This window comes from Rattus norvegicus, chromosome 7 (assembly GCF_036323735.1).
Source record: "Rattus norvegicus strain BN/NHsdMcwi chromosome 7, GRCr8, whole genome shotgun sequence".
NCBI classification, from domain to species: domain Eukaryota; kingdom Metazoa; phylum Chordata; class Mammalia; order Rodentia; family Muridae; genus Rattus; species Rattus norvegicus.
In genome coordinates this window covers 126,400,441-126,516,221 of record NC_086025.1, presented here as the reverse complement: position 1 = coordinate 126,516,221, position 115,781 = coordinate 126,400,441, and the positions used below count along the sequence as shown (strand labels likewise).

General features: G+C 43.5%; 2 protein-coding genes and 1 long non-coding RNA gene across 31 annotated transcripts; 2 read left to right on the top strand and 1 right to left on the bottom strand.

The window, feature by feature from the left end:
• Window positions 1-6,791: 6,791 nt before the first annotated feature.
• Pphln1 (periphilin 1) lies at window positions 6,792-98,180 on the bottom strand. 23 transcript variants are annotated; one of them, XM_017595022.2, is made up of 11 exons: window positions 98,072-98,180; window positions 97,060-97,326; window positions 88,953-89,044; window positions 80,956-81,159; window positions 76,239-76,300; window positions 56,637-56,848; window positions 43,632-43,688; window positions 40,571-40,650; window positions 36,081-36,200; window positions 32,779-32,919; window positions 6,792-9,625 (listed from the first exon to the last, which is right to left on the bottom strand). In XM_017595022.2, exons 2-11 carry the CDS (start codon window positions 97,127-97,129, stop codon window positions 9,431-9,433), a joined length of 1,233 nt encoding a protein of 410 aa, XP_017450511.1. In that variant the 5' UTR covers window positions 97,130-97,326; window positions 98,072-98,180; the 3' UTR covers window positions 6,792-9,430. The 23 variants fall into 23 exon arrangements, 22 of the variants coding, with proteins under 22 accessions (XP_017450511.1, XP_063120130.1, XP_006242298.1 ...); XM_063264060.1 differs by having other exon boundaries at window positions 97,060-97,544; window positions 98,072-98,155; XM_006242236.5 differs by lacking the exon at window positions 97,060-97,326 and having other exon boundaries at window positions 98,072-98,171.
• LOC108351532 (uncharacterized) lies at window positions 62,511-89,256 on the top strand. Of its 7 annotated transcripts, XR_005487333.2 has the most exons (5): window positions 65,585-65,724; window positions 66,202-66,294; window positions 85,539-85,631; window positions 87,761-87,939; window positions 88,610-89,256. It is a non-coding gene; the product is annotated as an uncharacterized LOC108351532 (long non-coding RNA). The 7 variants fall into 7 exon arrangements; XR_010053513.1 differs by lacking the exon at window positions 65,585-65,724 and adding exons at window positions 62,511-63,077; window positions 64,900-65,012 and having other exon boundaries at window positions 85,539-89,256; XR_005487335.2 differs by lacking the exon at window positions 87,761-87,939.
• Window positions 98,181-98,209: 29 nt separating the features above from the next.
• Zcrb1 (zinc finger CCHC-type and RNA binding motif containing 1) lies at window positions 98,210-111,547 on the top strand. Its single transcript, NM_001034940.1, has 8 exons — window positions 98,210-98,346; window positions 99,292-99,377; window positions 101,350-101,378; window positions 104,579-104,690; window positions 104,981-105,088; window positions 108,824-108,936; window positions 109,024-109,099; window positions 110,897-111,547. The coding sequence occupies exons 2-8, from the start codon at window positions 99,294-99,296 to the stop codon at window positions 111,026-111,028; spliced, it is 654 nt and encodes a 217-aa protein (NP_001030112.1). The 5' UTR covers window positions 98,210-98,346; window positions 99,292-99,293; the 3' UTR covers window positions 111,029-111,547.
• Window positions 111,548-115,781: the final 4,234 nt, after the last annotated feature.

Genomic DNA, 115,781 nt, shown 5'->3' with positions numbered 1-115,781 from the left:
CTAAGTACTGAGACCCCACTTGAACTTGTGCAGACCCCCGTGCACGCTGCCAGAGTTCCTATATGCGTCAGTCCTGCATGTTTGGAAGGGACTGTGTCCCTGGTGCTATCCATCTTCCTGGCTTTTACAGTCTGTCACTTCTTCCGCAGAGCTCACTAAGCCCTAAGTGGCCCTGAGTGGCATGAAGACATCCTGTATAGGACTCTCGGCTCTAGAACCTCTCACTCTCTGTGCGTTGTTCAGGATCTCTGTGTTGTTTCCCCTCCTGCAAGAGGAAGCTTCTCTGATATGGACGGGAAGGTGCTGATCTAAGGGTACAGCAGAATATTGTCAGGAGCCATTGTGGTTTCTTTAGCAGAAGAGGAAGCAGTGTTTGGTTTTCCCTGAGGCACAGAGCACTGTCAGGTATGGGTTCCATTTCATGGGGCAGGCGTTGAATCTAACCAGAGTGGTTGGTTGGTTCCACCTCTGCGGCCTATACACCGGCTTAGCGCGCAGACAGGCAGGTCAACAGTTTAGCTCACAGGGTCTGCAGCTGGGTCGTGACTGCCTTTCTCTTCTGGTAGAGCGCAGAATACCATCCAGCATCACGAACACTAAGCAATAGGGATGAAGGCTCTAGTTAGGCACCAGCTCGACCTCTCCGAGTTCTATGGGATACGTAAGCTCTGCCTTCAGGAATAGGGTCTTAGCACAGACTGTGGACAGCAACCAATACACTGAGGGATAACCCTAGGTGTAATCATTCTTGGCACTGGTGGCAAAAGATGTTTAGTTGGGGTACTGTCTCCCCACTATTCTTAGGTTTCTTTCACACACACACACACACACACACACACACACATATATATATATATATATATATATATACACATATATGTGTGTGTATATATGTACATATATATACCCTAGGAAGCTTCTACAGTAATAGGCCCTTAGTGTTGGCTGTCCCTCCTATATTCCTCCCCATCTCCCTGTTTAATCCTCCTACTCTCATCTTAATCCTGTCCCCCCAAAGCTATTACTCTATTTCTTTCTTTTTTTCTTTTTCTTCTTTTTAAAAAAGATTTATTTTATGTATATGAGTACACTGTAGCTGTCTTCAGACACACCAGAAGAGGGCATCAGATCCCATAACAGATGGTTATGAGCCACCATGTGGTTGCTGGGAATTGAACTCAGGACCTTGGGAAGAGCAGTCAGTGCTCTTAACCACTGAGCCATCTCTCCAGCCCCTATTTCTCCTTTCTTGGGATAGCCTTCCTTGCCCCTAGTTCCTTACTCTACACTCGATTATCTGTAGTTATATAAACTGTGACATGTCTACCAAAGGCTTAAAAGCTAATATCCATATATGAAAAAATACATACAATATTTATCTTTTGGTGGTACACCAGGCTTTTTTTTTCCTAGCTCCATTCATTTACTTGAGAATTTTATGATTTTCTTAATGGCTGAATAATATTCCACTGTGAAAATATATCAACAATTCTCTATTCATTCATCCAGTGGTGACATCGAGGCTGTTTCCAATCCCTGTCTATTGTGAGTAAACCAGCAATGACCATGGTTAAGTATCACTGTGGTAGGACGCAGCGTTCTTTGGGTATACGCATTCTGAGGTGTATCTTTTCTTCCCTTCCCGAGGAACCACCACACTGATTTTCAGTGTCTGCATAAGTTTGCAGTCCCTCCCTCATGCAGTGATGAGCGTTTACCCTTCCCCATGTCCTCACCAGCATCAATCACCATTGTTTTACCTTGGCCCCCTGACTGCTGTGAGCTGAAATCTGTCACCATGAGTTGTAGCTCCCTGACAACTAAGGAGGTGGCACTTTCCTTTGAGGATTTCCCAGCCATTGGTTGTTTCATCTGAGAACTCCGTTTGGATTGGTGCTTCATTTTTAAATTGGGTCGTTTGTTTTCTTGGTGTCCAGCATTTTTTGAGTTCTTTGCATGTTGGAGATGTTGGCCCTCCATCCGAGGTGTAACTGGTAAATATCTTTTCCCGTTCTGAAGCCTGGCACTTTGGCTGAATGACAGTGCCCTTTGCTATATAAAAGCTTTTCGGTTTCACAAGCAATTTATTGATAAGAGACTTCTCTTACGAGTCACTATGCATTCAGGGTGGTGGTGTTCTATGACGAACTTTAGAATGAACGTGAAACTTCTAGAATCATTTAACCCCCAATAACATACACGATATCTTTATCAAGATGAATATAGTTAGTTCCCTTAGTGCTAGACATCCTAGTAGTCCTACCTAACGAAATGAGGGGACCGTTGGAAGACAGTACACTCAGCACAAGCTGACCTCACAGAATGAGGCACAGCATGGCAGACTCCAGCAATCAGGAGATCTGGTTTGGGAAACCGGCTTTGCACTTTTCCTGTAAGAATACCAGACCTTCTCAGAGGCTTCCCAGCAGCTTCAGCATTCTGGGGAGAGGAGTCCCTCATTCAACATTCGGCTTTGCCTTGCAGATTTCTCAATTACCAACAGATCGGTCTGTCAGGACCAGTGGTCTTTTCTGAAGTAGCTGCAAAGAGGGAGTCACATGAATGAACATGACACAAGTACAGAGACAGAGATACACCAAAATCAGGTTTTTTGTTTCAAATGGCCTTACAATGTTACAATGTATTACATTGTTACAATGCAATGTAACAATACATATGTGTGCATATATACTACATTACACTTAAGTTGCATGTTAGCTACATGTAACCAAAGCTCCTGTGCTCAGGGTGCCAGGTTTGAGCCAGTTGTGAATGACAACCAACTCTTTCTATTCCTTCTAACGATTCTGATCACAGACTGAATGACTGGGTTAAAGTCCTGATCCTGACAGGCGCTAGCCATAGCAACTTTGGCTAAGTTGTGACTTCTCTTGTCACTGACAACAAAAATGAGAGTGAATTCCTCACTGGGCCAGGGTCTCACCCTCAGCACTGCAGGGAACAAGCAAGTCCATTGGCAAAGGATTACCTGAGAATAGGGGTTCACATGGAGAGAAACCACGTGGTCACCGAACCTGGATTACACACCGAAGTAGAGATGAGCTGCTCCTTAGAGTTTAACAAATATTGAACATAATAAACCTGAATGCATTCGAAGCTTTATTCAATAAGGTATGGTATAGTTTATTCTACACGAGTAGTGGAAAGGCCTTTTTTTTTTTCTAATTAATGGAGAGAAAACCCTTTAAAGCCTTAGACAATTGTAATAACAACCTGGAGTTAGAACACGACCTTGTGGGTCAGATCTCAGAAGACAACATGCTGGGCTGCTGAGACAGTGTACACTAGGCTGCCCCATCTGTCACCGTGATGTCCATCATTGCCACATGCAGCTGGATGCACACTGATAATCTCAGGGCACTGGTGAAGCCTTTTATACCTTCAGATCCTTCCCCTTAACCCAAGGTCAGTGAGGACACTGGCAATGTAGGACAGGTGACACATTTACCCTAACCTCACCCCGCAGCACAACACAGGGACCGAGGTTCCTATCAGTGGCTATGCAGACACAGGAAGGCTGCGCTCTGCTTGAGAATGGATTCAAAGGCAGAGACTCTCACACTGCCCTCCCAACCAGGCCACAGCAGCACCTCCTTGGAGATTCCACAGCAAAGAACTTAGTTCATAAGCTTAACCATGAGCATGGGGCAATGACAGCAGAGTTACTCAGTACCCGCTCAGCCTTGGAAAGGTGAGAGAGTATACGCTGGCAACTTGTTCTGCGCCTACCCTGGAGCCGTTCTTTCTTGCTTACTGAATAGGATGGGGTGACATCAGCGCTCTCAAGAGCTGGCAGTAAGGGCACGGAACCCATGCATCTATCCTCTGTGGTCCAGCCTTGGGGTGGCAAACAGCATGTGGTCTGTGCTCTCAACAGCTCTGAGGACAACCGGATGAATGGCTGCCTGTGACACAGATCGCCACCAACCACGAATTCCCCAAAGGAACAGCCAAAGAACTGTCAGGGCCTACCTTGGAGGTCAGGAAACCCTGGAGAGAAACGGTATCAACCCTGGCAAAGTAGCACAGTTCTTCCCGTTCTTCCCTAAGGATATCTGGTGTCAGCTCTGTGGGGTGCAGGATCTGTGAATGGCTCGGGGCTAGGAAGCAGTTGGCAGCTAAGAGGAATCAATGAATTGACGGCAGTGCCATTATTCCCATAATGTCACATTCAATCGTCAAGCAACGAGCTGTATGCACCATTCTTCATATCCTATGCTAACAACCTACCCTGTCCTGCAGAAGTGAGGAGATGCACTTGTTCTTCAATCCACAGTCGTTGGAGGGCCGGAGAGGAGACTCCGTGGTTAAGGAAGAGTATTCAGTTCTCTAGCAGAAGGCTAGAGTTTGGATCCCAGAACCTGCAATGGTCAGGTTAGGAGGAATACATGCTACCCTAGCCTCAAGGGAACTGACACTTCTGGGACTCAGTGGAAAGGTGTGCGCATGCACACACATATACAATCTCTCTCTCTCTCTCTCTCTCTCTCTCTCTCTCTCTCTCTCTCTCTCTCTTCCACACACAGACACACACACACACACACACTTAAAAGAATAGTCTGTAGTTGGGACAGACTCCTGTAACAGAGGAAAGATTAAGAAGAAAACATAAGCAAGTGTATTAACATGCATAGTGCTTTGTTGAGGAAAAGAGCAAGGGAATGGGTATGGCTTGAGGAGTGTTTCAACAAAAAAAAAAAAAAAAAAAAAAAAAAGACACTGCAGAGTCAAGTTAAAAGTAAGCGATCGAAAACTTGAGAAGTGGAAAGTGTTGCGAACAACTTCAATGAAGACCCAAATCTGGAGCAAAGCTTACGTCTGGGGAGGTCACGGGCCCTGGTGGGAAGCTCGAGGTGCTGTTTTGCTGAATGGAAACGCTCAGTGGCGCCGTCTAAATAAGGGCCTGTACAGACTAGCACCAGTGCCAGATTTGATCAGTGCTGCTTTCTGCACGAGTCACCGGTAGCCGACGACACTCAACATCATGAGGTCATCCCACCCAAAGTTCACAGAGCATCACAGAACGGAGAACACAAGAACCTGAGAGCCAAAGGATCGGATTGCTGTGACCCTGTCCTCTAGGTATGCCAGGCCTCAAGCAGCTCTGAATACCCACCTAAGAGCAAGCACACCAGCGGTTAAGAGCACCGACTGCGCTTCCAGAGGTCCTGAGTTCAATTCCCAGCCACACAGTGGCTCACAACCATCTGTCATGGGATCTGATGCCCTCTTCTGATGTGTCTGAAGACAGTGACAGTGTATTCTCATACATAAATAAAATCTTAAGAGGGGCTCTCGAGATTAACAGGTAGTTTGATGGTTGCAGGGTTTTTGTTTGCCGGTATTGCCATTAGTAAGGTGTCTAAGATTGTGTATAGAAATTCTCACCTATGTTTGTTATTAAAAAAAAAAAAAAAAAAAAAGCTACCCGCCCCCTTAAAAAAAAAAAAACCAAACCCACAGGAAAGAACGAAACAACTTGAGAAGAGGATCAGGAGGACCACAGGCGGTAATGGGAGCTGTCTGAGATTCACCTATGTATGTATGAGGAACATATAAGGAGACGTACTCTGTATAATTAATACGAGCTAATTCCTGTGAAGGAGGACTGCTGGGGCAGACACCTCTGAGCTGACAAGCTTTGTAGATGATATCCGCCCAATTTTAGACAAGCAGAGTAGAAAAAGGGCGAGAAGGGTGGGTTTTCTTGCAGGACCTTTTCTGTTCTTGGTTGGGGGGCATCAAACACTTTATTTCAGAGGTTTGGGTTTCAATGTCCCCCATGACTAAGAGAATTCCTCCTTTCATCTCGTCCCTGCGCCTGTGCACACACAGGCTGAGCTCTGCACTCGTCTTCATCTTGAGTTCTTCGGTCTTGTCTGCTCACACTTTTCGTTGTACATAAAGTCACGATTATTCCCATCAATTTACTGGACTGAGAGGCACCTAGAAGTCTGTTAGAAAGGCACACTTCTGGATGTCTGTGAAGTTCTTTCTCAAACGGTGACATCAAGGGGGAAGACACTCCCTGAATGTGGTATCTAGAGGCTCGGGAGAACGAAGAGGCTCGAAGGTGTCCGATTCGCACTTGCTCCTTCCCTCCCTCTCTTCCAGTAACCCCTCTCCCCCTCTGGCCTCTGTGCTCTCGCCAGCTTCCATAGATCAAGCAACTCTGCTCTGCTACAAGTTCCCTACCATGAAGTCATACATTACCACAGATCTAGAAACAGTAGAGCCCAGTAACTAAGGGCACACATGCCTAAAATATATATATATATATATCCTGTCGCAGAAGTGAAAATGGCCTTTGGCCACAGGCATATAGTAACCTTTCACTATTGTCTTCCCGCCTACTGAACTCCAAATATCTCAGTCTGAATAAATCCTGGTTCTCCAAGACCCAGGGTTAAGTTTCATTTAAAGGTGAAGTTAGCTTTGGTCTGGCAAGCACGAATACTTATAGCATCCCACGCTGTGAAGCAGACTGGCACAGAGAGTGGGGTTACTGCTTGGCAGGAGTGACAGCTCAGGCAGGAGACTTTCAATCTTGCAGTTCAGCTCTATAATGACTTAGTGTCACTGTGCCAGGCACCGAGGACTGGTTTCTGTAACATCAAAACTCCAGGAATCATCCAAGTTAATGGCGCCTCAATTCTCCAACTTCTTCTAGTTGGCTGTTGAGAGGTGAACTGAATAGTGGAGCCATTATGCAGGCAAATGCTTACACTTTAGTCATAGGAGCCAGGAAAAAACGAGAGGAGACAAGTTCATTACTTAGTACTGGGCGCTTTATTTTGCATTTTACAGTGTCTGCTTCCCCCATATTGATCATCAAGGCCTTATGGTGAGACAATGAAAACATAACACACGAATTCAGTATACTGAAAAACAGTGGATAATTTACAAACACATCTCTTAGAATCAAAAACATTTATAAAATACATATTCTAGTACACATGAATTTTAGATGTTGAAGCATTTTTTAAAAAATGGTAAACAAAACATTTAACACTGACAAGCCTAGCAGAACATCGCTGACGGCAAGCTGGAAATAGCTTCAAATGCTGAATATGATTTGAGGGAAGGTCACTGGTTGGACCTTCATTTAAATAAATCTACTAGTAAGACTCTTTTTTAAATGGATTTCTACCAAGTGAACAATTTATTTGCCCTGGTAGCTTCTCAAATTTTATAGTTATGTTTGTTAACAACTTGATTTGAAGAGCTGAGAATTGGTGGAAGAAAAAAAAAAAAAAAAAAAGGAAAAATGACATGCGGTCTTGCTGAAGCGACCAGCATTGACCACACGTGCTTAGAAGAGGTGTGCATAGAATCGCAATGCCTGGAATAACTCCAGTGTTCTCACTTAAGGAACTTAAAATGTCATCAATTAGTTTTTAATTTTCAAAATGGCATAATAATATCTTTGCACTCCCATTGCAGGGCTCATTAAAATTACTCATACTGCCATTTCTAGTTTAAATATCATCTGTATGCGATTTAGGAGTATCTCTGCAGACAGGATCATAGAGGCCACGGAACGTAATGGCAAGCGTTGGGGTTCACACCTCTAACTCAGGAAAGCTGAGGCAGGAATCCCAAGAGTTAAAAAGGCCAAAGCGGAAAGTTTGAAGCCAGCCTAGAATACACAGTAAGACCCTGTCTCAAATTAAAGAGTGTAAAGGACAGAACTGAATGAAAATGAAATCAAACCAAACCAAAAGGATCCTAAGCATGGTGACACAGGGTTTAATGCCAGCTTGCAAGAGGTAGAGGTGGGAAGATTTCTGTGAGTTCAAGGCCTAGCCTGGTCTACAGAGATATTCAGGCTAGCTAGGGCTATACTGTATGGCCCTAACTTGAAAAAATAGTAGATAACAGGATCAGGCAGTGATTAAAACAGTGATTTTTAAGGTGCCTAATGTCATGAATTATGTATTTTGCCTCAATGAACTGCTGGAAGGGACCAGGAAGTGAGCGAGAGTCCTAATTGTCTCTTTACTTATTTACGGTGGCTGTGCTGGCCTCACTGTTTTCTGCTTCATTTTCCTGAGGTCACTTATGAAGGAAGAGACCCTCTAACCCTCCAGCACTGAGATCACGAGACTAACAGAGTAATCTGTAACTTAACCAAGCACAAGTGCCTTGTCAGGTCCCCTCTAAACCTACAGCACTGAGATCACGAGACTAACAGAGTAATCTGTAACTTAACCCAAGCACGAGTGCCTTGTCAGGTCCCCTTTTGATACAGTGTGGGCCTCAAACAAAACTTAAGTGCTCTGGATATTCTGACCTTTACTATAGCCATCAGAAGGGTTTCTGAGACATCCAAACTTCAATTTATCTCGTATCTCAGATGACCCCTCCTGTTAGTCTATAGAAAGAACAGTTAGGAGCCCCAAGAGCACTTTGTAGAAGAGATAAACTAAGTTCACTGACTTGAGTGAAAGATTTTGTTCTAAAATCTTACAACCTTACAGATTTTCAAGTGCTTTTTTCTATATTGAATAAGAAATATCAAAGCAAATATACAATAGCAAGGTTCTGACCCATTAAGATAGCATATTTTGACATCACCAACTCAAAATGCTAACAGTGCCACTATTATATGCAAACTGGAATGATCTTAACTACAAATTAAACAGCTGAGACTAAACGCTCACTATCAGACTGTTTGGATCCACCAGCCCAACAAGGACACAGACTTTTTTTTATTATTTATGAATGCCTAGGCCTTATAGCTTAGGCTTGTTCTCAACTAGTTCCTATAACTTAATTTATTTTGGTTCACGTTTGTCACGTGGTCTGTTATCTCTCATTCAGTCCCTGAAGCCAGACTTCCTTTGTGTCTGGGTGGTAAATTCCCTACACAAATTCTTCCCATAGTTCCTCTCTCTGCCCAGATGCCCTGCTTTCCTCTCCCGACCTACAGGCTTTATTAGACCAATCAGAAGGTGATGGAGGAGAATGTTTACAACTAAGAAGCTGCTGAGAAATTAGAGTGACAATACCGAAGTCCCAACAGTACTCAGCTCTCTGCACAGAAACCAACATACAAAGTCGGCCTTTACCCGGGACACAAGAGGATCATCCTGAAACATCATGGAAGACTGTGGAACACAAGTTGAACTCAGAAAGCTGCTCTCCAGAACTGCTTTTTTGAACATTAAAATAACTGAACATTATTTTGGAGGGAGGAAGTATTTGAAGATGGAGAAGAATATTCTACACATAGGGGAAATATTCTAATTAAGATACTTTAAAAGCTATTGTAGATGTTTATTTAATACTAGAAATGTGGTCAGCTAGCATAAAGTATTTCTCTTCATCACAAAATAGTAAGGATTTACACAATCCAAGGAGAAAAAAAAAATCTAAAAAAATTTTCTTGACCTGGGCACTACTTCTTCTAAAAAGGGTCTCCAAAATCTTGAGTAGAATTATCGTACTCGGTAATGAAATGCTTGAGTTCTTCAACACAGCGCTCACCTATTTCATGTAAGTTCTGCCTCAGTGCAAACTGGATAGACTTTTCTAACGAGGGATCTTTTTCAATCAGCATTTTCACCACCATCCCGAAAGTCTCACAGTCTTGTCGGTAAACCTAGAATGGTGAAACACATTTTGGTCAGATGAGTGAACTTACCTAACTAAACCCATGGCTGCTGAGCCAGCAGCACTCTGCTGCTGAAATCTATAAGGGAAGCACAGTACATGGCTGAGACTCCCCAGTAGCAGCACAGCCTCTGATGGAGTTGCCTCAGATAGCGGCTCACAACGGAGCGAGCACAGATGGACGGCCGCACCCATCACCGAGAGAAGAAGCAGGGTGGCCGTCTGCAGCAAGGCAGACCGCACACAGGCTTTACACTTGGGTCAGGTAAAGAAGGCAAGGACAAAGCGAGCAGAACAAATCCTCACTCGACTGATGAGAGAGGAAAGGCTGGTCAGGCGTGCTGGGCAGAAGGGCCTGAGATGAGGGCCAGTTTGCTCTACATGGCAAATCCAAATTCAGATCAGCCAGAACTACAACTACATAGTAAGGCCCCGTCTCCAACAAGGGGGCGGGGCAGGGGAGGAAAAAGTTCTGACTTCAGAGACTTTGGTTGGGATTCCAATGGTTTGTTCTACAGCAGAAAGCTGTGAGGACGCTCAGCATCTATGTGCGGGGACGCACTCTGCTTACAAACATTTAACCAAACAGGGTTAAGATCAAACCAAAAGATAATGCATATCCATGTGTATGGAAACACAATATACACATATTGTGCCACTTTTAATATGCATACTTAAGTCAAAATATGTAAACATTACCATTGGCGATTAAATAATTACCGCCCACAAAATGCATATTTCCTCTGCACTAAATGTGTGCGTCTGTACGCTGGCTGTGGATGGTCTGTACATATGGATGTGTATGTGTATGTGCACACGGAGTGGAGACGGATCTGCACACCGAGTTAGAACTGGTTCTCTCTTCTGCCTTACACAGGTTCACAGCTGAACTCAGGATGCCAGGCTGTGCAGTAAGCTTTGACTGCTATAAAACAGCTATCTAAGGACTCACGGAATCTAGGTCACTGAACTTTATTAAACTCATTATCACGATATTGAAACTAACTCACAAAGGGAGGTGTGGTAGTGGGGGTTCACAAACCTGATGCAGTAGAACCATGTCATCAGTTTTAGCCCAACTTGCGCTATAGAACAGGTTCAAGGCCAGCCTCAGACCCATAGCAGGAAGAAGGGAGAAGGGAGAAGGGAGCGAGGAAGGAAAAAAGATTTACCAGTTCCAAAGAGGTTTGAAAAAGTTTTACAAAATGACACGACACAAAGTAGAGCACATAGAACCCGTGTCTGGGGCGGTAGATAAGGGTTTCGCTGCCGAGCATGAGGGCCTGATTGGAGCTCACATGGGAGGCGAGAAGAGCTCCTTTGAATTCCACACAAGCACGTATGCATATATACATACACTGCACTCTCGGTAATGAAATGGCCTTGTTGGCTTAGCAATAACACACACACACACACACACACACACACACACACACACGCTTTTCTAATACGATAAAATCTGTTTGAAAACTATCAAGATCAACTCAACCATTTATTCCAGTTTATGCTGAAGCTTCTAGGATATGGATCTTGCACACCAAGCAGAAACAGTCCATTAGTCTCGTTCACTACAAGGAGTGTTGAGGCAACAGCCACATTACAACTGGTCTAACAGCACAAGCTCCCCAAGTCAGGCTAAGGGGAGAAGAGACTCGCCATGCTTGCTGGGTGGAGGTAAGGCCAGCAAACAAACCGTTCCATAATAACAGCACTCGAGGCTCACACCAACCACAGGCCTCAGAGGACGCCTTGGTGGGTGGCCTACATTTTACTGGTTTTAAAACAATATGCAACAGATGCACTGGATAGAGATAATGTTACACTGAACTAACCTGCAAAGTCTTTAATGCCAATCTACTTCTCCGTTAGCCAGGACCACAGGTCATAGTTGGGCTACACACCTGCATCTAGATAGCGTCCTGAAATTCTACTACTGAAACCACGGCTGTCACAGGTCATAAGCGTTCTGTGCTTGGTATAGATTTTTATTAAAAGTCTTTTTTCGGATTCTGGAGAGATGTCTCAGCAATTAAGAGCACTCACTGCTCTTCTGACGGCCCTGAGTTCAATTCCCAGGACCCGCATGGCAGCGCACTACTATCTGACGGCATCTTCGAGTACGTAGAAGTACATGCAAACAAAATATACATACATATAAAAGAAATTAATTTTAAAAATTACGTTTGTAAAATCTTTTTAAAGTTATTTACTGGAATACAAAAATGTTTGTAATTTCTTTTCTTTTTTTTTAAACAGAAGTAACCAAAACTATTGAAAGTAACTTTAAGTCTCTACTTGAGGGAATTAAAAAAAAAAAAAAAAGACTTTAATGCCCAGTTGGACATCAGATGGGAAATAGTTTTAGTTAAAGGAAGACCTCGCCCTGTAACATTTTATAAACACAACTTGAAACTGTCAGAGACCTATTTCCGAAATCTGTTCCACAGTACTCCAGTCCACGATGGGAAGGGTGTGGCTCTCCGTAGTGGAGCATGTTTGCTTATGGTCCCTAGTTGGAAATGCACCAACAGCCTGCAGATCTGATAGCCACAGGCCACACAGGGAGACTCTGCTGCTGCTGTTGTTGTGTTTGGACCTGATCAGAAGAGGAAGCAGTCAATGTCCTGGTGGAGTTCACGCACACTGCACAGACAGTTAAATTTGCCAGCAGAATGAAGACATCACCCAACCACCCAGAGATTTTACACAGGACTTCTAGGAATAAGAGTACATTAAAATAAACTAGACAAAATTTTAGTTACTAATTATACTTTTTTTAAAAGATTTATTCATTTATTATATATGAGTACACTGTAGCTATCTTCAGACACACCAGAAGAGGGCATCAGATCTCTTTACAGATGGTTGCGAGCCACCATGTAGTTGCTGGGAATTGAACTCAGGACCTCTGGAAGAGCAGCCAGTGCTCTTAACCACCTGAGCCATCTCTCCAGCCCCCACTAATTATACTTTTAGGCCAGATATAAAGGTTTTCAGTTGAATATGAAAGATACCTTGGCTAACTTGCTCTACCTGGAATGGCTTGATGGGCTGGACAGGGAGCTGAGCTGGGGGACTGCTTGCCAAGCATGCAAAATTGAAGGCAGTGTAGCAAGTAATTGAACAAAGTAGGATATGAAACTCTTCTAAATAGAACTTTTATTCTGTGTTCCTGGGGCAGGGGAAGCACAGAGTTCAGGTAAGATAAGCTGTGATTAGCACATGCATTCCGAGTGTGTGTGTGGGTGGGGGGTACCTCCACACTCTGCTGTTTGCGGCCTCATCACCTCATGTCATTTCCTTTAACAAACACAATTGCTTAAATTGCATTATGTCCTGTTTCACCTCATAACAGGTGAATGGAGATGATTCATATCTTCAGGGAAGGACCATTGATCTGTCAGAGATTAAGGGTTTTTTTTCTGTTTGCTTTCTTATAAATCTAAGGATTGAACCCAGGGTCTCACCTGTGTTAAATAAATATTCTACTTATCTAGCCTAGTATAGTTACAAATAAAACACAGGCCAAAGAAGTCAAGTGAAATTCTAAAACATTATGAATTAAATAAAAATAAAATGTCAAAATTTGCAACAGGCAACAAAAACTACATTTATAAACAAATGAAACAACTGAATATTATTAGAATATACAAAATTAGTAATTTATGACACTAGAGAAAAACAAATAAAATTCAAAGTAACTAGAAGAAAAAGTAAATGTTACAATAGGAAAAAAAAAAAAACACCTTAAAAACAGGAAATAGAGGGTAGTGGAGATGGCTCAGAAAACACGGCCTTGCTATGTAAGCGTGAAGTTTTGGATTCCAAAGAGCTGAGTGCACTCCCTAGCAGTAAGGATCCCTGAGGCTGACAGACCAGCCCAATCCTGACTCCAACACTTCAGCAGAGGCTGGGGAGATGGCACAGATAATAAGTGTTTACTACTCTTACTGACTAACACCCATGTTTCATCTAGGCCAGACAACCCACCCCAGCTGGTACTGAGCTTGCTGGTCTCTGTGCTCATGCGCACATATCCCACCACACATTACAAATAATACAAATATTTACCTATGAGATGGAGAGTGACTGAGGAAGACTCTGGCTTCCATATTTTATATACACACATAAATAAATAAGGAGAAGAATCAGTGGAATCAAACAGTCTGGGCTTCTAATGTTGAGACAGGGTCTCATTTTAGCACAGGCTAATCTCTGAGCTACTATGCAGTAGGGAATGACCTTGAAATGATCTTCCTGCCTCCAGCCCTGGAGTGCACAGGCATGTAATTAACTGTACATACCCCATGCCCTGTTTGTGTGGCACTGAGCGTGGAACCAAGGCTGTACGCATGCCAGGCAGGCGCTCTAACAAGGAGACTACGGCCCAAAGCCCGGCTCTCTGAAAAGACAGCAAGGCTGCTAACTCTATAAGCAAACTAACCAACGTAGGAACGGAGAGCAGACAGACATTACTTGACGTCAAGGATATTCACCAGCAAATAAAGGGATCACAAACTCTTTACCAATTAGAGGAAATGGGCCATTTCCCTGAAAGACATAAAGACATAATTTGCTAGAACTCCTAAAAAAGACAGTATCTGAACAAGCCTGTATCCACGTCATAACACTCAATCAGAGAGCAGACAGCACCCAGATATTCCACTTGAGGGGGACAGAGTGGAATCTCCACAGCCACCTCTTCTAGAAAACAGGAAGGAGTCCTCCCTAACTCACAAGACCTACTGTTTGAATGTACCAGCCGAGATGCAGACTCCGGAATTCAGTTAACAACGCAATCAACACTGGCTTGCAGTCACATCAACGCCAATACATGGAAAGAAGCAACCGCAGGGAGAAACGTCATTCTCAAAAGCTTCGGCAAATAAACTATTTCAAGATTAGATATGTTTTTCTTACTTTCTGTGTCTAGTTTACAGTACGCCAATCACTGACTCAGGGATTAAATGAGACAGTACAGAGAGCATTCACCAGAGACTCTCATAAAAGAATGCTCATCTGTATCAGAAATAGTGATGGCATGGAATGAGGAGACAGTGTTTCTGTTCTGGACTTGATGCTGCCGGTCCCCGGGAATCTCAGGAATCAGGAGATGAATGGTACTGCTGGGCTCACTTTTCTTTACTCAGTCTAGCATTAGGGTGAGCCTTTCACCTCAATAACCTAACGTAGGAATTCTGAACTCCTAGGAAAGTGAGAGACCTCTAGGCTTACACAGTGAGACCTTGTCCCAGAAACAACACAGGCCGACCACGGCAAGTAGGATAGCTGTGAGGAGTGAAGAGTCTAGTGAAGTCTCTCTAGGGATAGTCAGTACTGAGTCTGTCAGCCAGAGGCTGGGGTGAGCCAACCTGGAGTGAGTGAAGGAGGAGAGGAGTGGACGCCACAACCATCAGCAACAGTGAAACAAAGTAAAACAAAGTCAGTGAGTGTTGAACGAATAGCAAAAGCATACATTAGAAGAACTGGCAACATAAGGGCCAAACAGAAAAGTATACACATTAAGCTCCTAATTATTAGCTACGGTAGACACAATAAGGAAGGTAGTAGCAAGAAAAAATGACAGCACCAATGCTAGAGAGTTTGTGTACCAAGATTGTTAATTAAACGTCCTCTAAAAATTAAAGAAACAATCAAAGTTTACTGATTGAAGTCAGGAAATAAATGACAAAACATGAGAATGTTATTGGGGTGACAGTGGTTATAAAGCTATGCTACTCAGTATCGTGCAGAGACCACATACAGCTACACACGTATGCTGGTATTAATGAAGTAACACTGAAGCTAGCATTTGTCACATTTCAAATACGAGTGCCCACTACATCAGCCAGCACGTGTCGCATGCCTCCAGTCCTACAGGGATTTTAGGAGGAAAGGGCAAAAGCCAAGTAGAGAAGACAAATGTTGGGAATAAAAGGCCTGTTACTTTTGAAGGAGTGTTGCAAAATATACCAGTGCTTGGGAAGTGTGCTGCAAACTTTGGATTAAAACAGAAAAATGGGCCAGACATGGTGGCACACCCTTTAACTAGAGCACTCAGGAGGCAGACCCAGATGGATCTGAGTTTGAGGTCAGAGTGCTCTACAAAGTGAGGTTAATTAATTAATAAAAAAGAAAGAAAACATAAAAATGTATGTTAAGAAAGGAACTGCAACTGGGGCATGGACATTCCAAGTATCTAACATGTTGATGGTAAAAGCTGACGGCATGTGTGAAGACGCAGACAAGTTTAAACACCTCATGTGTGTGTACAGAGATGCAAACCACATGAAACCCTTGCAGTCCATGTTGCTTCTAGTACTGTACTAATAGAAAAAGACGTATTTTGGGCTGAAGAGATGGCTCAGTGTTAAGAGCACTGACTGCTCTTCCAGAGGTCCTGAGTTCAATTCCCAACAACCACATAGTGGCTCACAACCATCTGTAATGGGATCTGATGCCCTCTTCTGGTGTGTCTGAAACAGTGTACTCATATACATTTAATAAATACATCTTTAAAAAAATGTATTTTACCATTTCTGCCTCAAAGCTGCAGCCCCACTGCTTTTAATAAACAAACTCGTAAAAGGAAATCTAGAGACTGCTAAGAATGTATATATCAACTACTATCATCCAGTATGTATGTAAAATTATTATAATCACAAATTCTCATACATAGCCTACTGTTTATGCATGCACACTCAAAAGCTCTACAGGCTGGAGTGTAGCTGCTGCTGGACAAGCCTGTGCAAACCACCCTGGTGTCCGTGTCCAGCACCACACCGTAAGCAACAACAACAAAAACCCTAAATAATTCCAAAATGAGAGGTTCACCTGAGGTGTTGTCATAGTTTATATATAGAACACAGCCACAAACATTTAAGCCTCCACACTGGCATGTCTACTGACGTGTTCGGTGACGTGCACTGCGATGTGGAACTTACTGACTCACATGCAAACGAGGATGAACGACCTGGAGTCAGTGCCTCATCGGGGTCTGCACATCCACAGCCACGCACTCCATGTGCAAGCCTCCTTACTCCTTAAACAGTATTCTGCACTGAACTTTGGGTTTCAAGCAATCTAGCGATGTCATAACATGTACGGAATGTTACGGAGGCGGGAGGCAGGAAGGGGGCAGGGATCACGGTGGTAGCAGGCAGAGTTTAAACAAAAGCACGGACACAGCCAGAAGGCGGCACACTTAACAAGTACGGACTCTTAGGATCCTAAGTTTGGAAGTGACAGACTGGGATCAAAATGGATTTGAAACACATAGGAGAGGCAAAGTTTACATTAAAAACCCAAACAAAATAAAACAATGACAAACTAACTTCCAGCGACAGGGAGACAGCTCAGTTGGTAAAATGTCAGTTGAGCATACACAATGCCCTGGGTTTGAACCCTGCATGATATAAAATTGAGCATGACGATGAACACTTGTAATGAGTGAATTCTCCACTCCATTCTCCATGTCACCAGCAAGTGCTGGGATTACAGATGTGCAAAACCATGTGAGGCTTTTTATCTGGTCTGAGCTGCCTCTGGCTAAGGCTGGGGCAGCTCACTGCTGCGGAAGCCGGTGAGTCATCTCGCTGGCCCAAGTCCTTGCAGTCACAGTCAAGGACCCCAGGTAGAGGAAAGGAAACCAGGTATTACTTATATACCTATATTTGTGGAAATGAGAATTGCTGACTGTCACTCAGTAGTTCTGGTCGCAGCAGATTGAGGGCCGGTGACACCAGCACGGCTAGATGAAACTCCTCAGGCGTCTGCAGAGCCAATCCTCCTCACCACCTGCACTTTCCCTCCACAGTACATTCTACTGAATGGATATTTTTCAGAGTAGTTCACTTACTGGGGCAAACACTGCTCTTTTTTTGTTCAGCAAAATCACCAGGACTAAAATAATGAACAAATTTGGTGTAAGAAAAACAGGGAAAAATCAGAAATAAAACCTTTTGTTTGGACAAGTGTCACCAAATATTTGATTGGTTCAAATAAGGGTCAGAGGCCTCCCCCCCTTGCCATGGGAGGAAATAACAGCGGCCGGTCCTTTCCTCCCTGACTTCCTCCTGCTGCACTGCCGTGTGCTCGTGCAGAGAGGACAGACAGGGCTTTCCCAGAAACACAGCCTGGAAAACGCACTGCACCGCTCTCATCTCCAGACACATTTCCAGGATCACATGACAGTAAAACACCAGCTTTAAAATAATGTGACTCCACCATTAGGGGCTTTAGTGTATTCATACTGTGATACTTAAAGTCCAGAAATTAGTATTTATAGTCAGGATTTACCTCTCGAATAAACACCAATCATCTCTACCTTAACTGGAAAATTAGACTATTATTTTAAAGAGGAATATTTACATGTTTTCAGAGGTAGCAACCGCATTCACTGGTGAAGCCAGTTTCTGCTGTGCACCCTTAATGACTGCTGGCTCTGCGTCTGCAGTTAGATCTGGATAGGGCCTAAGCAACACAGCACTGTCCATTCAGAGTCCCCACCACCAACAATGGGTACAATGAGGAATGTTGTAAGAAAGCAAGAATAAAGAGGGTTAATATATCTTTGGTAAAAACCCAAAACAAAACAAAGCCAAGTGTGGAAACATTAGCATTCAGGGTTTTACCATGTGAAAGTCAAAAGAATCGCATGCTACCAAGACAAAGCAATAGTTAGAGCGAGATGTTTCTCGTTCTGCTTCTGTCTCCACTGTGCAGCGATGACAGAAAGGCTCTGGAATTCTCTCAGACACTGAGTTATCTCCAGTGACTTCAGCAGTTTTTATACCCAACAGCTAATGTGTCCCCTCGGTGTTCAGCATTCTACTCTCCCTACACAATGGCCATTTCAGCTTCAGAGACAAAGCAGGCCACGTTAAACTAGAGCAGCAAACACAACCGTAAGCCAGACTGTGGTGATAATGTACCAAGCTTCTGTTGCAAACAGCAGCAGCCATTCTGCTCATGCGCACAGCACACCGTCAGCAGGCCAAACGGGAACCATGTTAAACAGTCTGCTAGCCTTCGAATGATTTCCCACAGATAGAATTACAGATGAAGATTCAAACCCAAAACTTTGTTCATCAAGAACCAACTTTTAAGACCTTGGAAAATACAGCCTTCATATCTATGTGCATGCCACAGAGAGGAAAAAAAAATACAAGAACCGCCAGTGGTAAAATCAAGTATCATTTTCCTTGTATAATAAACAGAAAAAAAAAAAAAAAGGCCTGAGTACTCATATAGCTGTACTAAAGAACAAACATGTGACATAAATAGCTTCATCTTCAAAACTGAAGGAAAAAAGCCTCACCTTAAAACTCTCAAAGATATGGCTACTCTCTCTAAGAGGTAGCTCAGGGCACTGAGAGTTTTAGTGAACTGCAGTTGGATAACAGCAGAGCCATGACGAAGTCTATGGCCACAGAATCTCCAGATGGCGGTGCTGGGAGCTGCTTCCCTAACTGTTACTGTAAGGACTGCAGCAGTGCCTTAGCTCCTTGGACTTTCCCTAGAAGAACACCAGGGAATACCAGCTTTGCCCTGGTGTGAATTATGCTGTAGTGTGTACAGTTTTTCCACTCTCTTCCCACAGTGGTTTTCCCCGTGTTTTGCCACGATAGACTACAGTCTGAGGATGAAGACTGTCTGTGCTTTGGGCCGTATGAAAAGCACAGCACCGACCTGTCTGTCAGTGGCCACAAGGCATTGACTGAGAACTCATTCCTACAAGTAGAGACAGCGCCACCCTCAACTTATGAGAGTAAAAGGGAGCTGCAGCAACACCCAGACAGAAGAGATCCTATCCAAAAAGGCAGCCCAAGAACTCTACTTCTATCCTCACATGGGTTCTGGGGATTCAAAATCAATGCACAGAGGGAGAGACGGAATTGAGGAGTAGAAATGTCCAGAGCTCGCAATTCTATGATAAGTCTGGGGGGCGGGGGAGGTCAAAGAATCTACTATAGTTCCAGCCTACATCCTAGAACAGCACACCCCAACACTCCACATGGACAGACAGTAAAACCAAGCCCCACATATTAGGAGCGCTTTCCTTTGTATGAAAATCCTAAATTATGAAATGCTTTGGCTACTTCTTGCTTAAATCATTTAACGTGAAGGTGATGCGTTCTTCCCATTTCCTTTGAATGCATCTGATCAATATCTGGAGCTGAGTTACTACTCGGAAGTTTATTTTTATCACTTCCTTCCTCGCTTCTTTCATTTTAAACTATGCAACGTCTAGTAGTTCCAGAACCTGATAATAGAATTAAAGGTTAAAAAGAGTTTTAGTTCTCTTTTTTAATGCTAAGTTAGTGAGCATTTTTGGTTCCTTGGTACCATGCAGAATATTTTCCCTTGGTCAACCACCAAGGTTTGCAACTTGGTTAACTAAGCAGTTTGGTTTAGCCTGTCCACCCTTACTCACAGGATGCTATGCAATTACTCAATCCACTGTGAACTCCCTACTCTCCGGTCTTCTGTCAGCACACAGCACACTGAGCATTTTCTCAGCCCCCTCCACACCCAATTCAGGAACTCCAGCAGGCGATAGGAATCCCCTCTTTCCTATCTTGCTTCCCTCTGCTCTCAGCAAAATTGCTTCTTTCCCAACTTATCTTCCTTCCACCAAAAAACCTCTGACTTTTCAGAGTTAGCTCCTCTTACTTTAGTAATTACTCCGTTTATCTTCAGTTTCTCTCCTATGCTTACAACAAAAACAGCTTCACTCTCCCCAACACTGCCCCAGTCTAACCCAGGCTATTTACGGAAAAAGGAGCCAAATATTATCTCTGTAGCTAAACTAATCCGTCCAGTACAAACTGATCACAATATGGCCATGCTAAAAATTCAACCATGAGCTATTCTGTCCATCGTAGAATCGTTCAGAATCCAACCCCCAGCCCTCACGTGCTTATATAACCTCGGTGGGATATTTACTGACTGTCTTTAACAGTTTCAGTAAGTAGACTCTACACTAAGACTGCATCTTGCTCGTGATTTGCTATCTAACCCTTGTCAACTGTGGGCTCCATACTCACTTGACTAAGTCAGGGATGAAGCAGAATCCTCTTTCCTGCGGGTCCCTCATCACCGGTGAGAGGGAGCTGAGCAGACAGAGCCATTTTGGGCTCTAAGTAGTTCTGGTGGGAAGAGGTCATTTCCCCTGGAAAACCACATGAACGTGAATTTCTAAATATAAACTAAAAAGTCCAAATCTCAAGCCCTCGGGGAAATTTGTGAAATGAGTGAGGGGCACCAGAAAGGGCAGTGGAGTTAGAGCCCCGGGTCCTCAGACACCGTAGTCACTCTGTGTAAATTAAACACAGGCAAGCCCAAACATGAGGCTCTACTCTTACATAAAAGTGGTTGCTTAAAAGTGTTTTGCATACCATGTGTGTGTGTGTGTGTGTTTTAATGATTACAGGCTAAATGCACAGCCAAAAAGCAGTAAATAAAGTTAATCAATTGACTTTACTGAAACTGCATAAAGGGAATCTTGTTTCTTCACAGCATGCTTGGTTTTTATATTTTTACACAGAGTAAAAATGTTTATTGATTGAGCTTTATGATTTGTGCACCTAGTGACCATTTGCCAGTTAAACAGAGGTACGCATGCAGCCGGAGTGCTGCTGCCTCCGTTTACAGGGTAGACACTGTTCCTTTAGCTGCCAATGGCACTGAAGGAGCATCTGTGGGACCCTGCCCTCTGATGTGTCCAGATACGGATCTTTTGAAAAATCGACCATATGTAAGATAATTTATGCCTCCTACTTACACGAAAGCTAGTAAGTTATAAAATGTCCTACATGCTGGGCATGGTGGTCCACACCTTTAATCCCAATGCTCAGGAGACAGATAGGTGGGTCTCTATGAGTTCAAGGCTTGACAGGTTTGCATAGAGAGTTCCAGGACAGCCAAGGCACTAAAGAGGAAGTCTCTCTGAATAGCAAATGGGCTGGGACAATACTAAGGTAGGCACTTATTGTCTACCTTGGCCCTGAATTGATGTTCTTACCTCAGCTTCCCACGTGCTGTGATCAGGTGATTTCCAAAGCACAGCTTTGCTACTGCTTTATTAGCGGTTAGGAGTGGGGCATACTTGGGATCGAACTTAGGGCTGGGGCAGGCTGGGCAAACATTCTGACATTGAGAAATATACCCAGTTTTTCTCTTTAAAAATCTGAAATTGTAACTTGTCTTGGTTAGAACTAACTCTTGAAGACTGTCTTTGTCTGATTTACTGTTTAATCCATCCACTGAGAGTTTATCCCACTTTTGTTTAAATTACATTTTATTTAACTATAAATAAGACCTGGAGAGATGGACCCTATAAAAATGTGGTTTTCTTTTCTTTTACTGTTTTGTTTAATGTTTTCTTTCCTTACAAACAGTAACCAGTTCTCTTACCTCCCTGCCAGTCCGCCTCCCAGTCTCAAGGGCCAGCCCCTTCAAACACTCCTCCCAGCTCTCCCTCCCAATATTAGCAGCTCCACACTCTACCAACCGCTGTAGGCCATGTGCTTAGCTCTCCTGGCCCACCGTCTCCCCCTTTCACTGTTCCATCTCTCTTTTTGCACTAGCCGTCCTCTTTCCTTCAGCCCCACCCAGTCCTCCTCCATCCTGTACTGCCTTCTTGAACCCCACTCTTCTGCCACCCGAATCCTGCTCTTCCTCTCTCAGTCCCAGGTCCAGAAGGGAACATGCCGAAGGTCATAGGGTCAAGTTGTTGTCTTTAAGGGCCAGTTGACTAGGGATCCATTAAAAGACAAGGTACACAAGATAAATCACACTATAGGATCCAAGTTCAGTTCTGGACCAAAGACACATTAAAAAAAAAGAAAAAAGAAAGCCAAGAATAAGTTTATGGGGACTGTGTACAGGATGCATGAAATACTATTTTTAGCATTTTCCACCAGGGGCCCTGGAACCAAGTGTTCCTAGGATACCAAGGCATGGTTATAAAAACTTTCAAAGAAAGGTCAGAAACAATAAAACAGCGACACAGACAGACAGACAGACAGACAGACAGACAGACACACACAGACACACACACAGACACACACACAGACACACACACACACACACACACACACACACACACAGATAAAAAGACAAAGAAAGCCTGATAACATCATCAGCTCTGCCCTGCAAACAAACCTAATGTGGAATTTTACGTTAGTTTTAAATAGAAACACGACTTTTACTGCAATTTTACAAAGGTCTTCCATAAAATAGGAGCAGACTCTCAATAGTGATCGCAGAGAACACATGAAGAGAGTTTGCTATCTCCAAGCATGATGCCCAGGTATTAAACAAAAGCAAGAGAAAACAGCAGATATTCAGGATCACATCTTGAAGAATAAAAGACAGTACATGAAGGGCAAGACCATAGGGAGAGTTTAGGTTTAACAGGGAGAGTGGGGTATCTGGAGGAGGAGAGCATTTCTAATGCTGTATCTTATCCTTCTTAGAAGGGGGAACAAAACGCTCACTGGAGGAAATACAGACACAGTGAGTAAAGCAGAGACTGAAGGAAAGGCCACCCAGAGACTGCCCACCTGGGGATCCATGCCACATGCAGCCACCAAACCCAGTCACTACTGCTGATGCCAAGATGTGCTTGCTGACAGGAGCCTGATATGGATGTCTCCTGAGAGGCTCTGCCAGAATCTTACTGGTACAGATGAGGATGCTTGCAGCTAACCATTGGACTGCATGGGGACCCCAATGGAGGAGTTAGAAAAAGGACTGAAGGAGCTGAAGGGGTTTGCAATCCTATAGGAAGAACAATATCACTAACCAGATCCCCGAGCTCCCAGCGACTAAACCATCAACCAAAGAGACCACATGGAGCAACCCATAGCTATAGCTGTATATGTAGCAGACGACAGCATTGTCTGGCATCAATAAGAGGAAAAGCCCTTGGTCCTGTGAAGGCTCATTTCCTCAGTGTAGGGGAATGTGAGGGGGGTGAGGTAGGAGTGGGTGGGTGGGAGGGGAAGCATCCTCATAGAAGTAGAGGGAGAAGAATGGGAGAGGGGAGAACCAGGAAAGGGGATAACATTTGCAATGTAACTACATAAATAAACTATCCAATTAAAAAAAAAAAAAAAAAAAAACACCCGAGATAGCGAGAAAGCAAACATAAAAGATGAAAACAAGACCAGAGATACCCAGCATAAGCGAGGCATTCCACAGTAAATGCTTACATCTTGAAGAAATGTGGCTGAGAGGAGGGAAAGAGAGGAGAGAAAACAAGAAGGAAATAAATGAGCAAGCCAAGAATGGCGGAAGGTTAGGTCTACCTTGTTAGTCCTGCCCTACTTATGGGATACACAGCGAAGAGAGGGAGAAGACACAAGAAGCGGGGACTCCAGGCCCCGGCACAAAGGAGTACTATAAAATACTCGAGAATGATCCAAACGTAATCATTACCTCAAAGCTGCAAAGAAACAGGCAAGAATTACTTAACCTTTGCCTAAGTACCTGGGATTTCCAATACAGGGAGGGCCTTCAGACAGTTTGTCACAGAACCAGCCCTTAATTACATTTAACAAATGTACAAAGGGGTTCTGAGCCCAGAAAGCACTAAATGAAAGCCGTGTCACTAGGCTGCGCTTTATGAACATCCTTAATGCTTTACTTAGCGACAAATAAAACTACTGACTTAAACAGGAATGAATAGCAGGGACAGTAATTCACTTCAGAGAAAGTCTTCACAGAACATGAAATAGTGTCCGGAATGGCACTTGCTCTTACCTTACTGGAACATTTGTCTAAACAGCTCTGTCTGCACTCCCTGGGGGCAGCATCCCCAAGGATAAGGTCTAGAATGGACTCCTAATATTTTCTACCCTTTTACAGAATGGTTCTTATAAAATTTGTAATTTATACTGTTTATTATATTTTTACCCAAGTGTCATAAAGCTTATTAGAGATGTATGCCAGGTCTAAAATGACTGGTTTAAAAAAAGGTGGAGACTTCATTTTGCAATATGATAGGATATCTGATATTAGCAAGTTCTTTCTCTCCGGGCCATCAAACTCGCTATACAGTCAAGAATGACCCTGTATATGTCAGCCTCTGGCCTCCACCTCCTGAGTGCTAGGACTGCGTGTGCAGCACCACACCAAGGTCATGATTTGCTGGGGAAATCAAACCCACTGCCTCATGCACACCAACGTGGTTATAACCTCAGTACCACCCACTTCCATCAGGATGAAAACTTTCACCTAACACTGCAGCACGAAGGTCCCGTAGTGATGCCACATTGAACTAGTAAACCACATATTTCACAGACTTGAAAATTTGGCAAACTAAATGATTTTTAATTATTGTAGAAATGCAATTTGGTGCAGAGGCCAGTCTTGCAAGCTGTGTTTTACTAAATCCATATATACAAAGTCTGAAGAAGTGGCTGCTAATGGACTGTTACATACAATTGAGTAGACTTGATGTCTAGACAAGATAATACCCAGTAAGAGCTGCACTTTTAAGGATATTTGTAGCTTGTCTGATAACAAGGAAAAACAAAGAATGTTCCTATCATGTGAGGTGGGCTAACCGCTTCCCTCATATACGCACAACAATAGACAGAGCGTCCTCTATTTGAAAACCATTTCATGTTAAGCTCTCAAACTGAAAGCTGACTCTTCTGTGTCCACACTCTCTTTACCATTTGCAGGACGACTGTTCATCTGCCTAATCTTTATTTGCCCACTTTGTATTAGAAGGAGGAGGAGGAGCAGGAGCTGAGGAGAGTGCTGGGGAGCAGGCTGCTGACGGAGGCTGGGAGCAGGCTGTAAGGAGAGGGCAGTGGCAGCGATGACTGACCTCCTACTACAGAATGCAGGCACCACTCTAGCTCAGTAGGCACTAATGACTCCCCAGGCATAACCAGCGGCTACTAACAAGGTGGTTAAAAATTCAAAACACATAACATTCTATTATTAAATGTGAATGGCAGGGAAGGAACAGTGCAGAAGGGCAGACATACAGCTCAACAGCAGTGCACTTGCTCAGCCTCACAAAGTCCTGGATTCCATCTCTAGGAACTCAAGAAAGGCTAAGTTTAAAAAGTTACAAAAATAATTAAAATGTGCGATATAAAGGAAATATAGCATTGGAGCAAAGCGATATTCACCCAGGGGACAGGAGGCAGGGGACAAAATGACGTCTAAACTAACCCGAGGGCTCTTAGGTAGTTGGAACTCCTGGAGAGCAATGGACCTATGGTGAGACATGTGCCAGAGCTATAACTAACATGCCTGGCTTCAATAAGAACATGTTTAGCGGGGTTGGGGATTTAGCTTAGTGGTAGAGCGCTTGCCTAGCAAGCACAAGGCCCTGAGTTCGGTCTCCAGCACCCCCCCCCCAAAAAAAAAAAAAAAGAAAAAAAGAGAACATGTTTAGCACGTGTGTACTTGTATGTGTGCATAGGTACATAGACAGATAGGCATATATCATCTGAGTCTTGTCCACATTAGAAGAAAACCAGAATCTCCTATCAAATGCTATGGGGTCCACTCTGCTTTTTTTTTTTTTTCTGGTTCTTTTTTGTCGGAGCTGGGGACCGAACCCAGGGCCTTGTGCTTCCTAGGTAAGCGCTCTACCACTGAGCTAAATCCCCAGCCCCCACTCTGCTTTTTATATTCAAGAACATTTTCCTTAATTTCCTTAAGATGCCCCTACCCTCAAGACGGGCGGTGGTGGCATATGCCTTTAATCTCAGCATCCCAGAACTCAGGAGACAGGGACAGGGAGTCCTTTGAGGCCAGTCTGGTCTACAGAATAAGTTCCAGAACAGCCAGGGTTACACAGAGAAACTCAGAACAAAAGAAAAACAACCAACCAAAACAAAAAAGCCAAAAAGGCAAGAAATGTTGCCACCTCATCATATTCAACTAGGAATTATGAAACAAACGTACAGGAGTACAATTTTCAGTAGGAAAATGAAGTTTGATTAGGATGTATTATGACAGAGCCAGAGGTGTAGGAATGAATTCAGAGTAGCTTATTATTATAAAACAAAGAAAAGGAGTACACCCTACATACATGGATTTTAGGAATACCATGAACAATGCATTTAGGTCAGGCCGAGGATGTACCCATCATCCAAGCCATTGCTTAAGACAAAGAAAGACAGCAAGAATAAATAAAAAAGGTTATTCTTAGCCACATTCCTACAATGTGCTGATTTTGGTAATAATTATACTTCCTAACTTCAAAGATTCAAAATGATTACTACAAACAAGAAATTAAGCATTCTTTGCAAATTCATATACTGTAATTATTCTTTGTCCTCACTCCTGAGGTGTCTTAAAATATAACAAATTCAGAATCATGAAAGTGGGGATCTACTTACCAGGGACTCCGGTGAGTTCTCGGAATCTTTAACCCTTTCAGCTCTGCCCTGCGGGTGCTCTGGAGGCCCAGCAGGCAGCACTCCCAAGTGAGGAGTGTGCCCAGTGGTGAGGCAGCAGGGTTACTATGAAGGAAGCAACTGATTTCTGGTTGGATCTGAGCCCTGATCCACAGGAAGGAAGGGGTATCTGGTACTGTACACATGGTCAAAAGCCCATGGCTGGGGAAGTCAAAGACCCTGGAAGGGAAGGTGCCACTGTATTGTGCTTAAGTGGATAAGCTATGCTTGTTAACTGCCATCTAAATGGGTGTTTCTGGTCGCAGACGAGAGCTGCCATCAAGTTTGGTCGCAAAAGCTTCTCTCTGCTGCTAGTTGTGACTGCAGAGGTAAACACGGTCCAAGTGTTCAGGTAAGTGATGTCTCATGCTTGGCTCTAACATGACATCTATCATCACCGACTCCTAGGTTTGGGAAACGTTAAAGAAGAGAATGGGGCAGAGTGTTTTGAGATGACATTTTCTAGGAGATGGCCTTTGAACTCTTAGCAAGAGTGATCACAACCCCCATCTCCCACGCCCCCACCCCACACACAAAACTGGGCCCTCAATACCACACCCTGGAGGGAGGAGCTGCCGAGGTCTCACTATCCTCACAGAGTTACTGACAGTAGTTGCTACTGTAGGAAGGAGAGGCACTGTGATTGATGTAGCCTGCACTCCTAATAACACTCTATCCATGTTGCCGTAAGTAACCCTAATTAAACTCACTAACTCACAAACAGATGAGTCGTTGGTGCTTTATAACACATAATTCTAGGTGTATGACACTCGCGGTATTGAAGTCAATCCCTACGAGAGCTCATCCCAAATGCTTCCTTTCTTGTTAGGTGCAGGTGAGTGTTCACAGAGCAGAGTGTGTGTGGCAGTCTGGTGGCCCCACTGTCAGCCATCCCACAGCAGAACCAGTTGAAGGTCACAACCTTCAAAGAGCAAGTGTATGTCTGGTGGAGGGACACTCACTCACAAATGTGTTTCAGACGGGCAGTAGAATAACTGTCTAGCATAGTATGTCCTCCCTGAGGTGAATGACTAACTTCAGTGCTACTGGGTTAACCTGCGGTGGCTTGTTAGGAAATCACTTCTCATTTCTTACATTTTCACATTCATAGCACAAATGACTTCAAGTAGAATACACTCAAGTAACTTCCATTTTTTTTTTTTTTTTGGTTCTTCTTTTCCGGAGCTAGGGACCGAACCCAGGGCCTTGCGCTTCCTAGGTAAGCGCTCTACCACTGAGCTAAATCCCCAGCCCCAGTAACTTCCATTTTTATGCATCGTTTCTATATTCAATTTCAAAACTCCATATATTAGATTAAATATGGTATAACCTATTTAACATGGCTTCAAGTGAGCCAACCTGCTCTTGGAAATCACATTCAGAAATATAAGACTGACTCACAATTGAACGATGGAAGGTAAATAATTTTAGAGGGACTTAAACAGAACGAAGACACTAGTGAGAGTGGGGCCCTCAATTGGCCTTTCCACAATGGACCTGGCTATCCACTGGTTCAGTCCCTGTGCTGTACGCCATGAGGAAGCCTCAGCAGGCTGCCACTGCAGCAGGGTTCAAAAGTGAAGACATGTACAACAAGCACAACAGAACAGCAGCTGAGTCCCTGGGGTTAATAGACTGAGGCTCAGAGGCCTGTGGAGTCATAAGAAGCTTCCAAAGCCACCTCACTGAACAGCAGCTTCCTCAGGCCACAGCTGGAAAGACATGCAGGTTAAATGTTTGGTTTGTGGTTGATGTATTTGAACACTCAACACAAGTTTCTTGCTGCTAAGCATGTAAGATGTGCTTACGTAGAGTGGTGTCTTCAAGTCTACTGCTGTGCCAGAATCTTAGCACGGTCTGGAGAGTAAGAAGATCAGGTGCTAGGACACCGGCATGGCATTTCAGTCACGGAGAACCCCAAACCCAGGACCTAAGGACCCTCATAGAGTTCATTTCTTTATATCCCTGTATTCGGAATACATGCTTAACCATTGGTCACAGACTTTTTAAGCCAAATATTACAGTGATTATTGGATGCCTTTCTGTGTATTTTATTTGCTGCCAGTATAGGAAATTGCCATCTGATAATCAACACTGATCAAAGAATTCACATTCTAAGGTGCAACTTAACAGGGCTGGCCTGGAAAAGACAGGGAAGGAATTATACATTCTTAGGAAAACATTGCCTTGAACTTGTGCAGAGCATGTAAGAATGTCTATTATAGAAAATGTTCATTAAAAGGCAGGGATGTCTTCTTTCTTTACAGACCATTTGTCCATCCACCTATATTTTTACTTGTATGTATGTACACACATGCAGATGTATGATGTGCCATGTAGGGTCAGATACCTTGCTTTTCTCTTTTCATCATGGAGTCTCTGCCTTGGCTGCAAGTGCTTTTCTCACTGAGCCACCTTGCTGACCCTGGAGACACTTTCTTCTTGTGGCTAGTTCTGAATCATAAAAAGTCTGAAATTCTCTTAGCTTGCTTCTATATTTATCAAATTGTATATCATACCAACTCACTTTTTCATTAACATGTCTATATATTGAGGAACACTAACAGTTAAAGTAGAACGAAACACTACCCAGAATCACATCATGGCTTCTAAATGCCATATTTCTGTCTGTTGTTACCTTAAATGCAGAATATTTTTGTTATATTCAAAAGGTTTCTACCATTCTCTTATAAAAAATTAAAATTTGATTACTGTGCGCATGTGCATGGGATTATTTGGGCATACGTGTCTTACACCTGTGTGGAGGACAAGGTGCAGCTCTTTGGAGCTGGTTCTCTCTTTCACTTTTACATGGGTTCCAGAATGGAATTCAGGCTGTCAGGTGTGTATTACCTTACTCCACAGAGGAGCTAGCCCTCCCTTTTTCTTACGACAAGAACTGCGCACGACACGATACACACCGTGGCTTTGAAGATGAAGACCCTGAGGAAGGCTCTGCCCTCTTCCTAAGACTAGTTTTACAGCACTGAAAGCTAGGAAGCTCTAACGACGACTTCCGTGGAACAGCTTCTGTAACCTTACCACTGCCATCTCACCCTCATGCAGCTATACGAGCAACATATACCTAGTTACACTCTGTCTTTGAAGAAAGAAGAGGCTTTGTGAACGTAACATTGGATGGCAGGGCACCAAGAAGACAGAGGATCTGACATATAGATTATACCAAGCACCATTTTATCAAAGCATAACAGCCTTTGAGTCCGTCAAGGGATTGATGCCAACACTCAAATGAGTATGACCTTGAGGATTAGGTCTCTTTGGAATTAGTAAAATGTCAGGCGAAATCATAGAACTGGTGCTATAAGCTCAGAAGACAGGAAAGGCTATCACCTCAACCAAAAATTCTACATGAAAGATGATTCAATCTTGATTAAGGCTAATTAACAAAATTCTGTCCAGAGATGAAAAGGCAACAATACATCCAAAGAATATGTCCCCACACTGAGGCAATCCCACAACAGTCTACCCCATATCTCCACATTGAGGTCATGAATCCCACAACAGTCTACCTATGTGCCTGCCTCTAAACTCAAGAACTGCGGTAGTGTGCCATGAGATTTTCAAGTAGAATTTTATTTAAACTATAATATTGCCTCAGTTAAATGACTGTGAGTTTTAAAACCTAAGGGCAGCTGAAGAGATGGTTCAGCAGTTAAGAGCACTTGCTGCCATTCCAGAGGACCCAGGCTCAATTCCAGCACCCACATGGTGGCTCACAACAGTCTAGAATTCCAGTTCTGGGGATCTGACGTCCTCTTTTAGCCTCTGATGGCAGCAGGCATGCATATGGTATACAGACATGCATGAAGGCACACACTCATACACATAATTACTATTATTCATTTAAAAATTTAAACAATCCATTTACATGAAAAAGGATGTAAAGAGAAATTACCAAAACCTAATGTAGTTACTACCTTTATAGACCTTCATGACTTCCTGTCCATTGATATTTAATCCTTAAGTTGGAAAAACACTATTTTGAAAATTATTTGCTCTACTAAAAACATTTTTAGGCACAGATTAATTATCATGTGCTCGCTTCCTGAATTTGGGGGTTCTGGCCTCACTTGTAGCCCCTGTGTGAAAGCCGAGGCCTCTAACTGCAGAGCGGCCCGGGATCTATGTCGTGCTGCCATGCTTACACTTTCAAGGCGGCCTCATGATCTACTCCAGACTTAACAAATTATTTTCCTCCTGTCTCCGTTCCTCATAAACAGTTTGGACTGCAAGTACCTGTCACCTTGCTCAACTATTTTATCATTCTCTCCATAACCATTGTAATATCCTAGTAACACCAAAATGCACTAATTCCATTTTCTTTCTTTATCCCCTTACCCGCTCCTCCTTCCCCCTTAATTGCCCCTTCACCTTCTGACGGGCTCTGGCTGGCCTGGAGCTCACAGAGATCCTCCTGCCTCTGTGTGCTGCACCCCCATGGCAGACTCACTTCCTGAGGTCACTAGTCCTCCTGCAAGGCCCAACAGCTTTAGCAGGACCTATTACTCCATGAGCTTGAACAGCAGCTATGAACAGTCTGTCTGCTCCCACATGTGTAGGGGTCCACAGAGAACTAGAAAAATGGACCTCATGCTGAATAATTTTCATTGCACCATCAAGTTATGATAATTTTCTCACAAAGAAATCAACTATGAATAACAGTACAAAGAAACAGTGAAAATATTCATAAAGATATTTTGTGTTCAAAATGCTCAAGTATTTCAATTGAGTGTTTCTTCTAGTTAGTTATATTCTTAAGAGAACTTGTCTACAACTCGGGGGCTGGACGGGTGGTTTAGACTACTGGCTGCTCTTCCAGAGAACCCGATTTCAGTTCCCAGTACCCACATAGCAGCTTGTAATTGCAGCTCCAGTTCCCAGGGAACCACACCTTCTTCCACCCTCTGAGGGCAGCACGCACACATGTAGTGCACAGGCACTCATATACGAAGCATAAATCTTAAAGAGTACAGCAAGGGAAGCGAAGGGAAGAACGGCAACTCATGCGTCCACTCAAATAGCATCCTGAACAGCACTGTTAAGGGTGAACCTAAGCAGGGCAGGCAGGAACGTAAGACAACCTCAGTGTAAGTGACCCAGGAACCACTCACAGGTCACAGTTAGGGCCATGGCTCTCCACCATCCACTCAGCAGATACTCGCATGAGCCTGAGACACTGCTGTAGGTGGTAGAGATACAGCACTAAGCGGAACAAAGTCCTGCCCTTGTGAAGTCTCTATTACAGTAAAGAGAGACGAGAAGGCAAACACAGCAAGTGAATTTAAAGGAGAAAGAATATTGACATAGTGGCTTGAACCACCAACCCCACATTGGAGAAACTGACACAGCAGTGAGTTTGGAAATGGCTTCAGGTCCACATTAGCCAAGGCTACATCTAAGACCCCATCGGGAAACACAAAGGAACTACATGACCCGGAGATGGAGACTGGTGCACCGTAGGCCTTCCTGACGAGCTAGTGTAGACCACTTCATGGTTCTGAACGAAGTAGAACCCTGTCTCAGAAAGTAAGGGACCCATGGAACACCTGAGGTCCTTTGGCCTCTACACACATTCAGTGGAACTCTGGAGTTTCAAGTGGAAAAGACAAGCCATTATATCTACTCAGTGCAAACACTCGCATGTGTGAGTAACAGAAATCAGCAGCTGTGCCCATCGGAGGACACTCACCTGCTCGATCTCTTTGGTTTTTGATGCGATGGCTTTAGAGCGGCTGCTGAGCTGGCTGTCTTCATACATTTCTGTGCCGTCCGTTGTGTTTGACTCGGGTTCCTCTGTCTGGTCAATAAATAAGGGTGCCGCGGATCCCGCCTTGAAAACAGAGGAAGTCTACAGTTATTTTCTCGAAGGACAAGGACATAGAGCATTTAAGGTGGTGTATATAGTCACTCAGAAGACTATGTTAAAAGGAAGTGCTATTTAATCAACTTTAGGAAAAGGAAATGTAAACTATCCTGACACATACTGAGCTTCTGAGAAAGGCAGAGGACACGACTGCTACTTTGTTATCAGACAGGAACTCAGAGAATGACATAAAGAGCTGGTTCTATCAAAAAAAGTCATAGGTGCCAAATGCTTTGCCAGATTAAATAAAAGAAAAACCCAAATTAGTAAAATTAAAAATGAAAATGAAAGCATAACAGACACCTATGAAATTCAGAAAACCTAAAAATATTAGGTTTTAAAGCCCGATTACATTAGCTAGAGAGAAGGCTCAGCAGTTAAGAACACCAAGTACTCCTGAGGTTCAAGGTTAGTTCTGACCATCCACATGGCAGTGACTTCTGGGCCCAGGCACATACATTCAGACAAAAGTCAAACACATAAAATAACCAAATAATCACTTGAAAAGGATCCTGGGGCAGCAATCAAGCCCCCCAACCAATAGAGGCCCCCAACCAGATATACTCACCTCTAAATGCTATCAGAATGGCAATACTACTTAAATTATCCATGATTGGAAAAAAGGCTTCCAAACTTATAAAGCCAGTTACTAAATCCAGACACACACACACACACACACACACACACACACACACACACACACCACAGAAGGATCTCCCTGATGAGCACAGATGAAAAATTCTCAACTAAACTTGAGATTATTATCCAGAATACTATTCATCATGACCAAGCTGACTTTATTCAAGAGATGTGGGGATGGTTCAAATATGTATTATTAATAAACACTGTCCATCAAGTATACACAACAGAGCACATATATGACCATCTCCACAAATCCATTTTTTCTTGATAAAAGTCACAGGGCCTTTACAGAGGAACCATCTCTCATAACAGAAGAAAGAGAGCCCGTGTAAACAAACCTAGTCAGTCAGCATGGTGTTAAATGAGGAGACTCAAAGCTTTCCGTGAAGATCAGTAACAATGCCAGGGTGCTCGCCTACACCTAGTACTATCCCATGTAGAGCTTGAAATCTCAGCGAGGGCAGGAAGTCATGCAAAAGAAACCTGAAGACAATATAATTCTGTACATGAAACCCTAAGACTGTCCTAGGTTGCATTCTAATGCTGTGATAAACTCCATTACCATTTCTTTGTGGGGGAACAAAAAGGGTGTATTTAACTTAAACATCCTGCCCACAGTCCAGCACTGAAGGGATCCAAGGCAGAGAGTCAGGCAGAGCCATGGCGGAATGCTCCTCACTGGCTTGCTCAGTGTGCTTTCTCACACCCCAGGACCACCTGCTTTGGGGTTACAGTGCCACCCAGGAAGGAAGGCCCTCCCACATCAAATAATCAATAAGATGTCCTACAGGTCTCCTATGTCTCTGTGCCTGTTCATCTGTATGAGCACTATGACCATGAAATTCCAAGGAGGCCAGAGAAAGACATCAGCTGGAGTTATGGATAGTTGTGAGTGACCATGTGGGTGCTGAAAACCCAAACTAACAGGATATAAGAGTATCTGAAACCTTGAAACTGTCTAGACCATTGTTGCTAAACGTTCATAATTCTGTGACCCTTTAATACAGTTCCTCATGTTGTAGCGACCCCCAACCATAAAATTATTTCGTTGCTACTACATAACTGTAATTTCACTACTCTTATGAATCAGAACTGTTTCATAGCAATGAATTCTTTTTCTCAGTCCCAGGTCTCCTGGGCACAAGAGAACAATGAATGCACCATCCTATACTCAAAAGACATGAATTTGGGAACATAACGAATGTATCACAAGTAACAGGAGATTCTGTAAAAACAAAAAGACAGTAAAGAAAAAGAATGGGGCCGGCAAATGGATGGAGCAGGTGAAAGTGCTCGATCACTCCACAAGCCTGATGCTCGAGTCTGATCCTGGTGGAAGGAGAGTCTCACTGCAAAACTGTGTCCTCTGACCCCCACGTATGCTTAGCGGGGCACACACCTCCCTTCCCCCCCCCACCACCACACACGCACACAATTCTAAAGGAGAAAAACAAAGAAAAGGTAGATGGATTAGTGGGTTAAGGTATTTGTGTAAAGGTATTTGCAGCTCAAGTCTGGTGACCCGATTTCATTATTCTTAATTAGTAAAATAATGATCAACATTAAGCAAATGATCCAATATTTCATGTCTATGCTTCAAGTATTACTAAGTGCTAAGAACAACTTGATATACTTTATATATTTATTTAAGAATATTCAAAAATTCCTTTAATCATACCTGATATAACAAGAGAACTTTGACCTGTTTAAGAGACCATTACTATCCAAGTGGCAAACCAGTATTTCCCACATAAAACAACAGACAGGAGGGAGACAGCTCAGAGGTTCATACATAAGCCTGTCTGGGATGCCTTTATCATGCGTGAAGACATGGTTAGGACAGGACTGCTTGCTATTCACTTGAACAATCTCGCCTATCATAAAGCCTTCCATGCAGTTGGACATGTAATCGACAGGCCCTAGGCTCATCCCCAGAGTGCCAAAGAGGTGGGAGGAACAAAGCCAAAAAAAGTTTGTTTCGTTGTGGTTTTTTTGTTTTGTTTTGTTTTTTCCCCTTTGAAATGGGGTCTCTCTGTGCATCCTTGGCTGACCTAGAATTCACTCTGTAGACTTCAAACTCAGACATTTATCTGCCTTTAGTTCCCAAGTGCAGGAATTAAAGGTACATGCCACCACCACTAGGCAAGCAAAGCAAAATTAGAAAAAAAAAAAAAATCATTCATCAAAAGTACCCCAAGGTATCCTTTCCACACTCCTCCATTGTGTGGTAAATTCAATAATCCACAAAGATATTTCCCCAAGCACATGCTGGGGTACTTTCTGCTTTTTTATTTTAAAGATAGGAACCCATGCACACACACCAGGCTGTGCTCAAAGATGCTCTCGATGATGACCCTGACGCCCCTCTGTCTGTACCTCCTCAACTCTGGGATTACGGGTGTGTGGTAATAGGACTTCCACCCATCTAGTTTAAAAAACCAGACAAAACATTCAGGTGTGAAACATAAGGTGAAATTAAACCATACCTCAAACTCAGAAATTTCACCCAGGTTGTTTTCATCGGATCTCTCTAGTGTGTCGGCAGCCCACTTGCTCTCAGCCTCAGCGAGTTCCTTCTCAGTGAGCCTGCTGGGCTTGTCTAACGCCTAAGAGAAGTGGGAAGACATTGTTAGCATCTCACAGGGTTCTAACACCAGGACACACCAGGCACTGAGAGCAAACATAACCTTTTCACTCCTTCAGGAACAACCAACAGAGAGAGCGCCAGGCCCTTTAACTCATTTATATTCTTAGCACCAAGAAGGGTGAGCAGGGAGTACAGTGAAGCTCAGTGCAGCACAGCCACACAGGGAGACATTGTCTCAAAATAACAGTAACAACAACACAAACACAAAACCCAACCCAGAGTTCCTTTAGGAAACATGGGCTGCACACACATCACTCAGTTTCATTTACATAGAACATCCAGACCCCATCTAAAGGGCCAGTTTAAAAAACATGACAAATTTAAGATTTGTATTCAGGACAAATCCAACATTGCAACTATCTTTATTTTATTCAAATGGTTGACATTTATTTACTAAGGTAAGTCTTTTTTTTTTTTCTTTTTTCTTTTTTCTTTTTTTTCGGAGCTGTGGACCGAACCCAGGGCCTTAAGCGCTCTACCACTGAGCTGAATCCCCAACCCCGGTAAGTCTTATTTTTATTTTATTTTTTTTTAAAAGATTTATTTATTTATTTTATGCATATGAGTACACTGTAGCTGTCTTCAGATACACCAGAAGAGGGCATCAGATCTCATTACAGATGGCTGTGAGCCACAATGTGGTTGCTGGGATTTGAACTCAGGACCTCTGGAAGAGCAGTCAGCGCTCTTAACCACTGAGCCATCTCTCCAGCCCCAAAAGAGAGACCAGCACAGAGGAAAGAGGGCAGGTTTTGGTTTTTTTTGTTTTGTTTTTTTTTTGTTTTGTTTTTGGTTCTTTTTTTCGGAGCTGGGGACCGAACCCAGGGCCTTGCACTTGCTAGGCAAGCGCTCTACCACTGAGCTAAATCCCCAGCCCCAAGTCTTATTTTTAATCTGAGATTTTTATTGGCATGTATGTCTATGTTCCACATGTGAGCCTCTCCACCCCCACACCCCTCTTCACACACACAAACACAAAACCAGGCAGGAACAGCGTACTGAATCCCTGGAATTAGAATTACTGGGAGGACTATGAGCCACCACGTAGGTAGGAGGAGTCAAACCTGGGTCCTCTGGAAGAGCAACCAGTGCTCCTAACTGCTGAGCCATCTCTCTATTCCTAATTTAATGCATAAGAAAGGCCCAAATATGCTATCTTTATAATTTGTGATAAATTATATGAAGCATACTCCTTGCCCAAGAGGTTAAAGACTTGAGCTTCATAGTTTTGTGTAACTAACCATACTCTCTTTCTTTCTCTGTCAAACACAGTCCAGTCAGAGTGTGGCTTTGGAGGGACCGGCAAACTGCAGCCTGCAGTGTTGCTCAATCACTGCTTGGAGAGACTTCCTTTACAGAGCAGTTGTGAGAATGAAGATGAAGGAGTTAAAAACAATCTACAATGTCTGGCACTTTCTCCTTTCTGTATTCACTGACAAACTTTGTATACTGAGGCACTTTTGAAGAAGATGAGAGAGCTCGTGGAGGAAATGTAAAAGCATAGGGAAATATCTTTCTGGCCCACTCAATTCCAGTGAGGAAGGGAAGCAGCAGGGTTCAGATTGGAAATCCTTTCCTTAGGACAGGGAGGATCCACAAGCCGGGTGATCCCCTCAAAGAGCTGGCTGCTCCTTATGTTCACAGTGGACTGCTTGCTGGCTTCATCCTAATTTCTAGAGCAATGTTTACCAACCATGAGTCTTCACCCCTAACCCGATCCTGTCTCTTCTCTTAGTCCCTAGCCACAAATACCGCCTCCTCCAGTCGACAGCCTATGTTCAATCTTGATTTTCAGCTTTGAAGAAAATAGCATCACCTAAGAAATACGCCTCTGGTGGGTCTTCCTTCCAGGAAGGATTGACTGGGTTGGGGAAGGCTTTGCTCATGGGGCCTTCCAACAGGTAGCCAGACATGAAAAGGCATTTCTTGAACAGGTCCAAGGAAAAGGCAGTTCTATGACAGCCATCCTCCCAGGATATCTGAGCCCAGTTTCTCTGGTCTGCACCGAGCCCAATGTTGGGGATTGAGCAGCTCACAACCTTAGCCTGCGCCATGTGCTCCCACCCAGACTACCCAGAACTATCCTGAAAGCCAGCGGCCACGGCTCACTCACCCTCCCTCCCATGTGCACTGTACTGGTTCTACTCAGTACTCCCAAAAAGCCCCGCTTAACTAATGTATGGCCCCAGGGAAAACAACAGAAACAGACACCTTAGTAGCCCCGGGGCATTGCTTCAAAGGAAAGACTTCTACATACAAACCAAACAACACTGACAGAACCCTCACAGACAGGACCTGGGCTAGGCCTTATCACTTCACTTCACGTAAGAAAATGGCAGCAGAATGACGGTGACTTGTCTAAACCAAATACTGACAGAAGGGGCACACAAGGTTCAGACACGCCTGACTAAGCTCAGCAAAGTACAGGCTGATCATGGGTAATTAGCATGATCGTGTGTGTGTGTGTGTGTGTGTGTGTGTGTGTGTGTGTGTACATACGCACACGGGGGTGGGGCAGCATTGTGAAGTATTTTGTTCCAAATATACTTGACTATTTTGACTCAATTATTGAGAGAAACTGTAGGTTTCCGCGAGTCTAGGAATGGCACCAAAAAGCTGTCTGTCATTTTATAATAAGAGATTTCCATAAGCAAACTAAGAAAACGCAGTAAGAGGCCTTTTTTTCTAGGACATCGTGTCTGCCTAGGAAAGCTTATTATAGGACAAATGCTTGGTCTAGAGAGGCGGCCATCATGGTCTTCAGAGATCCCACTTAGGAAAACTGGTCTGTAGAATTTGGTTCCTAGGACCTACTTATGTTGTTGGCTCACAATCCAGGGTCTCCGAAGCTGATGATCTCTGCACTAGTACACACACACACACATATACATAATTTAAAAATAACAACTGTTTTTGAAAAAGCAAAAACAAAAGAAGACAGCCAACAGAGTTAGCACACTGCGAGCTACTTTATCAGTTGCGGGCCGATGCCTTGGGTATGTAATGCTGGATGTAATGGCTCCCTGCACATAGAACATGTTAGCTTTATCCTCCCTAGATCTCTACTGTCTGCTCATCCTCCTGTCTCAGCCTTCAGGTACTGGGACTAGAGGTATATAATATATAGGTATAAGGTACCTACACACCTCAGAAGTTTAAAATAGTATTAAAACAATGTATTAATAGAAATATAAAAAAAGTTTTAAAGAAAATAAAGGCATATTCAAAAAAACAACTAATTTTAAAGGGAGGTTTATGTTTTCAATGAGTTATAGAGAAACAAAGCTAATGACTGCTGAATTCTTATAAAAGGTAAGGCGAAATCTACCACAGTCCCTTTTCTATCTGCTCAGTCACTGGGTGTATGTACTTGAAAGGCTGTCACTCTGAAAAGATACTCTGAAAGCCATAGTGTGTTTGCAACAAGAAGCCCTTGGCCGAGAAGGTAATCTAACAGTTCAGGAAGCTGACGGAACATTAGCATGACCAGCCTGGGCTACTATTTAGTAAGTTCCAGTTTCAAAAGCACACATAAATACAGACTTTTCTAAGAGCTGGCTTTGTAGGGCTGGGGGTGTCCTCAGAGGTAAAAACATTTGTCAATATTGGCCAGGGCAAGGACCTCCCATCCACCCACCAGAAAACAATCTGACAGTCCAGAAGCCTGAGATTTCTGAGGGCCCCAGTGGTAAAACTTGTCACAGAAAGATCACCTTTTCCCCTCCAGATGAGAAACTGCTGCCCCCTGGAGACCAACATCAGATTGCCTGGTGATGACTACTTTTGCTAAAAAGTCAAAAACATTAAAAGAAAACAAAAAGTCTAAATGTTTTGAGCGAGACCCGGTGAGGGGCAGAGTAAGTAGGTAAAGAGCATAGGCTCCACCTTCCCAACACCTCAGGTTCTTAAGGGGACGCTAGCACTTTGAGGAAATTCCTCAGCGTGTGAGTCTTGACTTTCCTATAGAACTGAGATTTAAACCTACTTATAGAACTTTTTTGTGTTAGCAAAAGAGGAAGTGCTGACTATTAGAGTTGAGCAGTTTTAAATAAACTTCTGCCTGTAGTCTCAGCTCCAAACCCTATGAGCACACACTCCATAGAAATATCTATTCCCATTTGTTCTGGTGAAGGTGAGCAAAGGCTACACAGAAGACTTACAGGAGAAGATGAGTGAGATACATGGTCATTTGTTTTTCAAGTTGGGATAACTTAGAATGCAAGGTTTCCAAGGGTCCGTGTAGCATCACCGTGTCCACAGCAGCACACGAGGGCTGGCAGCTCCTTATCTTTACATGCCTTTCTACCTGACTTTTGGAAAATAACAAACCTTGGATGAAGAAACTGCTGACGAACTTGAGGGTGAAGTGTCTCTTGAAGTTTTCAAAGACTGGATGGATCTCTCTTTACCTATGTAACAATGCCAAGAAAGAATACAGGAAAAGAAACAAAGTAAGAGGGGGTTTTTACTTCACATGCTCCTAACTCTGTAGCTGAATTAACAGGGAAAGCTAGATATGTACTTGACTGAAATTCCTTACCATATTATTGTATTAACAGCGAAATCTACCTCTCTTGGTAACATCACAATACATTAATGCAGAATGAAATGACATCATAGACAATGTCAGCTGATGACCACAGAAATGCTGAGAAAGGCAGAGGACATTAGTGTGTCTCCTCAAATGTCCTTGACTCAGCTAAAACTCTCTCTGGAGAGGGGCTTCTAACAGCCTGTGCAGTATTAACACCTCTTCCCAAGGTCGGAAGACAGGAAGCCTCTACACCAGCGGCTGAAGCTGGGGACCATTCATTCTGTTCTTCCCCTCCGTCTTTGGCAGTGTGCAAGCCACGAGGTTTCCTGTTGCTGATAATCTTTAACATATCATAATATAAATACATGGGATGTTATTACAGTCAGTATGTAGATATCACAGGGCATTCAGTTAAGGGGCAGTTAAGACTGCTTTACACAGGAAATTTAGCAGATACTCCTAAAATATTCACACCATTTAAAGGAATTTAGAAATCCATTAATTCGGAACACTGATCCCGAGCCTGGAATGAATGATGTTAGCAAATGTTTTTGTTTATGAGGTAAAATCACCATCATGGAACCATTTTTAATAAGATCATAAGCCAGAAAATATATTAACAATATCAACACCAAAAACTTATTCTAGTTTTTAGTTAGCTAATTTAGTTAAGCTAATTTGTTTAACTTTCCGCTTACATTCACTCCTGTAATCTTAAATGCTGAGACCCGAGAAGACTATTGAGACAAAGTTGTTTTAAGAAGGCCACACAAATGCTGCTGAAGTCTGGAGAGGGGAAGAAAGCCAGGGAAGCAGGCAGGAGCGAAGGCAGACAGTTGACCGAGACGCCTGCAGGGCGCAGCAAAGCCAGCTTCAACTTCCCTGCTACAGCTAAGCAAGCTCCAGAGACCAGGGTGGTTTTGAAAACATCAGGTCTTCCCCAGGGCCTGAAGGCCACTCCACACAGCGGCTCCCAGCCGCAGGGCACTCCTGTTCTTCTGGGCCTGGCCCTGGGCAGTGTTGAAGATAACTCTGATTGTGTTCGCTTAGAGAGGAGCATTGAGTCCAAACAACCGCAGCCCAGAGTGACGAGTGTCTTCTGTGGGAATGCCCACCTCAGCCTCAGCCTCATCCGGCTTTACTAGTGCTGAGTCCGAGTGAGAAACCCTGCTCTAGTATTCTAGTTCTGAAGTTCCAACAGGTTCTGAATCTAGATTCTTGTGGTACCACAATCCTGGTACTATAAGTTTCAGACCAGTCACGGCTGAATAGTTAGACCTAAAAATAAATTACTAAAAACAACAAAAAAGACTGATACAACCATGACATCCTCCAATAGTCAAGAGTATAATTTAGTCATTCCTTACTGTATGCCCAACTCATGTGGCAAATTATATGCTACACTGTAAATTCCATCCTACTGCCAAAAATGCATCTCCAACCGCAGTTCTCACCCCTCTGGGGTCACAGATCAGATATTTACATTACAACTCATAACAGTAGCCAAATTACAGCCATGAAATTACAACAAACCAAGTTCATGGTTGGGGTAATGACGACATGAGGAAATGCATCAAAGGGTCAGCATTAGGAAGGTTGAGAACCCCGTCCTAGAGGAATGAGTACCTATGTTTTCAGTAGCTTTGGTCTACCTAGCTGTTAGACGCATCAGTCGGCATTGGAGGTTAGGTAGAAAACGAACATTTCCTACAGTAGGGTACAGGGTCTTCTCTACCCTATTCTGCTAATCAGCACAGACCGGGCTAAATAAAGGTATGATTATGTTAGGTAGCTGGTTGTATGAGCGGGCTTGAAGGCCAGTCATTGGGAAATGACCGCGCCCCCTAATATGGCACACTGTAAAAACTAAAACTGGAAAGCTCTGATTATGGGTCAAGGAATGGTTCCATACCTGGCCCTAGTGGTGATGGCATTCTGACTATCCAGAAGGCCTGAAAATTGCTGTGGCGCTTCAGGAGACACATGGTCTCGGTCCACTTCCTTAGGAGTAATACAAATGGCCTAGTCAGTCGTATGCAGGAAAACACCGTGCTGAGCACACTATCTGTCCTAGAGACGGTACGGATACCAGACAGGCCCTTCACAGTGTGGAAATGGCCACTGGCCGTCCTCACCCTGACAGTGTGCTCCTTACAGCTTTGTCACCAGCTCCACTGTCGTCTAATTAATATACACAGGCTATCTTCTGCATCTTCAAGGTCACAAGGATAAGGAACGGAGGGAAGCCCAGGGGAAATCATGGCGCCAGTTACATATTCAACATTAGCATAGCATGCATCAGCTAGAACACGGGGAAACAAACAAAAGCCAGCAGCACACACAGGCAGAGAAAGACGGCAACCACTGTCCATGTCAGACTCTGCCTTACAAACAGGACATCACTACTGTAGCTAGGCCAGGTCTGATCAAGAGTAGCCCAAGAACCGTTCCTAACTCAGACGCCTAATTGCTAAGAGAAGCAGACATCAACCAATCTCGGTGTGCAGAAGCAAAGGGTTGCTCAGGGCAACTCTCACACACTCATTTACACCTGTTACATAAATGAGTGGACAAGCAGAAAGCAAGAGACAAAGACACAGACAACAGCAAAAACTGCAGAGAGAGCAGAGTCTCTAGTCCCCAGTCAATGTCTCGTTCTGCAGGTTCTATCCACCGCTGACAGCCATTCCTGACCAGCAATGGCTGGCCCAGACAACCAACTACCTGGTGTATTGCTAGCCAACCTTGCTGACAGTGGACTTGAGAACAGTAAGATACTTTCCCCGTTTCATTAACTTCTCAAGTCAAACTCCCCACCCTTCAAAATCCCAGATGAGAACCTACTTCCAAACTCACCTCTTCCTCGAGTGGCTTCATTCTGCCGTTTGTAGGAAGCACCGACACGCGAGGATTCTAGGGAAAGGTGGCAGGGAGGGATTAACACCAGCAGCTCGGTGCCCGGGGAGCAAGGGAAGACCCCAGAAGTCTGAGCAAGCAGAAAAGGGGCTTCTGAGCACTTGCTGGTGATACTCAACCCCTCCTAGCCCGCTTCGAGCTGAGCTGCCTGAGCAGCCTTAACTGATGAGGAACCAAGGCAGAGCAGCAAAGAACCCAAAGTTCTGCAAACTGCACTGGCTGCTCAGAGACCTGACAGTTCCTAAACTGCACTGGGTCCTCAGAGACCAGACACCTGACAGTTCCTAAAACCATCTTTTTAACAAAGAAATGTATCTAGATTAATAAAGAGAACTTTGTATGAGCCCCTTAGTCTGCCTTAAAAGTGTCTAGAACTATTTTCTCACGAGAAAGAGACAGAAGACAGCCCAGCCAGACACTCACAAGCTGTCACATTTGGAGAGCTACTCAGAGCCTACCTGAGACTTCTCCATGTGTCCAACCATTCAAACACCCACAGCTTAACATCGCACCACCAGAATCCAGTAACCTGCATTCAAAAATTCTACAAATTTCAATTCTCAGGCTCATGATGTGATATTCCCACGTGTACAAACACAACTTATTGTGTGTCTTTTCCCCTGCTAACCCGTCTCCTGTCGATTTGTTTCACAATTATAAACTATGAGCAAATATAGAAAGAAAAGGTGAATTCCCCCATGGAGTTCAGCCAAGTGGAAAAAGGAGGGGAAGAGAAAGAGACCAGCGAAGGACAGCTTCAGAGGACACAGAGACAGCAAGTGGATAAGTACCAACATTTGTTCACCCAATAACCATAAGGCTCACATTTAAAGATGTGGTGCTGGGTCACATCAGGTGGTGGGGGAGGCAGTCATTCAGTTACTGGAAGCTAAGTCACCATTAGAAATATAACACAGTTAATAGAAAAGTTGTCTGACTTGTTCTTAACAGAATTACCAATACTCTAATAGTAATTACCAATACTCTAATAGTAAGATATCGAAAACTTACTGATTTTTCTCTACAAAGTCTCTCATAGATTCTGAGACAAAGTTATTGCTAACCATCATGGCTGAACCCTTTAATATGTTATATTTAGAATCTCAAAACATTTTGTTAGGTTCCTATAGGGACAAAAAGACCAAAAATAAAGCACCCAAAATAGAAGGCAGAATCCCTACCTCTCTAAATATCAGACCCTTGCTGCTTGGTGCCAGACCCATTAACTGCTATGAGATTTCCTAATAACGCCTGAGCTTCACCCAAATGACCCTTATCAAACCAGAAAGGTACTAGAGGCCCATCCATAATGACAACAGGATGCCACACTTGCCGACTTCTCTACCACGTAAGCCCTAGCTGTCCCCAAGGGCAGGACAGGGAGCTTTTCCTGACCACTACCAAGACCCTATCTAGGCATGGTTCTTCCTTAGTGCAGCACCTGTTAGCAGCTCTGGCCTGATAAAATGCCTGGACCCTTAACAGCTCAGCAAAATCCTTTGGTAGCCTAGCCAGGGAACACATCCCATGCGTCTCATGAGGTCTCTTGATTGGGTGTTGGTGGTGGCAGGAGGAAGTGGCCCTCGAGCAATTGAGTAACTCTAGCTGGTGCATCTCTCCAGTAAGAAGACCCCAAGGCCTCTGGACTGTACCTACCCACAATCCTTACTAAATTAGGGTGTAAATTAACAAGGTCCTTTCAGTCCCCATGGAAAGCCTTCTGTCAAGATTACAAATTCTGTCAAGATTACACTTTGAAGGCAGCAACAACAACACCAACACCAACAACACCACCAACAACGCAGGTCAACCTGGTAAGTCTCCAAGGTTAAGGAGCTCCCTTTTCCTTCTGGGACTTTCCTCACTCTCAGCATTTGGCAGAAGGGCAGGGACAGTGTGTCTAGGTTGAACCTACACATACGATGCTGATCCCCAGAGCCCCCTTTCTCCACTCGCTCTTCCTCCCAGCCCATCACTAGCTGTGCAGAGTAGGAGGGGTCAGAATGTACGATTGGCAGGTTCGTGCCTGCCAGCTTCTTCCTGGACAGACTTTGCAATTCAAGAAACTTATAGGTAATCATGTCTGTGCTCAGGATAATGAGCCTCTCCTTGCTCATAACAGTTTGTAAGAAATACAGATCATTTCAAAGTTGGCCTGACCAACATGGCTTCTCCTCCATAGGCTGAGAGACCATTTCCTCTCTGGGGGATGTCCAGGAGGAAGCACACCTTCGGGTTGAGACAGTATGGTATGATGAGGAAACCATGTTTATGCTAAATGGTTATCCTAAAATAAAGAGGATTATGAATAGATATTAGGGTTGGAAGAATGGCTCAGCAGTCAAAGGTACACAGGCTCCTCCAGAGGCCGAACTAGATTCCTAATGCCCACGTTACACAGCTCACGGTCATCTGACACAGCAGCTTTGGGGGATCCGATGACTTACATGAGCCTACACTCATGTGCTCACACTCATGGAAGTACAAAAATAGAGTGAATCAGTAAAAAAAAAAAATAGGTAAAAAGAAAAACCAGAAGGTTAATGAAGTCACAAGATGGAACTTAAGCCGCTGGGCTAAAACCCAGGATAAATGGAGCGCTCTTTGCTCTGTGAACACAGAAGCCCCACGGTCCTCTCTCACCGTGACACCTGACGTGACAGACTGGTCAAGCTAGTGAGCGAGGAGCTGATCTAACTGTGGTCCAAGGCGCCAGTGTCCATCATGCGCTGAGAGCAGAACTTGGCAGCAGTAACCACGTGGTACTGGGTTTGCAGACAGGAAAGATACAAGATACGAAGGAGACAGAGAATCTTGCACCTCACTTCAGAAAAATCACTGAAGTCAGAAAATGTGTGGCAGGACTGGATTCCTGGAGAGAGGCCCTGAAAGCTGTAAGGCGGAACCCTATGCTGAAGCGGGGACTCCAGGAAGTTGGAGATACCAAGACCACTGGGTGCCCACTGAGGAAAGCTGCAGACAGAGGAGACCCAGCCAAAGGAGAACGTGGGTGTGCTGGAGGCAGTGGAATTGGTGGAGTAGAGCTCTGTGAGCCCCTTGGGGCTGAGACGACTCCACCCCAAGCCCAGACACCAGACAAGGAGCTGCAGGTGGCCGGCTCTCACCCTTCAGTCTGATCACTCCCTGTTAGGACTGGATTTCCCCTTCTGCGGTGGGAAGGCTTGCTCTGTGCCACACTGTCTGTGGGATGTATGGAACTCGGCTTTGATAAGAGCTCACGTTACAGGGATTGCCTTGAGTCTCTGACGAGGCTAATCGCTATTGGCAACTTGACGGGATCTGCCATCACTTACTAGAGGAAACAGGGTGAACTGAAAGGGGGGACTCACCCACTGTGGACGGCACGTACCGTGTTCGGGTCCCTGACTGACTAAGAAGAGAAAGCAAACAGCACAGTCTTTCACTCTTCTTCGCTCCCTGACCGTAAATGTGATGTAAGTGGCTGCCTCGAGCTCTTGCCCTAACGAGATGGACTGCGCCCTGTGGTACTACGAGTCAAAAGAAATACTCTGTCATTCCTTTCCAACCCCCACAAAAAAGAGAAGAAAATTGAAGAGAGAGCAGATAAAGGCTGGGGAGATGGTCTGGGCTATAAAGTGACTGCCTTGCAGTTATGAGGCATACGCTTTGTGGGGCACAGAACCCACATTTGTAGGAGCCAGCCAGAGTGGTTCCGTGCTTATAACCCAATGATAGGAAGGCGAACACAAAGAAACTCACAGCCACCAGCTTCAGAGGGTTGATTTTTAAAATAAAGGACAGATAGTGCCCGAAGAACACACACCCCAACACGTATACACACAGTGATATGGGTTTAAAAATACTTGTTTAAAGAACAAAAATCTTGTATTTTGTCAAGCTAATTTGGAATTTCTATGGAGTTTATCAGACTTTTAGCTAATTAAAATTTAAGTCTCAAAAGCATCTCTATTTAAAACTATTTCTGTCATGTTTTAAGACATGCTTGAACTATCACCCATGCTTCAAATGATCACACGTGACAACTAAGGAGTTAGGAGAACAGCCAGTACTCTGCCCTTGTCCCCAGATCAGCCAGCTCTCAGGGGACCTCCACACAAATAATATGTCACAGGCCCTCTTACCCAGAACAGCAAAGAATCCCAGAGGTTGTGTATGTCTAACAAGTATATATTCTGCTGAGCGACTCAGTATGTCCACATAGCAAGGTTGTAATCCTTCTGGTAATGGGAAACTGAGGCAGCCAAGGGTATCTCCGAGGGAGTCTTAACAGATCCTAACAGAGACTCATTTGTGGTCACCCAACAGGAAGTTATAACCAAAAATAAAAACATTCAAAAATGGAATTCACCCCAGCTCCGAAAAAAAAAAAAAAAAGAACCAAAAATGGAATTCATCCTGACCTGGTTCAGCTGACAAGGGGATGCCCTCGACAGACAGTGGGTAACCAGCTTTAGATTATTTAAACCTGGGGGGCTGGAGAGATGGCTCAGCGGTTAAGAACACTGACTGCTCTTCCAGAGGTCCTGAGTTCAAATCCCAGCAACCACATGGTGGCTAACAACCATAGGATCTGATGCCCTCTTCTGGTGTGTCTGAAGACAGCTACAATGTATTCATATACATAAAATAAATAAATCTTTAATTAAAAAGAAACATTATATGTAGGTTAGAAAGTCTCAAACAATAAAATTATTTTAAAAAAAAAGATTATTTAAACCTTACTGGGTTCTAAAACTTATTACTCAGGAACGTTCTCCTGGACCTCACGTAGCAGAATCAGAAATATCAGAATTGCCCTTCAAGTCCCATAAATTTTACATTCTGCAGATCCTTAACCCTCCTGCTTGGAGGCGACTGACCTTACCTATAGGCCAGATGTGCAGATTTACAAGATTTACTCCCTGCTTTCCAAACCAGAGGCCACCTGGCTCACAGGTTAAAGTGCTTTCTGTGATAGACACAAACTTTCAGTTTGCAGTAATTCACATGCAGGCCATGTAATCTGGGCGCATTTGGGTTAATTCCACATGAGCAGCAAAGCTAAAGTAATTGCTGTACTAAAAAATCCTAAAAAGAATCTTTAAAAGGTATGAATAGTGACATCTTAATGATTTAGTCCAGTTCCTACCAGTTGGTTGGTAACTTCATCTCTCCCTTGCGATGAATCACTAGATTCCATTCCTTAAGCCACCAAGGTCTCCTCCTTCCCTGGATACTTTCTCCTCCTGAGGTTAATACATACTATCAAAGTGCAGAAGTCCAGCAACCAAAAGCCCCTTGGGACTACCCTAATTAACCTGTCCAATCAAGATTAAACACCTCATCCTAGCACGGCCACTCTTTTACCTTTGTAAACAAACATCATTTGCCTATGGGCCAAGTCTGTCTCCTCTCTAGCCAGGGTCAGTCCTTTGTCCCTCCAGGACAAATATCCCTTTCCCAGTTCCTAGTTCTCTATCTCCTGTCTCCTGCCCCTTTTTCCTCGAGACAAATCTCCTTTGTGCTGAGAATTTGATCTTGGTGTGCCCTGTGCCCATTCCAGTCCTTTTCACATCTGTTCAGACCTTGTGTTCGAATGTATCATGCTGGCAGTATGAAGTCACTTTCAATAGAAGTATTCACTCAACCAATATCAGAAAATACGACAAATGACTTTTTAAAAAATACAGGGTTATACCACTAATTCTGGCTGGTCTTGAACTCACAAAGATCTATAAGGTCTGCCTCCAGAGGGTTGGGATTAAAGGCATTTGCCACCATGGGTAGCTAAATCTAAATCAGAAATTTTAAATCTGAACAATTAATTTACTGGTACATGTATATTTGACAATTCTAAATTCAAATTTTGGAGACACCAATAACTGACATAGTTAATCACAATTCTCATCCATATTGCCTTAAATTCACTTAGATTATTAAAATCTAAGAAGAATAAAATCAATCTGAACTGTGGAATCTTTCCATAACAATAAGAATGCCACCGAGCACACATTCTTCACGCAGTTTTCAATAACCCTCTTACATTAAGACTAAGGTCTCAGGCTAGAGAGCTGGTTCCATGGTTGAGTACCGGCTGCTCACAACTATCTGTAACTCTAGTCCCAAAGTTGTCTTCAGGCCTGAGAGCACCACAGGCATGTGGTGTGTGGTGAATATACATACATGCAGGCAAAATGCCCACACACACAAAGAATAAACTCTGTCTCTTAAACCCAAGGGGCTCGCTCTCCCTCTGTTGATACATTTCACTGACTCATAAACAAGATCTTAGTCTTCTGATGTTTGATTTTATCTGTGTGTTCAGCTTGTACCACTGTGAGGAAAAATACCCAAGATAAACAAAATATAAGGAAGAAAGGCTTATTATTTTGGCTCAAAACTTTTGACTTCTCACTCTGCTTAACTGTGCCCAAGCTACGGCAATCTGTAGTCCTACGACAATCATGGCAGACACAGGAGACAGGAGAGGCCCCTTTTGTGCTCTCAGTCAAAGACTTCTTCCAAACAGGCCCACCACTGCCCAGCTTTAGGCTGAGGACTATGCCTTCTGCATGTGGTCTCTGGGTCTATTTTGGGTCTTAGTGCCTTGGTCTCTCTCTTCCTGGCCACATCTTTCTCTCTTCTTTGTTGGCTAACCTTTCCCAGGTCTTAGTCTCTGCTCTCCTTTTCTTCCTTGGCACCAACTGAAGCGGAACACGAACATCTTCAACCTGTCTCATCCACTCGGATACCAGCTTCTCGGCTGCACCAAATTCAGCTCAGTCAGGACACATTCTCTCCTTTACAACAGGTAAAAATACAAGCCCCAAACAATCCTGTTCTTTAATGAAACGTGTTTAAATCAGGGAAGGGAAATTCTGAAAGTAAAGGAAGGGTTGAAAGTTACATCATGTATTTATGACTAAGGAGTGGTAAGTGCGGCATGGAGACATATTCATAATCACTCACACTCAAGAGGCTGACGCATAAGCACTGTAAGTTCAAAGTCAGGTTAGGCTACAGTCCAGCCAGGTCTATACAGCACACTCATGCCTCAAGTTTCACAACACCCACAGACTAAGGCAGCTCACCTTCCTCAGAGGTTTCCCTCTGTAGTTGCTATTCATTAATACAGAAGCTCACACAGATGGCCAAAGTGCACAGAGTAAGACTGTTGAACGCTGACAAGTGCACCAGACCCCTTACTCCCGAGCCCAAGGCTCGCTGTGGAAATGAACAGAAAAACTGGTGAGAGCCAGAGGTTCTGGAAGATTGCTGTAACGCTGGTTTGCAGACATGACACGACCCTTACACACAAGAACTCAACAGTGCTGTGACTGCATGCACGAGACCACGCCAGCCAGAACCCCGCATGGATGGGGACAGTCTCACAAAGTCCTGTCCCTGACTAAGGTGCTATTGGCAGTTGGTGGCTACTGGGAAAGAAACAATCCATTTTCCTCAGGAATGTAGCCCCTGAGAGGTTACTCATAGTGCAGTGGCTGGCCATACACCCCTGTACATACTGGTAACAATCTGTGAACTCAGATTTAAAAAACAGGACCATGAAGTTGGAAGGAAGAAGGAGTAAGAAGGGAAGGATATAAGATAAAGGAAAAAGGTTGGTGTGGATTTATCAAAACACTGTATACACACATTCAATTTTCAGGGAGTAAATAAAACTTAAAAAAAAAAACAAAAACAAAAACACCTGTCACCAATAAATAGCACAAACGAAGAAAAAATGAATTTCGATTCTTCACTGATTTACAATCATTCAACATACAGATTCCAATGTCACAAGGATAAGAGTGGCCATATGCATCCAGGAGGAGTCTTTCTTCAAGTACTGATCTTTCCTAGGGCTGAGGCTTAGTTTTAACCATCTACTTCACAATGTACAAATCACCTGATAACAGGCAGTGTCAATCCTCTAGGTCAGGTATCTTGTCTTATCTGTGGGGCCAGCCATACCTAATTAGCTATGTTTATTGATGTGGAAAGATCGGATCACTAAGGTTTGTACAATTCCTAGGCAGGACTCTGCACTGTGCAAAAGTGGAGAAAGAGAACTGTGCATGAGGCTCACAGTTGATGGTCACCTCTTGATGTGGACATAGCCTGACTAGCCACTTCCAGTCCCTGGCACTTTGACTTCCCTGAGAGATGGATGAAACCTACAGCTGTGAGCTAAAATAAGCCCCTTTCTCCTAAGCTGCGTGTTAGAGTATTTTCACGTGGCACGCTACATGCAACACTGGACACTATCAGGAACAGTGACCCATGCTGATCATAACCAGCAGCCCAAACCATAAGGTACTGTTTCTAAGCTATGAAGAACGGTGGGTAAGGTATATTATTTAAATTCATTACCATCGGGGTTGGGGATTTGGCTTAGTGGTAGAGCGTTTGCCTAGCAACCACAAAGCCCTGGGTCCCAAGCTCCGGAAAAAAAAAAAAAAAAAAGAAAAAAAGAAAAAAGAAAAAAATTCATTACCATCTTAAAGACATATTCAACTTGTAACTGAAACTGGTGACATTGTAAGCCAACAAGCATTTCATTTGGATCCATATACTAGTTATAATGTTGGGCATTGAGGTGAAACAAAGTTAAAGGCATAGCTTAAATGCTTCCGAGAAGTAGTAAGTCCTGCAAGAGTCTGTCTTTGGTGAGTCCTGACAAGCAACAGTTAAGGACACAACTAATAACACTCCCAACAATGCTTTCTCCTCCAGACAGGACTTCCTGATAAAATATAGGATAAATGTAACTGTAACAACACTTAAGCTCACTTAAGAACAAAGGATACTGTGGAAAAGCAAACCAGAAAGCATCACTGTGGATGGTGAGGTTATGGGCTGTGCATGGCAGACTGAGTGCAGCACTTAACAAGCACAGACATGACGGATGCATTCTAATTCAAGAAACACACTCCAGACACAGATACTATACTGAGTTCCCCTCTACATTGAAGGTTTAAAATTAAAACACAAGCAAAGGGAACACGCAGATGACTAGGAACTTTGTGAAATAATTACAAGAATTTAATGAATGAGATAACCAGGCTCAGAAGGAGAAACACTGCACATTTCCTCCCATCTAGGAACTCTTGATGGCAGCGTATGAAGACAAAAGGGCTACTATTTGGGAACAAGAAGGGGGTCACGAGATGGAAGACAAAGTGGAAAGACGACAGTATGATCAAAGCATATTATATGAATAAATAAAAGTATTTTGTATAGTTAATATACACTGATTTTAAAAACATAAGGCCTTTTAAGAATGGGTGTGGAGGGGCTGGAGAGATGGCTCGGCGGTTAGGGGCAAGCACTGACTGCTCTTGGAGAGGTCCGGAGTTCAATGGGATCCAATGCCCTCTTCCGATGTGTCTGAATGTCTGCAGACAGCCACAGTGTACTCGTACATAAAATAAATAAATCTTAAAAAAAAAAAAAAAAAAAGAATGGGTGTGGAGACTGAGCTTGATGGTTCTGGTGTCAGTTTTAATGCTAAACAAATTATAAATGATTAAAGTATAAGAAAGTTAAAGTACCCTATGTTGTTAGCGTAAATATGGGCAACTAAAAGTATTACAACCAATGAGTGCACTCATAGCTGTCTTCAGGTCAGTCCTATGAAGGGTGGAGGACAAAGCTTCAAAAGTCAATATGAGGACTGGGCGTGGTGGTGCACACTGACAGTCCCACAACTCAGAAAGCACAGCAACGGGCTGAGAGTGCCCAGCCAGTTCAGCAAGTTTAAAGCCAACTTGGGCTACATGAGACCCTCCTAACGTAAACAAACAAAACAGGAGCAAAATTGTTCAGTGCTAATCCTGAGAGCCTGAGTTCAATTACACAGGGCTCACACTGATTTTCCCCAAATAGTACTCTGGCATCCATACCTACACGGTGACACAGTGACATCCACACACACAAAGGCAGATGAAAGACACACTAGCAGTAACCAAAGACCTGATGTCTTAGGAAAGATGGCTCTGGCGGTGAAATACTGACGTCATAAGCACAAGGACCTGAATATGATACCCAGCACCCAAGTGGAAAATCCAGGTGTGCGTGGGAGAGACGGCTCAATGAGTAAAGGCACAATCTACTTGATAAAGGAGTTGTCTGACCTCCGCGTGTATGCCAAGATATGTGTACGCCCCCACAGACAGAAAAGTGAAATAAATAGATGTACTCACACGGCTGAGAGAAAAGTCAGGCATGGTGATACATGCTTGCAGTCTTGGTGTTGAGGAGGCAGAGACAGGCAGAGCTCTAGCCCTGATGACTGCTCTACTCTTAATATGTTCCAGCTAAGACACCCCATCTTAAAGAAGGTGGACAGCATTCCTAAGATGATACCCAAGGAAGTCCTGTGGCTCCACACATATGTGCACAGACACACATATATACAAACATACATACATACCCACACACACTATACATAAGGGCTCGAAACTTAGCCTGGTAATGAAGCTAGTGTGTTCGAAGTTCTTGCTCCGTCCTTAGCTGGGGTTGAAGAATTAAAAGAGTAAGGGCATGAGGAATAATAAAATTGTTACCCTTACCTGATATTTATATATTTATAGAATATTGGAAATCCTATCTGGATTTCAATTAAGAGGACATTTTAACACATTGACCATGGGGTTAGTTCGAGCCCCTGATAATGGAGGGGCTCTCAGCACATGCTTTCGGACCAAAGCGAATTTGTCCCTTAGTGTCAAAATAATTACTTTTCTTTCTTTGTTGCTTATACGGGGCTTTTGCACTGGGTTTTGTTTGGTTGGTTTTTTTTTTTTTTTTAAACAAGCTGGTCGTATGAGTACACTGGAACAGGAAGGAATGTAAAAGCATGTACAGCCTTCCTTAAAGAGTCAAAGTAACTTCTGAGAGAGCCCTGAAGGACCATTTTGTTTACTGAAAAAGCTAATTCCATTTGAAAGAGCAAGCAAACAGGCATGAGGCTTTACAAATCCCTATGCTCTGCCTAGTTCATTTACCTCACGTGTTGTCCCCTTCCTTACAGTTCTAAGGCCCTGGGGACCCGGATCAACTCTGTACTGTGGCCCATTTTTCTGACCAAGGCTGGGACAGTATCCTGGAAATCCCGATCAAAGTGCAGTTCAGAAGAAAAACAATGCCCCAAAAAACTCTAAGCTCTAAACCAGCTCCAGCCTGTACTCCGAAGGCTGAGGCAGGAGTACTACCTGGGAGCTCAAAGCCTTCCTAAGATACACACAGCCTGGGGTAGTACCTAAATCCTGCCTCAAAACAGAAAAAGAAAATAATTCCTGTTTGAGAAGATGAACAGAAAGGAGGGCTCAGCACCCTGCTGCCTCCTTTGAGGACCTCACTAGGTCTTATCAAGTAAGAGCCTCCACTACTGTTTTATGTTCTCTAAGACTTCATTATCAGCTGTCAGATATTCTTTTTCATCAAACCGTTTTAAGACAATTACATTTAAACTACACACTTCTGCACAGGGTGGGGAGGTTGAAAGATGTGTGGCTTCTTTAATTTCTACTCACACTAGTTCTGAGTACAATTAGAGGTCTTCTGTCTTGAAAGCTTGGTTGGGCTGGGAGGTGAGTGCCTGAGTTGGGGGTCAGAGGAAAAAGACAAGGGAGTAAATGCACCCCGCAAGTCAATTACATGTCCATTGCTGTTCGTTTCAGCTCATCGAAAGACATGGGTCGTAGGGTTTCCACTGCTGTGCACAGACGCCATGAACAGGGCAACTCTTATAAGGACATTTAATTGGGGCTGGCTTCCGGGTTCTGAAGTTCAGCCCTGTCATCATGGCAGGAAGCATGGCAGAGTCCCGGCAGGCATGGACTCTGAATTCTACAAAAGCAAACAAGAGAAAACTGGCTCCCACATGGCTAGGAGGAGTGTCTCAAAGCCCACCTCCACAGTGGCTTTTCTCCCAACAAGGCCACACTCACTCCAACAAGTGCTACTCCCTGGGCCAATGATATTCAAAACATCACAACATAGAAAGAACACTCAGTGGTTAAAGCACTTGCTGCTCTTCTAGAGGACTCCAGTTCAATTCCCACCAACACTGAGTGGCTCACAGGCATTTATAACTAATTCTAAGGGATCCAGTGCCCCCTCTGGCTTTCTAGGGTACTGAGCAGTCACAGACAAACAAGTAGTATGTCTGGTACACAGACATAGGAACAGACAACAAACACATCCATACAACACATCCATACACACTGAATACATTAATGAAAAAAAGACCTTGTTCTTTGTGTATGTGTGTGTGCATATATGAACATAGACACAGATGTGTCTTGGCACACATGGAGATCAGAGGACAACCGTTAGTGGTGCCCTGACTTTCTGGCTTGTGTGAGACGCGTCTGTCTTAAAGCTCACCACTGCATACAATAGGCTTGCTGATCTACAGCTTCCCGTGTGTCTGGGACTGCAAGAGGTAGAGCCCTGTGTTTCTTTTCTACAGGTTCTAAGGATCAATTTGTGCACAAAGTGCTTTTACTCATGGAGCCTTCCTCTTAGCCCTTCAGTGCTATTCTTACTTCACACATCTGTATGCAAATAGATGTGCTCTGTAAAATTCTACTGCTTTGCAAGGAACACAGGACTTAAATAGATATTTGCTGAACACAAGAATACAACAACTATAAGAAGCTATGAGACCCTGAGTGGAAGGAGGACGTAAAAGCTGTTCACATAAAGTTCTTATTTGGACTGCTACACAGGACGGGGGAGACGGACTTGTAGACTTGATGGACTTGTCACGCAGACTCTAATTTCATGCAATGAATCGAGGACTGCTATGCACGTCGCTTACTGTACTATTCTGTCATGTTTCTGAGTATTTGAAATTGTGGAAGAAAAAATGCCCTGTCAGGCCCCTCCTCTGTGGAGATGCTGTAACAGTCTTAAAAACACTTCTGAGAGAGGAAACAAGAAAAGCAGACATACTTCTGTGCTGAGACTGATGGAAGGTGTGTGTCCTGCTTCGTTCTGGAGAATAGCTTCTACTGCTGACACTGGAGCCGGACCTGCTGTGTGGGGAGTCCTTCCGGCCTACAGGTGATTCTCTGAAGAACGGAGCGTCCCTTTTATGGGGAGAGCGGTCTCTTGAATAATGGGAAGAGTAGAAACTCTTTCTTCTAAAGCCATCTCTCATATCCCTTTGAAGGAAAAAGGAAAGTTGAGTTAGTTGTATTCTCTACCCAGAAATATACACGAATGGCAAGAGACCAGATTACCTGGCTACTGGAACACTTTCCTCACACCATGATTAGAACGCACCACTCTTCACAGCCTGGGGCACCACCAGGAGAGAAAGTACGGGGCCACTTTCTTCTAAACTGTGAAAAAGTCTCTTCTGCTCTCAGAAACACCCAGAATTGCAAAAATTTCCAAGAAAAACAGCTCATAGCAAGTTATTCTCGTCTAAATATGGAAGGGTATCCATCCCTCACCCAAAAGTTCAAGTCAGAAGCCTGGCCAATAGCGCAGTGCCCTGAGGTCTCCAAAGTCAGAAACCTGGCCAATAGCGCAATGCCCTGAGGTCTCCGCTCTGCACATGTAAGACTTCACACCTGAGATGTTCACACTGTAAAGTCTACGTGAATGCTCCAAAACATGATCTGAACACACCTTGCTTCAGGTGCCTCTGTAAACAGGCCCCACCTGTACACACTTTTAGGAAGTTAGGAGCTAATCAGCTTGATGTCATGGCCATCGGGGAGGCGGGCACTGAAGGAGAAGAGCCAAGGATACAATCCTTAAAATCCTGTAACACTACTCAGGGCGCCAGGGCGGAACTAAAGAAATCCATCTAACCAAATGTTGTTGATGCCAGACCTGTCTCTAGCCACTGCATCCTTCCTTTCTAGCCTGGTGCCTCAGTGCAAACAGTCATGGATCCCACTTTATAAATCACTGTGGGTTTTTGGTAAATTAAATTCCTTATGAGGCAGTATCAATTCAAAGTGGTACGTAAGCATGAAATAAATAAATCTTAAAAAGAATTTTAGTCAAGGCTGAGGAAACAGCCCAGCCCGTAGGATCACTTTGCATGCTTGACCCTGTATGTTTGACGCTAGCCCTGAAAAAGAGAAACATAAGAGGTAGGGAAGAAGAGAAAAAACACTTCATACAGGAGAAATATCCAAGTAAATCAAACTTACTAAATGAATTAGGGTATAAACCTCTATAATAGAAAAAGAAAAAATTTGAAGAAAATTAAAATGAACGTCTATAACGAGAAGGCTCAAAGAAGTTTTAATTAAGCATACTTTCCATATTAAGTTTAAGTTACCATTTTTTCTTTTCTGTCAGTTTTTTTTAAGATTTTTTATATTATGTATGCAGTGTTCTGCCTGCACGTATGCCTGCAGGCCAGAAGAGGGCAGCAGATCTCACTATAGATGGTCATGAGCCAACATGTGGTTGCTGAGAATTGAACTCAAATCCTTCGGAATAGCAGCCAGCGCTCTGAACCTGAGGCATCTCTCCAGCCCTCACCTGCTTACTTTGTTGTTATGGTTTCATGACAAGCTCTTACTCTTAGCCCAGGCTACAATGTATCTAAGTCTGGCCTCAGACTCATAGCAGATTTCAACCTCCCAAGAGCTCGCCTTACAAGTGTGTTATCACCCTATCAGTGAAGGCACTGAACCTTAATACTGACAAGTACTCAAGAAAAGGACATTGTTTTTATTTTTATCTATTTTTTATTCTTTCTTTTCCTTTTGCTAGAAACCACACCCAAAGCTTTTGCTGAAAATAATTTTAAATTATCAATCCACACTACACAAGGAGCGGGCTGTCTTAGTTCAGTTCGGCACTAGTCATTAAATCCCTGAAATGCACTCCCCAACAGATACAATAATGCTTCCCTAGGAAAAGGAAAAATCATCTAAAACTCATTTAGAGTAACTCATACACAGCAGCAATATGGACAGCATTCAAGAATCCTAATGTAATTAAGTTGGGTTCACTCCAATATCACTAAGTCGTCAGTGGCTATATACATCCTCAGTGGGTCTTAAGAACTGTATGACCGACTCAGTGGAGAAGCAAATGCCACAACAGGAGCTACGGGGTCTCTGCTAGCTCTGAACTCTGAACAGGAAGGAAACCAGACACTAAACCAACACACAGAACACACATGCAGTCGGGAAGAGCAGGAGGGACAAGAAAGGGGATTTCCATACTCCAGGAAATAAACAGTGGGAGCTCAGACGGAATGATGGCTGTGTGACTGTGCAAGCATGAAAGACGCAGGCTGCTGAGTCTCAGAACTCCAGCACGATGTATCAGTGAAGCGAGGAAAGCCACTCTGAGAAACAGGAAGGGTCCAGGCCTGTGTGGGGCATGCTGTGTGGGAAGTGCGCATGCACATTCCAGGAGGCAAGCAAAGGCAGCCATCTTAGGTTTAGAAGGGATTCTGGGCTCTGTCTTATGAATGGACAAAAGAGCAAGATCTAAGCCTGTGCATATGAGCACAAAGGATAAAGGCTCAGCAGACAGGGTTAGAAACTACCGTACGCTGCTAAAGAGAGAAAGCAGGCAGGAAAGTCAGCTCATTCCCAGGAGAACAAAGACTGTCCACTGAGACCACAGGAGCCTTACTGATTGCTGAGTGGAAAGGGAAGCAGCAGGACCAAAAGCAGAGCTAAAATTACCACCTACCTCTTCCTTTGAAACCACGAACCACTAAGCTAGTTTCCTAATCGCAACAGCAGAGGGCAGTCAAAGCACAGCTCAAAATGTGATGAGCTCTCAGTCACTTCTACCTGCCTCCCTGCCGCCTACCATCCTGGGCAAAGATTCAGAGGTCACAACAGTGCTAAAGCCAACACTCTGTCAGCTATGGGGTATGACTTCTTGATGGGTGCTGTGGCTCTAGGGAAGTTAGCTTTACTAAGGATCTGTGACAGGGGATTAGTAGCAAATGTCCAAGGGTAAAGGTTCTATAATTTAATATTGTTATTAAGTTATACGAATTAGTAAGGATTATTTTTTAGGTGGGGAGGGCCAGGGGCACGTATTGGGCTTCTATAGCATGACCACAGTCCATCACTGAGAGAAATCAGGGCAGGGACTCAAGACGAGGACTGAAGCAGACCATGAAGGTGCTGCTCACTGGCTTCATTCTCATGGCTTCTTGAGCCTCTTATGTTTTCACTTTTTCTTTTCATATTAAAAATAAATTATTTTCATGCAGTATATTCTGGTTATGGTTTGCCCTCCCCCAAATCCTCTCAGATCCTCCCCACTTTCCTGCCCAACCAAATCCGAACCCTGTCTGTCTCTCATTAGAATATAAACAAGCATCTAAAATAAAAAGAAAATAATCAAACCAGAATAGGACAAAACAGGAAAAAGAGCCACAGAGAAATCACAAGTCCGCAGCTGCTGAGACACACACATGCACACAGACAGCCCATAAAAACAAACCAGGAAACCATATAACCAAGAGATCTGTAAGATTTAAAAAGACTAGGAAAATAAAATGCCCAAAGCAACAGGAGTTCACTTTGTGTAGCCATTTCCTGCTCTGGGTGGGGCCTGCCCTTAAGTGTGGTTTGTTTCCCAGGGAAGACTCTTGGAGGAAACTGATGTTTCATTTCAAAGCAGTTGTTAACTGGGGTTAGGGCTGAGGACGCGGACCTACCTTCCTCTCAGCACTAGGACCCTATCTGGCTCAGACTTGTGTAGACCCTGTGCATGCTGCCACCGTCTGAGTCTGCATGTGCATCAGGCCTGCTGTATCTAGGAGGCCTGCCTTCCTTGGTGTCCTCCATCCCCATTGGCTCCTACCAACCTTCTGTATCTTCTTCCACATAGCTCCCTAAGACAGGAAGAAGGGATTTGATGGAGACATCCCACTTAGGACTGAGAGCTCCAGGATCTCGGTAGTAAGACTTTGTTTTAGCTTTTGGTTTTTAAGCTAATGTAGAACTTTGAGTTGGTAGAGCAAGCATGAAGTCCTGGCTTCAAACCAGAGCACCACATAAAGCCGAGCACGGCAGCACACGCATATAATGGCAGGGCTCTCAAGGGCTCTCAATGGCAGGAGGATCAGGATGGCAGACAGCTCATGAGTGAAGGCATCTGCCTATTTCACTTCAATCCCCAAGAACAGCATGGAGATTGGTCCTCTGGGGCTGGAGAGATGGCTTAGTGGTTAAGAGCACTGACTGTTCTTCTAGAGGTCCTGAGTTCAAATCCCAGCAACCACATGGTGGCTCATAACAATCTGTAATGGGATCCCATGCCCTCATCTGGTGTCTGAAGATAGCTACAGTGTACATATATAATAAATAAATCATTTTTTAAAAAATTGTCCTCTGACCACAACATGCACACCACACCAGGAGCATACCTATATTTATACACATACAAATATGAATAAAATTGTTTCCCCTTGAGACACAATTTCTCTGTGAAGTCCTGGTGGTCCCGAAACTCACTCCATAGACCAGGCTAGCCTCAAACTCAAGAAATTCACCTACCTCTGCATCCCAAGTCCTGGGCTTAGAGGCCTGCACCACAGCTACCGCCCAGCTGAATTAAAACTTTTTTTTTAAAGTTCAAAATCATCCTTACATACTTGGTGGGTTTGAGACCATCCTGATCATATACATATATGTGTGTACATATATGTATATCAACAATAATAAACCCAAACACTGATCTAGATGTTTTAGCACAACTGAGAGTTGGGTCAAGCCTGTGGTAGGAAGTGAGTCACATATGTAACAACCAAATCTAAATGAAGCTCCTCACCGTCACGTATAAATAAAAATATACAGACAACTGAATTAACTGTATCTATTTTTAACTTAATCCACTATGTGTGCCTTATCAACAAATAATCAAGACTTGAAAAATCCACTAAGGTGTTTTATACTGTGTTTTCATCTTAAATCTTTAAAAGCCAAGGTTATATTTTTTCAGTTATAAAATACTTACTTCTATATGAATAAGTCAAAGCTCAAGTGTTTTAATAACACCACCAGAGATTTGTATCCTGGAAGCCCAGATTCAGGTGCAAAGAAGTCGTGTCAGCTTTACAACACACAGACAGGGGTCAAAGGGGATTGTGTGGAAACATCAAAAGAGAAACTAAAACGCAAAGACAGAAAGAGACTTCGGAAAAGTTCCTACGAAATACCACAGATGCTGGAAGATATCTACGCTTAGGATCTAGATGTCATGTGACAAGCTAGGCCAGTTTACTGAAATACTGGGGAAAAAGAGATTATTAGAAATCAGACACCTGTTCTCAAAGTGTAAGGCTAATGTTTTCTGGTTGAGAGAGAAACTTGGCTGGAAGGACTAGAATTGATCCTGCTTTGATGGGGGTGCCTATTGGCTATGGAAGATAAGCAAAAAACCCATCTTACTGCAGAATGAGAACGGAAAATCCAACACACAGGAATCTGCCTGACAAGAAAGGGAGCAAACACTCAATGGGAGAAAAGGAAGTGAGGAGAATGAACAGAAGAGAAAGACCATGAGGGGAGGGAGAAGTAAGGAAAGGGGAACTCTGGACCTGGAACTTCAAACACAAAGTAGTAGGTAACCCCATCAGAGGGCCTTGTCCCAGCAAGTGACTACAGAGTGTGGAGAAGAGGCTTGAGGAAGAGCCTGCTGGAATGGACCCCAGACTCCTTTAAGTATCACCTGTGAGTGCCAACAGAAAAGCAAACCTCAGGTTATCCCTTCCCTAGCCACAGCAGAACCCCCAGGCATTCCAAGTCGGTGTTCTAAATTCTGAACTTCAATAATGTGTCCCTGAAAACTCGTCTGCTCACAAAACTTCTGTGAGAAGGACTGAAACAGAGGGCTTACTAGTGTGTAAGAGAATATATATGTATTACAATTGTCCACAAGCCAGAAATTCAAAGCTCAGGATAGCAACCTAACAATTCCCAAAGACTCTAGGGTCTGCCCATGCCCTGCTGGAGGAATAGCGGATGTGCAAATAAGAACCGTTAAGGGTTTTCGGAGATGGGGGTAGTCAGAACGAGCAGAAAAGAGTGAACTAGAAATTCTAATAACAAGGAAGAAGGGTCAGGCTTAGAAACATGTCAGAGGTGAGGGTGGAGTTCTATGTGGGCAAGTTCAAGGACAACAGTGGTTGGAGTAAACTGAAGACTAAGAACTATTTCCATGTCTCACACATCAAAGTTAGGAAGCATGTGAACTGAGAAAAAGTCCCTCCATGGAGTTACGAAGCAGGTGTGGAAAGTGAAAAAGAAAATGTAAGCACTCTGTTTTGGGTGTTGTGAATAGCAAGGGAGGCAGGGTAACCCAGCAGGCTGAGTGCAGTTCCCTGTCAGGAAGCTCACTGCCTGTAACTCCAGCTCCAGGAAGATCCAGAGCCTCTGGTCTCCACAGGTACCTGTATTCATGTGCATATACCCAATCACCACGAGCATAATTAAACTTTAAAAATAATGTTTTAAAGGTATTAAAAAGTACTATGTATTGGGGCTGGAGAGATGGCTCAACGGTTAGCAACACTGACTGTTCTTCCAGAGATTTTCAATTCCCAGCAACAACATTTGTAAAGTAATCAGATGCCCTCTTCTGGTGTGTCTAAAGACACCTACAATGTACTTATATGTATAAAATAAATAATTATTTTAAAAAAGATTTGAATTAATTAAAAGTACTAGGTATTGTGTGTAGGTAGGAACAGTGACGCTGGTGAGAGAGAGCCTGGGTCTCCTAGCAGTTCACTGCTACAGGGTTTAAGCAAGGCAATGAAAAGATTATTTAGTTTCCATCATGACTGACTACTCTGTGCAGACATCAGATGTTAGTGGGAGAACACTGAGGAGAGGGGCTCTGGGTTTACAGAAGTAAAGAGCATCAGATCCTCTCTCCCATATACCGCTAAGGAGCAGTATCAACCAGCAAAGGAAAGAGAAGGGGTCTAAGATCTGCTTAGCTTCCTAAGTACTCAACGACCTCTACAAAGTAACTAGCAAACAGTATACCTACGGGGCTAAAGGGCTTTGAAAACATAAATAAAGTGGATTTGCCTGCTCATGCTTATAACCCGTCCTAGCACTCAGGAGGCAGAAGCAGGTGGATCTCTGTGAACTTGAGGTCAGCCTGGTCTACATAGTTCCAGGAAAGCCAGGGCTACATAGTGAGATCCTGTCTCAAAACAAACATATGTACACACACACACACACACACACACACACACACACACACACACACACAAATAAAATATACAGAAAAATACATAATGTATAATATAGCCAACATGTTTATAGGTCTCAAGTCACACACCTTTTTGAATGAAGTGAGGCTTTTTACTAGGACAAAGCGTTGCTGGATTGAGAGGACGGCATCCAGCTGCATGAGAAATATTGAAGGTCCAAGGTAGGGAAGGCAGAGAGGACAACACAGGCTAGAGGATGAGGCATGGAAAGAGCTAGCAAGAACTCTCTCAACCCATGGACCTGACATGGCCTCCAGCACACCTACGGCACACAGATACACAATGAACTGGATGTTGCTTCAAAGGCTCATGGCCTCCTTTCACAGCACTGGGTGTTGAATTCAGGCCTTTGTCAAGCTAGGTAAGAGCTTAACCACTGAGCACATCAACACCCCTCAAGAGCTCACACTCCTCCCCAAATGACATAGTAACTGCAACTGTTCATGCAGTCAGATCAGAGGCCATGGCAGACGAGACCTTCCGGTCTGACACTTAAAAACCTACACAGCACAGCGTAGCACAGACGTCAGTTCTCTGTGGGTTTCAGGGATTGCAGAGAGATAATTAAGCTTGGTGGCAGATGTTTCTACATACTGAGTTGTTTCATTGGCCAAAACCCCATTTTTCTATATGCACTTAAGTTTATTAGCTAGGGAGAATTTTCAATGACATAGGGAAAAAGCTGTCGGGGAAGGAAAAGAGAGAGCAAATGCATCTTACGTACTCTTTCAGGACCTCCGTCCCCTCTCATTGAACAGTATACAAACACTCCACACTACATACTGGCTACTTTTCTAGTTCATGGCAACTTAAAAATGGAATTAAGGCTTCAAGAATGATTTTAGGAAAGCAGTTAGATAAACAGCTAGACAGTTGTTTAAGAATAAACGAACTGCAAATCTCAAATATCATTTGTTTCTAATGTGGGCAAAGTGGCCATGTGACTAAGTTTCCATCTGACCTATTATTTATTCTATGGTACAGGAGTGAGGGTGGAGAGTATCTGCTGCTCTTAAAAGACATTAAGAGTGCAGTGGCGAACAGTACTTTGGAGGCAGAGGAGGAAGGATCGCTGTTGAGCCAGCATGGTCTATGAAGTAAGTTCCAAAACAGCCAGAGCTACAGAGAATTGGGAGAGGGAGAGAGGGAGGGAGAGAGAGGGAGGGAGAGGGAGAGAGAGAGAGGGAGGGAGAAGGAGAGAGAGAGAGAGAGAGAGAGAGAGAGAGGCGCACAAAGACAGAGAGAGGCAGGCACAGAGACAGAGAGAGGGAGGGAAAATGGGAGGATGAGAGAGACAAAGATATGCCTAAACAACTAATAAAAATATCAAAATACTATCTAAAAAGCAGTCAGCTGACCCTCCCAAAATACTAACCAGCGTCTTGTCTTCATTTAGGAAAGGTTAGTGAAAAACAACAGAAAATGACTGAGACACAAAGGTCATTTGGACATATAAGACGTTAGGACAAATGTCCCAGAAAGGTTAAAGACCCACAGTGATCAAAGATGGAGGCCATGTGTTTTGATGTCATAAGCTGGGCATAGTGGAACACAATCCAGCATTCTGGAACAGAAGTGGAATTCTGTGCAAACCTGGGCTACAAAAAGAGGGTTGGAAGTAAGGAAGTAGGAATGAAGAGGTGAGGATAAAGGGAGAAATGAGGGAGGAGGAAAAGAAGAACACACACATTGGAGCAGCAGAACTCCGTCTCACATTCCACTAGAGCTGAACCAGTCTTGTGACTACACACCTACCTGCAGAGAAGGGCCAGGAAACATGGTCTATGTGCCTAAGAGGATGGAGAACAGGTGACTGATGGTTTGAAGGAGGATGACACCATAGGCTCATGTATTTGAAAGCTTGGCCCCTTGTTTTGGTGGCCTTGTTTAGAAGAACTGAGGGGGCGTGGCCTTGTTTAGAAGGACTGAGGGGGTGTGTCTTGTTTACAAGGACTGAGGGGGTGTGGCCTTGTTTAGAAGGACTGAGGGGGTGTGTCTTGTTTAGAAGGACTGAGGGGCGTGGCCTTGTTGGAGGAGGTGTGTCTTGTTTAGAAGGACTGAGGGGCGTGGCCTTGTTGGAGGAGGTGTGTCTTGTTTAGAAGGACTGAGGGGCGTGGCCTTGTTGGAGGAGGTGTGTCTTGTTTAGAAGGACTGAGGGGCGTGGCCTTGTTGGAGGAGGTGTGTCTTGTTTAGAAGGACTGAGGGGCGTGGCCTTGTTGGAGGAGGTGTCTGGGGCTGGTGAGGGAATCGCACAGCCCAGGCCCTCTGCTTCCATCTTCCATATAGGACGGGCTCGCAGCTGCGGCTCCAGTGTCCTGCCTGACAGTCTGCCTACTGCCATACTTCCCCGCTGAGGATCACGGAGAAACCCCTGAAATGGTAGGTGATGAACCTTAATGTTAGAGAACACAGCTACAGTGTACTCATATACATAAAGTAAATATCAGTTTAGGGAAACATGAAACAATTACTGCTGGGTGTCCTGTTATTTCCTCTGTAGTTTAGCAATCCATGCTCCTCAACCCAGTCTCACTTTTACCTTTCCGACCTAGACATTCTACAGACACTAACAACTAACTCCACCCTGGAGACTCTGAAACACCATCCGTCAGCCCAGGCTGTGAATTAATCCCACACATCTGTCTCGCCAGCAGAGCTAAGCTGCTGGATCCTAGAGGTCCCACACGCCTACAGGTTGGTCTAGCACAGTGCCTAGGCGGTCAATTCCCGGCAGCTCCCAATCCCTGTCAGCAGTGTCTCTGTCTTGGGAGCTCAAACTACCTCAGTAAGGGGTGCACACTTTAACCACCCCCCCCATCTAATCCAGCAAACACTTTGCTGTCCGAGGAGTCCTTCCCTTTCCTAGGGACAAGGAGAAAGAGCGGCTGGAAGGAATGAGCTGCCTCTGCCTTGGTCACTAGGTGTGTGCTCATTGCCCATCTCTCCCTTCTGCACTCCCGTCCAGCAGTGCTGCTCCTGGTTCTTTGCTGACCACACTGCATCAGTTACCCTTCCCTACATTGGCTCTTCAGCCTTTCCTTTCCCTCCAACCTATGCAATATGCGCAAGTCACTGACAACCTAGAGAAAAGGACACCCAAAGGTCTCTTCAGCCACGCTCTCTCCAGTTTACAATGTTTTCCAACTCCTCTTACTGTATTTTAAACAGGTTAGTCACCTATGATGAATCTACCTCCATCCTGTCACCTTCATGCAAACTCGAGTGCCCTGTACCCCGCACACACACTAATTCTCATTTGTAGTGGACATCAGGGATTCTTACCACTTCCAGGGTTCTGACTCTACTGAGGTTTATAATTAGTCTCAACTAAGATGAAAACAGACAAAAAAAAAAACAAAAAACAAAAAAAAACAAAAAACAAAAACAAAAACAACAAAAAACAACCCCACAAAACTGTTGTATTGTAGAAGATAAAGTTCAATGTACCAGTAAATATGAAATAGTGCACTATTAATACTTAATCACAGGATTCATATGGATACCGGAAAACCACTACATTCTTGCCAACCACCTTACACTTCCCTCATTTTACACACTGTAAAAATCCTTTAATCCTTTATTATGTTTATTATAAAACCACATAAATAAAGTACAGGAAGTGACTGTCAAAAATCAACCTTGTCTGAATTAGTAATACTTGGTAAAGCATAAAATGTTTTTTTTAATAAAAAGCCAAAATAAAACCCTAAAATATTCTGAAGTTCATTTAAAAGGTGTTTTAAACATAACTGTAAACACAGAAACCAAAGGAGCAGGTGATGGCACACCTGATATAAAATGAATGACCCATCTCCACGAAGGAAGGAGGGCAGCAGGGCAGGCAGGCAGAGTAAGCCTAAGAAAGCCCTTAAGATGGTCTGGCTCCATTCGTCGGACACTTCAGCTTTAGCTGCGCTCACTTGTCTTTTGCTACATGAGGAACACTGGCTACACGTTAGACGTGCCTGTACAAACGCCACACAAGAGAAAAGAGGGAAGCTCAGCAGTCAGTAATAGGTGGGCTTATAGCACAACATGAAAGCAAGGTGGTCCTGTGGAAGCCAGCAACGACAAACCACAAAAAGAAGGTTCTAGAAAGTAAGCTCTGCAGGGTCCAGATTAACTGCTGGAGGCTGTGAACAGGAAAAGCCGCTGCTGATGCTCATGCTAGGCCTGAGCTGGGGCTGGGCCCTCGTAAGCTCACAGCTGATACAACACTCCACAGATGCTGTAGAAGACAGAAACTTTCTGCATCAAACTCCAGGACTTTGGAGCAGTCACTAAGAGAAGGAGCAACCCCAGTTCCCACTGCTCTCCATTCTAAACGTACCACACGTACCTCAGGCCGGGCTAGAAGCCGGGGATGCTGAGAACGCAGAATCTAACACATTTAATCACAAGCCTAACCTATGAACGAGGAGAGAAATGAGTAACTGTAAAGACTACCTCAGAACTACCCAAATAAGATGTCTAAGAACAAAACACTCAAAGAGGACAGTCTCTTCTGACACCTCAAAGCCAGGGCCCTCACTGACAGACAAGAAATTATAGTGCCACAAATTTACTGTGCTCAGTGTAAGCATATACCATATAAAACAAATGGAGCTGTAAAGGAGCCCACACCTTGCTGTATATGCAGACCAGCATATGTCTAACCCTCAGAGCTCTGGAGGCTAGGAAGTCTGAGATCAAGGTACCAGAAGATCTCGTGTATAGCAAAGCCCTTCATCTTGGTTTGTAGTTGGTTGTTTCCTTGGTATGTTCTCATATGATGGAGAAGAGAGAAGTAAGTTCCACTGTTCTTCTTAATGTAGGTCCCAACCCCAATTACCAAGACTCTAACACCAAGCACAAAGCACCTACCTCCCAAAAGCGTGACCTACAGCGTCAGGTCAGGGCTACAGCTCCATCACGCAGGGCTGGGGTGGATGTACCTCAGCTGGTAAAGTGCTTGTCTAACATACACTATGCTGGATTCCATCTCTAGCACAGCACAAACTAGGTGCATAGCTGTACATCCTATAATCCCCGCGTTAGAGAAATACAGGCAGCAAAATAAATTAAAAATAAAGAAATAAATCAGAAACTGAAAGCCACCCTCCATTGTATAGCAAGCTGAAGATCATCCTGAATTACATGAGACCCTAACTCAAAAACAAAACAATACAAACAAACAAAAAATGAAATTAAAGTGACATAAACTCCAAAATATGAGTCTGAAGGAAGGAAAACCTGTCTGTAACACCTTCAGTAAGTCATTCAGGTAAGAAGAACTGATGTCATGAAGGTTATGGGAATGCGGGCTAGAGACTGGCAGCTGCGCAGACTCAGAGCAAAGCCATCAAAGGCCACTTACTGATTCTCAAGGGAAAATTAACCCATTACTACTGTCTGCAAATTTAGCTTCAACAAGTGACAAAGATCAATAAGACAATCAACATGTACAATCAAAATCACCTATGCATCTATGCAACGCAAAGAAAACATCACTTTAGGGACTGTCCCAGCAAAGTGTACCCAGATCAGGAACATGCCACACAACTCAAGGCTCAGGCTCAGTGGTAACATGTTTGCTTAGCAATTTAAAGCCCTGTACATCTTGCCAAAAATCAGGAGCCCTAAAGAAAGACTAAGTTGTTACAAAATAAAGAGGTAATTTGTAACCCACTCCAGTCTTTCTGTAGCACTGGGCATCAATGGAGACATTAATAAGACCTCCAGGTTATGGATACATGAGTCCTCTGAACTGTTCTAAGAACTTATCTTATAAGTTTAAAACATTGAAAGTTCTTTCAATTTCTTCCCACAATTCAAAGAATCACTGTGTATACTCTACTGGATGGGCAGAAACTTACAGCTGACGTGGCTTTCTTACATACTCAGAATACTACAATTACATATATCTAACCATACTTCTTGTTTGGTGTATAAAGCAGTCAACCTTGTTCTAAAGCAACTGCTACTCTCTACTGCTACGGCCTTTAATGTCACCTACCTGATACTGAGCACTGTCAACAGACAGCCAGATAGGTGACAGGAAGTCAAAGCTAGAGTTTCTGTGATTAAAACTTATAACACCCAGACCTCATGCTCAAGTAGTCTCTACTTCAACCTGCTTTCTTTTTCTGAACAAAAATACTTTGATATTTGTTAACTGTGCATAATTAATGCTAGCTCACCATGCATAATTTGTTTTCTATGTATTATGAAAATATAGAGCACATGAATGTGGCTCCTGCTTACTCTGAGAAGCTAAGAAGAATATCCGGCATAAAAGAAATATAATAAATGAATGAAGACAGACTCTCTAACATAAAAACAGAATTTATCTTGTTTGAATGCCCATGGAATAGTTAAGAAAACGTATTAAGGGGCTAGGGATTTAGCTCAGTGGTAGAGCGCTTGCCTAGGAAGCGCAAGGCCCTGGGTTCGATCCCCAGCTCCGAAAAAAAGAACCAAAAAAAAAAAAAAAAGAAAACGTATTAATGATGATTGACGATAAATGGATTTTAAAGTAGAATAGTATTAGAGCAGCAGTGCATGGTCAGAAAATAATCAGAATATACCAAGACGTCAGGACCAAATAAGAAGGCACCATGGTTAAACCGTTGCATAAAGGAAACTGCAAACATACTCACACTAAGGAAAGAGAAGAAAAAACAGGAAAATACCCTTTGGCTCTTGAAAAAAGGAGGCATTTTGCATATTGACAACTGTGAAATTTAAAAGACATGTTTCCCTTTAATTTAGAAATTCTTCATTTGATAATTTAGCAGGCAAACCACAGTAATGTTTCATAAAGATACTACAAGCTGGGATCTGCTGCAACTGCTTAGACACTGTGAAACTGGAGTCCAAATCATGTGGCACCGGAGGCACGCTGTGGACTATTATCTGAGCACTACCAAACAAACAAACAAAATCAATGAAACAAAAATCCTCAAGGGTCTTTCACAAACAATTATTTTTCACAAATTGGCACATGAATATACACCAAAACTTAAAATTCTAAGTATTAATGAATGGATAAAAGATACAGAATGCACATCATTATGTTAACGCGGCTATAGGGATTAGAAAATCGTATGTGATTTTTAAAATTAGCTTGTTTTTAAAAGTGCTTTTGGATTTTATGTGTATGAGTGTTTGTACCATGTATGTGCACTGTGTACCTGAAGCCACAGAAGCCAAGCTCCTGGAACTATGACTAAAGACAGTTCTGTTACCATGGTGACTAAGTTAACCAAGTCATAACTTCTGCAATGGCAGCATGTGCTCTGAACTGCTGAGACATTTCTGCAGGCCCCATTAGTTTATTCCTCTTTCAAAACAGGGTATCGGCTCGAAAGAGGATTCAGCGGTTAACTCTATGCTGAATTCTTCCAAAGAACCCAAGTTCAGTTCGAGCACCCATGTCAGGAGGCTCAAAAAAAGCAGTCTACAGCCTTCTGTAATCTGAATTGCAGGAGGATCCGATATCCTCTTCAAGGCCTCCATGAGCACTGCACACACATGAACAAATACTAACACACACACACACACACACACACACAATTAAAAATAAATCATTTTTAAAAAGATAAGGTGTAAGGCTGGAACAGCCTTGAATTCTCCATCCCTGTTAGTACCTCCTAAACCCTGGGATTACAAACTTAACTCAACTCATACCTGCTCTTATTTCATTATGTATGCATGTACGTGTGCACACAGACACACAGACACACACACTCTCTCTCTCTCTCTCTCTCTCTCTCTCTCTCTCACATGTACACACACACAAGGGTAGAAAGGACAGTAAAAATTAAAAGAGGAACTGTTAATAAAAATCAAGGCAAGGGCCTGCGTCTGCAGTTGGCTATCCGTTTATACAGTCACCGATGCTCAATGTCTACAACCCACCCGCCACCCAGTATTGTTTCTCTGGGGACAGAGTCTACTGTAGAGCTGAATGTTCTTACAGCTGTGCTGCCAAACTGTGAGGTTTAATCACCCACTGCAATGGAGCAGTTTTATAGCTGGTCCAGGGACAGTCAGTCATCTAGGTCTTGGTGATCACAGCACTAGTGTGAATTAGCTACTCTTTCAAGAAAAAGGAAGAGAACCTGTTTGTTTCCTCTTGCTAGGCAATGTCCTGGCTCTTGATAATGGGTTCCTTAGCCAAAGTGCAGCCAACTGTGTGCAGGAAGCTGTCACCTCTGCCTATCACCACACTCTGGGATTTGAAGTGGCTGACTGGCCCTCCCACACTGGACCCTCACTGACTGAGAACAGCAGCTGACTTGCTTGGATCGAATGGATTTTAGCATCTAATTCTGGCATCTACAGAACTGTGGCAGTTTAGTCCTTGCCACTGTGAAGGAAGGTCAAGTTAACTTCCGCTGTCTTCTTCTGCATCCCCACCACCTCCCTGGTGTTTCTCTATTGCCTCCCTCCACTCTGCTGCTGTCCCATCTTCTTTCCAGGACATACACTCCTTTGTCCATCCCATAGAATAACCAGCCCCTTCACCTATGGCCCCCGACCCCAGAACAGTTCTCTAAGACTGTGGCTCCTTCCCCTTACAGTTCATGAAGTCAGCTTTTCTTACTGTGAGAAATGCACAAGAGAAGGCGACTTAGAGGAGGCAACACTTACTCTGCCTCACAGTCTCAGGTATAAGCTGAGGACACACCTAGTGACTCACTTCATCCACAGAAGCCCCACTTTACAGTTTCTAGCATCAGCAACTAGGAACCATGTGTCCAACAAATTAAGCTGTGAGGGGCACTCCATAGCATCCTAGTACCCAAAATGCTCACATCCATCCCAGAATAACATTTATTCAATTCATTTCTTTTTTTTAAAGATTTATTCATTTATTATATATAAGTACACTGTAGCTGTCTTCAGACACACCAGGAGAGGGCATCGGATCTCTTTACAGATGGTTGTGAGCCACCATGTGGTTGCTGGGAATTGAACTCAGGACCTCTGGAAGGGCAGTCAGGGCTCTTAACCACTGAGCCATCTCTCCAGCCCTATTCAATTCATTTCTTATATTTTGTGTGTGTTTTGTTTGTTTTGGAGACAGGGTTTCACTATTTAGCCCTGGCTGGCCTAGAATTCAGTATGTAGATAAGGCTGGCCTCAAACTAAGACACTGGCCAGCCTCTACCTCCTGGATTGAAGGAATGAATCTACCACTACACATAGTTAGGACAGTTCTATCATTGTGCAAACGTCTAAGAGCAAAATCTCTTCTGAAACTCAAAGCAAACTCTGGGAGGACCTGTAAAATTCCAAAAACAAGTCATACACTTCCGGTATACAATATGCTATGTTACTTTTCCTTCCTTTTCCCAAAGAAGACAGTGATGACCAACGCAAACCAAAATAAAGGGTTTTCCTGAGAACTTGGGTTTCTTACAAGGCAGCTGTGGTACCCCAAAGCCCACTTTAGCAAGGGGACTGGAGATCCCTAAAAGACTCACCATCGGTTGGCCTGCCACTGTTCACTGTATATATTAAGGGGAACCTTGCCACCACCTGAGTTTCTTGGGCCTTGTATCAGTAGTTTTCTGAAGCTTATAAGCCTCCTTTCTCCCCAAGAAAGAAGTTTTAATTCAGAGGAAATAGCTAAGCACACAATGGTAGAGAGTAAAATACCCATACCAAAATGAAGAAACAGAATGAAGAGCAAAGAACTCAACCAAGGCGAGCCCTATTGTGTAGGTTGCCTATAGCTTTCCTTGAACAAACGCTCCACATCCCTAATATCTCCAAATTCCGTAGGTATCGACAGCAACTTGGGCTTCACTCAATAGCTTCACACATTACCCACTGGGGGCAGGTGCCAGCACTGTGACCTAGCCATACACTGCCTGACCTCCTAGTGTTTCCTCTGAAATCTCAGTGAAGTCTAAGACTTCCTGAAAGTCTTTACCTGTCTGAATAATTAATTACATGGATAATACCAAGGACAGCTTAACCAGAATCCACACCTTGCAGCAGCCTGAGCGCTGTGACAACTGAGCACAGGAAAATCCAAAACTGTGGATTAACACCCTTACTTGGGCACTAGTTATATAGCAAGAAGAAAACAGAATAAGAAAACGAGATGATTTCCAAGATGATCTAAGGCATTTTACTATTATCCAAGTATTTGTCTTTTTTTTTTTTTTAAGTGCTAAATACAGAACCAAGGGCCACTGGCATCGTCTAAGAAAGTGTTATACTTGAAGGGAAGGGCTCATTGGTTAACAGTGCCTGATGCTTCTTCAGAGGGCTGGGGTTCAGTTCCCAGAACTCACATGGCAGTCTGTAAGTCCAGTTGCAAGGGATCTGACTCCCTCTTCTGGCTTCTTTGGTATCAGGAACATACATACATACATACATACATACATACATACATACATACATACACATACACATACATACAAGGTTGCTGTTTGCCTATTATGTTTGTGTGTATGTATGTGATATGTGATGTGTGTATATATATGCAAAAACATTCATATAAATAATAGAACAAATCTTGAAGAAGAGGAGGAGAATAAGGACAGAAGGAAGCTGCATCCTCAGACCACAGCTTTTTTTCTTTCTCATAGCTCAGATCTCTTTGAACTCAACTTCTTCAATATGCATTTACTTGTTTTCTGGGCAAACTATAAACTTTTAAATGTCTCAGTGTACTTTTTTGTTAAAATTCTCACAGTAAACTTGGATATCAAGAGACCAGCAATAAGCACATCCCAATCCAAATACCAGGCTGCCTTCAACTCTCTTTCAGCACAGTTATTAGTCTAGTATGATTAAATTCAGCTGAGAGAGTCTCAGGTCATGCTCAAGATGAGACACAGGGTTTGCTACAAGGTAACAGGAATGATTCACCTCTATTGCAGTTTGAGAGTAGCCTCGACTCCATCTGGGTCTAACCATAGTCGTTCCTACACCCCTGGTAGGATGTTCGGCTTCTGAGCTCCTGCCAGAATGATTGTAAGCGCCACTTGCAGCACATGAAGCTGTTTCCGCAGCCTTTTATCGATCTTTCCAACAGAGACACTGCCTTGGGAAGCACGTGGCCAGAGCCACACCCCACCGTGTCCCACTTTCTGTGAGATTTCCAACACTGTAACAAACAGCTACAAAACAGCAAACTAAGGAACCACGATTTAGAGCAGCTTTCAGTCCATGGCTGGCCTGCTCTGTACTCTGCCCTGGAGCTTAGGTTTATATAAGGAGAAAGTGAAAACAGCAAGCATTAGTTAACATTGGTTAAATGGGATTAACAACCTTACTTGGACACTAGATACATAGGAAGAAAAACAGAATAAGAAAGTCTCATCTGAGACAACAGAGATAAAGCTTATGGACTGACGTCTGCTTCTGTAAACCTGCCTGCCCCTTCCCCCTTTTTCTGGAAACGAGCAGACAGCAAGTAGCTGACTTGACTACACCCCTGAAATGTTCACCTTCTATAAAACGTGCTTGGCTCTGGAAAAACACTCCTTTGGGGCAGAGATGAAAAGACCACCCAGGATGGTCTCATAACAACGTAAGCTGTGAAGTATTCTCATGGGGCTGGGCCTCTCTAACACTAGCTAGAGGCCACAGCTCCACAAGAATAAAAGGGCTTCCCTTTTTCTCAAGTGCTGAGAATTTCTTGTTGGCGAAGGGTGAGTAGCCTTAAGCAGGTGAGGTAAAACATCACAGCAATGGAGCATATGTGAAAGACTCACTTCTGGTAGCCAAGAAGACCAGGGACCCAATTTCTACACAATGTAGCACTGACAGCTGAGAGCCAAGCTGTCACCATGTAAGTCTACTGGGGACATTTCCCACAGGTCCCAGGAACCTACATGTGAAAGGAGATAACCAAACCCCAAAAGTTGTCCTTTGCCCTCCATCACAGCACATACACCTCACCACACATAAATACATACATACATACATACATACATACATACATACATACATACAGATATACACACACACAAATAAACAAAAATAATTGAAATATATAAATAAATAGATCACCAGAGAAAATGCCTTATAACAGAAGACACTTGGTAAGGCTGAGTATTTTCAAAGGCTACTTCTGGAGAAATAAAGTGTTTTACTTTCCAGTTAAGCAAAACTACATCTTGTAATTCAGACTTATTTTGAATATACCATCAATTATAAAATGTCAACATCAGTTACTAGCTACATCACAGTCAAAGAGGACATAATGCTTGCTGCTCTCAAATCCAAACCCTAATGAAGCCATTCAGCTATGCATTTGATGCTATATTTCCACAGCACAAATGAGTGGAGAATCAATGTACTTATTTTTATCTACTTACCTGTAGTCAGACTGCCGGCTTGTGGAATGATCATCTCTTGTCCATCTGTAGCCAAATTCATCCTGAAAAATAAAAAAACAATAATTTGGGTTTTCGTCAGCCTCTTTCTGAACACCCTCTGAGGTAAAATTACAATGAGAGTAAGATCACTTCTCTAGGGATGCCTGAGCTTCCAAAAAATTAGTACTAAAGATACAAGTCACCCATTTCAGCTACTAAGGTCGACTATGAGCCTGTGGTACCACTTACCTGTATGTTACAAACTTCATTATCCCCGCCAGGAGACTCACAAAGACTTAGTGCCACAGATACCTGAACAGACATGACAACAGATACCAGCCATCTGCAGACAAAGGCCCAGTCAAGTCAAGTGTACACTGACCCGCCTTTTCATTTTCCAAGCTCTCTCTCTCACCAATGTTCTTTTTTCCATCTTGCTTGTTTTCTTTCCTCATTTAGCTCTCAATAAAGGTGTAATTAGAAGCAATCTAGCAAGAACTTTCTCTGACAAACAATATTGTGACACATGATACAAACTTTAAATTAATCAGGTAAAGCCATTTTGTCCTCTAAGACTCCTACTCCTGCACAGGGGACTGAAGAGATGGCCCAGTGGTTAAGAACACTGACTGTTCTTCCTGAGGTCCTGAGTTCAAGTCCAGAACTCACATGGGGGCTCACAGCCATCTGTAATGAGATCCAAACATGTGTATGTGAAGATAAAGCACTGATATATAACGAAAAAGTAAATAAATATTAAGAAAAAACCCCACATGGAGCTGAAGAGATGGCTCAGTGCTACTCTTACAGAGAACCTATGTTTGATTCTCAGTACCCAGAGGTGATCCAGTGTCTTCTTTTGGCCTCTATGGGAACTGAACATCCACATGCAGGAAAAACACCTATATAATAAAAATATAGGCTTGGCAAGGAGGTACATGCTTTTATTCTCAGCACTCCAGAGGCAGATCTGTGAGCTCAAGACCAGCCTGGTCTACATAGCAAGTCCCGGCACCAGGACTATAGAGACTCTGTCTCAAGAAAACTAAAAGAAGTAAAAAATAAAGAACGCAACATGCAAACTACTTACAGTAAGAGACTAATATCGCTAAGATATTTTTTATTTTCCCAATGAACATTACAAACCCAACACTTTTCTAAATAAAATGTGTCCAGATTTTCATTATCAACTTTAAATATAATGAAGAGAAAATAAAAACTCCATAGCTGGGCTGGAGTGATGGCTCAGTGGTTAGAGCACTGACTGCTCTTCCAGAGGTCCTGAGTTCAATTCCCAGCAACCACATCATGGTGGCTCACAACCATCTGTAATGAGATCTGATGCCCTCTTCTGGTGTGTCTGAAGACAGCTGCAGTGTACTCACATAAATAAAATAAATATTAAAAAAAAAAAGAAAAAAACTCCATAGCTATAATAATAAAACACTGGATCCAGTAAGTACTTTCTATAAGTAAATTCAAGATAAAAATTAGTGTTCTAAAAGTTCTAAGGACTATAGGTGTGCCAGTTGTTTATGAAAAGAGAAAAAAATGTACCTCACATCTAAGAACAAACAAGTTTTTGTGTTAACATGGCTTTGTTTTGTGGTATTGAGGATCCAACTTAAGGCTTCCTGACACGCAGAGCAAGAACTCTGGCCGCTGAACTGAGCCAGTACAGACAATGTGGGAGAGAGAAAGAGCGCCTGTGCCACTGCTGAACCTTACTATAGACTTCCAGACAGCACTCACATTCACAAGACGGCAGACACCAGCCAGTGAAAACAAAACTCCTCAAATGGACACAAGGGTTCAAGAGGGCAAGAGATTCCACTTCAAACCAGATACACTCAAACTAATAGAAGAAAAAGTGGGGACCAGTCAATCACATGGGCACTGGGGAAATTTCCTGAACAAAACACCAGTGGCTTATGCTCTAAGATTAAGAATTGACAAATGGGACTTCATAAAACTGCAAAGCTTCTGTAAGGTAAAGGACACTGTCATTAGGACAAAAGAGCAACCAACAGACTGGGAAAAGATCTTTACCAATCCTACAACTGATAGAGGGTTAATATCCAAAATATACAAAGAACTCAAGAAGTTAGACTCCAGAGAGCCAAACAATCCTATTAAAAAATGGGGTACAGAGCTAAACAAAGAATTCTCAGCTGAGGAATTTGGATGGCTGAGAAACACCTAAAGACATGTTCAACATCCTTAATCATAAGGGAAATGCAAATCAAAACAACCCTGAGATTCCACCTCACACCAGTCAGAATGGCTAAGACAAAAAAACTCAGGCGACAGCAGATACTGTCAAGGATGTGGAGAAAGAGGAACACTCCTCCATTGTTGGTGGGATTGCAGACTGGTACAACCATTCTGGAAATCCATCTGGAGGTTCCTCAGAAAAGTGGACATTGCACTATCTGAAGATCCAGCTATACCTCTCCTGGGCATATACCCAAAAGATCCCCCAGCATATAACGAAGACACAAGCTCCACTATGTTCATAGCAGTCTTATTTATAATAGCCAGAAGCTGGAAAGAACCCAGATGCCCTTCAACAGAGGAATGGATACAGAAAATGTGGTACATCTACACAATGGAATATTACTCAGCTATCAAAAACAATGACTTCATGAAATTCATAGGAAAATGGATTGAACTAGAAAATATCATCCTGAGGTAACCCAATCACAGAAAAACACACATGGTATGCACTCACTGATAAGTGGATATTAGCCTAAAAGCTCGAATTACCCAAGATAACAATCCACAGACCACATGAAGCTCAAGAAGGATGATCAAAATGCAGATGCTTCACTCCTTCTTAAAGGGGGGATCAAAAATATTCATAGGAGGGGATATGGAGGCAAAGTCTGGAGCAGAGACTGAGGGAACAGCCATTCAGAGTCCGCCCCACATGTGCCATATATATATCTCCAAGACTAGGTAAGATGGATGAAGCTAAGTGCATGCTGACAGGAACCGGATATAGATCTCTCCTGAGAGACACAGCCAGAGCATGTCAAATACAGAGGCAAATGCTAGCAGCAAACCACTGAACTGAGAACGGGACCCCCGGTTGGAAGAGTTAGAGAAAAGATTGAAAGAACTGAAAGGGCTTGCAACCCAATAAGAACAACAATGCCAACCAACCAGAGCTCCCAGGGACAAAACCACTACACAAAGACTATAGATGGATTGACCCAGGGCTCCAACTGCATATGTAGCAGAGAAGAGCCTTGTTGGGCACCAATGGAAGGGGAAGCCCTTGGTCCTGCCAAGGCTGGACTTCCGCCCCCCCCAGGGTAGGGGAATGTCAGAGGTACGGGAAGGGGGGTTGGATTGGGAGGGGGAACACCCTTATAGAAGGGGAGGGGGATGGGAAGGGGACAGGAAACCAGGAAGGGGAATAACTTTTGAAATGTAAATTTAAAAATAGCCAATAAAAAAATTAAAAAACAATAAAGAGGACAAGAGGTGCCCATGCTGAGGCCCAACCCTTTCTCCCTGAGATGACCTGGAGGGTTTACTGGGAAATGCTTGCTTCCCAGCATCTAGACCCTCCCTAAAGGAACAGCACAGCACTATAGATAAGGAAGCTGTAGCACAGCAAACTTCAGTCACAGTCACTAGAGACCACTACCAGGGCTCATCACCGCCTGAGAACACTCAGCACTCACAGCTGTAAATGACCACGAGACCTGGAGGTCTGCACACAGCCCTGGAGTCACTTCCCTCCATCTCTTCAACTGCCACCATGAGGTCAACAGTACAGTGTTTATGCTACTAGTCACCGGGTCAAATAGTACAGGAGAGAAAAAACAAACAGTATAGAAGAATAATATTCTAATTTGCAAGCTAGGACATTAGCAATTGCTTCCAACATGTCAATAAAATTAATAAATTAAAAAAAATTTCAAATACCTTCTGGATTATCAAGGACACATTAAATATAAGCAGCTAACATTTTACTTTCGGAAACATGGCTTTACTACCCTCTAATCTTAAATAGTAAAAAAGCTCTTCAAAGCAAACAGATCTTAAGAATGCGAACAAAAAGTGAGACAGTCAACTTAAGCCCACTTTACCACAGTGGTTTTCATGTTAGAAATACAGCAATTATAAACACAAAGTGACAAGCAGTGACACCAGCTCATCACTGACCGTCAGGTGTGAGTCTGCACATCCCTGCAAGGCTGAGGCTGAGGTGAATGAAGCACAGGCTAGGTGTTCAGCTCAGTAGTGCTCACCTAGCACAAGGGAGGCCATGGCCTTGCTGTCCAGCACCACACAAAGCCAACCGCATTGGAAGTATTCATGTCACTCAAAACTATCAGGATCCAGCGTCACGAGATCTCTGACCTCTATCTAGTCCCCTCTGGAGCTACAGCTGGCAGCCAACAGCATCTAACAGAAGGGCAACCAAACTCTGAAAACCTAGCACTCTGGCACCCAGGAGGCTGAGACAGGAGGACAGCAAGCACCAGGCAGGTGGGACCTATCCAGTAAGACCCTAGTACAAACGGGGAGGGAGGGCTGCAACTAAAATCAGGCTAAGCAACACAACAGAACACAGGCATCAGGCTCCACTTCCACCTGGACACAGCACCATGATCCCACTTTCAAGGCCTGCACAGAAACTTCAGTCACACGGATTTTAAACTTGAAAGAAAGAACAATTAGTACACGGGGGAAATTTACATACTCCTCTGTGAGATGGGCCACTTCTTCGATCATGAGAAAAACTGCGGCCCTCGTTACATACTCGGCAATCAACATGAGTGTAATATCTATTGTAGCCTTCATCGGGTCTGGCTAGCAGAGGTGGTCTCTTGTCTAGGAGAGGTGGTCTCTTGTCTAGGAGAGGTGGTCTCTTTGGCACAACATTAACTACTCTATGGTAGCCATCCTAAAACAGACAAAAAGAAATATAGAAACATCACTAATTTCTCTATTTGGTTTTGGAAATGTTTCTTATAAGCACAGGAGTTCTTAACCATAATTCAATAGAGTAAATGTACGAATCAACAAAAACACACCAATAAAAACGTGACTATAACAATGTAACTAATAGTAACATCTTCATATAAATTAGTGGAAATAAAATATTTCAGTGAAAAAGCAGCCCCAAGCGTTCACAGTAACACATAACAATACAAGGTAACAGTCCTAAGAAGGGGGGTGGAGCACTTGCTGTTTTTTCAAAAGATCCAGGTTTGGTTCCCAGAACCCAGATGGTGGCTCACAACTGTCTGTAAAATCAGGTCCAGGGAATGTGACACCCTCTTCTGACCCCTATGGGTACTGTATATACATGGCGCATACACATGCAAGCAAAACACGTGTACACATAAAGCTAAGCTAAATCTAAATAATATACTGTAAGTAAAAGAGGTCATTTTACCCACTACTACTGCACACCCTAGGAAGGGTCCAGCAGCATTCATTGTTCTTAATGACAGTGGGTCAGCAGCACTCTGTTTGGTCTACATTGTCTGTTTTATTAGAGTAGACACAGAGCTTATGCCCACAAGCCTGCGAACAGGGATGAGCGGATTCTGAACTAGGAAGAGCAGAAGGAAACACTCTCCTTCCCAGAAGCTCCAGAGCATAAGTATCTTTAGCTCTTTACATTTAGACACAAAGTATAAAAGCTGATCTAAAATTAGAACTAGTTTCCAAAGTTATATATTCATGATGATTTGAAATATTTAGTAACTTGTTAGGGGTTGCAGAGATAGCCCAGGGGTAAAAGGCACTGACTGCTCTCCCAGGGTCTAGTCAATTTCAGCACATGGTAGCTCACAGCAGTCTAGAACCCTAGTCCAGGGAACTGAAGCTACTGTGGCTTCCTTGGGCAGGGCATACATACCTGCACAGACCTATTACATGTATACAGAATACGCATATGCATAAAAAAGATAAGATCTACAGGACATGCCATAATCTGGCCTAAGCTTTCCAAGGAAATCCACCGACAGATTTCTGTTTTATTGAGACATGTTCTCACTCTGCAGTCTATGGCCTCCACCAGTCTTGCTTTGTGAGGCAGAATTTCACACTATATCAAGAATGGCTTGGAACAAGGACAACTCCTGTCTTAGCCTCCTAAGTGCTGGAATTACACGTGGCTTAGCACGCGCACAGTAAAGAAGTCAATTTTAAAAATAAGCCATCTTAAGTTTCCATATTCCAATTTTTAAAACTCTACTATGAAACATATTTTTATCTTAGTAAAACCATCAACTAGATGGTTGAATAATTTGACACATAATTCTATATTATACTTTCCACCCAAATATTAAATCTCATAATTAACTGGATACAAATTAAATCATTTAAGGGCATTTATTTCAAAGTATTTCTTGAGATTAGGGTGACATACAGTTGTAGAGCAGGGATTAGCATTCATAAGGCCCTACATTAGGGCTGGAGAGATGGCTCAGAGGTTAAGAGCACTGACTGCTCTTCCAGAGGTCCTGAGTTCAATTCCCAGCAACCACATGGTGACTCACAACCACCTATAATCAGGTCTGGTGCCCTCTTCTGGCCTGTAGTTGCATACATGCAGGCAGAAAGCTGTATGATGTATACATAATAAATAAATAAATGTTTAAAAAAAAAAAAAAAAGGGCCCTACATTAATCCCCTAAAACAAAACCCACAAATTTCCTAATATATCATTAAACATATGTGAACTTATTTTAGCACAAAAACATAGTGTTTTTTATTTTTTCATTTTTTTAATGTATGGTATAAGTCCACATGCTTGCGATAATTCACATGTAGAGGCCAGAGGAAATTTCAAGAGTCAGTTCTCCAAATCCACCATGTGGTTCCTGGAGATGGATCTCAGGCAGTCAGGTTTGGTAGCAAGTACTTTTACCCACTGGGCTATTGTGCATCCTATATAAAACGTCTTATTTAAAATTAAAATGTTATATAAGGACCTTCCTTAAACATCTTTATGCTTTAGAGACATAAGAAATGTTTATATATGAAACATGAATAGTATATTTACTTCAAAATAGCCTTCAAAAGAGAGCCAGTGATCAAGAACACAGGCTGCTATTCTAAAGAGCCTGGGTCCAATTCCTAGCACCTACATAGCAATTCTCAACAGTCTATAATCAGCTCTGGCCCCAGGGGCTCCAACACCCTTCTGACCTTAAGCACCAGGCATGCACAGACATAAGTGCAGACAAAACACTGGTACACAATGTAAATAAAAGTTTTTAAATGAGATAGAACAACCTAGAAAAGTGGAAAATGAAGACTAGAACACAAGTAACCAAAAGTAGACAATTGCTGCTCTCTTGGCACATACTTTGTCACTTATCTTGCCTACTCTTAAATACTTTTTTTTTCTTTATAAAGAGCCAAACATAAGCCAAGCACAGTTAGACATTGCCTCCAATCCCATAATTTATAATACATATAAATTATAGCATATATAAAATATGTAAAATGCTATAATCTATGCTATAAATATATATTTACACTAATTGCTCACTCAGATACAGATGTCTAGGGGTCAACACAGTGGTTCAGAGGGACATCAAACAACAGATCAAAATATTTTAGGCTGACCCTACCCTCTAGATATATATCATTATAGAACTTGGCCAAAATATTACAGTATCTTTTCTGACAAGAGTCACAAAAAGATGTTAAGGCCTCAAAATCCTGTCAATTAAGAAATAAAATATGCAATGTGCGCCCTCCCATAGGACCCTTTGTGATACCTAGATTATCCCACCCATTCCCAGACTTCCAATGTCCTCCTCTAATATCTAGCCTAGTGAGCACCCTGACCTCTTCATCCACACTTCTTGTGTGATTAACCAGATTTAGCTAGGTCCTACAACATAGACTGGCCTTCCCCGCCTTCACTGCAGGGATGTGGAGGCCAGCATCCCCCTCCTAGCCACACCCAAACAACCATACACTCCCACATCACACCCAGGCCTATCCACCTCCACACTCCTGGCTGGGACAGGAACATCCTGTACATGCTCCAGGCCCCTCTGCCCACCTGCCTACATTCTAGCCAAGCCACACTCAATCTCTAGACCCAGGCCACCATAGCATCCTCTTCTCCCTAGCCCTGCTCCTTCAGTAACAAACCTAAGACTCTATATACACAGCATGGAGACAAAGAAAGCCTACATGTCCAGATCTCATCAGAGAATACTACAATATGAAAGACCAAGACAGCATCGTCCCTCCAGAACTGACCAGTTCTGTAGAAAGGTTTAACTACGAACCCCAGGACACTGAACTCAGAAGAACAATCATAAACCACATCAAAGAACTCAAGGAGTTTCAGGAAGACACAAGCAGCTCAGCGAGATCAAGGAGAAGGAGCTTAAGAAGAATAAACCTCTGAGTGAGTGTTGCCCACGACAAGGCTGACAGAAATACCAAAGACAATACCAGACAGGAAAACGGAGTAATAAATAAAAATACTGAAGAGAACTCAAGCTGAAATGAAGACGGAACTGAAATGAAAGAATCAAACTAGAAGACTCAAAGAAAAGCCTTGCGATCTTAATCATCAGAACATAGAATATCAGGTCTCGAAGTTAAAAGAGGCTCTAGATCAAATAAGCAGGAATGATGAAAAAGACATTAAAAACACAAAAGGAACACAGAAAATGTGGGACAGCAATAAAAACCAAACCTTTGGATTACAGGCAGAAGAGGTAAACTATAAGCCAGCCCCAGTTAAATGATTGCCTTTTATAAGAGTTGCCTTGGTCACGGTGTCTCTTCACAGCAATAGAACCCTAACTAAGACAGCACCTAACAACAAAGCAGAGAGCTAGTTACAAAGCTAACTGGATGAGCTGTCCCTGGGTGGACAGGGGATTATCACCCCAATCCAGTCACTGTGTAGAACAAGTCTTTCCTTGCATTCCCTCCAGTGTTTCCTCCCTGTGATAACAATTGCCCTGGCTATTTTGGCTTGTTTGAAATGTTTATGTAAAGGAACTCTAGGAGACACACTGCTGAACCCAGCTTCTGGCCTTCGGTGCTATGTAAAGTTCAACCATGCTGCTGGATCTGGCAGTAGGCCACTTACCCCACTAGTGGATTATCTAACTAGTTCACACGTTCCTCCTGTTAGACATTCAGGCTGCTGCCAGCTCAACACTCCCGTACCAACGCTGCTTATAAACAAGCATGCAATGGTTTCAAATTAATGTTAGAAGACCTCTGTTTCATAAGCAAGGATTTTAGAACTTTATTTACTTCTATGTATGTGTGTGTGCCTGGTAAACCTAGGTGCTGGTGCCAGAGGTCAGAGGCCATCAGATATCCTGGAGCTAGAGTTACAGATGGTTGTAAGCTGCCGGACAGGAGTCCTCTGGAAGAGCAGTAAGTGCTGTGCTCCTGAGCCCTCTCTCCAGCCCCTTAAAATCGTGTATATGGGGTAGGTTTTTAACTAAATCCAGTGTTAGGAACAACAGCTGCATTTGCGATTTCTACACTTTTCTACAAATGCCAATGTGTCCATTAAAGTCAGGCATGAATATAAAACCACTTTGGGAAGACACATGGATGGCTGTAAGCACTGGTCGACTCTTGGGAGGCTGACGAAGGAAGAAAACTTGTTTTCCCTGAATAGAAATCAGCACAACAGCAAGAACCACCTGTGACTTTGTCGGTAACAAAAATCGCTGGTCTATTCAAACCAGGTGTGGTAGTTTGAATACGGCGTCCTTAGTCGCAGGCATTTGAATGCTTAGTCTCTAGTTGGCGATGCTGTTTGGGGAGGCTTAAAGGTGGGACCTTATTGGAAAAGGTATGTTACTAGAGTTTTAAGAGTTTAAAAGACTGCCATTTTGGGACCCCTTTCTCTTCTCTCTGCTTTGTCCATGCAATTAAAGATTTAGCTCTCAACTTGCTGCTCCAGGCACCATGCCTGCCAACTTCTCTGCCATTACTGACCTTACATACTTCAGGTACTGTGAACCAAAACAAGTCCTTCCTGTGTAAACTGCCTCAGCCATGGTGTTTTATCAGAGAAGCCGAAAGTGGCTAGTATAGCAGATTATAGCCATCGGTCCACACATCTGATCATGATACTCATCACCAACTCTAGCAAACCCTTCCACGAGATCTGGATATCTAGCCACTGACTGCTATAGCTTCTACCTCCTGTAGGGGTCATCTCTTATGTACTGTGTGGAAGCATACATGTCAATCAATGAAAAGCCTGTGGCCTGTAGGAAAGAGTAGAACAGGGAGGGGTATCTCCAGCACAGAGGGGGACCTATGGGAAAGAGTCAAGCATGGGAAGATCCCAAACACTAGCCTTACATGCTGGTATAAAACACAGAAATACCCGACAGGAAGACTTCATGTCACTAGTAGCATGTTTTAAAAGATGGCAGTGGGGCTGGGGATTTAGCTCAGCGGTAGAGCGCTTGCCTAGGAAGCGCAAGGCCCTGGGTTCGGTCCCCAGCTCTGAAAAAAAGAACCAAAAAAAAGATGGCAGCACCCACCACCTGCCCTTTTTCTACCCCCCCCCCTTTTTTTGAGATGTTTGGGATCAGTCCAGAGGACCAGAAATGTTAGGCAAGCACTAACTACATTACACCCTCAGGTCTTCTACTCTAATTCTCAGCCCATTCTAGGAAATCTGTGCTCTAAACACCAATTGCCTATCCTTTTACCAAAAGGATGGCCTTAGACCTCAAGCATTATCCCTTGTTCCCCACCCCCATTTCTTTTAAACCACTTCCCCTCTCAGTTTTCACTTCCTGATGAGGTCATTTCACCATACACTAACTCAATGATCCTAAGTCAGACTCTTCAGTATCAGCCTGGGCCAGTCATGCATCTTGCAATCTTAAATCAATACACTCTGCTACTCACATCGGTAATTTAAAGCTACTCAGTTAAGCAACCACACACCAACCCACATCTTTCAGATCAATGCCCAGCTGGTAAAATAAAATTTCTATTCAAGAGATATATTCTTGGTGGGAAACAGAACTTAAAATCATATCCATAAAATAAATCTTTAAAAAGATTTTTGGGGGGGGTTAGGGATTTAGCTCAGTGGTAGAGCGCTTGCCTAGCAAGCGCAAGGCCCTGGGTTCGGTCCCCAGCTCCGAAAAAAAGAAAAAGGAAAAAAAAAAAAGGATTTTTGGAAGGTATCCCACAGCTATGACACTTAGCATGCATTAGATTTTTTAATCCCTCTATGCAAATCATAAATGATTTTATCAAGTAAAAAAGGAATAACAACCTATGATAGATAATTACTGGGTTGGGCCTTCCTAATATAATGGGCTTGTTTTTTTTTTGTTGTTTTGTTTTTCTCTTTCTACCTTAAATCATTTTCTATCGGGCTAAAGAGGTGGCTCAGCACTTGAGAGCCCTGACTGCTCACATCCATCTGTAATGAGATTGATGCCCTCTTCTGGTGTGTCTGAAGACAGCTACAGTGTGCTCATATATAATAAATAACTTTTTTTAAAAAATCCATTTTCTATCAGCTCAACCTGAGCTGTGGTGCAGGAGGCCAGTGAACGGCGACTTTGAAGATGACACTGCTCATCTACATGACGTACAGGATCAAGTCATATACGGCCAGCGAGGCCTGGCCGCACAGTCCTGTAAGCTGCCGCAAAGCTGAGGCAGGAGGATCACAAGGGCAAGGCCTGCATGGGTCCTAGTGAGTTTACGAGAAAACTAGGTACTTTAATAAGATCTTGTCTCAGAAGAAGAAATGAAGTAAAGGGGGTGGGGTCAGTGGATCAGGGTCAAGTACTTGCCCTTGCTGAGAAAAGCTCTAGATTCAATCCCCACTGTTACAGCCACACACACAAACCCTTAACACTGTAAGTAAAAAATTCTTGACAGGTAAACAAATATTTATGCCTTTTGTGGTAGACAAAACATCCACATAACATTCTACCCAATGTTCAAGATGTGTCTGTGCAGAAGACTAAGGGCTTCTTGACCTCCAAACCTCCTTGCAGTCCTCCATGTACAACTCCAGAGAGAATATATCCAGTCGCTTAACAAATGCTGAGCTTCCGCTACATATGGGACTAGATACAGCTCCAGGGACAGGAAATAAGGTTACCAAGAATATTAGAGTCTAGCTCAGAAGCCCCAACTCTCAGAATAGCAGACAGAAAATCAGAATTATCTGTCCCTTGTGACATCGGCATTCTTCTCACCTATAGGCTGCCCGACCAAGCACAGGCAAGCCAGTGCTAACTAGAATATCCACATGCTTCTGCTCCAGAAAGACTCCCATAAAACGACGATCTCTGGGTATGGGTAAACGGTTATATTAAATCATAACTTCAACTTTAATATAACTTTTGTTGTTGTAGGCTGGACCAGGCTTGCCTTGAATTCAGAGACCCACCTGCCTCTGCCTCCCAGGGCTGAACTACTTCCCGAGTGACACCGTGCCAGCCTCGACTTGTAAACACTAGGGTGACAGAGTAACAGCAGCCACCAGAGTAGATGTTCAACAGTTCTCTGTTACCGCGTAGTACAATATTAGCAAAGATTTTCCTCCACCAACTAAATTCAACTCAAAATCTTTTCCCTAGAAACTTGAATATATAATACAGATTTTTTTTGCTTTTTAAAATGATACTAGAAGATGCTAAAGAAGGCAAAATGGCAGCAAGTTCTGCGTGTGCTTTCCTCCACGAGGCCCTGACTTACACTGGGATGGCTCCGGGGAGGCACTCGTTCTCTCGGAAGTCGCTCGTAGTCATAGCGTCCCTCAGACCACATTTCATCTCTTGTGGAAGCCACTAAAAAGAAACAAACAATTCTGGGTTTTCTTTGTCGCAAGGAAGAGACAATAAAGAAGCAAATGCCTGCCAAGACACCCAAGAAGCTGAGCGAGGAGGGAGGAAAGCAATGTGTCCCTCAGTTAGATTTATAAATACGTGTAACTGTGCACATGAAGTCTACCTTCTATTCAAATGTTATTTAAAAGTTCAATAAAACTTTTCCCACCAAACATCGCATAAACCAGTATCTTCACTGTCAAACCATTGCAAACCAGAAAAGATAGCACTGATGAACAGTTTGAAAAATGGGCCTACATGGCTACTCCAATTAAGGTTCACCTAAATTCATGATGTAGCAAAGCTGGCCTGGATATGGCAGTCTCGTCTAAGCCTTCCAGAGTACAAGGATTACAGGTATATCCCAGCACACAATGCTGCAGTTTGACTTTGTTCATTGTTTAAATTTTGTATTAATGTATTTGTATATGTGTACATCATGTGTAGGCAGGTTTGCGTGCACATCCGTAGCTCAGAATGTGTGTCAAAGTCAGAGGACAGTGCAGGAGAGTGTTCTGTCATGGGGTACTGGAGTTCAAATTTGGGACATCTGTCTGTCAGGGTTTCTATTCCTGCAAACATCATGACCAAGAAGCAAGTTGGGGAGGAAAGGGTTTATTCAGCTTACTCTTCCACATTGCTGTTCATCACCAAAGGAAGTCAGGACTGGAACTCAAGCAGGTCAGGAAGCAGGAGCTGATGCAGAGGCCATGGAGGGATGTTACTTACTGACTTGCTCCCGCTGGCTTGCTCAGCTTGCTTTCTTATAGAACCCAAGACCACCAGCCCAGGGATGGCACCACCCACAATGGGCTCTCCCACCCTTGATCACTAATTGAGAAAATGCCTTACAGCTGGGTCTCATGGAGGCATTTCCTCAAGGGAGGCTCCTTTTCTGCGATAACTCCAGCTGTGTCAAGTTGACACACAAACCAGCCAGTATAGCATCAGTCTTAGTGAACTGGCTTTGCTGACTAGGCCATCTCACAAGCCCTCTGGTTTTAGTTTGTTTTTTCTGTCCTTAAACTACTAACCCCCATGCCACAGCATTCCAAGTGGGGAGTTATAGTAGTACACTGCAACAATATTCAAAAGATGTTCGAATGTATCATATAAAAAATGTGATGAAGAGCTGGCGGGTGGTATGGCACGCCTTTAATCCCAGTACAGAGAGGGGAAAGGAGGGAAGGAGAGAGGGGAGGGAGGGTGAAGGAAGGGGGGGTTAGACTCCATGAGACTCTAGATGAATGGTGAAGCATAACAATGTAAAACGCTGAAGGAAGAGAAGGGCCTGTAATGAAAAGGGCTAAATCTATGACAGGATAAAAACCTAAAGTGGGCCCTGTGTTACAGGCTAGTCTTGGCTACCTGGGAGGACTGCTTGACCCCAAGACTTCAAGGACAGTCTGGTCAATGTTGGCAAAGACACTGTCTCAAAAGGAGGAAAAGAGTATATGTTGGCTATTTTTATGTCAAGTTGACACAAGCCAGAATTATCTGAAAGGAGGGAACTTCAATCGAGAAAATGCCTCCATAAGATTCATTTTAGGACATTTTCCTAGTGATCAATGTGGGAGGCCCCAGACAGTTGTGGGTGGGGACATCCCTGGGCTGCTTGTTGGTCCTTGGATGAGCAAGCCATGTGGAGCAAGCCAGTAAGCAGTGCCCCTCATGGCCTCTGCAGCAGCTCCTGCCTCTAGGTTCCTGACTTCCTGATGACGGACTTTGGTGATGGGCTATGGTTGTGGAAGTGTGAGCCCAATGAACCCTTTCCTCCCCAGCTTGCTCTTGGTCATGGCGTTTCGTCACAGCGACAAAGACCCTGAGTAAGCAGAGCGTGAGTATGGGCAAGCACTGTCAGTGTCAGCACTTCACATGAACCGAGGGCCAGCAGAGTGCGCTCTACAAAGACTGTCAGCACTTCACATGAACCGAGGGCCAGCAGAGTGCGCTCTACAAAGACTGCTCTTAGGTGCACTTCCAGGAAAGGGCGCCACCAGGCTGCAAAAATGGGGACCAGATTTCCAGGTTGTTCCTGATCCAGTTTGGAATTTTGGCCTATCAGTTTGGAAGTTATCTCAAATATTAGAATCAATGTAAGATCAGTCAGAGAACACTGAACTATAAGATAAGGATCTCTAATCAACCTGGGTCCTGGGCTTAGGTTGCTTTTTTTTTTTTTTTGGAATTCAGGTTGACACTGCCATTTCATACACAAAACTCAGCTATGTTCCTTGTTCAAGCTGGATCTTGAATTAAAATTATCGCAAAAAGAAACAGGCACTAAAGAAGGATAATTAAAGCACTATAGAAAATATGCTAAAATTGCTTTCAATTCAGATAGTCCAATGCAAGTTTCAGAGTCATTTAGAAACATTCTTAAGTACAGTCATCTTTTGATTCATGGCATGTGTTGCTTATGACATTATTTGGGTTTTAGAAATCAATCCATGGACAACCAATCAATGACACTGCTCATGACTAAGTGGTTCCCTCCCATCACTGGAGTTCCAAAGTAACTCCAGGGTCTAAAAATAGTGGCTCAGTGGCTGAAAGTGCATTTCACTCAAGCCTGAGGAGTCTGGATCCTATCACGCACATGGAAGCCCACTGTGGTGAGGTTTTAAATCCCAGTTATGTTATATGAATGTTTTTGTTTTAATCCCACATATGAATCGTCCACAGCTGTTAACTATGGCTGTCCAGTGCTCTAGTTGGGTTGTTAATCCCACATATGAATCGTCCACAGCTGTTAACTATGGCTGTCCAGTGCTCTAGTTGGGTCGTTAATCCCACATATGAATCGTCCACAGCTGTTAACTATGGCTGTCCAGTGCTCTAGTTGGGTTGTGATTTTTGCCAGCTGCAAATAGTTTAATTCTGAGGACTGCGGGGTGGGTATACATGTGAGGGCCCCAAGAGAACCACAGTGTTCTGAAGAAGCTGCTCTCCCTCTGTGCTCCTGGTCGCTGCTGTTATGGTTTGTCAAGTGGTCATGAGCAAATAAACGAGAAGTTGGAGATCTCCTATCAGGACTGGACTTACCCAAGGCACATGACAACCATAATCAGCAGGAAGCAGCCTAAAGAGTTCTATGGCCCCTTTCCCCTCTAACCTTCTTTCTCTTCTACCTAGGAGGCTAGGAGCGTGTGTGTGAAAGGGATTAGTTAAGGAATAAGGGTTTGAAAGGGAGGTAGAGGTATAAAAACCAGTAAGGGGGAAGGGGGTTTGACCAGGGCTAGAGAAATGGCTCAGAGGTTAAGAGCACTGGTTGCTCTTCCAAAGGTACTGAGTTCAATTCCCAGCAACCACATGGTGGCTAATGCCCTCTTCTACTGTGTCTGAAGACATCAACAGTGTACTCATATAACCAAAAACACATAAATAAACCTTTAAAACAAAAAAGTCAACAGCCCACTGTAGCTCCACTTGTAGCACCAGTATCTGAAGGGTCAGACAACAGGATCCCTGGATGATGTCCAGGTTCCATAGGAGACCTACGTTAAAGGAATTGGCCGAGGTAATGGTCCTCTAGTCTGTGCGTGCCCAAACATACACGTATGCATGTAAAACACGCTTTTAATTTTTAAAAGTACTCTTCAGTAATTCTCTGCATCACAACAAAGCAGAGAACAGAATTAGAATTCAATGTGAAAAGTGCAAACTTCCTTTAGAAGTGGGCCAATACTTGACTCCAAAATATAAGAGCCTCACTCTTATGCAATAATCAAACCAGGATATGAAGAATATAGTGTGGGTTTGAGTCCGGAAGGAAGAGCTCTCATTGAAGCATTCAGCTGAGATGCTATATCCCCGTCAACCCAGAGCTGTGACTGAGAGTTGGCATTGGTAGTGAAAGTTACAGGAATTTGATAAAACAATCTCAGTTAATGACCTTGTGTCCAATCAGACATGCTTTCAACCCAAAATCAAAATGATACAACCCTTTTCGAGTTATCCAAGTTGCTTGTCCCAGTGTTTAGGGAAAACAGCAACTGCATCATGATCTAGACAGCCTCCAGTCACCTTCAAGCTTGCTTAACTCTCCCTGCATGCTACGCTCATCCTTTATTCACACCCAGATCCTGTGAGAGCTGGCTAGAGTTAACGAAGAGGAAAGTCCCCTTCACGCTTACACTGGATAAGCAGTAGGCACCTGCACTGGCAGGCCCCTGAGAATGCTCTCGACATCTCAGTGACTCCCTTAGCTTTCACCTGAGGGTTTTAACGTCACTCAGCCATATCCGGCAGTCTTGGCTTCTCCACAATACTAACCATCTCAAGTATGGTGTGACTTACATGCCGTGCACATTGCCACCTTAGCTAGGGTTACGACTGCTGACTTCTCCACAAGATCAGGCTGTAAGCAAGCCTGTAGGGCACTATCTTAAATTAGTAGATCATGGGGGAGGGCATAGCACGCTGTAAGTAGGGTAATTCCTGGGCTGGTGGTCCTGGGCTCAATGAGAAAACAGGCTGAGCAAGCCAGCCATGGATAGAGCAAGCCAGTGAGCAGCATTCCTCCATGGCCTCTGCCTCAGCTCCTCCCTCCAGGTCCCTCCCTGCTTGAGTTCCTGTCCTGATTTCTTTCAGTGTTAGAGCAAGTTAAATAAACCCCTCCCCCCACCCCCCAGCCCCGATGCTTTGGTCATGGTATTTCCTCAAGGCAACACTAGCCCTAAGAAAGACACCGAATCACTAATCGAGGAGGAGGAGGTAGACCCACTATGATATTCATTAAGGTCAGGAATCTGCGCAAAGAATGTGATAAGTAATCCAACAAAATTACCCAGAAACAATCCCTCGGGGGAGGGGGAGGGACAGGAAGAGGGGGCTGAGGTATGGGAAGGGGGAGGGGATAACATCTGAAATGTAAATACGTAAGATGTCCAAGAAAAAAAAAAAAGGAAAAAAGAAAGCAATCCCTTAAACTGGTTGTGGCAGGCACACCTTTAATCCCAGTACTCAGGAGGCAGAAGCAGGTGATCTGTAAATTGGAGCCTAGTCTACGAAGGGTTCCAGGATAGCTGCTGTAAGCCCTGTCTTGGGGTGGGGGGACGGGGGGGACGGCAGGGGGGTCAAGACTGTCCTATCAATAAATGATCTAAGCTTTGCTCTAAGGAATAGCGTATACCTCGGACTCAACACTTTCTCAGAGACTCATCTCATTCCTGTCTTCTCTGGTTTGATCAGTGAAGCCCATGAGAAAGGAACCCAAAAAGTCAGATCAGAAACCTTAGTTATAAACTCAACACTGGTCACACCTAAACGTCTACTCTTCAACAAAGCGCTTCCTACTCCTGCTACCTTAAGCTCTCCCCAGGCAATCTCTGTACCATTGGTCCATGTTCAACATGCAGCCCAAATGCCAACATTTCTCTGTGCCCTTCAAAACACAGCACAACAGAACGGCTAGACAGTCCCATGTCCTAGCGACTCTCCCTCCTTTTCCCTCATAACCCTCCCACTGCAAACACAGTGATTAAATACCTATGTTGCTCCTCTGCTGAGGCAAAGGAAAAGTATCTTTTATCAACAAGTAACAAGTAGTTCCTTTGACTCCTAAGAGTCTAAATAGTAAAGTAGTTGGCACCTTGAATTATTCAGAAAACTTGTGAGACAGTTAATTATGATTCTAGCCACGCTTTTTAAAGCCATCAATACCACTTTACTTTTAACACAAGATAGATGAGAAACTTTTAAATCCAGCATCCCCACGTGAATTTCAACTGTTGGACACCAGCATTATCCAAGAATTTTAAGAAACAACGCTATCCAGGTCCTACCTTTTCAAAAAACCCCGAAATGCCCTTGGAAGATTTAACTGCTTTCAAATCTTAAGGTCATCTCCGGCCAACATCAACAGATTAAGGAGAAGCAAGCTTATTCCTGAAGTCAACACTGAAACGCTAAGGGGATGTTAAGGGCTGACCTCAAGCTAAAGTTGTCAGGCTCCTTCCTAGCAGAAAATACTTAAAATCTTTTCTTTTTTATTTATTTCATGTATGTGAAATACACTGTCACTGTCTTCAGACACCAGAAGAGGGCATCGGATCCCATCATAGATGGTTGCGAGACACCATGTGGTTGCTGGGAATTGAACTCAGGACCTCTGGAAGAGCAGTCTGTGCTCTTAACCGCTGAGCCAGCCCCCAATATTTAAAATCTTAAACAACGAAACAAAAATCAATCAATCAATCAATCACTGTTTAGAATAAAGTCTTTGAAAAAAAAAAAAACTGCACCGTGACCACCATGGTGGATCCACACCATGTGTGGATGGTGTGGATTCGAGGTCCCCTTTAATCTCAGCTCTGAGTTTCTTAAATAGTGTAAATGAAAAGTTACACTGAATCTCTGAAAGTCTCATTGATTAGACTTCGGTGACACTGGACGTTGGAATATTGCGCGTTCAGAGTCAAATTACATGGTATTTATACCCTAACAGCCTCTGTTTCTGGATTCTTTAAGTGCCCTATGATAGTTACCCAAGAAAGAAGAGATTTGTTATTTTTGTTATTTGTTATTTTTGAAACAGGGTTTCTCTGTGTAGCCCTAGCTGTTCTGCAACTGGCTCTTTAAACCAGGCTGGCCTAGAACTCAGAGGTCTGCCTCTGCCTAAGTGCTGGGAGTAAAGGTGTGCAACACCACTGCCCAGCACAATGGTTATTTTTAAAATATCGATTTAATTCCTATTTTACTTGTGAAGTTTAGAGGTGAGATAGCTCATCAAACACAGGCACTTGTTATCAAACTAGTGACCCGAGTTCAACCCCCAAAGGTACATACAACAGAGAATCAACTTTTCACAATGACCCTTTGACTTCCTCATACACACAAATAAAATGTAATTAATAGATGGAGTTAAAATAGAAAGAATATCGGAGTGACTCCAATTTCCCTTTCTGACTAGTAATATAAAAATATCAGTCTAGCCTCAAACTCAGAGCCACCTTATGCTTCCTGAGTGCTAGGATTAAAGGTGTGTCCCACCGTATGGTCAATTGTGTTAAAATGTAAACTACTACAGGGTCCTTATCTATTGGCCCTGAATGCATCTCGTCTAAAAGAATGCAATACTGGTTTATCTGATTTACTCTGTAACATAACTTTATTTTCCCAAAGTAAAACTTGCTGGAATACCAAGGAGATAAAGCAAAGCAGCTTAGTACCTCCAAGGTGGGGTAGAGAGAAGGCTCAGAGGTTGACAGCCATGTTTCCCGATGAACTGCCCTAGAGTTCAATCCCCCGCAACCACATGGTTGCTGTGATGGGATCTGTTGCCTTTTTCTGGAGTATCCGAAGACAGCTACAGTGTGTTCATATGAATAAGGTAGATCATTGCTAAGCCTGAGGAAAGCCAGTAATCAGATCGTAGGAGGGATCGTAGGCTGAGGCAGAACAAGAGAATCACTAGTTCTAGGCCCTGCTTAGGGATGTGGCGGGGGATGGGGATTATATTAATAGAAAGAGATAGAAGGGGCTGGGGATTTAGCTCAGTGGTAGAGCGCTTACCTAGGAAGCGCAAGGCCCTGGGTTCGGTCCCCAGCTCCGAAAAAAAAAAAAGAACAAAAAAAAAAAAAAATACACTTAAAAAAAGAAAGAGATAGAAGGAGCAGGGAAAATCATAGGACCAAAAGGGAAAATGAGAACTTCACAAAACATTGAAAGAAAAGAAAAAATATTAAGGAAATGCAATCAATTCGATACAGATGGAGCAACACCCAATCTTAAAACCCAGACATCAGAAAGAGTTCAATTTAAAGGCGAAAGCCACAGCTTCGTTAGTCAGAAAACGAAACAGTTTCAAAAAAACGAGTGTTTGCAAAGCAGACAAAATATGATTCCAAGGAGCACTGACGACGTGCTCAGCGGCGAACTAAGGAAGGAGAAACACTGCTACCCCAAATCGAAGGAGATGAAGCACGAAACAGCACGGAGAGTTAATGCTCAAATAGAAGACCAAAGGGGCTTACATCTTGGGCGATAACCAAGCACAACCGGAATGTGAAGCTTGGTAGTTTGGGCTGGCCACAAGTTTGCCATGAGAATTAGTCCCAGTGGTCCCTTGGTGGACGCCAAGGAATTAATGCCTCTCAAAACTCAGCTGCGCCCTGGGTGGATTGCACTTCGGCCCTCCGCTTCAGTCAGGATTGATTGTGCAGGCTCCACGACAGGCTCTGGGCTCCGGGCTGCTGACACGCAGGTTCCCAGGGAGTAGTTACAGGCCTGGTCTGTATGTGCTGGTGGGTAGAAGTTAAGTTTAAACTACCATGCATTACTTTCTGATTTCTTTGTAGAAATGACGATCTCTTTAAAGAATAGTCAGTGTAGCCGGGCGGGAGTGGTGCACGCCTTTAATCCCAGCACTCTGGAAGCGAGGCAGGTTGGACCTCGGAGTTCAAGGCCAGCCTGGTCTATAGAGCGAGTTCCACGACTGCCAAAGCTACACAGAGAAACCCTGTCTCGAAAAACAACAACAAAATAATAATCAGCGCGTGCCCTTTCCATATTTTAAGAAAGAAAGGGGGAGGGGGAACGGAACGAAGAAGCTTAACATCTATCTATGCCAGTACTCAAGAATGAGTCACTCTGTGACTCCAACTCTCCCCACGTTGGCTTTGTCTCCCCGGCCACACTGACATTCTCAACAGCCAGTGGCCTATTCTTGCACTTTTCTGGATCCGTCTCTCAAAGTGCCTATTACAGAGCTGGGAACGTCCAAAAAAAAAAATTTCAAAAAAACCAGACTTCCCGACTGACCTCGGTCACTGAAGTTACCTAGCTGCGAATTCCCTTCTGCATACTAAACTACTAACATAGCGGAACCTGTGTCATACACTCAACACTCTGCTTTCCTCCCACATCCACTGAGAGTCTCTCCAGGTTCCACCAGGAGCACAGAATAATGCACACCTCCAACGCGACAGGAAACGCCCGCCCGCCCGCCGCATGCGCCCCTCGCGCCTTTGCGGAGAGCTCGCTCACCTACGTTCCACTGCCGCGCCGCCGCCGCCGCCGCCGCCGCCGGTGAAACCCGCGAAGCCAGACGTCCGCTCGCCCCAAAGGCACTTCCGGCGCGCGTGGTGACGTCGCCCGGCGCGCCAGCCTCCGGCCCGGGAGCGCCCGGGTTTCGGGGATACGGAAGAAACGCTGCACCGCGCTGCGGTCGCGGACGCCCGCGCTCTTGCGCGCCGCGGAAGGCAGCTGGGGGTGGAGCCGCCGCGGGCTCGCATCCAGCCTGCTCGGCCACTGCGTCGAAGGTAAGCTCCCACGGTGCTGGAGCCCGGAGACTCCCGCGACCGCGGCCTCGGCCCCGGCCCCGGCCCCGGCCTCGGCCCCAGCCCCGGCCCGGGTCCCGGGAACATCCGGCCCGCGTTAGCATTTCTCAGAGTGAGAAACTTGACTGCGATTAGGAGGTTTTGGCTACTTGAGGCTTTTTGAATAATCCTCCCAAATCGGCCAGCGGGGAGCACCCTTCCGGGTTACCAGGTCCATTGTCATTCATAGAGCAGCTACTTTGTTATTCCAGGTACTTCACACTTGCTGCCGACACCTGCTCTTTTTAAGATGAGAATTTTAGACTCGATCGGTTTCAATATAATTTTCGCAGGTAACTGCAGAGTTGTAAACAGTGACATTCATTATTAGGCTTACTGATAAGTATACAGGTTAATGTCCCATTCAAAGAACATAATTCATGTAATAAAGTGTGTCATTTCATGTTGCGCACGAAATTGAAACTTTATCAAAATGTGAAACTACCAACATTAACAAAAATGAGACTGGTGTGGTGGCCTGTATCTGTAATCCGCGTATTGCGGACGTAGATGCAAGAGTTTGAGGAGTTTTTTTTTGTTTTTGTTTTTTAACAACAAGAACAAAAGAGGCGGGATGGACAGGTGTCCCTTTCCGAGGTGGGCGAATACTTGGAAAGTATTTTTGCTTTTACCCTAATAAGATGCTAAAAATAGCCTAGTGGCTTCTCCATCTCTTTAGAAACTCTCTTCCACCGTACTGCAGCTCTGAAAGGCTTAACACCTGCTGCTAGAAAAGGAATGTGGTAATTCACACCCTACCCACACTGGCTACTCTAATCTCTTTAACTGAATGGAGCGTGAGGAATTCTACCTTAATTAAATCAGTGATAGTCATTGTTTGGTTCTACTTGGAATAAGATTCCTGATGTCTCTCGTTTTCCATTTTAGAAATGAGCGGTGGCTTGGCTCCAAGTAAGAGCACAGTTTATGTATCCAACTTGCCTTTCTCCCTGACAAACAATGATTTATACCGGGTAAGTTTTCCTATAAGTACATCTAACTAATGAGTTCTCTCATTAGAGAGAAGCTGAAGCTTGAGCAAATACTGCTCCCTGGGAAAATTCTTAATTGCTATCTCCTGCAAATTTTAGTGAGAAAAGTTGCAATTTTTTTAATTTGCAAAGAGAATTTGCACTGCTTTGTTTGTTTGTTTGTTTGTTTTTTCGAGACAGGGTTTGACTGTGTAGGCCTTTCTGTCCTAGAACTCACTCTATAGGCCAGGCCGGTGTAGAACAAAGAGATCTGCTTGCCTCTGCCTCCTGAGTGCTGGAATTAAAGGCCTGTGCCACCACAGTTTTTATATAAAGAAAATGTATTCTTTACAGACTGCTAGACAGTAATGTGTGCCCACGACCCTAACACTCTGAAAGCTGAGACAGTTGGGTCACGGGTTCAAGTCTAGCCGAAACTACATAGCAATATGCTATCTCAAACAAAAAATAAGGAGGTGTATAGCTGAGTGGTGGGGCACTTGTTTAGCTAGCGTGGTGATCACAAGCCTGTAATCCCAGCACAGGGGAAGCTGAGGCAGGAAGAGCTTGAGTTCAAGGACAGCTTGGACAATTTAGACCCCGTCTCTCAAAAGAGAAAAAGGGTACTGAATTAGGCTTGGAAGTGAGATTTTATCCTGGGTGGTAAGAAATAACGTTATTTAAAAGGTAGCCAGGAGCTGGAGGTGACGTGTAGTTGGTAGAATGCTTGGCTTGCATGCACAGAGCCCTATGTTTAACCCCTAGGGCCACATAAACGAGGCATTGATGGTGTATATATACCTATGCCTCCATTATTTGGAAGGTGAAGGCTGGATATTGGAAATTCAGTCGTGCTCAGCTCTGTGAAGACTCAAGAGGCAAGCTGGGGATGCATACGGCTCTGTCATACACCAAACAATCAGCCAACAAGCCAAAGGTGGCTTTTGAATACAAAAGGTGAAGCAGCAGAAGTTGGTTGTACAGGTGCACAGAGCACAAGCATTTCCAAAGAGGAAGGGTAAAAATAAGTAAGCCCGTTCTCCCCTTCCATTACAGGCCTCACAGAGGCAACCACTGTAGTGTTACTCTAAAATGAGAACCTGTTAGGAAACTGTAATCGAATAGGAAACTGCTGATCCTCAGAATCTAATATTGCTAAATGTCTGACCCAGAACTCAACATTTCAATATTAGACTGCATGTGATGAGATCTTCTAAAAGCCTTTTGGGGGGATGTTATTTCTGTGTATTAAATAGTAAGTCAGAATTACATATATCTAGATGTTCATCTAAAGGATATAGGTATGGGTAATATATGGGCAGCTATAGGTAGAGGTAAAAGGAAGAACAGGTCAGTTGTATTGCGTCACCACTGTACAGCATCACAGTGTACAGCGTCACTACTGTACAGAGTCACCACTGTACAGCGTCACCAGTGTACAGCGTCACCACTGTACAGCATCACAGTGTACAGTATCACTACTGTACAGCTTTGTTTTTGATCTTTGGCAACAGGTCTTGTTTTGTAGCTTGGGCTTGCCTCAAACTCCTGGCCTTCTTGCCTTGCTCTTCTGAACACCAGGATTATGGCCGCAGACCATCTCTCCTGGCTGGTGACAGGTTTTTCATTATAGGAAGCTTTGGTATTACATGCAGCAAGAGCTCTGTCGGTCTTTACATGGTGGATTGTGTGACTCATTGGTGTGGTTTTATTCAACAATACTGACAATAAGAGCAGAGTTTGTTAGTCCCATAGATGAATCAGGAATACAGCTACTGCCTAGTGTATATGCCGTAGATCTAGACATGCTGTCTGTCCTCTAGGTGTAGGAATAGTTCTTATAAAGTCTGTTGTTTAGGCCAAAGGCTGAAATCTTTCATACAATATAACAAAGAATCTGGTCAGTGCATACAATCTGAATGTTTAATTTGGTGGTATTTTAAACTATAAATTATTTTGTGATCTTTTATTTCAGATATTTTCCAAGTATGGCAAAGTTGTAAAGTAAGTATTCACATTACAAGATACTCGGTTGAATAAAACTACTGCTGTTAACATATTTATATATAGTTCAGTTATTTTCCCATGTACATAAACATTTGACAGTTTTCATACCATAAATGACTGTGTACTGTGAAGATGTAGTAGTTTAGCAGTGTTGCTTTTATAGTGCTGAGAACCAGTCTCAGGGCCTCAGACATACTAGCCACACTCCTAATCCCTAAGCTACATATCTAGCCCCTAAAGGCTTTCAGAGCCAGTTCTTGTCTGGGGTAGAGCTTAGTGGGAAATGCTATGGGGTACAGTCACACTAGAGTGACATTATCTCAGTGCTCATGGCGCTGCCAAGCCATGTCAGAGAATATCTTTAGCCAAACCTCTGAACTGCCATAGACATGTCACCCGTTTGCCACCAGATGGGTGGACATTCCTATAATGAGTTATCCCCCACACTACTTCTAGAGACTGACAGTGGACCCAGTCATGACTCCTGACTAAGAAGTACTGTGGTTTCAAGGCCATTTGTGGTTTTAAAGCAGTAACTACAGCACCGTTCTATAAATCCGTGGGGCACGTCTTCAGGACTACTCGCATCTGTTTGACTGCATGACAGTCCTGTTGGCTCCAGATAGCTCCCTGTGCTGCTTACCAGTGTCATGGTATTCTTGGCCAAGATGACGGCAAATTGACATGGCTAGACTGAAATCCGTAACTACACCAGGGAAGAATCCTGAACAAGACGGTCAGGTAGAAAGGCTGTTCATCCTGGAGAGGCCATTTGGGAGTCAAGCGGATTATGCTTGGTGTACATAGGGACTGGATGTGCAGGAAGCGTATGCGTCAGGACGACCCACAGGTTCCGGGGATAGTGTCTGCTCAGAGGTGTGTATACATAATGAGTCCTTCACACCCTGCATCTGAACACAGTGCTGCTGCTCTAGGGCTTTTTGAGTGCCAGGAGCATGGAGATTGTTACAGGTCTGTTTTCTTTTAAGATTTATTTATTTCATGTATTGTTGTTGTCCACAGACACATCAGAAGAGGGCATTGGATCCCATTGTGAGCCACCATGAGGTTGCTGGGATTTGAACTCAGCACCTCTGGAAGAGCAGTCAGTGCTCTTAACTGCTGAGCCATCTCTCCAGCCCTTCTTTAAGTTCTTGCTGTGATTTTTTTCCTTTTCCCAGAGAAGACATCTCTAAGGACAGACCTTGTGTAACTTACTGACAGAGTGTAGTGGTCAAAGTCAAACACGCATCCAGGAACTGGGTGTATAGATTTTTTACCTTTAGTAATAAGAGCAAAGCGTCAAGTGCAAAGGTTCTCAACCTGTGGGTCACTTATGACCAAAAAGATTTACAGCATAACAGTGTCAAAGTTACAGTTATGAAGTAACAACAAAAAAATGTAGGGTTGGGGTCACTACAACATAAGGAACTGTATTAAAGGGTGGCAGTGTTAGGGAGGCTGAAAAGCACTGCTTCATCACCCCTACCCATTTTTGTCTGTCCAGAATGAGGGGCAGGCATGTACAGCCACGCCCAGCTTTTATGTGCGTGCTAGAGATTCAAACTCGGGTCCTCATGCTCATACAGGGAGCACTGTGGCCCTTCCCTACAGAAAGATTTCTTTACCTGCACTTCCCTGTCTTTAGCCTTCTGCTTGCTCTGTAGCTTTCATGGTCTTGACTGTGTGAATGTATGCATGTATATGTACACAGTGTTTTTATGAGTTTAAACTTCATTCTCCTTTATATCTGCATACTTAAATGTGTTTAAAATGGTACATCACAGTACACAGTGAAGTTAACAACTTCATAATTTATTTTGGAAGCTTTTATTGAAGCAGTCCTCTATCCTGTTCTGTCAGTTGAGGTAATAGAATCAATCCTCGGTAACCTTTTCCCCGTTACATGGGGAGGGGTCACTCTAGAGCCAACTGTTTGCCGTGCTTAGGTGCTGATCATGTCGTTCTGGTTCATATTCTTACCAGATGACGATGGTGTGGCCTGTTCAGAGTACTGTCACTGAGGAGATGCCTTCATCCACTAGTGATTGTTGGGATGACTCAGTTCCTCACTGTGTGCTTTGTTTCCCTCAGTAACTAATAAACACTGTTGGGCAGCACAAGGACACTGCTCCACAGCACACCGCTCCACAGGACACCGATCGTTCTTACTTCATGTGTGCTGCTGGGTCTTCCCTAAGCCAGCCTTTCCCGTGATTGTTTTCTCACTCTGCTTTTGCTCTGTGTCCAGCCCTTCTTGTTTCTGTGCTGATGCAGACTTGTGTGCTTTCTCCGTATTTCATACCTTGGTACAATTTATCTGTGTGTTCTAATTGTCTTGTAGTTGGCTAGTGGGCACTGACTTGTGGCCTTTTATATATTCTATGTTCATATATTCTATATTTTCATGTTTTATTTCTTGTAACATGAAATTCCAAGGTCTAATTGCTTCCACCCTGCCTAAACACAGAATCAACCATTTTTTTCCTCAAAGAGCTCAACAAAACATTAATTTGCTTTGTTTTTAAGATGTGGTCTCAGGCTGGAGATACGACTCAGCCATTGAGAACACTGACTCTTCCAGAATACCCAGGTTCAATTCCCAGCACCCATTTGGCAGCAAACAATTGGCTGTAATTCTAGTTCCCAAGACTTCTAGCGCTCAGGCACGTCATATACATGCAGACATAATACTCATGCACATGAAATGGAAATCTCAAGTGAGGTGGAGCCCCACTACTTACTTGAGCATGGCTCAGTGCTCCTGCCTTGGCACTTGTAGGACTTCTAAGCTTGTGCCACCACACCAGATTCAAGCATTGTTCTTCTAAATGATACTGACTGACGTCGTTAGCGATCGGCGTGTGACACAGGAGCCTTCAGACAGGGCTCAGGACCACGGACTGGAGAAAGGCATGGTTGGGTCTGAACCTTGAGAGAACAGTAAATCTATTGAAGAGCTGGATGGTTTACATCAGTCGCTCTTAGCCGACTTCATAGCCTAGGCTGGCCTCACGCTCTCCAGTCCGTCCATCCCCCGCTGAGTCTGGAGCACAAGCATCCAACACTCTGCATTGTTTTTCATTTCTCCTGTCAGAGGTCTCGTTATGGAACCTTGTAAACGTGATCTTGAGTTTCCTGAGTAGTTAGATGGTTTTTGTCTTAGTTTTAACTGGCTCTTTGTTTTGTGCTTTAAGGGTTACTATAATGAAAGACAAGGATACTAGGAAGAGTAAAGGTGTTGCATTCATTTTATTTTTGGATAAGGACTCTGCCTTAAACTGCACCAGAGCAATAAATAATAAACAGGTAAGCCATTCATTTCATCAAGGTTTTACTCAAACGTCTCTGTGTTTATCTAACACAAAAACTATGGGACTGCAGGAGGTCATCAAGCTTCGTTGATTTCTGTAACTCAGGAGAGACTCCCATTTGGAGAAGGATGGCAGCATTGTACTGAATTATCAAATCTGGGAGAGCCTTAAGAGGAACTACAGCATAGTCCGTATACACTTACTGCAACACGAAATGAGGAAACAGTATCTGATATCTAGGCCTTGGTGGCTGTGACTCTGCATTTACATCTTTCTCTGCCTCAGTTATTCGGTAGAGTGATAAAGGCAAGCATCGCCATTGACAACGGAAGAGCAGCCGAGTTCATCCGGAGGCGAAACTACTTTGATAAATCTAAGTGCTATGAATGTGGGGTGAGTAAACAAAGGCCTCTGACTCTGCTGTAGTGGGTATGTGGGAGGAACACTCTGACAGAACACGGGACTCCAAGTGTCCTGCCTATTGTGTCACATACCCCTTTTAACAGGAGGCCCTCCTGAACCTCGGGCTAAGCTGGTGACATGCAGATTGCAGCAGCCTTGTCTGCGTGCACACACACACACCTGGCGTTAGTGTTTGGTGTAAGGTCTGGGCGTTTGGACTCTGCTCTTCATGCCTGTGCTTGTGCAGCAAGTACTCTGCCCAGCCTCACCAGAAGTTTGTGTTGATGACATTGTTTTCAGTTTGTTTTGAGACAGGTCTAATGTAGCACAGGCTACCTCAGATTCACTGTGTAGCAGATGGCCGTGAACTTAGGATCCTCCCGCCTCAACCTCCCGAGTGCTGGGATTCCAGGCGTGTCTCACCAGTCCTGTCTAGTTTATGAGTTGTGGAGGGTCAAGTCCAAGGCTTTGTGCATACTAGACAAGCATGACTGTCTGAGCTAACCCCTCTGCTCCTCACCAAAGTTTCTGGCAGCTAAAACCAGGCTATGAAAGCTGTGTTACATGGAGTCTGTGAAGTCATCTGAGTAAAGATCCCTGAATGTGGTGTTCAGGGAAGCAAGATGACTGAGTAGGCAAAGTCGTTTGCCGTGCAAGCCTGACGACCTGGGGGCAATGCTTGGAACCCACATAAAGGTGGAGGAAGAGAACGTAATCCACAAAGTTATCCTCTGACCTCCACACTCAGGCTGTGGTGCACACTTGTCTATAAACAATGATAATAAATAACGTTTAAAGGAAAGAATAGTATCTAAAGATGCTTGGCGTGGGATTATAGGTGTGGCTGAGTGCTGGGGAGATTGCCTGGCACCCTGAAAGATACAGATTCATCCTCAGTATCACAAAGCAAAAAAAGAACAAGAGAACAAAAATACCTGGGATAGGTGATATACACTAATTTTCATAGTTTCTAAGGCTTCAAAATTGTTTTCTAAAACTGCAAGCTTAATTATTTATCTTAAACATTTTTTTTTTTTTTTGAGCTGGGGACCGAACCCAGGGCCTTGCGGTTGCTAGGCAAGCGCTCTACCACTGAGCTAAATCCCCAACCTTATCTTAATGTCTCGAAAGGTTTTAAGTAAAGCAAGAATTTCTGTTAACAGACATCGCATGAGTTTTGTTGTTGTCTCTATGAGGGTTTAGTCATCAGTGTTCACCATCAATGTGATCATATGACTCATCCTCTGTAAGATAACAGATTAAATGTCTCTTGTACTTATTGTTGGGACAGGATTGCAGAATGCTCCCAAGGCTGGTATTGAACCCATAGCCTAGAGTGGTTCTCCCACCTTGGCCTTCTAAGCAGCCACAGCTAAATAGGTATGCTGAGCCATGCCTGTTTTTACTTTTAATACCAAAGTCTGAGTCTCACAGCTGTTCGTGTTTCTTTAAAAAAAAAAAAAAAAAAGCTGCATAGTACTTAAAAACACTGAATCCAGACATATAAATGGAGAGACAGAGAACATTGTCATAGCTACAAAGTAACAGGGTAGACACCTGAAATGACTTGGCATCTTCTACTTTTCTATTGCTGTGGTAAGCACCGTGAGCAAGGCAGCTTACAGAAGGAAGGGTTGATTTGGGGCTTACATTACTAGAGGAGCCCACCACCGTTCTGGGCCGGAGCATGGTGGTAGGCAGGCAGGGATGGCACTGGAGCTGCAGCCACGAGCTCATAAGAGATCCAGAAACTGGAAACAGCAAGGGGCCACTTCCAGGTTGATGCCAGTCTTTGGAAACCTGAAACCCACCCCCAGTGACACACGTCCTCCAATAAGGCCACACCTTCTAATCCTTCCCAAACAGTCACAGCAGTTGGGGACTGAGTATGCAAATAGATGAGCCTATGGGAACGACAAACAATCTCCTTTCTCCAGCCGCCACCTTTTACCTCTGTTCCCCAAGGAAAGATACATTGTAGACAGGCATGGCTCGAGAAAGGAAGCAAATGCGTTTTAGTGCATGCTAATGTGGTTAGTTCATACTGTCTGAATCCTGTTAGAAGATTACTTGGAAACTATTCTAACATGTGTTTGAGAAAGAAGAGCTGGCTGTACAAAGCAGCACAAGCCTGGAGTTCAGCAGTCGGAGGCGCTGAGCTCTCTATAGTGGGTTCTACGCCAGCCAAGGCCACAGGAGACTCCCAATAGATGTGCTTGCTTAGTTAAGAGCTTCCTTACTGTCCACGTTTATAGTGAATACAGATCATCCGAGAAGCGCTAAATAAATTCTCTAGTCCAGTATTTTGATTTGTGAATTCAGACATTCTTGTCATGCTTTATACACTTTTTGTTGTTTATTATTTGTGGGGTTTTTTGTTTGTTTGTTTGTTTATTTACTTTGTCTCAATATGTAACTTTAGCTGACCTAGAACTGGTAGACCAAGCTGGCCTCAAATTTGGAAAGATATGCAAGCCTGCTTCACAGGAGTTCTGGGATGGAAGTTATGTGGCACCACACCAGGGTCAATACTTTTTTTTTCCTTAAAGACAGTGCCTCTAGCATAGGCTAGTCTTAAACCTGTTACATAGCAGAAAATGGCTTTACACTTCCTCTCCTCTTGTACTTCAGAGTGCTGGGGTCACAGACACGTCACCACCCTTGGCTTGAATGTTGCCAGGGAATCAGTCCCATGCTTTGTGTGTGCTGGGCAGGCACTGCAGCATTGAGCTGTGTCATGGGCCTACTCTGTATATTTTTATAGAAATCTAACTTTCCCCTAAAAACAGTCTGTTTACATTTATATATCCTGATGGTTCCCAAAGCAACTTTCCTACTAACCTTGTCCTTTAGTGATATGTGTTAACAGCTTTTGTTACTATTATTCTGAGCACAGTAGAATTCTCTCCACAGTGAATTAACAGTGAATGATACCTCTTGGATCAGCTATATGCCACGTACAAAGTACAGGTTATTAAGGCATGGTGAAATATTTTTCTCTTATGTGGAAATGTTGGCTCTGTCTCTCCTACAGAAGTCAACATAATACCATTGCGTGTGGTTTAGTGAGCTGGTATAGAGATTGTAATTCACAGTTCTCTGGTTCACAGTTCAGCAGTCTCTGTGATTATACTAATCCAGCTCAGTAATACAGGACCACAGTACAAACCACACACTTTAAAAGAGGAAGAAAAACGAGTAGTGCTAGACAGAGCTCAAGCCCGGACCCTGGGCCTGCAGGGCAGGTACTCTGTCACTGGGCTGTGTCCCCAGCCTCTGCTTGTAAAGCTGAATATTCAGCGGCATCTTACAAGCTGGTAGAAGTTGCTTTATCCCCACTTATCAGACTAATCTTATTTATTTATTTTCCAGAGCTAGGGACCGAACCCAGGGCCATGCACCTAGGCAAGGGCTCTACCACTGAGCTAAATCCCCAACCCCCGGCTAATCTAATTTAGTATTAGTGTCGATGAGCCACTTTTGTTCCTTTGTAGGGTACAATGTTTGAGGGAAGGATTGCTCCCTAGTTATTACTGTAGCATGCTAGCACATGCTATCACGTGCTCTGCCTCCTCTATGGGAAAGGAAGGGGTGTGGTCCTGTGTTCCCACAATGAGAACATTGTGTCCTGGGTTCTAGCCTTTGATTCACAGGGTCAGGGCGTGTATCTATCAGTAACAGCAACTATAGTGGCTTTTTCCTTTCTTTTTTAATGTGAAACAAAAGGAAAGTGGACACTTAAGTTATGCCTGTCCTAAAAACATGCTTGGAGAACGTGAGCCTCCAAAGAAGAAAGAAAAGAAGAAGAAAAAGAAAGTCCCTGAACCGGAAGAAGAAATGTATGTATATCTCACTCACTGAGCTGCTGTGCTGGTTTGCCTTTTTACTGCCACCTGACCAAATCTGGATTCTCTTTGCTGACCTAGTGAGGAAGTAGAAGTGAGTGAAGAAGAAGGGGAGGACCCGGCTCTCGACAGTCTCAGTCAGGCCATAGCATTCCAGGTACTGACACGCTTGTTCTGCAGGGGCTGGGGGCTGGGGACACTGCTCAGCGATGGACCACATGCTGGGCGGGCTGGATTCCCAGCACTAGAAAAGCAAAGCAGAGCATAGGAAGGAGAGGAAATGTTGGGCCACAGTGTGGGGCTTAGTCTTCATTTGTTCTAACTGAGCTCAGCTACAGCCTTACACCTACCTACCCAGGAGGCAGAGGCAAGGAACCACCTGAGGAATTCAAGACAGGCCCAGGGGCACATGGGTCCATACCAGTAAACTGAGCACTTGGGGGTGGGGTGGGGTGGGGTGGCCAGGAGGGGGTGTGGGGGGTTGAAGCAGGAAGATGACAGGTTCCTGCCTCAGAGGTTGAATAAATCATAACACAAGGCACCATGGTGTATTTCGTGTGTGTGTGTGTGTGTGTGTGTGTGTGTGTGTGTGTGTGTGTGTGTTGGTTGGTTTTGATTTGGTTGTTTTGTGTTGTTTGGAGGCGGGGTTTCTTCTTTATGTAGCCTTGGCTGTCTTGAAAATCACTACACTGATCATCTGTAATGGGAATTTCTATTTCTTTCTCATCATAAATTTGGGGCAACACATTGTTCTAAGATCTTTGAATGAGGGCTGGAGAGATGGCTCAGCGGTTAAGAGCACCCGACTGCTCTTCCAGAGGTTATGAGTTCAATTCCCAGCAACCACATGGTGGCTCACAACCATCTGTAAAGAGATCCGATGCCCTCTTCTGGTGTATCTGAGGACAGCTACAGTGTGTACTTATATATAATAAATAAATAAATCTTAAAAAAAAAAAAAAAAAAGATCTTTGAATGAAACATTTAAATTGTCTTTCTGGACTGTAAGGTCCCACATACTTTTAGTATGCTATTAATCTGTCCTCATTACAAAATTGGGCCGAAGTATTGACTTAGCTGGATGTGTTATTACCTATCTGTGAGCCCAGCACATGGGACGTAGAAACAAGTTCAAGGCCAGGCTGAGCAACATGACACCAATATCAGAAATTAATGTTTAAATTAGAAGTTCGGGCTGGAGAGATGGCTCAGTGGTTAAGAGCACTGATTGCTCTTCCAGAGGTCCTGAGTTCAAATCCCAGCAACCACATGGTGGCTCACAACCATCTATAATGAGATCTGATGCCCTCTTCTGGTGTGTCTGAAGACAGCTACAGTGTACTCATATACATTAAATAAATAAGTCTTTAAAAAAAAAGAAATGATGATTTAAATTTAAAGTTCCATTAAAAATTCTTTAGCACATCTGGAAAGAATCCATAGAAACTGCATATATAGAGCTGATCGGCTTGCATATTTGTCTCTTCACCTGAGAAGGCTGAGGCAGCAGATCATGAGTTCAGGCCTAGCCTGGGCTACCTAATAGGTTCTAGGCCAGCATAAGCTACATAGTATAATTCTGTGTCAAAACAAAGCAAACCAGGAAAGAAAGGGGGTGAGGTAGGGACTCAGTTTAGTTGGTAGCTGCACAAAGCCTTGGTTTTATTCTCCATGGAGCTCCATGGGTAGGGATGCAGCCCCAGCATCATGGAAGTAGGAGCAGAAGTTGAGAAGTTCAAGGTCATCTACAAAGGGGATCCAACACCTCTCTCTCAGGGAAGAAAAAAAACTCTAGGATAATTTTGAGGGGCACTGAGGTGGAGACCAAATTTGTTAGTGTGGCCCAGGAGGGTGGGAATTACTGTACTCAGGTAATTTTCCATGGTAATTCTTTTGCTTGAACATGATATGCCATAAATAACTGGTTTTATTCTGCTTCTTAATTATACCACAGCAGGCCAAAATTGAAGAAGAACAAAACAAATGGAGACCCAGCACAGGGGGTCCCTCGACCTCCGATGATTCTAGAAGACCAAGAATAAAGAAGAGCGCATACTTCAGTGATGAGGAGGAACTCAGTGACTAAATCATATTTATTTTGTAAATATTATTCAAATAAATCTCACAGTACCAAATGCAGTTGTGGAATAGAGACTGCTTTCAGTGTTTGAGAATAAGAACACTTAAAGCCAAATAGTACTTACTCTAATGTAGTTCCAACGGGATGATGTTTAAATAATTTTGAAGTACCATGATTGTAGCTTGCCTTAGCACACTGCAAATCCTAAATCTGAAAGTCCAAGATCTAAAGTGTTCTAGACTTGGAGCACCAACGTGATGTCTCAAGTGGGACTGTGAAACTCACTTCCAACACTGTTAAATACTGGAGCAAACTGCTCTCAGACTACAGTGTACATGATACATAACTGAGTCTGTGTTTGCACTTGGTTCTTATCCAAGTATCTCCTTATGTATATGCAGTTCTACCAGGATCAGAGCTACCATAGTGCAAAGCATTGCACATATGGGACCCTCCATCTGTACTCAAGTCAGAAATTGTTATAAACAATCTTAAAATAATTCTAAATAAAATTTAATACTACCAGCTATCAGAAGTAGAAGGATGGGTGGTAAAACATGTTACTTGTGCCTGATGGGTTATATGAGGACTTGGGAAGAAAAAATTAATCTCTTAATTTTTGCCTGCATATGTGTCTGTGCACCATGTGCATGCGGTGCCCCTGGAGGCCAGAAGAAGGACCTGCCATCTCCAGGAACTAAAGTTACAGATGGGGCGAGCCACTGTATGGGTGCTGAGAATTAAACCCAGCTCTTCTGGAAGAGCAATCAGTGCTCTTAACCACAGAGTAATCTCTCCAGTCCTCAAAATAACAATATTTAGACCAAAAAACTTCATAAAGGCTGAAAAATTAAATGATCTATTAATGTGAAACTTAGAAGGGATTCTGTCTTTAAAGATGAGTGCCTTATTTCAGGTTGAATGGGCAGTCAGTCCTCACGAAATAAAGCTCTGCGTGGGACAATAAGAGGCCAGCCTGGGCTATTACTGTGCGTGACGCTATACTGAGTCCCTTTTTTTTTTTTTTTTTTTTTTTTAAGATTTATTTATTTCATGTATGTGAGTACACTGTCGCTGTCTTCAGATACACCAGAAGAGGGCACCAGATCTCATTACAGATGGTTGTGAGCCACCATGTGGTTGCTGGGATTTGAACTCAGGACCTCTGGAAGAGCAGTCAGTGCTCTCAACCACTGAGCCATCTCTCCAGCCCAAGTCCCTTTCTTAATATAACAAAATGAGGCTTAAAACTGAAGTTATTTTCTGACTGCAGCCTGAGATCTGTTTCTTACAAGTTAGCCACCTAAGGTTACAGACCTTAGCCTTCTCCTTTCATGTGTTTGTACTTGTTGCTAATTAAAACTGGCCTTTGCCCATTCAGAAAAGGATGATGGAGAGGTTTTTGTTTTTGTTTTTTTTCTCTTATTTGCCCAGGCTTCCCCCATCTTCAAATTAGTTTTAGATTTTTGTTAAATATTTTTCTGCATTTGGGGCAGAAAGGGTTATAGTGATGTAAACATTTTTCACAACGTATATTTCTTTGCATTTGTGCCTAAGCATTTCCAAATCCTTTATATTCAGCTGTGTAAAAATGGTATTATGGAGTCTTTAACATTCTATTTAAATTTCCACATTTCTTTGAATGTTTATAAGAATTCCCACTTTTTAATTCTAAAAACAGTAAAACTACAAAGGCAATACAAGTGTTGACCATTCTACTAGAAAGAATATTAGAGTTGCCAACGCCAGGTGTGGTTCTGTGCATCTGGAATCCCTGCGGTTAGGAGAACGATGGAGGACCATGAGTTCTAGAACTGTCTGGGGACACAGTGAGACTGCTTCAAAACAAAGTTACCTTCCAAATCTCCATAAGGAAGCAGGGCAGAAGGATGGATACATCACTCTACTTCCAACTCATCCATTACTTAGAAACCGTGCCATAAACCGGAAACTGAGATGAGCCAGGAGTTCAAGAGTTCATCCTGTTCGCTGAGCTACATGAAGCCTTATTCCAAACAAAAGTATACACAAAAATGTGGCTCGCAGTTTAATAAATATCAAATACTATGTTCTACTCCCAGAACCAGAAATCTTGCCCTATTTTATTCCAGAATGCTAATCAGAAATGCAGGCGTGTAGTCAAGCACGACACACACCTGTAATCCTAGAACTAGGGAGGCTAATGCGGCAGGATATAAAATTTGAGGTCAGAGACTAGAGGCATTGTCAACGAGGGGTGCTGAGGGTACCTGGAAGAGAATGGAGGACAATAGAAGTGAAGAAGGACACCAAGACAAGTGTCTGATCAAGGCGACAATTTTATTTTTTCCCAAGGCTGAATTTATACCATAACAGGGGTAACAGAGAGGGGGAAAGTGGGAAACATTTACACAGGCCAAGGACACAGTATTCATGTGTTCAGCTGATGTCAACAGGATGTTGGTTTCTCAGAAAGGTGACAGGTCATAGCATTGGGCATCTTGACGTCAGATGTATTTCTCAGCAAGGTCACAACTTTGTCATATCATTATTCATCCTGACCACCAGATTTGTATTAGTCTTCTGCAGCTGGCTGGGGTTTTCCATGAACCCAGTCATACTTAACGCTAACCATAATAATAATATCAATAATGGAGGGTTTCAAGGGTATCCCTCCCAACAAGGCATGGATTAGCAGCTAAAGACTGTTATTGCAGAGGACCTGGGTTCAGTTCCCAGCACCAACATGGCAGCTCACAAACATTGGGTACTCCAGTTTCAAGACATCTGGATCCACCTACTGGACTGTGCAGACACCATGCAAAACACTCATGCACAATAAATAAGAATTCTAGGCCAGCCTAGGCTGCATAGTTAGACCCTGTCTTGGAAAGTTGTTTTTGACAGACAAACCTGTGTCTCTGTGGCCTCATTGCCACTTAGACCTGTGAACCTGGGCAGCGCATGTAAACCGAGTGATCTGAAAAACAGTAAAACAGAAAATAAGAACTATTGGACAGGTGGGGCTGGAGAGATGGCTCAGCAGTTGAGAGCACTGACTGCTCTTCCAGAGGTCCTGAGTTCAATTCCCAGTAACCATATGGTGGCTCACAACCATCTGTAATGGGATCTGATGCCCTCTTCTGGTGTGTGTGAAGACAGCTACAGTGTACTCAAAATAAATCTTAAAATTAAAAAAAAAAAAAACTATTTTGTGATTTTACCTATATGAGGTATCTAATAGTTTAAGAACACTTGGCTACATCATTTATGACCTTGTTTCTCCTTCCTTTACTCCCTCTTCTCCCCCTCTACCTCCCTGGCACATACACACAGAAGAAATGAGTGTAATTAAGAATGTTCACTACGGGGTTGGGGATTTAACTCAGCGGTAGAGTGCTTGCCTAGCAAGCGCAAGGCCCTGGGTTCAGTCCCAAGCTCCAAAAAAAAAATAGAAAAAAAAAAAAAAAAAAAAAAAAGAATGTTCACTACTCTGGAACAGGTTAACTCCAGCTCCAGGGAAATCTAACTTAACTTCTGGCTATGGTGGGTACACGCATATATACAAATAATTTTAAAATAAAGCCTCTTAAAACCATAAGTCAAAGAAGAACTAAAAGAAATTGAAAGTTTTATCTACATTATATTTAAAAACTCACCATGTCAAACATTGCGTGTTATAGCTAGCTCACTGCTTTAGAACTAATCTATAGATTTAATCACTTGTACCAGGAAAAAATAAAAAGCAAAATGTTTCTACCTCGAGATGTAAATTAATGCTCTGGGTATGGTGACATACGCCTCGATCCAGCAGTCTGGAGGCAGAGGCAGGTGGATCCCTGAGTTTGAGGCCAGCTTTATCCAAAGCAAGCAGAAACCAAGGAGGTGGGGAGAAAAACTAGAAACAAGAAATGTAACTCAATGAAAGCAAAAGTTGGCTCCCTGTTTCTATGAAACGGAGACACCATTCGATGACGGATGGAGGAATGGATGGACAGAATGAGAAAGAAAAGATTCTACTACCAACCTACAGTAACAAGGGTAGGTAGGATTCGTCATTCCTCCCCTAAACAAGGGCAAATGGAGTGGGGTGTCTTGGGGGACACACGCTGTCGCAATGTAAGAAAGAGAAGTATGCCTGTGCAGATTTCTGTTACAACTATAACAAAAAAAAAAAAAAAGCTCAAGTCTAGTGACTTAAAACAATATATAAACATACAGTGTGGAAATCCAGTCTCCTGAAAGTTCTGACATTCCACTAGGGAAAGCAGACTGCATTTCCCTCCATGGGCTGCAGGGCCCATGTGCCCTTGCCTCTAGTTTGGGGGTGGGGGAATTTGCATTCCTTGGCTTACAAACCCCTCCCTTCTCCAGCTAACAAAGCAAGCAAGGACAGGCCCCACCACAGAGCATGCTCCACCTTTTACTCTACCTTAAAGAATCTCTACCAGATAGTCTTTCATCCAAAGCCTTTAATTTAGCCTTCTGCTAAAAACATAAAATAACATTTATAGGTTCTAGAGAGTAAAACATGAGTATCTTTAGGTCATTTCCCCTACCACGTCTTCCCAGAACAGAATCACTCTTTGAAAAACCTGGGGCTGCAGGGATCATAACTCAGGTACAAGGTATGTTTGACAGACACAAGGCCCTGACTTTAGTCCTCAGCACCAAAACAATTGCATTAATTATCTATACACAGCGTAAATGTCAAGCCTAGATGGCTCCACTCGTGGACTCTTCCGAACAATTAAAAAGAAAGCCTTTCAGACCAACCTTC

Excerpts from the sequence above, each read along its gene's own strand:
- Zcrb1 (NM_001034940.1), top strand. The coding sequence starts at position 99,294 with ATGAGCGGTGGCTTGGCTCCAAGTAAGAGCACAGTTTATGTATCCAAC. Across the intron at positions 101,379-104,578 it reads AAGTATGGCAAAGTTGTAAA|GGTTACTATAATGAAAGACA; the intron begins GTAAGTATTCAC and ends TTGTGCTTTAAG. Across the intron at positions 104,691-104,980 it reads GAGCAATAAATAATAAACAG|TTATTCGGTAGAGTGATAAA; the intron begins GTAAGCCATTCA and ends TCTCTGCCTCAG.
- Pphln1 (XM_017595022.2), bottom strand. The coding sequence starts at position 97,129 with ATGGCAAACTTGTGGCCAGCCCAAACTACCAAGCTTCACATTCCGGTT. Across the intron at positions 89,045-97,059 it reads GCTTGGTTATCGCCCAAGAT|TGGCTTCCACAAGAGATGAA; the intron begins GTAAGCCCCTTT and ends GTTTCTTTTTAG. Across the intron at positions 56,849-76,238 it reads AGCCGGCAGTCTGACTACAG|GGATATGAGAGATGGCTTTA; the intron begins GTAAGTAGATAA and ends TTTCCTTCAAAG.